Raw genomic sequence first — 144,179 nt, 5'->3', positions numbered from 1 at the left:
CCCCCCCCCTCATGTGTGCTGGTTCTCGGGGATCCCTGTGTATACATAGGCTGATAATCCTTTTTTGAAGCAATCCGATTGGAGGGGTACCTGCGCCCCCCATATTTGTATGCACTACCTGCATGAACATGTTCTTTATTGATGTACATGCAGGTAGGCATTATTATTATTATTTGTGTGTGCACCTTCTTTCAACAAATCCTTCCATATTTCCTCTCAGATGTTGTCCACATTTACAAAATCATGTATCATCATTCTCACACATTCCAATAGTAGCATCACTTTCCTCAATGAATGCCTCTTCCAACTCGGTGCGCATCAATCATACAGAAACGCATAAACAGAAGTATGCATCCCACGTGTACCAAGTTGGACACCAAAATAAGTTCCGCATTTTACCTGTCGGTACTACAAACAGGTAAAATGTGGAACTTATTTTGGTGTCCAACTCTCAGAAATAATACTCAATTAAATAATAGAAGATAAATAGAACAAAATTTGGACTACATGTACAATGGCATATACAATCATTTAATATTTTATTTTGAAAAAAAAAAATGTTTCATGCATCCGAATATCTATAATCACAGTGGTGAACAATACTGGTAATATAATGCACCAATACAAAAATCACATAACACAGAGTAATCATACACTCATCCCTTAAGAGTCAATCTTCATAACCACTTATATAATATGGAATGAACAAAGAGTGTTCTCAACTTTCATACCGCAGTCTAAACTAGAATGCTCTTTATACATTTGTTATCAATTTGTATGGTTAAGTGACATTTGCAGTTTCTTCCACATACTAAGCACATCGTTAGCACCTACAATAAACAATGCAAAATATCTAAAACATATCTTGTGACTAAAAGGCATTTCATTCTAATTCATCTATTTCTGTTGCTTTTGCTGGCACATACATCAATGACATCTATTGGTCTCAGATATCCACTGATTTGTCAATGGAAAAAAGAATAATTATAGAGATACCATGAAAACATTTATTGTGAGTTGAAAGCACTGGCAACTTCCATTGCATAGTCTTTGGCATGTTTAAGCATTCTGGCAATTACTACAAGGAAAATGGTACTTGAAGTTATAACACAAACTCTCCTGTGCTGGGATATACTAAAGCAAAGTTTGACACAACATATTAGGAAAGATGAGTTGGCAATTTTGGCAAAGAATCGTCTCATTTGTGCGTGACAAATATGTCTTTTTGTGTATGTACATGTATATACACCTATTGTACACACATAACACTTAGCAAACTGGCATTTAGTGTTTCCAGCTCCTCTTCCTCCTCAACACTTTCTTCAACTGCTTCCACTTCTTCAACAGCGGCAGCACGATCATGATTTTCTGGATTCAAGCAGTTGGTGCATCCACAACCAGGCCCACACACTCGCTTCTCCTTTAACCCTATAGGGGCCGGGCTTTTTGGCTATGCTCAGACCGGGGGGGAGTTTTGACAGGGGTGAATGCAGAAAAATACTTCTTGAAGTACACACACCCTACCAGGTGGCAAAAAGCCAAGTACGACATATGTCTGCTGTCTACTTCTGTAAGTTTCCCAACGGTGTCTATGCCACTAGTGACAAACCTCGCATTCCTGTACAGGGCATTGAAAAAGCTGCTTTTTCCACAGCCAGCGAAGAACGAGGTGTAATCGCAGCCACTTGCAACATACACAATATGCAGGACTAATCCTCGTTGCTCTGCAGGGACACTGTTGAAATCTGGATCACCTTCAATCTTATGTACGAATGTGTTGAGGTCACAGTACATGTGATCATGTACTTCAAGGGATAGCTGCACAATGACTTCCTTGTTGAGGAGGTGGGTGATCATCAGAGGTAGTCCAACATGGTATGTGTCTGTGTCAGGGGAGTATATCATGATTTTTTTCTGTGCTGTGTGATGGGCATGTAGCCATACTCTGCTGTCACTCTCTTCATGATTTGATGTATACAGCGGACTGGTCGTGAGTGATCTTCCATCAGCGACTATCGCCTGATCTTCCTGTCCCTCATCTAGTCCTCCCACTGTTATGACAACTTGGCCCGATCTTAGCGATTTCTGCACTTCCACTGGAATTGTTGTGCAGAGGAAATTCACAAGTCGTCTTTTCTGCTCTCTATTCGACAGGAATTTTCTCCAATTGCCTGGAAGTGGGGTGTGAGATGATATACTTGTGTATGAGGTGTCACTGCCTGCTTGATGCTGGTCATCTCTTCTTTCCCTCTCAAGGTCTTTCGGGCTGATTCCGTTACGCTGAGGATGATCGAAGATGATATGCACCTCTTTGACATCTCTGTGCAGGTGAAAGATGATGCTGCTACCAACAATACTTCTGAGATAGTCTCCAAATGTTTTGTGACATCCAAGGGGGCTTGTATTTATCAGGAACATCCCTTCAAGAATGACACATTCTGGTTTCCAGTCTTTGGGAAGAGATTTGCCAAAAACACCCTCATATCTCTTCTTGTAGATCCCTGTTGTCACAGCTTTGTTCTCCTTGTACATGTTCCCATCTGATTTTGCTATGGCCAAGGGGAGTTTGATATATTGTCCTAGTGTAGTTATAGGCTGTCCTGGTTTTTATACCCCCGCCAAACGAAGTTTGAAGGGGGTATATAGGAATCAGCGGACGGTCGGAGCGGTCGGGCGGTCGGGCGGTCGGTCGGGCGGATCGGGCGGTCGGGTCGGGCGGTCGGTCCGTTGCAAATCTTGCGTCGCGAACTACTTCCTCAGTTTTCAACCGATTCCCATAAAACTTGGCACAGATGTGTGCCTTGGGTTGTAGATGTGCAAGACGTATTTTTTGACAGTACCCAAAAGTACGTTGCCATGGTAACGGCATATTATGGGCAAAAATGGTACAAATCTTGCGTCGCGAACTCCTCCCACAGTTTTTGATCAATTTTTATGAAATTAGGTACAGATGTTCATCTGAATATGTTAATGTGCAAGACACATATTTCCGCAGTGGCAAAAAGTGCGTTGCCATGGTAACGGCATGTTATTGGTAAAATATAGGGCAAAATGCTTCATGGCAAAACTGCTTCATCAGTGTTCTTCCAACTCTCATGGAATTCATATTGAATGTTTGTCTTAGGATATAGGTCAGCAGATGTGTGCCTTTGGTTGTAGATGTGCAAGACGCATTTTTTGACAGTACCCGAAAGTACGTTGCCATGGTAACGGCATATTAATGGCAGAAGATCAAGTAAAGATCTTGCGGGTTTAACTACTTCCTCAGTTTTTTGACCAAAGCTTATGAAATGTGGCACACACCTTGATCTTGGTGGGAAGATGTGGAAGACATATTTTTCGGACGTGTCGGAAGCTGCGTTGCCATGGTAACGGCATATAAATGGCAGAAGATCAAGGAAAGATCTTGCGGATTGAACTACTTCCTCTGTATTCGACTGAAGCTCATGAAATGTGGCACACACATTGGTCTTGGTGGGAAGATGTGCAAGACATATTTTTTGGATGTGTCGGAAGCTGCGTTGCCATGGTAACGGCATATTAATGGCGGAAGATCAAGGAAAGATCTTGTGGATTGAACTACTTCCTCAGTTTTTGACAAAAGCTTATGAAATGTGGCACACACAATAGTCTTGGTGGGAAGATGTGCAAGACATATTTTTCGGACGTGTCGGAAGCTGCGTTGCCATGGTAACGGCATTTAAATGGCAGAAGATCAAGGAAAGATCATTCCTTGGGTAAGACTGTCGTCACGGGGCGGGGGTATTAATCACCTTAAGTGATATTTCTAGTTTTTTTCGCATATGCCAACTGGCGACGAAGACATGCAGTCACAATCCTATGATTCTTTTCCTTCTCATTTACTACTGCCTTCCTCTTGACTTTGGGTAAAAATGTCCGTAGGGCATTTCTGCGTCGAGGTGCCTGTGCACTTGGCTCATGGAGGATCCTTGTAGTTATGTAGTGTGTCATATCTTCCTTGCCAATTTCATAGAAAGCTGCAAGATCATGTTGTTGTACAGCATCACCCACTTCGCCACTTACCAATGTGGACAGCTTGGCTTCTCTAGGCGTTTCTAGAGATACTGGTGTTTTAGACAGCACTTCCATGTATGTTTTCACTGTTGAGTTCATGTGATTGAAGCGATGATCTCTACGCTGGGACCCATCTTGATCAGATGAAGGGAGAAGGTGCTCACGTAGGTTCTGCTGGCATGCCTCCCACTGTGCAATTCGTTGATAGTCTCTCCACTTTTTGTTTGTGTATATTAAGACTACTGCATCAACTGTTTGAAATTGATGGAGCACTCCAACTCAAACAGTAACACCAGGAATTGAGTATAAAAGGAGATTTTTTTCTTACATGAACTATTAAATACACATTTTTCAAATGTACAGATAAGAAAGGATATAGGATGAAAGTCATAGCTGACCTTTAAGATTTCTATTAAATTTCATGATATTCCTTTTCACTGTACAGTATAGTAAGACAAATGGCTGTGATACAAAGTGCAGCAACTTTATAAGAGTAAAGTGGTTGGGGGGAAAAGCAATCAAACCTTTGTGCCTATGATAAATAATGTATTATAAGTACACCATGTCGAACAGACGAACAAGTTTACTCATGAATTTCATACAGATGTTTGAGTTTTTTATGCCTCCGCCAACGAAGTGGCCGGAGGCATTATGTTTTCGGGTCGTCCGTCCGTCCGTACATCCGTCCCGTTTTGTTTTTGTCGATATCTCAAGAACCGTGTGGTGGTTTTACATGAAACTTGGTATGAGGGTATATCCTGGGGGGATAATACTTTGTTTGGATTTTTGGGTCACAGGGTCAAAGGTCAAAGGTCACAGGTTATTTTGTGAAAAAAGGTTGAAAATTCATGTTTTTTCTCCATATCTCGCAAATGGTTCAAGGTATCTTCATGGAACTTAGTATATATGCTTGTTCCAATGGGCAGTGATTATCTAGGGAAGTTGGGGATCATGGTTCAAAGGTCAGGGGGTCAAAGGTCAAGGTCAACTCCTCAAAATATCACTACTTTCCTTATATTTATGCAATGCCTGAAGGTTTTTTTTTTTTTTAACTTGATGTATTACCATGTATTACCCAATATATATTCTGTGGGAAGTTTCTTGCCAAAAGGTCAAAGGTCAAGTGAAAGTGCTGAATTGCACTTTTTCCTCCATATCTCAAAAGTAACTCAAGGTATCATCATGAAACTTACATATTTATGCATGTTCAACCTAACAGTGATTCTCTTTGGAAATGTGAGGTCAAAGGTCAAAGGCCAGGTTTTGATAATGCTATTTTCCCATTTGATACTGAAATTATACTTTTTCTCAATACCTTGAAAATTACTCAATGCATAAACTTATAAAAGGGTCAAAAGTCAAGTAAAAATCATAAGTTCCCCAAATACCTGCACTCTGACATTTTAATCATTCATCCAATTGAACCTAGTTCTAGGAAAGTGAACATTCAGCACATTTGTGTCAAACCTGTCATTTTAATATTTTGCCAATTGTGTGAAACTGTCATCACACATTGTCAAGACATTGTACTATAGACCTATTAGGAGAACCATGCATTATGGCGGAGGCATAATGGGAGGCATGATCTACCTAAATAGCCCGGCCTAGTTAGGGTTAAAATGAAACCTACTCCTGGAGGTTGGTATGGAATGTTTTGTCATTACTCGACAACTGCGTTAAAAATCAAACATATCAAGTTATATTCCCACTAATATCTCATACTTCCCCTATGAGCTTTTGGGTGCCAACAGATCTAGGTTGCAGATTACAAACTTGCAACTGTATGAAGTGTACATATATACATCCTGAATCATGGAGCTTGAATTTTGGTGGGGCATTTCTCCCCATTCCCAGGCCGAAATGTTAGGACATAGTTGGGTTTTCCTGTAATTTGCTTCTTTTACCAATTTCTCATTTGGTCATTTTCAAACGTGAGTGACACGACAATCTGAGAGACAGAAGGGCACATATCTTCCCACTTAGAGGTTATGAATGGATCATTACTACCATATCAGGTGTAATGTTGGACTAGCATGTGCCATTACCAATTGGATTTGAATTCTACAATTAACAAGTAAATTATGATTAAAAAACAGTGTGTGAGTGACACGACAAATTTTGGACATGGGTTTCTGACCATTATCGGTTATGGTTAGATTCGTGCCAAAGTAGTTCTCCGAGAGTACCATCAGTACTATAACATATACGTAAATAGTGTATCTATCTATCAGATATAGTTACAATCAATCACTCCCTCGCTATTGTAAGTGGTTCACCCCTACGTGCCGTGAGTGACACGACACCAAAAACGTGAGTGACACGACAAGTGCAAAAATACAACATGTATCTCAACAATCCAAGTATTTTGGACATTATGTACAAGAGTGAAATAACATCAACAAAAAACAAACTTAATCATAAAACAACTGTCCTCTTCAGAGCTGATATTGGTCACCCCAACCATTCCTTCTTGGTTTTGTAGTCTCACCTGTCCACCACCTCACATTCCCTGACCATTATTGGTTATGGCTGGGTTAGTGCAGAGAGGTACAGTACGGTAGTTCTCCAAGAGTAGCATGAGCATTAATACATGTTCATACACTGTATATAGTGTAATTTATCTAAACAGATACAGTTACAACCAATCACTCCCTCTCTGTGGCATATGGTTCACCCCTAATTTCAGTGAGTGACATGACAAGTGCAAAAATACAACATGTATATCAACAATCCAAGTATTGTTGGCATTATATACAACTGTGTACAACAAAAAACAAACTGCATCATGAGACAACTGTTCTCTTCAAAGCTGATATAGGTCACCCCTACGGTTCATTCTTGGTTCTCTGTCACACTTGCCCACTACCTCACATTCCCTATACCACACAGCATCATTGTCACCCTGTAGTTTCCACCACTCTCCTCCTCTTGGGATGAGGCACTTCACTTGAAGGAGGTTTTGTGCGGTGTTGACATTGACAACAACTCCAACATGTTGCTTGTTGTCATACACAACTCTAACCCACTCTCCTTGTCTGTATGTGGTGGCAGTTTTAGGGTTCAAAACTTCCTTATCCACCACACTTGGCAGAACAATCTTGCCCGTGAGGAAGGAGAATTCTGCGTAGTCACTTGAATCATCTGACACAGTCTGGCAGCCAATGATGTACGGTTCTACTTTCTTGAAGAAATGGCTCTTCCTGGTCCCAGGAATGGACTGGATTACTCTGTCCTCCTTATTCCACGATTTGTCCAAATAGGACTTGGTGGCTTCAATTTCTTCTTTTGTGCAGTGAAGCACAGTGATTCCACTGCACACTTCAGAAGCACACTCAGCAAATTCTTGAGAATTTTGGGGATCAACTCTTCGAGCATTGGTCTTCTCACGAACCCTACGCTTGCAGGTCGCTCCTAAGCCGTCCACCTCTCCCTTGCCATGGGACGTTGCACTGAAGTTCCACTCAGCATCCCCATCCATCAAAGTCATTGAACACAGCATGAACTTCTGCTTAAAATGCTGGGCTGCACCATCACTCTGGAGTATCTTGTGTTCAATCTGCAGTTCCGGGTGACTCTTCTCGAAAGATTCAAAGACTTTGTTCAAGAAGACATGAACAGCGTACTTGTCGTGATTCATGTAGTCAGAGACAACAACAATCGGCTCACTTCTGATGTCATCGCTGTGAGTATCCTTAAAGTGAACCATTGCAGTGAAGAGCGTACATGACAGATGGTCCCAATGTCCACTTTGCACTTCATCCTGTGGGACAAACTGGTCATTCTCACTGAAGTCGAAGTGGAATAATGCTGTGTTTACAGAAAGGTTGGCTTTTTTCTGTTTGAAGGAGGAGGACTGGGCACGTTTTACAAAGACATGACCCAAGAAGAATCCAAGTTTGAGATTGATGGCCTCGATGACATCAGAGAGGCACCCAGACAGCCTAACTCGAGCAAGACGACCCTCATCATTGATCATCCACTGTTGGTAATTGATCTCCTCTGCCAGTTCTTCATCTGTGAATTCCTCATCACAGAATTTTTCCCAGAGTTTCAGATTACCGCAATTTTCGCAAGACTGCATCATACAGGATTTGCTGTTTTCATCACACACAGCAGTATTAATCAAAGATGTCTGATCTTGTAGACGGTCCACCACAGAAACAAGTAGACGCATGTTTTCATGATGGGTACACAAGCACATATTGGCTGGAGTGTCAGCTCTTAGCATGACATGGTCTGGCTTGCAGCTGTAGAATGCTGAGCGACTGACTTTGATTTCAGGGAACTGTTCACAGAACAGTTTGTAAGCTTCAGTTATGGTGTAACACAAATATCGTCTCTGAATACTGATAGTTTCTCCGTTGGCATCCAGAACTTTTTTACCCCTTTTGTCGCGGCTGATGTGCCGGTCCTTCATACTTGGACTCATTGATGAGATATCATCTGAGCAATAAAAATCACTCACTGTTTTCTTTACAGTGTCAGTCAGAACTGATGGCTTCCTCCCTTTTCTCTTTTTGAAGACTGTTTGTCCAGGAAATAGCTTCACGACAAGTTTCTCACAGACAGCCTTCTGCTTTCTGGGACTCCGAGGTAGAGCTCGTTCCAACCGCTTCGTAGCCTTCGCTTCTGAAGATTTCGATTTGAATGCAGGACTAGAGCGTTGTGTTGTTGGAGTTTGTTTCCCTTTCTTTTCGCGATGAGCCCTTTGCTCAAGCTTTCGTTTTAACTTGTGTTCTTCCCTCTGCTTTGTTGTCATGCTCTCTTGTTTCTTTCTCCTTGACATTTTTCGCTGCTCTGCCCGTTTCCTTTTGAATTCCTCGTATTTCCCATCCTTTTTTAATTTTTCAATGCGCTGGCGCTGCCGTTCTGCCGCTGTTTTTGGTGCCATTGTCTGTTAAGCTGGCAAGAAAAAAACAACAACAAACAGATAACATTTTTAAGTTGATTAAAAAAAAAAGACATGCCGGCACCAAATTTTAATTCAAAGTCCACTGTGGTTCTGAAGATTTTTTCCCCCATTATTACGATAGTAATGCACATACAAAGTGTACATGTAACCATATAATATGACCTGTGACCTTTGACATCTTGACCCCAAAATCTAGTCAATTTGTGTTCATATCACAAAAGATGCTGGCACCAGGTTTCAAAAGAATGTGCCATACTGTTCTCCCCTTAATAGACCTTGGCATACAAGTGCCATCCTTTTCATCAGCTGACTGATACAGACAGTGACATCTTGAAACTCAGAGTCATGACCCATATTGCACTTTTTGTGCAAAGTTGTTTTTACCCTTCCAGAAATGGACCAACCCACGTCTAGACGCTGGCCTCCAGGCTCCAGCTGGAGGAATTCTGTCTCCCTTCCCTCAGGCCTAGCTGTGAGCAGTTTGCTGGGCCATGGGCTATACACATTTGATAAGGTCTAATACATTAAACTGCAAATCAGACACACATGCACAGTACATCCATTGAGGATGGTTATTGCTAGATGCTGTTCCAGAGTACAATGTAGAACAGAGCTCATTTTTAGTGATTTTGGGAATGAATTACAAGACATATAGTACTAAAGTGCTATTGAAAGTCCCCAATATGATTCTTTAAGTGATTTGATTTGAAATACCAAAATGAAAAGATTCAACTCACCTTGTGAACAGAAGCTTAGAAGGAAATGTAGCAAACATGCATCATGTGTAGAAGTGTCCAGTTGTCAAATGCAAGCTGACTTCTATGTTCGTGACCTTCATGAAGTGTACAGCACTCTTCCCAAACTATTGGGAGGTTCCATTTACCAATGGGTAACATGAAACTGCATTTTGACATGTCAAAACTAAATGGACAAGACAACTCTGTTACAGTAAATTGATAAGTATCAAAGTGTCCTTCAATTTTATTCTCACATACAATGTATCTTAAAGTATTACAAGCAGAACTGTCAAAGCATATGATGCACATTGAAAACACATGATTTCTTAACCTGCAGATACCACCCGACTATTTCATTAACAATAGTAATGAGTAAGTAAGACAATAAAAAGGGAGGGCTACAGTAGGCCTACTTGTTGCCAGTAATGTCATTTCACTGTATTCACTGTTTTTATTTAGTGTGATGTTTCAATGATGAGTCTATGTCCTGATTTATGTATAGTATGATATCGTGAGTGACACGACATATTGTGAGTGACACGACATTGTGAGTGACACGACAGAACTTCAACTGTTGATTCTGGCTTATCTACTACAAATTGGACAAAGTTACTTTCTATGACATGAGGTACAGAGAAACTGTATTTGCTCCTGTATTGAGGTAATTTAATTTTGAGAATACACAGCTGTAGAAAACTTTTTATGTTTAAAACGTGAGTGACACGACATCCATTTTGGAAATCTTTAAAGCCTTTGTTTATTCTGAAAATGACTTCCAGCGATGTTCAATGCTATTCAGGAGTTAAATACAATACTAAGGTTGTATTTTGTCAACAAACACTCTTCATATACAAATGTTATATCATGATAAGCAATATGTGTATTTTACTGCAAAAAAACATGATTTTGTAACATTAAATTACCGTTGCATCAAATTCACTCTATTACAAGAGATGATGAATTATGCTATGTAATTTAATGGAAAAATATAGTCTCATATGTCTAGTTTCAAAAAATATTGAATCCTACTGATTTCTTGCAAGTTTTAATTTTCACCCCCATGTCCACTTTTGTTTGAAAATGGCCATTTATATCAACTGGAAACAAAATCAAACGTGTCCGAATAGTATAATTTTGGGACCTCCATGATTCGGGCTTACAGGTTCAAAACAATCCAATTCAACAGTTAGACTGATGTCTATACTTTCTTTGTCTTCTTCTCTTCTTCATCTTCTTGGAATATCTTCAAGAACTACAATTTCTTCTATGTCTCATTACATGGCATCTTCTAAACCGATCTCAGAAATTCTTCATTAATTCTTCTTCTCAAAGGGTTTGTGTGGTCGGTCTTCCTAAGCTGCAAAACCAGTGTGTGTGTCGTTGATCATTCTCTGCTGCATTTCCCAGGTTTGTGTTGTTGGTTCTCAGCAGCTAGCCAAGACATGGGGATAGCTTTGTTTTATGAAACAATCCAAAATGCTATTTTTTTTCTTTTTCTATTCATTCTTATTCAAACCAAAATTTGCCAAAATAAATCAGGATACAATTTGGGTCGGATGATTGTGGACCAGTGTCTATATGCTAAACTGCATGCAGTGAAAGGTACTTCCACTACTCATCCAAATTTTGATAAAATACATTGTTACTTGTTAACGACAGAGGGAGATCACGGTTACCATATTCATGATGAAGGGGGAAATACTAACTTACTTATTACTGCTGGATTTTGTTTTCCTCACGAAAAACCACTGCCGAAGACAGCTGACACACCTCCCATTTTACCTCCGTCTCCACAGGGCCATTTTTGACCTTCTCTCGCATATCCATGATAATTTAGAGATATATTTATTTTTGAATTCATGTAGGTACAATTGTACATTCCATTTGGGGGGTTTAGCATGAGATTTTGTTAATCAGAGTGAGACAGTCAAAACTGGTCGAATTGCTTGAGTGAGCGTGAGTCTCACGCTCAATGTGTGAGAGTTGGCAGCCCTGGGACCCTGGGTACTGTCACAAATACAATTAACAGTTACAATTTCACAAATAAAGTTTATGTCCTTGGACCTTGTACAAACTCATAAAAAGTTACAGTACAAGTGAGTTACACTTTAACATCAATATTTTACTGTTAGGCTAGTTAGTATATAGACTTCTAGTATAAACAATTTGCTATAAACACTCACAGTTACACTTACAATGTATTTACAGCCTTGTTCTCTGTTTATAGTGTTTACTTTAGTTTCTGACACTGACTAGTGACAGTGACAGTTTCTGTTCAATGTATTCTGCTACAACCAGTGAAGCAAACATTTCAATAGGATATTCATCAAGACAAATGACTAATTAGCAAATATAGTTATTGCCAATGTTAGTGTGATTTGATTCTGGTATTGATTAGATATAGATTTTAGATATATTTACCGAAGATGATGAAACGGTATGTCGGTTGGTGCACGGCCCCCTTCTACCATGGCCACAGGTACACTGTGCAGTGCAACTGTGGCCGTTGGCCCTGCACGGGCACAGTCGCTTCCCCGTCCTGAATTTACACACGCCAGGGCAAGTACATGATACAGGGTCTCCGACCCAATCGTCCGCGTTCAGAATAGACAACTCGGCGGTAGTATCCGCTACCCACGACGATGTGTCATCTCATCGTCCATGATGGCCACCCTATCTATAATGTGGTCTGCACTCACTAGTCTGATCTGATCTGACGATTAGATTACAGTATAGTTGACGAGTGACGACGATCGACGATGCGATGAAGAGAAGGCGTAGTCGTACGAAGTATAGGCAGCTAGCTAGCTACTAGCTCGCTCATGGGAACATAACACACAGTACATACAGTATACCATACATTCAATTCACATTACACAAAACGTACTGTCCCGCGCTCAGATCAATCAAGCGAGCAATCGAGATACTATAGCGCGATACATTGCTTTAGGGATGTCTTGCGCACACACACATTTCGCTTCGTAGCAACTTCGGAAGCGAATTTACGTGCTGCCGCCCGCGGCTGAAATATGTCCATGTATCCTCGTGACTGGGTGTCTTTAATGCAAGACCGTGGGTAAGGTAAGTGTCGCCGAAACAGTTGTGGATCTGGGCGTCCACTGTGCTCCACTCCCGGACCCTCCGCCGTTTGTCCGCCGGCGTTGACGTAAGGCATGCATCCCTGCGATGCCAATGCGGGCCGGGAATTTGGGGAAGGAGTGAGAGGAAGGAGGGATACCACGCGGACGGGGAAGTTGAAAAGTGGCTTATTGTCTTGCATGTCCGTGTCATCACAGCTTGCTTTCTTAGCCAATGAACCAGAGATCTGTGCTTGTAATGCTCCTTATGCTTTTTCAAAGATCGTTTTGTCCTAAACATATTTCCACATACGGAGCTCAGATATTTCTCCTTATGCTTCCCCGTTTTTTCACGTGGCAAAATTGAATGTTTTCTTCAACGGAACACACTTTCACAAATGACCACGTTACTACCCAAGGCAAAAATGCTTAACCCCCTCCAAAATAATATCAAATTTGGTCCTTTTTATTACCTGTCATCACTTGACCACCGCTCAAACTCCAGCGAAACTCCCAAGATTCAGCTTGAGCTGGTGCAGCTTATCCAGGAAGTTCTCCGCAGCACTGCTGATCATCCTCTCCAACCTCTCAGTTGCCTTCTGAAAATGTTCTTCTTGAATGACTGTATGTCCTGCAAAAGTTAACTACAATTTCATACGTACAATGTACATGTATATACGGTTTATTATTAAAATCAAAGAAGATGCAAGGGACACCGCCTACCTCACTTCTTCTACAAACAAGGACCAGTGTCACTTCGTGACACTATCGCTGTGCTCACTCTGTGAGCTCTAAAAAGGCTCGTCATCCTCTCTCCCTTGGCCCAACAGGTTCCTCTTGTCCACAAGGGCCCTGTAATTACCCTTTATTCTGTTCACTTTGTCCCTACAATTTGCGCCTGACCTCCTGCTGAAGCCTTCTTCAGCCAACCGATCAGCGAGTTTGTAAACACTCTTATTTCCATGAACACCGTCCAATTCACTCTGGCATTCTGGCTCTGCCCACAGAACAAGGAGCAATCTTTATTCTTCATCTGTCCAATTGGTTCCTTTGGTGGAACAGGCAGCCATTACTATCATCAACTCAATCGGAGAGTAATTACATGTATATAATAAACAGCTAGATAGAATCGGTGTATGGTGTTGATGTAAACAAACTAGTGCAAGTGCATGTTGGAAGGCAGTGTGACATCATTGGAAATGCCCTTCACGCTCACATAAGGACAAGACCAAACAACATAACATGCTTCACTCCTTATCGTCAGTTCATCTCTTCTCTCCTCTCTCCTTTCTGCAACATGGGTCGGAACACGTCTCCCTACAACTCCTCCAACCCTAAACCTCTTCCTGACCTTGCCTCCACGAGTTCTGCTTCCACCCTTCTTACCTCCTCTTGGACGTCAAAAAAAAAAAATGGTTGAAATAATTCTCAGTTTCCTCTTTTGATGCCTTGGTGGAAATGTGCGTACCATTGATAGCCCTGATTGTTTGAGGCACCCCCATTTCCACAAACCTTTCCTTGACCTCTCGAAGTCTTTGTCCACAAGGAAAAGAAATGAACTTCCTCAGAAGTCTGCTAACAATTGCTTTATACACATTATGTGTCATTAGCCAAGCTGTTGTCTTTCCAACTCCGAAGAGGTGGCTAATGCATCTGTAGGCATTTGGGGTTGCCAAACGCCAGACTGTGATTGCCACTCGCATTTCAACCAAAATGTGCCAGATGTGCGAGATGTGCGAGCTGTGCCCATGTCACACTCCAATGATCTTTTCGAGATCTTCATGTAGTTCTTCAACAAGGAAAGCAAATGTGTCCCATGTCATCCTGAAGTTTGCCTTCCATTCTTCATTGCTAAATGTCCTTTGAGCATGATCTCACCTAATTCCTTGTCTTTTGAATCGCATCACAGATGCATCGCAGTGATCATCATTATTGCTGCAATAAGTTTGCCACAGACACGGAGCAAGTGTCTGCGGCCACGGATGGCGCAACGGCAGCATGTCACCGAAGGCGGAAACGCCACATCCCCGACATCAGAGTATCATCCAGCTCCAATTTGTGATTCCCTCTTATTCTGTGTCCAGATTGGGTCAGCATCAACAGCATTATTAATCTCTGAATGCATAACACAGTCTAACATACCTTCCACAAGCAACCTATTAGTCTTCCATTGACTTACAGTAAATTCAGTACACTGGTCAATATCATTGAACTTCTCACTAATGGTCTCATGTATCTCCTTTGCAATAGACAAATTGTTCAATTGTTCAGTGGTCACTTGTTCGCTTAAGTTAAAATATCAGAGATAGTGCTCTCAGGCATTTTAAAAGCAAGACCTGTAAGATTGACTTTTGACCAATACAATGCCTTGTAGGTTGTACTTGGTTTCTAATTAAGTAGACATCTTTGATACAATCTAGAAACTTTAAAGTTGTAAAGTTGTAATGTTCCTCACTAGTCAAGCAGAATTCTAATTCCCAATTAATTTCTTGGTAATTAAAATCTCCACATATAAAACTTCCTGGAGTCTCCTCTGACTGACTTCTTGGAACAATGAACACTGCTTATCATTCATCTGCTCCCCTGCATTGGGGCTTCTTTAAACAGGACCAACTAAAAGGTTTCCACCATCTTATAACTTCAAGCAAGCAAAAACTGCCTCCTTGATATCAAAATTGTGTACGCCTCTGCTTTTAGTTGGTTTTGAATGCATAAACAAACTCCACATCCAACATCACGTCCAACATCAAAACCTTCTAACCTTACCTCCACTGGATCTATGTTAAAACATGCATTTTTTGGTCTGCTTCCTTGAATTCCGTGTTCCCTGTCTTCCGCTTCTTCGGAGTCGCTTGCTTCGGGCTCAAACCTGTAAGGCTGAATGCAGTCGTCACGATTCCCAATTTCGGAACTATCATCAGAATCTCCATCAGATTCTGGAGAGCTTGAGCTAAATCTAGAATCATCTGATTCTGACTCAGGCAGCAATGCCATTCTCCTTATGATTGTCGAAAGCAACAATTGGTAATTGGTCAAATATCCCGCTAAACGTTTGTGTACTCATGCGTTGTCGTATACGATATAGTGCGATTGGAGCAAGCTAGAGTGAGACTGCCTTCCTTTAGTGACGTAAATTATGTCACGTTGATTGACAGCTCGATTCCAGAGATTTGGGGCATTTTGAAGGGGGCATGTCCTGTCAAGTTCATTATCCAGCGGCAGCTGTAAATCGAAAATGTTCGACGAGAAATAATCACTTGATTCGTGTTCTACAGGGAATGTCACATAAGTATTGAAATTTTCACAGATTTAGGTCTCTGGGCTGTCTCAAGACCTTTAACTGTCAAGATAATAATTGAAGGATGGTGCAATGATTGCCTAACTTCTTATTCATTTTTTTTATTTAGCAAAGAATCTACTTTCGTATAAACACATTTTATGTTTGAGACGTGTATGGTTGTCTGCTGATTTGTGGAAAATCTCCTCTGCTCTCCAGATTCGGAGGGACCTAAACATAAGTCTGTAGTTTTCACAAGAGATTCTTGCCTTTCTTCACTCTTACGCCTTTCCCCTTTTTTTAATCCTGGTCTTGATTCAGGGCTGCAGTTATGTGCATACCTATGTTCACAACTTTTCCCCGTCTTCTCACCCAATGAGCAGTCGATGGTGTCATCCTATTTCTTTTCAGTTCTTTTTTTGCCATTCTCTATGCTACTTGTTATCTTCTTTTCTTTGCATAGGAGTGAGATCTTTGCAGATCACAACATGTTTTGTATTATCAAAGGTCTGTAGCTTATGGACACACTGAAGGAAAGCATTCCTTTGATCAAGCAGTCTCTGTACTGGTCCGTACTGTCGGAATATGTGCGTTAATGTTCTTGTCGGCAAGCTCGATATGGGGCAAGGTTTCCTATTTCAGCGCCAAAATTAGGTGCACACAATTTTTTTCTTCTAGCTAATCTTAGCATATTGGTCTAAATATTTTCAAAGTTTCATCACAATTTTTTAAATGCGTAACATAGGAAGTACTCTTGTGACTTCTTGAGCATAATATTGTTTTGAAACCCATGGTTGTTTGGGAATTCATTTGTAATCCTGTGTTCAACACTTCCCTAAAAGAATCCATGCATCCAAGCAATTATTCAAAATATCAAGAAAGGGTTGATAACCTTTACCAATAACCAATAACATTTGGTAGTATAGGTAGCAGTAGTGTGGTTGTATATCTATTACCATTGTGCATTTAATGTTAACATTATTATTTTTTATTTTGCTAAGACATTCTGTACGATTCAGGGGAAGGTTAAGATTCTTGATATGAAGTCTATTATGAATCATGTTTTCAAAGGAATGCAAAAAATCAAAGCAGCAAAATGAGCAAAATTTCAGACAAAAGTTGACAATATATAGCCTCAAAAGATAGAACCTTTTATAGTAGAGCAGATAAGCCGAAGAATTGTGCAAAATTTGACTAAAGCATGAAACTTTCACCATTGTTAGTACATGCTATAAGAGTAATTTTAAGATCGGGAGGTAAGTCTGAATTGACCTCTGATGACCTCTAGAGGTCAATGACCTCAAAATCTAAGAAAATTGATATTTTGCGTCATTGGTTAATGATAAACACAGTAATAATGTACTAAAACTTAATTTTTGTCACAGTGAAATTGTCTTTATGTTCCACAGAGCCCTGACAGGTTTCTACCTGTGACCTCTGATGACCTCCAGAGGTCAATGACCTCAAAATGTCAGAAAATTTATATTTTGCATCATTGGTTAATGATAAAACACAGTAATGATGTACTAAAACTTAATTTTTGTCACAGTGAAATTGTCTTTATATTCCACAGAGCCCTGACAGGTTTCTATCTTTGACCTCTGATGACCTCAAAATGTCAGAAAATTGATATTTTAACGCGTCACTCATAACTGAAACACGATAATTATGTACTAAAAACTAATTTTTGTAAGAGGAATTGCCTCAATGTTCCACTGAGCCTTTCGAGTCAGATTTCTACCTTTGACCTCTGATGACCTCAGATGACCTATGATGAGGCCAATGACCTCAAAATGTCAGAACATTGATATTTGGTGCAATTGGTTGATGACAAACATGATTTAGATGTTATATTCATTTGTATTACAATTGAATTGTTTTCCTATTCCACAGAGCAAGAGAAATAACTCACGTGTCTCTACCTTTGACCTCTGAGGAAGGTGACAGGTCAATGACCTCAAAATATCAGAATATTGATATTCTATCTATAGTCAATGGTCAACTTTGTAATACCCGATGTACAATCATTTATGCTATAATAGAAGAATCTTGTCATTCCATGGAACATTGGTCATTAGCCTGTGCATTATATCCAACTTTGACCTCTCAGGACAATGAGAGGTCACTAAGGTCACATGTGTAGGCTTACCTGTATTGATGTTTGGCTTCGTTGGTGTAATCGTAAATGCTTAAAGGACAAGTTCACCTTCATAAACATAAGGATTGAGAGAATGTGGCAATATTAGTAGAACACATCATTGAAAGTTTGAGGAAGATCAGACAATCCGTTCAAAAGTTATGAATTTTTGACGTTTTTGTGCAGTAACCGCTGGATGAGAAGACTACTGCAGTGTATGAATAACTTAGATGTCACATGCGTACAACAATATAAGGAAAATATAAAGAGAATTTCACAAAATTCCATCTTTTGAAAAAAGTACACATTCCCCTGACTCGTTACCAACAGATGTTATGGGTAATATTATTCCCCCTGCCTTTAGAAAGAGGCAAGTCAAGTGCTCTTTTATTATGCGAAAAAAGTGAAAATATGTTGAATTTTCTTTTACATTTTCTTTATACTGTTGTACGCATATGACTCACAAGCTGTAGTAGTCTCCTCATCCAGTGGTTCCAACACAAGAATTTTAAAAATTCATAACTTTTGCATCGATTGTCCAATTTTCCTCAAACTTTCACTGATGTGTTCTACTAATATTGTTGCATTTTCTCAATCCTTATGTTTATGAAGGTGAACTTGTCCTTTAATAATGTACAAATCACGCATTGACGTTTTGATCAAAGTATGTATGCATATTCCACAGAGCATTGGTTATATAGTAACAGGTCTCTGAAATGTGAGAGGTCAATTACTTCAGAAATAAAGCTTAAGTTTCTTGAGTGATGGCAGTGACCTCAAATATAACTGTTATGTTTGGGTTAGTTATGAAGACTAGCAAATATAGGCAAATATGGCCATTATCTCGACACTCGAGGAAAACAAGGCCCACGAGACTGATATACAGAGTGTTTAATCTATTCAGTGTAAGTCTCATAGATTTTTTCCCCCATTTGTCGGACTCAATATGGGACTGGTTTGCCTAAGTGTCAAGCTCATGGGCAATATTTGCATAGTTTCCAGCTGGTGGGCCTGTATTGGCCAGTGTAAAGCTGGTGGGTTGTTACAGTATGACTGCGATGAATGACTCATGGTCCTGGAGTATACAGTCCACAGCTGCGACGTCATTGACCATCTTGAAAACTTCGACATACTGTGAGGCCCAACATGCATTCCACATGAAGCAATCCTGTGTATTGCAACTAGCTATTGCCATCCGAGACCTACCCAGGGAATAGATAAGCCTTCATGGCAAACCATGGAGAAAGCGGATTGTGCAAAATATTTTGGAGTTCCAATAGGAGGCTCAGCTGGAATCAAATCGCCACAGCAGCTTAAAAAGGTTATACTTCAACCAAAGACTCTCTCCAGACGAAGATACGAGTATCATAAAGTTCAGGTGTTTTGCTACTCCATGCCGCTCAGGACTGTCCTGGAATATGCATGCATCATCTGGGATCCATTCACCCAGGTGAAACATCATGAAGTTTGGAATGATCCAGAGAAGATACGCACTCTTTAGCTGCAATGACCATCATATGCAAAACAAGCAGTGTTACAGCCACACTTGAAAAACAAAACAAAACAAAACAAAACAAAACTACATTGGCAATCCCTGTAAGAACGTACAGCACAGGCAAATTCAGCGATGATGTTCTGCATCAAGAACCCCACAATATCCACTCCGCAGGAAGTTGTGGCTGTATTGCTGCATTCTTCAAAAAGGGCAAATGACCAAAAATGTCAGGCATCATTTGCAAGAACACAAAGTAGGCCTACTCCGAAAAAAGGTGGCGGCTACTCTCGGCCACTGTCTCTTGTATCTCTTTGAAACACTTCAGGAGATAGATACTCAATATTCAGCTCTGTTATTAAAGATACATATGTCTCTCTTTTTGTTTTTGCATTTGTTTGTTGTTTTTTGCTTCATATAGCTCTTTGGATACCTTCTTTAACCAATTAAGAAAAGGCTGCATGGCAGAATATCACAAGATTACACAGTATAATGAAGAAGAAGAAGAAGAAGAAGAAGAAGAAGAAGAAGAAGAAGAAGAAGAAGGAGAATAGGAAACGAGATCTGCTGTCAATGATGCAGAGCCAATACCAATCAGTTCCATGGCAGATCTTATTCGCACTGCAAAGGTTTGGATGTCTCTCTCTGTTGACAAAGGATATTCTAAAGCTCCAAGTAAGTCCATGGGGTGGTTTACATTGTCTGGGCATATAGGGTTGGGTTGGGTATATGAGGATATGATGCTTTGTTATAACAATTAGGTCTGAGATATTTGTTTTTTATGTTTGTTTTGACCATCCCGCATGGATCTCCAATGAAAAGGAATGATAATGTGTTAGACCCAGCCGCCACCGTGTTTTTTCGATAGATTTTGATATTACAGTGTAGTTGAGAAAATAGTAACCGCTCATTGTCCTAGATGGAAGTCAAAATTGAACTGTGTGTGGAATACTCTGCATACAATTTTGGACACACACACACACACACACACAAAAAAAAAAAAATGCATTTTTTAAAATATAATTATTATTTCATAAGCAGCTGGCCATTACAAACCAATGAGACCAGACATCAATATTCTTACATTTTGATGCATATCTTTCAATATCCTCCAGAGGTCAGAGGATCATCGCTAATGTTCATGTGAAATGAGTACACGCCTTTTGAATTGCTCACTTTTATTGCTGTAGAAATACACAATATGTGCATCATGTCAATCATTAGATATTGTATCAGTTTCATTTTCAGTCTTGGATTATTTTTTCTATGTACAAATAAAATCTTGGCAAAGTAAACAACTTTCACATCAAAATATAAACGAGAATACTAAAAAAGAAATAGATGTAATAACGTGCAAGGCAAATACCAGGCCTACATCATCTTAAGGTATACAGATGAAGGAAATCACCTTATTGATAAACAATTTACTTGACTGGGATAGCGACCACTGAACAATATTGTTTCTTAAAACTCTCTCTTCTTTTCAACAAGTGGAATAAAACACATGCACATACCGGGGCATCAGTTTGGAGGAGGGGTGGGGTGGTGGCAGGGATAGTTGACCCCCACCCCATTAAATTATGAGATAATGATCTATGTTTTGTTGTTGTTAGTTTTTGTTGTTGTTTTTTGCTCTTTGCTTTTTAGACAGAAAACTGCCCAAGTTTTTCACTTTAAGTGTGCATCGGATTGTCAAAATTTAATTCTGAAATGCAAAATCTCCCTTCTGTGAGAGGGGATATCTCCTTTCGATAGACTCCTTCCCCCTGCTTATTTCCTTCCACAGATATAACATACTTTGGGGAATGATAATTTCCCTTATTCTATGAAAAATGTTTTTAAGAGATATTTTTATTTGAATTCCAAAGATGAAAAGGCTTCCCTATATATGCACGATTGTTCATTTTGGAGGGCAAGAGGCATTTGCCCCGCCTCCCGAGAAAATATGGGAGGGGGAATGGTGGGGACATAAAACTTTGCCTCCAAGTATTTCCTGAGATGGAGATTTTTTTTCTTCACTTTTTTTGACAGAAAATGAATTGTCACTGAACATTTCAGCTATAGTATGCACCAGATTAAAAGGCAGAATCTCCTTTGCATTTATACCCCCTCCCCCACACTATCTTTCGTTATGTCCCCTTCCATATACGCTCAGTGCTTTTGTCCCATTTTTGTTCTATATCATCACAAAGTATGAACTAGATCTTTAATTTCAGTTCCGACATATCAAAGAAAATCCCTCTTGTTGGAGGGGGTAGTGTATCTTTCAATTAACAATCCCTCCTCGGTTTCTACCCTTAGATTTGGTACACTCCTTTTACTGATAATTTCCCAAATATTCCATCATAAATGAGTATACTAATTTTTTTTTTTTTTACATTTCTATTCTTACTGCAAAGGCTCCCTCGCATGGGAAGGATTGGGGGACAGCCCCTTTCATACCCTCCTCTCGCTGTATCAACCTCTCCTCCATGCATTGATTATGGCTACACATTTGGGTATGGACTTTTTTTTTCAAAATGGTAATTCAACACCAAGAGTGGCACGAGATCATTGAGTTGCAAACAAAAGAATGCAAAAGCTCCATAATGTGGGAGGGGGATACCTCCACCCACATCCTTCTGTCGATTGGTCTCCCTCCATAGATGGCTGATTTACTACACCTTTTTGATACAAATTTCGAGGTATTCCTTCAAAAGTGCCTGTGTGCCAGGTCGTTGAATCTCATTTCTTAAAATACAAGAGCTCTCTCGAATGGGAGTGGAATACCCTACCCTCGCCAACGCTGCGCTTGCTGGGTTCCCATCCATATAGACTTGGTACACCTTGGTGATCCATAATTTTCTAAATATTCCCCAAAACGTATGCATCAGATTCTTTAAAAAAAAAAAAAAAAAAACTTCGTCTTTGGGAGGAGGGTAGGTGAGATGCGCCCACACCCCATCAACTTCCGTATAAGTGATGACGCACACATTAAACAAGAGCTACACTGAATCACTGATTTCAGGTCTAAACCTGCAAAAATCCAATCCCCCACCCACATCCTCCCCTCCCCCTCCGCTTCATTCCTTTGCGCCATGAACTTATGCTTTTACATATTTTCCAAGTCCCCCCCCCCCCACGTGAAAACAGATCGACGCCCCTTGCTCTGTGCACATACCTGACTTAGATAATTACCTGAAAAGTTCTGCGGAATGAGTAGCCACTTTTTTGGTAACAGAAATGCATGGTTTGTAAAGCCCTACATTATAAACAATTATTAACTATTAACTATCGCAATATCAATATTAACATCCTCACATTTCATTCGAGGTATTTGACCTTGTGTGATTTTCATAGGTGAACGGTAATGGCTCGTTAATAAGCAGGGCCTACGAGTGCTCTCTAGAACATCATCATGTTTACCATTGATGATGCCAAACTATTCTCATATTTTGAGGTCATTGACCTCTCGAGATCATCAGAGGTCAAAGGCAGAAACTTGTCTGTGTGCCTTGGAATATGAAGACGATGTCATTGTACACAGATATGCTTGTTTTGTACATCTTTACCATGTTTGACACCTATGATGTCATACTTCAGTATTCTGATATTCTGAGGTCATTGACCTCTCAAGGTCATCAGAGGTCAAAGGTAGAAACCTGTCAATGCTCTGTGGAATCAGAAAATGGTTTCCCTGAAGTATAGATGCATGTTTAGTGAATCATAACCACATATATCATTCACAAATGTCTAAAAACATCGATATTTTGATATTTAAAGTTCATTGACCTCTGGAGGTCATCAGAGGTCAAAGGTAAAAACCTGTCAGTGCTCTGTTGAATCTGGAAATGATTTCTCTGTGGTATAAATGCATGTTTAGTGCAACATAACCACATATATCATTCGCAAATGTCTAAAAACATCGATTTTCTGATATCTAAAGTACATTGACCTCTGGAGGTCATCAGAGGTCAAATCAGACTTACCTCCCGATCTTAAAATAAATCTTATGGTATGTACTAACACTGGTGAAAGTTTCATGCTTTAGTCAAATTTTGCACAATTCACGTGATTTTGAGGGCTTATCTGCTCTACTATTATAAGCGTCAATTTTGAGCCATCTGTAACGATGGACAACCACGTGTTGGAGAGGTCACTTATCCTTCGTCTGGAACCTCGCAATGGCAGTACAGAATACCGAGAACACCTGCTGGCATTGGCAACTGCTCGGATGAATACATACAGTAAATTCAACATTCTCAACAATTTCAATAATCCAGTGCTTTGCCTTGGATATTGCATGTTTACTTCTAAATAGCACCATTCATATTGTTTGTTATATTCTTTTAATGTATTGCTATGCTTGTCTCCTTCAGCAGCCTTTTGGATGGAACAGGGTTTCCATTAACATAGATCAGTCCATCGCCCTTAGAATTGTTGCTTCGGGGCCTGAGGTCTTTCGTCGTCTAGTGTTGTAGCTTTCTACAGCCATCGTGTGGATTGCATTTCGTGAGCTTCGATTAGTGAATGTCACAATGATCATCCGCCCTTGCTTTTGCTAGTCGATGAACAATATCTACGTCACCTGCGCTCACATCTACAGTGATCTTCTGGGTGATCTTTAGGATGATCTTCTCTGGGTCTTTACCCTTAACGTCTGGTACGCCGGAGATTTCAAGATTCACCCGACAGTGGTACTGGTCGAGATCATTTACTTGGTGTGTGAGATTGTCCACCCTTCTCTCCAGCTGTTAATTTTTTTTTTTTTTTTTTTTTTTTGGTTTGTTTGAGGTCATGATTTTCTGCCTCCAGTTGCTCAGTGAGTTTCTTCATTTCTTCGAATTTGGCATCGAGAAACGTAATGGAGTTCAAAGTGCCCTGTTGGCCCTCCTTGACCTCAGAAACTGCTTTCTCAAGTTGAGAAAATTTGTCATTCAGAATTCTTGAGAGATTCACTACTTCTTCCCTCAAGGAGCTAGTATCCGCCTTCTCTGCAGGTTTCTTCTTTGGGGCATCTTTTGATGTCACAACAGATCTTAACTTGCAAGACACTGAGTGCAGAATAAAGGGATGGTAGCTAGGCACGATCGGCAGTGACGAAAGAGTATGCAGGAGGGTGTATGGCTTCAGGTGACTTTTTTGTCTAATGGTCTCGAGCAAAATATCCTCCCAAAGCATCAAAAAGTAAATGGAAGAAACAGCATTATTTGCGGAGTACACGTTGGAGTCTTGTGAGCTCATGTTTTCTGTGCTGCTCAAGCTGTATGCAAACATGTAGATTTAGAAATTAATAAATAAGGTAGTTTCTTTGTTTGATGATCAGCTTGAAATAATACAAGTGCTAGCAGTACTAGCATCTTCAAAACTGATTATCAGCCCCAGAATCAGTCTCAGATATATTATTGTTGATGTTTTGGCATCTGCCGATGACCTTATGTTTATATAAGAACAATGAAGGATTTTGGGGCTGGCTGTAATCCCGGGAGCAATATAATTGCAAGTAATGTGGTCATTACTGCTTTTGGTTGTTTTGTCTCTTTGGTCTTATTGGTACTTGGTTGAATCTTGCCATTACAAGCTGACTCTCCTATTTGAGAGTTGGTTGGATGAAATGTAGTTGGGAATGAGACTTCTGTAATCTCTTTTTTTTAACAGTATGTCCTGTAGGAGAAAACATCAATTCCTTGTACTTTCTTTACTACCTTAACAAACATTTCTGTAAATGTAGTTAGTCTGATTTTTTTTTTTTTTTTTTTGGTGATGATCAGCTTGAAGTACTGTGAGTGCTAGCAGTACAAGCGCCTTCAAACCTGATTATTAGCTTCAGAATCAGTCTCAGATATATCAGTGTTGATGTTGTGGCATCTGTAGATGACATTTGATTTATATAAGGTCGATGGAAGACTTAGAGTTGGCTATAATCCTGGGAACCATTGCATTTCCTCTTAATAATTGTAAGTAATGTGGTCATTACCACTCTTACTGGTTTTGTCTATTTGGTCATATTGGTACTGGGTTGAACCTTGCCATTACAAGCTGACTCTCCCATTTGAGAGTTGGTTGGATGTAATGTAGTTGGGAGTGTGACTTACACAAACTTGTATAATCCCTTCTTTGGACTGTATGTCCTGTAGGAGAAAACATTAAATCCTTGTACTTTTTTAACTATCTTAACAAACAGTTCTGTAAATGCAGTTAGTCTGAAATTTCTTGTTTTGTGATGATCAGCTTGAAGTACTATGAGTGCTAGCAGTACAAGCATCTTCAAACCTGATTATTAGCTTCAGAATCAAGTCTTAGATATGTCAATGTTGATGTTGTGGCATCTGCTGATGACCTTATATTTATATAAGGCCGATGGAGGAGTTAGTGCCTGCCATAATCCCACAAACCATTGCATTTCCTCTGAATAATAACTGCAAGAAATGTGATCATTACTGCTCTTGCTTATTTTGTCGATTTAGTCTTATTGTACAAATTGGCAATGTCCTTATCTTATTCTGTTTTTTTTTTCAATTCCTCGTGTGAACCTGCTGTGCCCTCATCTATGCCATCTCCCTGTATATACCTCCTCCATTTTTGTAATACTTGGGGATTTGCAGAAAATCTTGCCTTGTCTCCACGTTAAAAGAAAGAAGTTCCCTCAGTACTAACTCCAGAAGCAGCTGTTCTCTTCTCCATAAGTACAATACTTCTCTCGTGAACTCCTTTCACAATCTTGAATAGACCATTTTCACTATGTATTCAAACCTTATGCGTACCTTTTAAACAAACGTTCTTGACAACCTGAAAGCATGACTGAGGTTTGTCTCACATAGCGACAACTGCAAACTGGATTCCAGCAATTGAATTTCATGTAAGAAGAGCAGGTTAATGGAATAACTCGTCTGTGTGTTTCCGAGAATGAAACATCCAAAAATCCATTATGAAAACACTCTATTCAACAATTTAGCAAGGTAAAATTGAGTGAGCCAGCTAAAATCAGTTCAGGTACAATTAATTCAAAAAAGAAATAGAATACAGAAAAATCACACTCTGGTTTGTGATTTTTCTCAGGCTTGATTTCAAGAGTCGCTTTGCAACTTTCACCCCAAATACTTGAAGTTAAGTTTCATTCACAAAGGTTCGTACGAATGCCACTGTTTGTACACATTCTAGAGTTCGCAGAGATTTGTAGGTGGTGCACAGATTCTTATGGCCTTCTTACGAATCTCATACGAACACTGTTTAATTCGCAACAACAACTTAACTCATGCCTAGCGTGTGTGACCCGCCCACAGGAGACGGAAGAATCGCAGTTCTTCCGCTGGAAAAAACGTGAACACCATGGCAGTGAGCAGAAGAAATGAACGGTTCCTTCTCTTCACAAATTCGAAGAATCGTTCACGATTCCTCTCCTCACGGCATCTTCTTTTTCACATCATAATATTAAGCAGGGTTTCGTCAACTTCCGTGACCGATGAATGAATACAATAAAACACAAAACTGAACAAATCTAGAGCAGGAAATCAGCAAGATCGGAACAACTAATAAACAAAACGTGCGTGTAGTGTAATCGATCAATCGGTTGAGGCAACCCGCACACAAAAGTGGCGATCACGCAGGTAATTTTTTTGAAAGCGCGTGCACTACTGGTATACCCGACACTGTTTGCGCATGCTCAGCTGTCCAATTAGCTCGAAAAAATTTCAGGCTAAATTCTCTTTGGGCTGATGTGAATAGGAAATGATTAAGCTTGGATTTTTATTGGGCTGATGTGAAAACACCTAATGACTAATTTGTGTAACTCAAGACCAGTTAGTCATGAGTAACAAAGTTAGTCATTACTTACAAAGGCTAGTAGTTGCTTTTTGACTAGCTTTCTGACTAAAAGTTTCTTAGTCCAGCTTCAAGTGACGAAGAAAAAGTTTTCAGTGTAGAATTGTCTCTCACCCTTCAAAATCGTGCATAGTTCGTACGGCAGCCGTAAGAAGTTAAAAAAAACATCTTGGACAAGGCCATCGACCAGGCTACGAACTTACAAACGGTCTACGAATGCTGGTTTCGTACGGCCTTCTTAAGAAGATCTCACGAAATTGTCTAAAAATTGTTATACGATGTTCGTAGCAGTTCTTAATGGTACAAACTTGTATTTGTGACCGAGCCATTAGAAAAATGCCAAAGTTTCATCACGACTGTGTTAATGGGCTCACACTGTGTTATCAACTTTTTTTAATGGAAACCTTTGATTTGACAGAGATTCTTACCTCAGAACTGACAGGTTAATATACCAGTTTCACCTTGAACAAGCTATTTCTTTAACTAAAGCAATGTTCAACTATGCAGCTGTCATCTTTAAAGTGACTATTTGAATTTTATAAATCTTTTACATTAAGTCTCAAATACATCTAAGAAGGTATTCATCTGTATCTACATGTACTATAAATTCTGATCATGTATACTATCCTGCAATGTGAGGCAAGGCGATGGCCTGCTACAGTCAAAAATTTGCCTGCTGTTGTATTACAGATCACCTCAACCAACCTGGTGTACAACATCTCATTGCAAGAAATCGCACAGTGTGAGGCAGGCTGGAGATTAAGTCAAGTGTCTTAGCATAGAGAATACATTGGTCAATGTTGCCACTAACCTGAACAGTACACCAGTCATCATTTGAATACAGTATGTGAAGGAATATAGGATAGAATATTCTTTTAGAATATGCACACTTACATGCAGCAAACACTAGCAATCAAAGTAAATTTTGAGAGTGTGTAGCATGCAAATTAAGGAGTATTACTGTTTCTATCTATGGCAAGAAAAAAAATGTGAATTCACAATGCAAGGTGTGTAGTAAATCTATGGGGTGATATTTATTTTTTGTTCAAAGATCCCCCAAGATTGAAATGTGGTTTGTTTTTCAGAAGATTCATTATTCTCAAACACACCATGTCAAATTCTCTATACATGTATTATACCTAGACATCCGTTAATCTGAAAATTGAATAGGATTCGTTAATCTGAACAGCTTGTGGGGCTTTATTCCAAAATTTCTGTATTTTGACAATTAAATAAGGTTTGTTATTCCAAAGGTTTGTTGATCTGATAATGAAATATGGTTTGGTAATGTGAAAATAAAAATGAGGTAAGTGCTGAAGAACCTTCTAAGGTATAAATGTTACTTCATTTTTGCATTGAGTAAGGACCTCATTTATTTTCGGATAAAGGAACTTTATTTCGTTTTTCAGATGAGCAAACCTGTGAGATAATGAACCTTCAGAATAATGAACTTTAACCAAACTTTCAATGTGGCAGACATTATGATAGAGGTCAAGGTAAGTTTTCTGATTCATTTATCAAAAATGTAGAGACTGAAAATAAAAGAAATAGAAGCAAGTGTGTCCTACTAGTGGGATGAGTTGTGTAATTAAGAATATATGTATGTATGTATGTTTGCATATATCTGCTCAATTCAAAGTTCAAGGAAAATTGTCAATATGTCGAAATCCATTACCATTATTTAAAAAAAAATCACAAAGAAAAATAATAAATCTGAATGGGCTTTGCTCATTTATCTGTGAAGTACAACCTTTTTGTGTATTTTGTACCATTTTTCACTGAGACTCTTTTTCTTTTAATGTAATGTTCCTTCATTTCATTGATTTTCAAATTGAGGAATAAATCATACTTTAGAATTTTTGTGAACATTTCTGTCTACAGCTAAAGGAAGAGATTATCATAAAATGGTCACTATCATCACTTTGTAAATTATCCTTAATTAAACAGTGAGAAATTAGGAAGAAGTTCAACCTGACAACAATACTATTCAACATGTTTGCATTGTGTGTGTGTGTGTGTGTGTGTGTGTGTGTGTGTGTGTGTGTGTGATATTGTGTGTCTGTGTATGTGTGTGCCTGTTTAGATGGAGATTTTTTGATTTGCACAGCTCTGTGATTTATTCCAGGAAAGTTCATAGAGAATTCATCCACTGTAGGCATAATATGAAGCAAAGAAAAATAATTCTATATGAAATTATATACATGCATGTACATACAAGTACATACAGAGAGATAAGTTAGTAGACTTGGAAAGAGACCTTTACCTAGATTCTCAAGAGAGCATAGAGAATGTTTTAATATATCTCAACTACAGGTTAATGGAATTAGAACATTTCATAAAATGCAACAAAAATTACAAAGGTTATTTTAATATTTCTTGTAAATCATTTTACTGCAGTGACATCACAAATGGGGGTGACAGACAGAATTTCACAAAACTTTCAAATAGTATGGAATAATTGAGCAGATTGTCCAAGTTTCCTCAAACTTTCGCTGAGATTATCACTTATCTTTCTTGGTAAATCCACATAATGTGTACATCTTGTTTGAATATGTACACTTTGTAAATGAGAACTCTCCTTTCCCATAGATTAGTATTTGAATACATGTAATGCACAGGTGGGAGTGCATTGGTGGATGTGCAGCACACTCAAGAGTATGAACAATAGTGTGACATTGCGAAAACCCAAGAGTTAGCTGCGTCCCCGCCAACGTCACGAACTTAAACCTGTGAATTATTTGGTTCATAAAATGATTCTATGAACTATCTTTCAATTTACCTCACCAAAAAATGTTAAAAACCTGGAGTTAGATCTCAACCGAAACTGCACGATACCTTTAATGGGTAAAAACCAATCAGCTACATGTAGAACTTACTCAAAAGCCAAGAAGTCCGAAGGAATGTTCCAGAGAGACTGAACACGAGCTTTGGAGGAGCAGGTGAATGAAGTACCTCATTAACTAAGCCATAGAAAAAGAAACATCCATGAATTTTGATGAATTACAGAAAATGATCTACATAATGTGTACTGCCCCCCCCCCTCCATTTTGTCACCTCTCTCTCTCTGTGTGTCTTTCTCTTTATATGATTACTGTATATTTGTTCTATGTTTGTTCTTATTATACTGCGACAAGTAGGCAGGTGTATATAACTCAACTTGGTCAATCTGCGAACTGAATTTATTCAGTTATTTTTATATATTTATTTATTTTTTATATTTGTTGCTGGCCAGGTGTAGGCGTGTGGCAAAATTTGTTTGATATTTTACAGTCGTAATATGCACAGCAAGGAAGTTGTATAGACAAGTTCGGTTTGTTTACTGTTTTTTATGATAATTTCCAACTGAGAGGCTTCAAGTACACTGTATATCTAACAAAAGGTAATTTATGCATTGACACAGCAACGCATCTGACTCATTGCGTAACCCATTAAAAGTGTTTTTGATCTTCTTTGAAAGCCCCCTATCACCCTAGTTATGGCCGCCTAAGTTACAGTGGTCTAAAGTCGGATTCATCTATAGGTTAGCTAAAGATGCCCAAGTTCAATTACAAAATGTAATTTGGGCGGAGGAGGCATTTTCATGCCCCATCCTGCCGGATGCCTGCTTCAGATTGGAGATGTTGGTTCTGTATTATTCTGCCCTTGGGAGCGGCCGAGCTTTCATTCTACTCATGGATGTTTCTGTGGTAGTCGAGGAGGATGTTGTCTCGTCGGAACATGAGGCAGTAGACTTGACAGTAGGACCACAGCGCTATGGTACCTTTAACGGAACGTAGTTCATACTGGATAGCGGATCGGGGTAAGCGTCAAATTTGATATTATTTCTCCGATATATAACACATGGTGCACTGGCAGCTTTTAGGACCTGCATGAAAGTAATGCACAAACCGTTCCTTCACTGTAGGGGCCTACATAAGTGCGCGGTTGATTTAAGTCAATATAGAATATTCCCAAAGATGGTGGCTTCTCGCGAGTTGGGAATATTCAAGATGTTTTCCCCTCTACTCAATATCCGGGCTAGTGGTATGTGACGTGAATGCGAAACGGCTAAATAAATTTTGGCATTGAATATGTTTTTGCCAAAAAGATCCGATATCACCGTCAGTCTTCCTTGCCAGGGGACTGTCCGGCGACAAAAAACCAGAGCGTGAGGACGAAGCCGAGTCCAATGCATACGGACTTCATTGTCACGTGACCCTGTGAGCAAGTGTCATTAATTTGTTTCGTAACTATAGGTCTATTACAATAGGGAGCCTACCTATAAAAGGATTTTGTCATCTTTGGGTATTTGCCGTGCCTCGTGTCAGTTGTTATTCTGAGTCGAGCAAGATATACCGTTTCAACAAACACGAGGTTGAAGGAAGGTTGAATTGAGGAAGCAGACTGCCGATAAGAAGAAGGGGAAGTCACCAAAGATCTAGGATCTTTGAAAAGACACCGAAAACCTTCTCCCAGTTAAGCTAGTATCTCACCAACGGAGACGTCTCCGCGACGTCTCCAACTTATCAGTCGCAGCAGTCGCGGAGACGTCTCTAACATAAAAATGTCTTGCGGTCTCACCTAGGAGACGTCTCTGAGACGAGTTATGGCAGGTGTCAAAAAAATTAAAATATGAGGGAGCCGTTGCAGGATCACCTGACTTGATCTAGGCAGGATGTCAGCACGCAGATGGGTCACGTGGTTTCTAAAGTAGATCAAACAGCGTCAAATAGAGTCGCGGAGACGTTTCCGCGACCTCTCACCAGTTTTTTGGTCTCCAGCAGGTCTCGGCGACGTCTCGGAGACATCGCGGATATGATTAGTCTCCGCGACGTCTCCGCAACTAAGGAGACGTCTCGGAGACGTCGCGGAGACTTCGCGAAAAATTGAACATGTTTAAATTTCTTGCAACTAATCGGAGACTCTGTAATTTTCAGGAGACGTCTCGGAGACGTCGCGGAGACGTCTCTGCAACTAACAAAATCTGGAGTCGCGAACTAGTCGCGAACTAGTTTCAAACCCGGTGAGATACCCCCTGAACCACGAAGATCAGAGGGTGTGTCCACTGATGTGACTACCACGCCCACCGACCAGCGCCGCCTATCGTTCGAGATTGTACACATCTAGGTAGGCAATCGTTTTCCAAAACATGGTTCCAGTCATTGATTGGCGCGCGACGTTGTTAATCGTTCTCTGTCTGCTATGTTGCACATGCGTGTTGGGTGTGTAATTATATGAGGAATGTTACCACGGTTGCATTCTTAAAGAAGGGTTGTCGGGGTAACATCGCAATAATGTCCGGGTGATGTCGCGGTAATTATACCGTAGCTGACAAGAGTACAATTTGGTAAAAGTTACCGCGACAACGTCCGAGCAACATTTTGCGGGGACAGTTTTAACAGGCAAGGGGGGGGGGGGGGGGGGGGGGGGGTCACCTGGACCGTACCCGGACGCTGTTGCGGTAAATCTAGTTTGAAAGGCATGAGTTTCCTATCTTCTTCTTTTGTTGTAGATGGATGCAGTTAAATTTGAACGCAAAATGATACTAGTTTCATGTAAACGCAATATGTTTTGTAATGATGACATTGAATAATTTATTTCGGTAACTCATACACTATTTACCTTGATGTGACACGAAGTTGATAGCTTACTATATACATGAAATGCTCGAATGTATTTTTAGTTTTCTTCTCAAGAGGAATGCTGACATTGCCAATGAATTTGTACACAAGTAAGATTTAGAGAAATTGAAAGAGATTAACATACTACTTTCAAATTTTACCAACAATAATCTTGTTTCTCCTCATCTTATTATCAATTAAACTTACAAATGATGAATATGCTTGTTTTGATTAATGAATAGATTATTTACCAATATCAAAGTTTGATTGTGAATAGCAACACGAACTGGATTACATATCCAACTCAACTGCAAGAATTCGAGGAACAACGAAAGAATTTGGAAGAGGAAAAGTAGTGGTCGAAATTGATGTCAAGACACAAAAGTTCCTTGAAAGTATAATTAATTTATTTGCACACGTATGGACGTTAGTATAGGAACAGAAAAAAGAGTGATCTATATTTTGACACATTGTCAGGATTTGAGCCAAAATCTGTGAGCACATGAAAGTGTGTGTGACAGATAGCCAACACTGATTACAGTCTTTGTCTTCTTTATTTATAAAACCAGGAATTACTAAGCTCACATCTAGACAAGCGCATGCTAGATGGGCTCTTATTTGTCCCAACTTTCGTCCTGAATAGTATTAATGTAACACTTCGATTTCGTTGGAAAATATAGTGAAATTTTAAATACTTCTTACATACAACATCGAATCAAATATTTTTTGATATTAAGTTTCGCTGCCGATACAATCTGATTATGACCCAGATATTGTGCAGTTTGTCAGTCCATGACAATAACTTTCGAAGATACAGATGAAAAGCAGTGCTTGTAAGATGCAGAAACAGTAAATAAAATCATGTTTTACTATGGAATTTAAAAAAATGAAAAAAGAACAAATCAGAGCAATATAATTGTTGATGTCCTGCTGTGTGTTCATTTTTCAAAAAGGATTTCAACTTCAAATCTACTTCAACAAATCAGCAAAGAACAATTGAAGCGATGCAAGAACAAAACGCACACTGCTTTGAAGACAGGAGACCCAGGGGTCTGACGCTCACCCGAGTATCGCAAGATCACCTTCCATGCATTCTATAGCAGACTCTTACCTGAGAACATTGGAAACTTGTGGTGGGGGTAGCTTTGAGAGCTGGGGGCATGGTGTCCATTTGCATATTCCATCACACTGGTAAAAATACCTGCCAAGTACACTGTACTTCATAGAATGTTGGACTAAGCAGTTTGGAAAAAAAAGACTTAGAGCCCTATCACTTTTGATTCTAAAGAAAAATATTATTTAATATTCCTGAATTTAGGAGGTTTGGACCCCCTCGGCCCCCAAGAAAAGCATGGTGCCCATTCATACACTTTGAGATCCTATCCCCCTCGGAATGCTACTTGCCAAGTTTGGTGAAAATTTATCATGGCATTTTCAAGAAAAAGATGAAAATGTATACAAGTGAAAATCCATTACAGTATGTTGTTTTCAGCAAGAAGATGAAAATTTAGGTCCGCATTTTTTTTTTTTTTTTTTGGGGGGGGGGGGGCAGCCCTGGATCTGCAATGAACAAACTTGGAACTACAGTCACCAATGTACAAACTCAAAGTAACTGCCTTATCACTTCTGGTTCTAGAGAAGAATTGTAAATATTCCGTAATGTTGGGGGGGGGGATTATGCCCCCTCCGGTCCCCCTTCTTCGGGTCCCCCAAGGGTGCCCTGTTGAACAAATTGGATCTTAACCCCCTGGCATGCTACCCGTCAAGTTTTCAACGATTGTGAACATGTACAATTTACATCACCATTTGGACCCATCCCTTGGGTCAAGGGGGGGGGGGGGGCACCCCAGATTCTGCCATGAACAAATTTGAAACAACAGTCATCAATATACTGACTCATTGTATTAATGTATAGCTCAATCACTTCTGGTTCTAGAGAAAATCTTTAAAGATTCCTTACTGGCGGTGGGTTGGGCCCCTGGGGGCCCCCAGGTGGGGCATAGCGCCCATATGATGGGAATGAGATGATTCCCTAGGGATGCTACCTGCCAAGTTTGGTGAAAATTCATGATGGCATTTTCAAGAAAAAGATGAAAATGTACAATTTGGGCCCCATAAGGACCCCTCCCCACCCCACCCCCTCCCCTGGGTCCCAAAGGGGGCACCCCTGATTCCGCCATGAACAAACTTGAAACTGCAGTCATCCATGTACCAACTCAACTCTATCACTTCTGGGTTCTAGAGAAGAAGATTTTTTTTAAGACTCCTTAATTTTTTTTTTTTTTTTTTTTTTGGGGGGGGGGGAGTTCCCCCCGCCCCAAGGTGGGGCATGGTGCCCATATGAACAAATGAGATTTAGGGATGCTACCTGCCAAGTTTGGAGAAAATCAGTCATGGGGTTCTCAAGAAGAAGATGAAAATGTTAAAAGTTTACGCACGACGCACGACGGACGCCGGACGAAGAGCGATCGCAGTAGCTCACTTGAATCTTCGGCTCAGGTGAGCTAAAAAGGACCAAGCATCCACAGTGTTTTCGTTTGTGTTGTTTTAGCAGTTTCCAGTAATACCTGAAACACTTAGCAAAATACCAACGAAGCTTATATACCTCGGATTCTGTAGACAATAATGATGACATTGATATAAGTGATACACACAACTGACTTGTCACCACGTTTTGCTGATATTATACATTTAAAAAAGAAATCAAACTTTAAACGAGCTGATTTAACAAAGAAAAAATATATAGGAAGATAGGTACCTGCACAGGCCCCTTGTAAAGATTTCAATTGCCTCTTCTTTCACAAGAATGCATTATACAAGTGGTATATAATGATAGTTTTTATGTAAGTCAATGTGAGTTTTCATCAGTAATAAAGTGCATGTACATCGAATTAAAAAAGAACATTAATCACACTAAGTCGTGAACAAACTGTAATCGAGTGAAAAAGAAACAAGATGTACATTCACAGTCGCTACGAGTAAGAAAAGCTGCAAGATTGTTTTCTACAATGATGATAAATACTTTCTTTGATTCAAACTTTCCGTTTTGCATTACCATTAGAAAATACTGCCAATGTTGTTACTCATCAGGAATATGTCGATTTCGTTGATTGTACCCCTCGGTGAAAGTCTAACCGCCTATCACTGTTGGTGGCAGTGTCCTCGCATGATCCGTCTTTTTTTTTACACATACATATTTTTTTTTTGTTTTATAATAAATATACATACGCACACACACACACGCACACACACACACGAGTTTATTTTTGAGCGTCAGCTTGTGTGCGCTCTACTGTTCACATTTTTCGACCATTTTGTTCAAGTTTTAAACAGAGCTAGGTTGTAGTAAAATCGTAATGTTCCATCTTTTACAGGATCAAAGACACCTATATCATACATGCACAATGACCCACATGTGCGCTCTACCTAGCTGATTTCTTGATCGATGATCATTTTAGCAGGTACTAGTACATCATGATAAAACCTAGACCCCTTGTTGTTTTTTATGATGATGCGAATGTTCCTAGTGTTTCGTATTTTCTAGAGTTTTTAGGTCCTTTTATACCCCCGCCACACGTAGTGTGAAGGGGGTATATAGGAATCACCGTGATGTTGGTCGGGCGGGCGGTCGGTCGGTCGGTCTGTTGCAAAATCTTGCGTCGCGAACTCCTCCTACAGTTTTGAAGCAATTTAAATGAAACTTAGGGAAACGATGATATTGAGGTATAGATGTGTAAGACATGTTTTTTGTGTTTGTCGGACTATACGTTGCCATGGTAACCATAATTTTACCAAAACCTTGTGGATTGAATAACTTCCAAAGTATTTAAGCAATCGATTTCAAAATTGGTATCTATGATGATCTATAGGTGTATTTATGCAAGACACTCTTTGTATTTGTACTTGACAAAGCGTTGCCATGGTAACTGCATGTTTTCTTCGAAATCTTGTGGAGTGAACAACTTCCACAGTTTTGAAGCAATTGAAATCAAATTCAGTAGGCATTATGGCCTTGAGGCATAGGTGTGGAACACATAATTTTTGTGTTTGTCGGACAAAGCGTTGCCATGATAACCATAATTTTACCAAAACCTTGTGGATTGAATAACTTCCACATTATTCAAGCAATTATTAAGGTCAAATTTAGTATGTATGATGATCGGGAGGTGTAGTTATGCAAGACACCAATGTGTTAATATAAGAAAAATGTGTTGCCATGGTAACCACCCATTTTTGTATCAAATTGAACCATAGAATCTATGAAGGTGAAATTTGGTGTGTATGATGCTCTTTAAGTGTAGTTTTATAAAATGTCCATTGTATTTGTATCGGACAATGCGTTGCCATGGTAACCGCATGGTTTTTTTTAAAAATCCTGTGGAGTGAACTTCTTCCACAGTTTTCAAGCAATTGAAACCAAACTTGATAGGCATTATGGCCCTGAGGTATAGATGTGAAACACATAATTTTTGTGTTTGTCGCACAAACCGTTGCCATGGTAACGACTATTTTACCAAAACGTTGCAGATCGAATAACTTTTCCATCATTCAAGCAATTAAAGTCAAATTTAGTATGTATCATGATCTAGAAGTGTAGTTTTGCAAGACACCAATGTGTTAGTTTAAGGAAAATGTGTTGCCATGGTAACCACTCATTTTTTTTTATCAAAATAAACCATTCAAGCTATGAAGGTCAAATTTGGTGTGTATGATGGTCTTTAAGTGTAGTGTGGGGGAAAGCATGTTTCCACTTGCTGTAAGTTTTATACTCAGTGTGAACTCTGTAATTGCACAGTAAGCTAAAATTATTCTGTTTCCAATTCGACAAGTGCACAAACTTGGTATTAACGTCATTGCCCTCATATCACATACTACACTGTAAAAACATCGGTGTTAGATTTAACACCACGGGTGTTAAATCTAACACCGATCAAACTTCAATAAAGGACCACACCCACAGGTGTTAAAAATGCACTGTGATGGTGTTGAAAAGTGTTCACCTGACACTTCGTGGTGTTAATTTGACACTGTACCTGGTGTTATTTTGACACTGTACTGGTGTTAATTCAAAAATGACACCACATGGTGTTGATTTGATATTTGTTGGTGTTAATATCAATGGTTTAACACCCGTCCAGCTTCAATAAGAGACCATCGATACAACAACTAGGCCTGGTAAGTTTGCTGGTCTTGCCAATTATTTCACGTCATAAGTCCATTTTGGGTGTTTTTTTTTCGCAACGTAGATTAAAAGATTCAATGAGGAAAATACAAGTAGGCCTACATTGTATATCTGCTGGAAATCAACGAATAAGCTCAGTGGCTTTCTACGACACACTATAAACGTTCTTTCGATCTGCGTTCAACTGCGTCAGCGAACTGCTCGTCGTTGCTTGCGAGCTGCCCGTTCCGGATGCGTTAGGAGATTTCATGAGCCGTCTTCCGCCAGGAGATGTCGGGCAACCCATCTGGGCCAACTTTTCACGCCACAGCTGGCGGACGCGTCTGGTAAAGTTGAAGGCGATGAATAAGAAGACGCCAAGGTAGCTGTTAAGGAAGTAATGGACTTCCAAAAGCAATTGCTCCCTTGTTAGGCGGTAGAACACGACAGGTAACCAGGTTGCACCCATGGCGACACCCAGCTGTGTAGAGAGAGAGAATTAGTGTAAAAGAGTGATAATAATAATATGACAATGCTAATAATAATAGTAATAATGATAACGAGACATGAAAACTCGTCACATTGAGGACGAGTTAGGTGATACGCTTGTGGTCATCAGATGACAGTCATCTGTGATCGACAAAGAAAAGAATGTGATATAGGCACCTTGAAGTTATATTGAGCGTGCATGCGAAACCGTTTCTGTAACCACTCGGCCACGGGTCATCCACGGAAATGGTAAGACAGAAAAACAACAACAATGTATAGATATAACGGGGGGAAAGTCAATGCCCACTCAACTAACGCGGCCGTGTGAACATCTATTGCATTGCTAGACGGAAAAGCGGCCTTGTAACGACTGAGGTCGCTATACCATTTCTGGCAACTTGGGAAAAATACGTCCCGCAGACATAAAACCTATAATCGGCTGGTTTTGATACCTTGCCTTTAATCACAATTTTCAGTGTAATGACGTCATCAAATTACAAAACAATGACATGGTCTTGAAAGAAAATTGTTCAAAGTACAACACCTCAGTCGTCGTCATTACATACTATGATCGGTTTGACAAAGTCAACCTGCAAAATTTTGCTGCAGTCGAAGCAATGTGGTCTCCAACACACAAAAAAGAGGGATATGGCGTGTGTGTGTGTCTGTGTGTGTGTATAGGTGCGTTTATATACGAACGTGATTTCTACATGGACGAATATGTAATACAAAATTGAAGAAAAAAAACAGTAAAGTAGCTAAGTATTTTGTTTCGTGATCTTGTGAGGTTCGAACCCGCAACCTCACGTCTCTGAGACGTCGCCTTTAACCACTCGGCGACACGTCTCGACGGGAAAATATGGGGAACGTTATGGACTTGAAAGACAGTTGTTCAATATATAACACATTCATCATACGTTGTCAGTTTGCTATTGACATGACGATCTATCACATGAATATGAGGGAGGCATTAGTACCTGTATGAAATTATTATAGGCATGGTTATCAAATTGCCCTAAAATATCCTTATAATTGCCTTATTTTTACACACAGTTACGCTATCCCTTTAAACTCGTCACAGTTTAATTAGAATCATTAACATCATACATTAGTACCATATTCAGTTCCATAGCTGATCACGTTTGCTAATCAATTAAGAGTAATTGTCTAGAATGTGTCATATGGCCAACCTGTATACACACGTATATACACACACACAATGCTAAATGTATGTATCAAACATCTGTAACACAGCTTTGAACTAACTATAGGAATTATCGCTGCACTTATCATCCATACTTTTTATCACTATCTGAAACTCCACAAAAACCACTAATTGACAAATAATCATCAATACAGAAGACTGAATACCTTTTTTACAATGTATAGCTTGTTACATGTATAAATCAGCACAAAGTAACCACGACTACATTGTGTTACTGAATTGATATGAACAAATTTCATTTTGTTACAGTATACTGTATCAGTTTGAAAAGCCCAACCTGCAAAACTATAATTTTGCAGCAGACGAAGTAATGCAGTCTCCAACGCAAAACAAAGGTATACTGTGTGAGTGTGTGCGTATAGGTGTGTTTACATGCAAACGTGATTTCTACATGGACGAAGGTGTAGTACTCCATTGAAGAAAAAAAGTTAAAAAAAAATTATTATTTTCTTTCGTGCTCTTGTGAGGATCGAACCCGTACGTGTGCAACCTCACGTTTCTAAGACGACGCCTCTAACCACTCGGCCATACGTCTCGACGAGAAAATTAGAGGAACGTAAGCTTATGTACGTGAAAGATGAATCACGAATCGTTTGGTCCGCATTCCATTCTCATTTTCAGTTTTAAATTGCAAAATTGTCAACCTCATGAGGAGATTTCAAAGAATAAAATGCATGATTACTGCAGCTTATTGTCACATCTACAACATAAATAAGTTTCAGAGGAAATGAAGCAAAATCAGCTGAGATAAAGGTGCTTAAACGTTGTCAAGTCAATGCATGGTTTCTAAAAAAATCACCTCCCATAGACAATACACGTAAACTTGTCCGATTTTGCGTCTTTACCTTTAAACACAATTTAAAGCATGATGACGTCATCAAATTTCAAAACCATGACATGGACTTGAAAGGCAAATGTTCAAAGTACAACATATCTGAATTTGGGATAATATTGAGCTTAAACAACAGAGATACGAGCAAATGAATGTCAGAAACAGTACCTCAAAAAAATTAATTCCACTTTTTTGATTTCAGATGACGATATGATGACGTCATAATGTAATTATGGAAATAATGATACTTGAAACGTCAAGTCCAATTTATATGCTTTTGTAATATGCAATAAAAACATAGGGTCACCTGACGTTTTAAAGAGCTATGGCGAAATAAACAAAGACATGTTTTTTCACTATATTTGCACATAGACGCGCAGGCGAAATTTGAACTTTGACGCAAGTGCATTGCTTTGTTATTTGTAGGAATCGATTAGAAATCAATGGATATTGTTGCTCAAAGTATCAGGAATCCAAATCTGTCAAAAAAAAGTGTATTTTCATGTTGCTGACGCGCTGTGCGCGCGAAAATGCGCGGACGGACGCGCACGCGCAAAATTGTTTGAAACGCATAAAATTGTCTGAAACTTCGAGATTTCCCATTGGAAAGTTGTTTTGAGCCTTTTAAAATTTTGACGCGCGCTTACGCGCACTTAATGATGTCCTAGGTAATTAGCATCAAAAGAAGTAAGATAGAACGTGACCTGAACTTTATGTCCACAAAAAATGATACAGAAATGACCTTTAGTTATGAAGTTATGATCGATCATGTAACATGGTCCAAAAATCACAAAATGGCGCCTAGACGACGTCATAGATATGTTACTGTCATGAAAACCTTATTGTGGCTAGATATTGTCATGAGACATGTTCCCTGAAAATGTCATGTTATTCCGTAATGTCATTCTTGAGATATTGATGACACAAAATTGTCCAGAAAGAAAGAAGAATAAAAAGAAACTAGACTTAGAATTTGTCAACACTGACAAATTAGGTGATCCGATCTGTTTGGAAATCAATGATGTGAGTCCTGATCCAAATAGGCATGACCATACATGTTTTATCGGTGTTGAGGGGACATTGGCTGTGTGATGTTTGGATTCTCATTTAGAAAAGGGAGTCAGACCTGCCATCTTTGGTACCGAATTTCGTATACAGTAACGAAGATACAGAATGAAGTACAGTATACAATATGACCTTTGACCCCACTTTGCACACCCAAGATGACATCTGAGCAAAAAGTGGTTATTTTGTGAAATGATTCTTGTAACATGGTCTTTGCGTGTGCAAAATGTGGAAAAAGATAGGACATGTATTCACCAAGATACAGGATGAAACATTTTTTATCTTTGACCCTAATTTACATAACCAAGATGGTGTCCGATAAAGTAGCTGTTATTTTTTTGAAATAATGTATGTGACATGAACTAAACATGTGCAAAATATGGGGGTAATAGGGAATGTCTTTCTTGAGTTATTGCAAAGAAAGTTGCAAAAAGAAAGAAATATGAAAAAAATACATCGAAGCTAAGCTTTAATTTTAGCAAAGTGTTATGACGTGATTTCGATGTCGTATGAGTAAACGAAGGGCACATAACGATAGCGCAAAGTCTCAGCTACAACATATTAAAATCTAGGAGAAACTCACCGAAGGGTCAGTGAGCTAGTGCTCAATAAAGACAATCATGTCAATTTTCACATCTAGAAAAATTCCCTCCCATAGAGATAACACGTCATTACGAAGATACAGAAAGAAGTACATATGACCTTTGACCCCACTTTGCACAGACAAGATGGCATCTGAGCAATAAGTGGTTATTTTGTAAAATTCAATACATCAAAGATAAGCTTATTTCAACCACGTTTTTTGACATGATTTCGTCTTCGTATGAAGAACAAAAGGCACACTAGCAATAGCGCAAAGTCTCAGCTACAACATATTAAAATCTGGGAGGAATTCACAGAAGGGTAAGTGAGCTAGTGCTCGATAAAGACAATCATGTCAATTTTCGCATCTAGAAAAATTCCCTTCCATAGAGATAACACGTCATATAGAGAAAAAGGTACATATGACCTTTGACCCCAATTTACACAGACAAGATGACATCTGAACAAAAAGTGGTTATTTTGTGAACTGATCCTTGTAACATGGTCTTTGCGCGTGCAAAATATTGGAAAGATAGGATATGTATTCGCCAAGATACTGGATGAAACATTTATGACCTTTGACCCTAATTTACATACCCAAGATGGTGTCCGATCAAGTAGTTGTTATTTTATGAAATAATGTACGTGACATGAACTAAACATGTGCTAAGTATGGGGCTGATAGTCATTGTTGTTGTTCATCTATTGCACAGAAAGTAGTAGAAAGAAAGAAAAATAAAGAAAAAATTATATTATTTTATAGAAATTTAAAGGAGAAGCATAAAAAAATCAGAGAAAGATGAAGCTAGGAAAGGAGATTCAGACGAACTAAAGAAAAAGAAGAAAAAAGTGTTTAAAAAATATAAAAAAAAAATATTGGCAGGAGTGAGCTTCGAACCAGGGACCTTAGGATTACGAGTCGGATGCGCTATGCAATGACCTATTTCATGCTCCATAGGCCCTGTGTATTAAGCAAAATGACGCTGCATCGAAACTACGTGCCATTTTCAACCAAGTTTTTCGACGTGATGCCGACATCATATGAAAAAATGAAGGGCACATTAACGATAGCCCAAAGTCTCAGCTATAACATACTAAAATCTGGGGAAAATTCACCGAAGCATAAGTGAGCTAGTGCTCGAAAAAGATAGTAATGTCAATTTTCACTGCCAGAAAAACTGCTCTCCCATAGAGATAACACGTAAACTGGTCAAATTTTACAAGGATACTTTCAATCCATTTTTACGAGGTGATGACGTTATCCAATCAAAATGTTTTTATTACATTAATGAAAGAACATTTCGTAAGCTACAACATACTGAAATCTGGGTGAAAATTGGCGAAATTTAAGTGAGATACGCTCGAGTGAATTTGAAATTTGATGACGTCATTTTGAAAATTTACTTTTTTTACTTTATTAAGAAATTTGATATCTTTTCATCATTTTTTCAGTATCGCCAACCCATGAAATGACATGTACAACTCACCAGCTTTTAAAATATGTAAAGAAAATGGGGGGTCACCGTTCATCCTGACGAGTAAAATCAGATTTAAATTTGGCGGTTTTTTGGCATAGTTGCACTGTATATCGCCATTGACGCGCGCGCGGAATTTCAACTTTGACGGGCCCGTATGACGTCATATTGAGTCGGATTGACTTGAAATTTGATAGAAATATACCTTGGCATTTCAGACATGCGATGCGTGTGAAAAAACGGGAAATTTCTGTTGCATTTGAGCTGTGCGTGCGTATATATGCGCGCGCGTACGCGTCCGTCCGATTTTTTCAATTTTTCAAAAAATGCTCCAAATGGTCTGAAACGTGTGCAAAAAAAATTTGAGCTCGATTTGAGCATACAAATATTTCAACGCGCGCGTACGCGCACGTTTTAAGGCATAGATGAATTTTGAGAATATGAGTAGAATGCGCTTGACTTGAAATATATGTGACGTAAATTTCATTGAAAAACTCCATTCCATTAATGAGATATGATTGAAAATGTGTTTTCATATAATGACGTCATAGTGACGTCACGGTTGACTGATCACTATGATTTTACTTGCGCTGCCGTCTTTGCGATATGATACATATATGGTATAAGTTTGACATTGATAGGCAATGCACTTTCTGAGCTAACCTCTGCACAACTTTTGTCCAGAAATAAAGAAAGAAAGAAAGAAAGAAAGAAAGAAAGAAAGAATCCGTACAGATACAATAGGTGATCCGAGAGGATACTCGGATCACCTAATAAAGAGAGATTTTGACAATCACAATAGGTGATACGCTGATAGCGTATCACCTAATAATAATGATAATAATACTAACATATAAAATAGTTTAAGTATATTATACTATTGTGTCACGTTGGAGATGTTTAGCATGGGGAGCTAAATGACACCAGAGGGATCCAGGGACTTGTCTTACTGCTCCTGATGAGATACGAGGGCAACGCCAGGCGCCGAGGGAATCTTGAAGCAGGACCCGTGATCCCGGGCATTTTGAGACAACTGAAATTGATCCTGTGCCTTATTCACCGATTGGCTCAAAGTGATAGGTAAACTAAGCTATTGTCAATGAATAGAGATCTACCGTGTCACCGTGACCTTTCTGTGAGTGAGGCACATTGCTACGGGTACCTAGGGCCTGCTAACCTACAACAGTTACTAATACGTCAGGTTTGGGTGGATCGATTACTGAATCCTGGTTAGAAAGCCTGGCAAGTTGTGCCATTTGCTGCATGGACACCACGGGTTGGGTAGGCCCTATACAATCCCATATTTGTTTTTTCTCCAGAGTAAAAAAAAAAGGGGGGTCTGTGTATATGTTTTCTTTTGGTAAGCTTAGAGACAAAATTGTGAGTAAGAGAGTGTGTGTCGGGGTGCAATGTAAAAAAAACAATCTCTTTTATAGAAAGGTAACACGGAATCACTGTGTGGTATATATCCTTTAAACGAATTGTGAGACTGTTACCTTAAGTAGAATGATGAGATTTGCGGCTAATTCTGTTTTGACATCCGTTTTGGAGGCTCTCCTGGTGGCGAGCCTTGTCCGAATGATTGCAGCCATGGTAACCACAATGGCGATCAGGTTGAAGCCGAGGAGAATGAAGAAGGGGTCTTGACTCAAATGAAAGGCGGCATCTCCCCCGTTGATCCAGCACGAAGATCTGTTTAACTTCGCACCCACGCCAAAAGAAAGGTCTACCTGAAGGGGTTTGCTGAACTGAAAAGCGAGGAGGAGTGCGGTGTAGGTGAAGGGTATTCCCCAGCCGATAAGGGCGTGCCAGAAGAGAGTCTTCCGTCGAGAATTTATGTCGACTTTCGCCGCTGACGGCTGCCATCTTGAGCAAGCAAAGACACGCAGCATGTGCTGTGCGTGCAGTGCCATCCAGGTAAAAGCACCAAGCCACGCGCAGTACTTGATGACGCCAGATATGCCGCAGATGACATTATTGCGCGTCGCCCATGTGTTCGATACATCTGCGACGGCAGCTAAAAACAGTCCACTTGAAGTGTTCAGTAAACAAATACCTGGCAGATTGCGCAGAACTCTGAAGGTTACGTAGGTCAGAATGGTGGCGGCCAAGCATATAGCAGAAAGGAAAGAACCGAGGAAACACAGGATATTGAGCGCACTCATGTTTGATCGAGCAACTATCTTGTCATTCGAAGAAGGCAGATTGATTTTTTTAATGTTATTCCCTGCTAGTTTGATAGCATTTCTTGTGGATCCTTGATCAGGAACAGTCTTGAGATGTGGTTCTGTCGTTAAAGGGGATGTGCTTATATCGTGTTTATATAGCGTTACGGTCTGGTGATTCAGAAATCTTGAGGTTACCTGAAAAAAAAAATAAACGAAGTAATTATTCGCTTTAGATAAGAGCTAAGGATGCCTACTTTTGTACAAGCAATATACATAAGTGGTGACAATAATTCTCAACAATGGTGATAAGTTCACTGTGCTTCATGCTGCGATATACACACAAACCTGTCAAACTTGTCGTTTGAGAGCTGTCATTTCTTTATTATTGTTTTTTTTTTTCAAATTCAGGCATCTCGGATATAAAGTGAATCGTATGCATCTTCGTACACACACCCAACGGTAGTACCCTCTCCTGTCTATTCATGACAAGAAACATTTATGTTTTCCATCACATATCATAACGCTCAGTCTACCAGCCTACCAGTCCATGACTGTCCAGCATCGGAGTGAGAGGGAATGGAGAATATTCAACCGAGCAAGCGATACAAAGTAAACTCATAACGAACGCACTCCTAACCGCAAATACCACCTCGTGATATTTACCTTTTACTCTTTAGCAACACGGTGGATCAATTCGAAGACTTGATAAAATTTGCTGACTGAGCTTACTAATGATGTTCAAATGGACGAAGAAACACTCAAGCATGCACATAGTTGGAAAGTTATGTTGTCACTGACAAGGTATGTAATTCATAATTATGGAGTGATGACGTCATGTTCGTAGGTCTCCAATCGAAGTACACACATCTCCACCATTCAAACAAAAAGGGATTTACATCTCAAAATCTTTTCTTTGCGTCACCTGTGTGTATGTATGTGGGGGTGGGGGTGTGTGTGCATGTGTGCTTGTGTAATGTGTGTTAATATAGGTTGTAACGTAATATATCAATGGTGACGGGGGGGGGGGCAGATGGTTATCAGGACTTTGTTGCTCCTGTTGACTAGACACGTTTTATGATTATTATTGCATGTATAGACCAGTGTTAGTCCATGATGACATTACCATAAAAAATGTTGCACATGCAGTTACTTATTGCGATCAACGTCACTATATCCGAGGAACACGTGTGAAATTTTGAATTCGGTAACAATTTCTAATATCAAACTTTTCATGTTCTCTTGTTTTTCTTCTGCCTTTTGGTCTTTATTGTATCAGGGTCAGTTATCTTGAAAGTGAAGTAGGATGGTACCTATTATGTGGGCAATAATGGCTCGCCTAACCTATAGGCAATTACGCCTGTGATGTAAATAAAAGAAGTAATAAAAGAAGTTCGTACACATAATAGTGCCTTAATTGTCAGTTATTCCAGCGTCTAAATTCCAGCACAAACATTCCAGAGATTTGACAATAAAAGAGTGATCTCTTCATCTCGGCCGGAGATAACTTTCTATCATTTTGTGCAACGATGCTATTAACGGTCGCTTGATAAGTTGATTTTGAATAATCTTAAAAATGGAGTTTTTAATTTTCTTTTCAACGAACAATTTTACTACGACTTTCATTATCTGAAGTGTATGTTTTAACTTTTATGCCAAACCAATAAATGTCAACGCTAATGTGATATTGCGGAAGCTATGCAGTATCATTTCATTTAATAGGCGATCAGCCTGTAAAGAAAGTAGTGCATTTGGGTAGCAGCAGCGATATATTCTATATTTTTTCTGTCAACGACAACGGTCGAGTGATGGTTCTTTAATGGATGCTCCATTTGGACGCCAAAGAGGGATGCTATCTATCAAGGGTATTTTCATTTGAAAAGGTTTACGAGATGTGGGGCACGATGAAAGCAACAATTGACCAAATGGTCGCGGGTTAAAAGCAGTGTAAAGACTTTAGAAACGTTTTGACGGATTAACCGTTTGTCAAGAGCGACAGGAAATTGCCAGATCATTGCTCTTTAGTTGGGAGGTTGTTTGGCCAATATGCTGCCAATAGCATACTGGTGAAATTTTGGGTATAGATGGAATAAAGTGACTTCGAGAAAGGCACTCTTACTTGCTTGGATAAATATGTTTATAATTATCAAACAGCAAGCTGCAAACTGCCAGGTTATGTCACTGGGATAGTACACGAGAAGACGATGACACCAGTGACACTATTAATCATGATGGATGATAGGCTACATAGCTGTTGTTGCGTCACATAATTGACTCATTGGAAAATGAGAACGAATCTCAAATATAATAATGTGAATAGAGAGAATGCAGCAATAGTAAGATCACATCAGCGAAGCTCTAGAAAAAAACAGACAATCCGTTCAAAAGTTATGAGTCTTTAAACTTTTATTACAGCAATTGCTGGATTGGAAAACTTCAACACTAAAATTTTGGGACGATACGAAGTAATATAAAAAAGTCATAATATTTTCATTTTTTATAGCATAATCAAAGAACACTTGTCTTACCTCTTCTCTTAAAGCATCATGAGAATATGATCACGCTTAATATTTCACATCTAAAAACCCAATCAACGACCCTCTGCCTGGACCCCATGTTCTCAGCTCGTAATTGATTGGATTTACTAAAGCCCCTTTTACACTTTCACGGATTGCTTCACGGATGACCACGGATCGTCATCCGTGATGTTCCGGCATGCAAAATATCGATTTTCCTCTCCATACCGGTGTGAATACGATCCCAACTGGATGTCTACACGGACAGGTACGGAGGCTACACGGACAAGTACGGTGCCTAAGCGGACAGACAAGGAACGAACGCGGACCACAGCGGAAACGATACGGAGCCAACACGGATATCAAGGAAGAGCACGAATGCAACTGGGTCCCTTCGCGGTCTTTACACGGATGTCCCTAAAATGTTGACATATGACATTTACTTTTGCTTTTGATACTTTATCATTCTCGGGCAACATGCCTCCAGAGCTAATAACAAGCACACCAATAAATCTACAGCAGCCTACATAAGCCTGGGCTTGTCGACATCAGGCAAATCTCTTCTTGCAAACTCTCATTTTGCGGGAACATCATGACATAAACAAAGCAAAACACACACACACACACAACAACAACAACAACAACAACAACAACAACAACAACAAACTATCAAGGAAATGTGTGTGGGTCACTGAAGCTTCTCAGGCTACAATTGTTCGAACAGTATGAGGTGTTGCGGGCTGTACTGATGGGGAAGATCTGAGCAAATTTAATGGAATTTATGAGCTTGTATTTGGCAAAATACACGAATTTCTCATCCCGGATGGAGCCGATGCTAATACGGACGTCCCGATGTCTTCACGGATGTACCGGAATGAGTACGGAGGCAACACGGAGTAGCCGGTGCATACAAGGAAGGAATACGGCGGCAACACGGAGTAGACGGTGCCAACAAGGAAGAGCTCGTATTGATTTTCATCCGTGATGTCCGGGATGAAAAATTAAGCAAGCTTAATTTTTCTCGCGGACATGCCGGTAGGTCAAGGATAATGCCGGATGACTTCACGGAGTCAACACGGTCATGCCGGAAACAGTACGGATGATCCCGGATCGACGATCCGTGGTCATCTGTGATGGTATCCGTGAAAGTGTAAAAGGGGCTTTAGTAAGTTCTCCTTGATTAGTATTATTTTTTTATTATTTATTCATTATTCTCACTAATTCGGCCTTTTCATATTACAATATCTGGTTTAAAAAAAACAAGCAAACAATGTGTTCCCCTTGGCTTCCTTGTTGACGAAGGTTGTGAAGATCAGATAGGACTCACCTCCCTTTGAAGATTCATTTTGGTTTTAGTTGATGAAGTTCATGTAATTAATCTTTCGCTATCATAGGATGAAACCGAGAGGTGAATCCCAGACAATTAGTCTACAAATTAACTTGCACACACTCGATGTATACCTTCCAGTATACTACTTGAACGCCAGCCAGAACCTCGGTCACCTCCGTCCGTCCCCCCCCCCCCCCCCCCCCCCAGCCGTGAATGCTATTTAGAAATGTCAATTTGGATGTAGTGCATTTCATAATGAGCAGTTAAACATAGCTTCAATATATCTGAATTTATGCAATTTGCTATGGAAAAACATACAGGCATTCTAAGTATTGATTCACAGGCATGATTAAGCAGTTTGAGAGATGTCTGGGAAGATTAAATAAAAAAAAAGAAGAAATCATCTCTGTTCTTATGGTAATGCCACCAAATCCGATTATTGATGGTTCGGGAATTAAATGAGGGATGGGAATGAAAAGAGAAGCAAAAGATGGCACATGCTTGCACGAGATATTATACATCGTAACGACGTCAAATATGCATTACGTCTTTCCCTTGTTGACCCCCCCCCCCCATCCCTTCAGTGTTGAAAAGAGTTAGGATGTTTTTATCATCTATAAGTCGGACGAAAATGCATGAATTATTAGCTTATACAATTATCATCTATTTATTCCTGGGCGAATTTGACATGCAAATGGATCAGTCTATTTGATGAGCCTCAGAATCGATATAATACGAAGCCTCCCGGATTTACAATCGAGTGCTCACTGATTTCATTACAACTATAGCGGTAGCAATTTCCTCCGGCCAAGATATACTGAGGTGTTTGCATTGCCAGTGCGGATAGTTTCCAATCAAACTGGGCCAACGCGAATCCAGAGTGGCCTACTACAAACTTCAAGTACAAACAAATCTCGATACAAAATCCACCTAAGAAGAATTGGTGTCACCTAAAAGCTTGATTAGTTGTTGTTCAAGACTTGTGATGCCTTCCTCCGTGATAACGACATCACTGATACGGGCTGCTGCAAAATAAATACAACAACGGTAATGGTGGTAAAAGATCAATGATATTAGCAACAATTATATACGACAAAAACAAAATCAGATGAATGAGAGAAAAGGGGGTAACTCAATGAGTAACGCTGTCATGAATTCTGACATACCGAGGTATGTATGTGTGTGTGTCTTTGCTTTCATTTAATGGTACGAAGCAAAGAAATTAGACAGTGAGAGAAGCGAGAATAGAAACACGGGGGGGGGGGGGAGAAGAGGACGAAAAACATCGAGAGAGACAGGCAGACAGACAGACAGACAGTGGGGGGTGCGAGAGAAACAGAGGGGAGAATTAGGGGGTTACTGACGACGATGTGTATTTCAGAGTTAACAATGTATGGGGGGGGGGTTGACAAAACTCTGCTGTAATTGCATTATGATATAAAGGCATTACCTACAGAGGACATGATTAATACATATCAATTTTTTACGCTTTATTGAGACTCAGTCTCTTATATGAGTAAGTATTTCGATTTTCAACTATGTATTAATTTTGTTTAGGGAAGCTCGCCATATAGTTTAGTCGACGCAACCAGGACAAACCATGATATTAAAGGGATGGCTAGTAACCGATCAGTGGGAGTCAGTGGGAATGCTGAGGGATGATTGTTCCAATCCTTGTGGGATTCATTTAATAGTACATTATATATCTACTGTTGTGTGAAAATTATTTGCTTCAAACGGTCTCATATTCAAGTAATGTGCAGATTAATGCCCCGTCACTGACCAGGCACGCTAACCTGGAAACATTAAACTGCACATTACTTGAACATTATACCATTTTGAAGCAAATAATGTTCACACAACAATAGATATATAATGTACTCTTAAATGAATCCCACAAGGATTGGAGCAATCATCCTCCAGCATTCCCACTGATTCCCACAGATCAGTTACTAGCCACCCCCTTTAAAGATTGTTGTAATACGCCTTATTTAAATGTCATTGGTGTACGTGCGCCAGTTTAACATTCTCACCATCTGAAATTAAATTGCAACATTAAAGGGAGCGTATAGTTTTGGTTGAGACCTAATTTCAGGTTTCTAATATTTTTAGTGAGATAATGAGAAACCTCTCATGAAAAAGAGCATGTAATTCCAAGAGGGATTCAAAGTTTATTTGATGAAAATCGGTTTTAGCATGGCTGAGATATCCAACAAAGAACATTCCTAATAAAAAGCGGGACCCACCTTTTATTAGGATCGCTTTGTTTTACTTTGTTTTGGATGTCTCAGCGATTCCAAAACCGATTTTCATCTAATAAACTTTGAATTCCTCTTAAAATGGTATGCTCTGTACTATTTCATAAGTGGTTTCTTGATATCTCAAAGAAGTTAAACGCCCAATTCTTATCTCCACCAATACTATACAATCCCTTTAACAATGGTCGCTTAAAGGTCCAGTTTACCTTTTGGGAGTAGTGATTTCAAAAATGTTCAAGATATCACGTTTGATGCATAATTATGTGTAGGTCTGTTGTATCACAAAACATCCTACCGTATAAAATTTTTGCAATAAAGCCTAAGATATGAGGAGATATCAGTGTTTTTCTCAATAAACCGTAACTGTATAGACTGGTAGACGGTTTAATCCGGAAGCATTTTTATTATAACTATTGTTCACATTTTGTGTATTTAACAACACTTAACATCGATTATACGGATTCAGATTTTTACAATGGTTGTTTCTAGCCCTTTCTTACATTTTAGAACTATTTTGAAGTACTGTAATGCTGGGTTTTGTTTCATCCGCAAATGGTAAATTATGCCTTTAAGGATGCAACGGAGACTGACACACATACACAAAACAAGAAGGAGCTACATCACAGTAAATTACAGTCAGGTATTATAGTGCCCATACCGTTATTCCGATAAGCGATGGACACTGGTAAAGTTAATGAAAAACACGAGTCTCTTGAATTGCCAGAGGTAAATGTGTTAGCGGTAAAAGTACCGCAAGTAAATTAAGGGTGGGCGAAATCACTCCACACTGTTGACGGAATATGTATGAATTAAAAATAGTGACATTTTAAAGATGTAATGACGGGGCTCTTATCTAAATTGGATTTCCACTGACTTTTAATCTCTGACATCTTTTGTTAAGCACCATGGGGGGAAAGAAATGAAAGGGAACCATGCAGTCATCAGGCATGAAATCTGGGACGCACTCATACATTAAAAGAGAAGACAAAGATAGGAAAGAAAGTTGAGGCATCACCAGCTCCTGGAAATGTCGGATATCAAATCAGGAAATGATATCAATAATATGAGAATAGAATGATCAATTTTGTAGAGCACTTGCTGCCAACCAATTAAAGACTGATAATCAATAATAAAGTTTAAAATGGGCTCACACGACCTTATGAATTTATGAATGTTATCCAAAAAACATTCTACCAGAGTGTATTATTTCCAAATACTAGCATATAAATCCCCTTCATAATACCCCATGCCTGTTTGCTACGACTTGTGTGACTAGATTTTACAGGGAAAACGTCTAATACCAAGTAACCCTTTTTGCTACGAGTTTTTTACCTTAAATTGTATAGGGAAAACGTGTAATAAGGCACTTCAAAAAACAGTGGTACATTTCTGAATGTATTACCTTCTTTCTTTGTTGCCTGTCCTAAAACTGGTAATACATATCAATACAGACAAATTCATAAGACGAAATACCGAGGATGAAAAAGCAGTTAAAACTTGTGGGATATATCATGATAAACTCTTAGTTTTTGCGTTGGTTGTATGAGTTGTCCACAGTATAGGCACTGCTTTTTAACTGACTCCTCATCTTTCCCCCGGAAAATGAATAAAGTTTGTTTGAAAGCGTATACATGCTTTCAATTTGTTAATTACCTCTACTTCTTATCATACTCTCAACCAATTTCCGGCGTATACTCAAGATCATTTGTGTTTTGTGGAAGTAAAATAAGAATAGAATGAAATTGAATCGAAAATGATTAAATTGGCGTATCCACCCATCGTGTACCAATTAAAGCTTACATCTTGTACACAACTGGATTCAAACATTTGAGTTCTTGTTAGAGGGATTTTCTTTTAAATAGTATATCATATTTGTAGTGCCGTGTAAATTGGGACAGAATGTTATATAAGTTTCGTTGTTTTCTTACTTTTGCCTGAGAAAGACCTCATTGGTTCCCTTTAATATAGCAGCAATTCCACTTTCTTGCGTTTTGCTGTCAAAAAAAACCGACAACAGCATAAACAAACAAACAGAACAAGTCAAACATAACTGCAAAGATGTGACAGATCTTATCAAAAACCTGATGATCTGTCTGAGTTATTTCTTAACTGGAAATACTATACAGTATGTCCCCAAAAAAATTACAATCCACTTTTCGCACTGATAACACCCAATATGATAAAACTGTCTAAATGCGACTTCATGGTCTTAAAATATAACATCTTAACTCTATTTTGCAGAAAACCCCATTCAATTTGGTTAAGCAGTCACAGAGAAATGTGGATTGTTGTAAAGCATGTCATGAGTCTGATTCTTCCAAGTTTAGCACTTGGATACTCTTGGAAATGCAAATTAATGTGTGAACACAATATATAGAACTTGGAGGGAAAAGATTTCTGACATGCTCTACAAAATTCCTCATTTCTCTTTGACCCCTGAAGCAAATCGAATGGGGTTTTCTGTAAGATGTGGGCAATGAGTTATAGTTTCATACTCTGAAATTATATTTGGATTGATTCACTATTTTTGAAATTATCATTGCAGAAGGTACCGTTGTATTTTTTTTTTTTTGGGGGGGGGGGGACATACGGTACACGTATCTGTATTTTAAGCACATTCATTCGCATTAATGTAAGTGAAGTGAAATAGCAAGAAATTATCTATTCACCGGCAGCAATATCTGTGCTTCGTTGAATGTTCGTGACTCTTTGATCATAATGGCATTATTGTGTCCGAAATATCACATAAATTAGTGATACTGAGTGCCGTGCTGGTTTAACGATAGCTTATTATACAATCTTTTGATGGGATAGGGTTGATTCTGGAGAGTAATAATATCCATATACAAGCATTTAATGAAACTAAGCTGGGCGATTCGGCGTGCGGTGAGATTGCCGTGTCTAATTAATTCTTCGTCGAAAAGACCGGAATAGGCACGGTTTTGATTTCGCCATTTACATTAATAAGTCACGACGGTATAGTGATATGACGCATAGTAACTCCAATCAGTATAGCTATAGATGCAATTGCGCTATCTGTCTTTTCAGAGCATGTAGACCATACTTACTCATTTGAATTTGTATCGACCGTCAAAGTTTACCTCTGATACTTTTACTTTCTGTGAAGAATATCTGTGACATTTCGATAAGCAAAAAAAAAAAAAACAACTTTAATTATTATGGTCGCATATACAACATGTGGAACGATGGCTACGCAAGAGGGCCATGCCGTGAGGTAATACAGAGACATCAGTATTGTTTATGAATTGAAGAAATTGAACACTTCTCCACCCATTTAAAAACTACAATTATTTCAACTGCTCTCGTTGACCCTTTAATACAGAATTATCAGTATCATGTTCGAAATGTGATGTAATTTACAATGGTAAAATCAACTACTCAGTGTATAAACATTCAATGAAAAGTTAACTTACAACGGTAAGTCTCTTTTGGCCATAAAATATTAAAAACTAATCTACAGCTATGATAAATCGACCATAATATGCCTGAAAATTCTTCAAAGGTAATAAATAATGATGTTAATGCATTTGGAGTACAACATTACTTATATCAGAAGGACGCAAATATCCTTCGGCCAAGAAATTATTCGTTCACGTTTAACTTAGCTCAGGGTCAGAATCATGAATATATTACTGTAGATGACAAATTAGCAAAATCTCAACTTTCTGGTTATGTCTGAAATCCTGCGTTGTCGATATTTCTCGATTCGTGATCTATTAGACCTGAAACATGGTTATGTGATGGAAAAGAGCTGAAATGATTGAAAGAATGCATCAATTATCATTACCTACCTATGAACTCGTACCTCTCCTTTTCTTGTTGACATAAGTAACATACATACAGTATGTATATACATTCGTTAGGCCTACATGTACTTTGCACATGCATGACATGTTTGCATGAGACAATATACTTAGGCCTACTACTCGAACGATTCATCAACGATTTTTCAATCAGTGCTTAATAATGAGTTTAATACTGGAGCGCTTGTATTCCCGAGGCACGAAAGCACAACAGTATGCATGTTTGCAACCAACAATTGTTTTTGAACTCACCGTTCTGATTTAAGTTGACGTCATCAATTGAATGTCACACCATGGATGCAGTAACTTGTTGAGTTGTTGCATTATTCAATATAAAGATATCATAACGACATATTTGTATATTGATAAGAGGACTAAGAAAACTGAATTGGTAATTTGGGTCGTCTAAGATGCATTTCTCCTAGCTGAGTAAATTATGAAGTAAATGCTCGCGAACCATTTTTAGCCCTTGTTCAATAATGGCAATGTTACATAATGTGGTTCATATTCTTAACAAGCACGGATTAATAAAAATTGCAAAACATAACAAAATCCAGTAAAATAAAGTGGACGTATTATACTATAAAAAAAAATCAGCCCTTAATATCCACATCCCATCGCGACTGCAAATGTATGATAGTCTCAAGCGGCACATTATTAGGTATGGATCGATGTTCAGGACACAAGTCATCCGTAATGTTTAATATTTTGCATAATCCATACTTCACAATATTTAGAAGCGCGATTAGTAAAAGGAAACAATATGCACTTTATGTGACTTGGTTGATATCTCCGGACGGTGTTCGTTATTCCAAAGTTCGTTAATCCGAAAAGGAAATCGGGTTCGTTATTCCGAATGAGGAATTCGTTCATCCGAAGACGAAAAGAAGGTGCGTACTGACAAACTTTGTCGTTATTCCAAAGTTCGTTAATCCAAAAAGGAAATCGGGTTCGTTATTCCGAAGGTGGAATTCGTTCATCCGAAGACGAAAAGAAGGTGCGTACTGACAACCTTTGAAAATAACGACCCCCCCCCTTTTTTTTTTTTTTCATTTTCAATCTAACGAACCTTCGGAAGAAGGACCTTATATTTTATATTAGGATTAACGAATTTTTGGAATAACGAATTTATTTAGTTCTAGAATAACGAACCTTTCGAATAACTAACTTTCAAAATACATGTACACGACCCTTCTTTCATTTTCAGATTAACGAACCTTCGGAATGAAGAATTTTATTTCATTTTCGGAATGAAGAATTTTATTTCATTTTCGGAATGACGAACCTTTTGAATAACGAACCTTCGTAATATTGACCTCGAGAGTCAGAGTGACTCAGTTATACACTCAGATCACAGAGTGAAGATCAGACATGAAGAAGAGTGGTCTGGAAGTAACCAACAATCGTATAGGTGTCATAACAACGACATCTTCATCTCACGAAGACCCTGATGGGAAATGCTTGCCTAGCGGAAAAAAAAAAAAAAAAAACCTCTGAAAAATGTTTGCGGTGACATGTGGCAAGTTATTCTATACTACTGTGGGTATGGTGTTGTTAGACTGTCGGGCTTGCCCAAGTCTCCGTCCCGTGAAAGAGGGACTTTCTAGAGTTGCCCTTAATGTGACGACGGCTTTGTTTGGGCCATCTCGTGCATGTTAGATCCACACAGTTTTCAGTGTATGCCGTCCTCACTTCGCCAAAGCGATCGATGCACCGCTTTGTGAAGCTTTATTTGAGATGGGAGGCTCCTGCAAATCACACAACAATTTACTTGCTCTGTAGATCCGACCATCTAGGCCCTACTACATCATAATTCCTGAACTTCAGGATGACCACTTTTGGTTTCTATCTCTTCCTCATCTCGTTTTGATGACACGTGTTGACGTTGATGCGATTGACGCTGGTGTTATTATGTCACAGATGTCGGAGATTATGTCGTCAGTATTTCCATTTTAACTTTCTTCACACGATAAAACAGTATAATTATTTTTTCATCAGATATATTGTATCCATGTGTTATCGATCCCTATATAAATGTTTGTTTAACAGCGTTCTCACGAACTTAACACCAAAAACAAAACGTCAAGTGTGAGGAGGTGAGTAAGTTTAGATACGTGGTATTTGATATTGGCATCGATGTACACAGGTTACTGTACTCACTGTATATTCACAGTGTTTGTCTGAGACCATCTGCTGCAGACCCAAAAAAAGAAAAAGAAACAGCACCACAGTGCTAACTTCCACCGTGTAATGGATGCAAGCTCGCAAGAAGATATGTACAAATCATTTTTGCACAATCACACGAAACAACACTTGCTGTCGACAATGATTACAAAAATCGCAATGACGATCATAATAATCGTTATACTTGAACGTTACGCGGAAGTCATGAGTATCACAAATCACTTGCTTCGTATCAAATCGGAACCGAAATGCGTAATCAACATTGAAGCTTATCAAATGAAAATTAAACTTATATGTGTCAAGTCTCAGAATAGACCACATAGGCCTATCCAATATTTATGTGAAGATAATTACTGACAAATCTGATGCAAGGTAGACAAGACAAACTGAATTACAATTTTGAAACTCAACACATGCGTGTATCTCTCAGTTTGGTTTCCTGATATATTGGTAGATACGCGTTACTTCTGCAAAGACAAGAGGGGGGAAATAAAATACATCTCCATCTGACAGTTCTATTGTTTGGTAGAGAGACTTACGTGTACTTCAGGAACAACGCATTCCCTTAAATGTCCCTCGACGAAGTTCACCTCAACGGATCGTACATGACATACCTTTTATGTCAGCCTTGCTCGTCAAAAGTCGCATTCACTTTTGCTAGATCTGAAACGGATGCCGGTCGAAAGTGTCCACATCTATTGACGTTGTGTCTCAGTGTGATGAGCGTGCAGTGGTAACACCAATCACTTTCCTTGAATTGTGTCAAGTGTGTGTGAATATCGACAGGTGGATTGTTCGTGCCGCACAGAACGATAAACAGGGAATGGGCTTTAACCCAGCCTGATATTATCCCAGATACACACTCTAAGCCTTTTGTGTGCCAGGGACATAACACACGGTGTACAGCGCTTTGGGGTTTTCTGTGCCCATCAGCACTCAAAATACACGAAGGGTTAACCAAACCAACATACGCTCGAACACGCGCACACAAACAGTAATCACATGACTTACGATGATAATATGCCCGTATAGCGATTTTACCCTCAGGTGATATAATATTTTAGGAAGGGTGAGAGCAAAGAAAATACATTTTGAATTTGAGAGTTTTGCAGGGCATAACGTTTGTCCTCCTCCGATCCAGTGTACATTGTGATGAGTCCTACCAAGTTGGCGAACATCCCATCAATTTGCACTAGTCTGACGACATCAGAGAGAGAGAGAGAGAGTGGTAGTAATATAGGACAATTATACACATAGGGGCTTTGCGAAAGCCAGACACTGTTCTTCCCTGTCATACCTTTCCTTGCGAGCTACGCGGGCCTGTTGCGTGTATGGATTTTCCAGCACGCAGGGTAATTTTCTGTGGGCGGAGAAGGATTTGGGCGAGTTTAGCGTGCGTCTTACCTGCTGGACGTGTGCTACTTACGTTTTAATTACGTTCTAGTTACGGGCTAGTTGCGTGGAAGCTAGTTGCCTGCGAGGTGCTACCGCTACGGCCCTTCTATACTGGTGTTCTGCCTGAATATCTACGGGCAATCCCCGCGACTCAACCGGAACAAGTTTGAGCATGCTCAAGGACCCGTCACACCTTTCCGGGCAAGCCTTGCTTGTGATTTGCGGGGAACAATTTTTGCTACCCGGAGGTCCCCGCAGATGGCCTGCACAGTGACATTACCTAGCACGTAGCCGCCTGTAGTTGTGCACGGAAGTCCGATTTAAACTTTTTCCGGATGACTCGCGAGGATTGCCAGCAGAGGTCCACGCGGAATATCCGTGGGAGGCCGGTGCTGCCGCAAGTCACAGGCAGTTAACCCACGTCCATGTTGAGGGTCAGTTACTGCCTTTCTTCTGGTTAGTCGAGAGTCGGCTGCGGCCTGGATTATGAAATTATCTGGGACCTCTGCCAAATACTATATAGTAGATATTCCTTCAGAGGAAGTCATTCACGCAGGTCACACAGAATACCCGCAATTAGAACTTAAGTAGCACGCGTCCAACAAGTAAGACACATACAAAGTTCGCCAAAATCCTTGTCCGCCCTCTCAAATTGTCCGGTACGCTGGAAAATCCCAACACGCAACAAGCCCGCGTAACTCGCCCGGAAAGGTGAGAAAGGGCCTAAAACATGGGTACAGGTAGAAAGGATTCGCGTGCGCACCTCCGGGCGCCTACCGGCAAGATACGTGCTATCAGGTACTGTCATGTGCGGGCCATCTGCGGCGATCTCCGGGTAGCAAAAATTGCTCTCCGCAAATCACACGCAAGGCTTGCCCGGAAGGGTGTGACAGGGCCTTAACGATAGTGATACTCCTTGCGTCCAGAACTCTTTCCAGCGACTCCTGAATGTCAGTTTAATCGACATTGTTTCTCTTTCTCTGTCGCCATGATTTACTCTTGATCCTTCCTATGTTTAGTCGAATTATCCCTTTCCCTCCTCTTTCTCGTCACCGGATCGAGAAAATCTAAATGTGATCTGCATGATCTGCAAAGTTTGTTCATAACTGCAGAGATCAGGTCAGACAAGTTTTTTATTGCCTTTCTACATACAATACTACCAATCCTTGCATCAAACTTGATTTTCAGATGGTTTTTAATTTGGTTGTCATGTTTAAATACGGTGTACCACAAGTACGTGTATCTCTCTATCAATTATCATCAACTCGTCATACAACTTTTCCGGCACAGACTTCTACCACTGATGGCCCTAATCTCCCTTGGAGAAGCCACGGCAACCCGATTACTTTCTCCCTACTCTATCCCTTCTACACTACATTGCACATCTATACAGCCATTCTTCTAGGTTTTTTTCTGTTTTGTTTTCTTCCTTTTTCTGATTAGTACGTAACGATGACTCATCACGCAAAACAGGTTTATTAATGTTATCTAGGTCTGCTCGTGTAAGACTGTTCACATACTGTTCATAGATGCTTCAGATATATTGAATATATTATAGGTCACTATGTTGAAATGTGTTTGTGTCGTCCCATCTTTGTTGAGGATAAGATTGACGATCCGGATGTAGATAGCTTTCTTGTAAACCCATCTTTTGAAATATCATGCACTTGTCCAGTAAAGGCAGGACCTGCTTTCTACAACTCTATGTGATGTCCAGGGGCCCGTTGCATAAAAGTTACAATTATGGTAACTTTTCCATCTAATGGCAACTACCATGGCAACGATACTCGACAGCCAATCACAATCGAGAATTCCATGGAAGTTACCATCGGATGGCAAAGTTACCATAATAGTAACTTTTATGCAACGGGCCCCTGGTGAGTTCTGATGAGGTTTATGAATGTAGGGTTTATTGAATGCTATTTGGAGGGGGGAAAACAATAACAGCTGTAACATTGATTTGGCGGTAAACATCTGGTGCTACAATAAAGAGTGTATAATGGCTATCATAAATATGATGATGCATATAAACTTTATGACAGATTAGGTTGACCTCCCTGGACAAAATTGAATCTTATTGAAAGCATTTTTTTTCCAAATTATTGGCTAATGACGTAATGGTGTGGAAGGAGATATCCTTACGCAAATTGACTTCCTGTCGAGATAATGGGCCTTTGTTTGAGTACCGAACCCTGCATTGGAAAATGCTGATCTAACTTAAACAGAAATTCATTGCACCAAGCCAATTCTGTGAATGCAAAATATTTGCCGATGTGCGCTTGATATCGCATGCCTATTGTCTTATACATGTATTTTGCATGTAGCGAACAATCACGGCAAAGTGAGAATCTGCGTGCCATCGACGTTTGTGACGTAGTGAAAACTATCAATATTTGGATATACTGTCCAGATAAGAATTGAGATAGCCTGGTACCCTGTGATTGACAGCATGTTTAATGAGCAAATTTCTGCCTTGCCATGAATGTTACGTTTTAAACCGCACATCAACTTCATTTTCTGTGTATTTTTATATATCCCATTGCACAAAGAAGTGTGTATACAAAGTATTACATATCATATACAGTACAAAATTATATAATGAATATCGACAGAGAGAAATGAAACAGACAAAAAATGCATCCAAAGGACACGAAGGAAAGAGCGTTTTCACCTGATATAGACAGGATTTCCCTTTCTTCATTTTTCTTTTGAGGGGGAGGCTATTATTCCATCATTATCTATGTGTACATTGATTTTTTTCTGAGTGAAAATATTGCTCATCTACGTAGTTACTTCACATTCTGTCTGTCCATGTTTTCTTTGTCTGTTTGTTTGCGTGCGGTGTGTATGTGCGTGTGCGTGGGAGGAGAGCATTGTTGTCACAAATCGAAGTGGGTCTCCGTAACAGGACAGCGTCATTTACAATTATAACGCTTATAGAAATGATCATTTTTGCCCCCGATATAGTCCGGTAACACTGACTTGCACCGCTAACGATCACGGCCTTGGTGGACACACTTTCGGCATGAGAGCATCATAATTGCAAACGATAAACTAACGCCAGAGTCCATTAAGCTGTCCATGAAATCTGTTGCGGCCCGCGTCGCTCGATGTGTTTGTCGAGAGCATTAAAACGGCTCTTCGCAGGCAAGCAACACGTCAGAGAGTGTACAATTACATAGCGAGTGATTAGCGACTGCATAGCGTCTCCTTACTCTATCAATATACAACTCCATGAAAACAAGACGAATATGTACGTTTGACTGCATTGCATTAACCCCTAAGTGGGTAGATGATGAGCTCCGTGGGCTCTGATGCGTAAAGGTTGAGATCAAACATAAGTCAGAGTATCAGAAATAAGTCTTTGAATGACTCTGATTGGCTGACGTATACACGGTACTAGACCTACGTTCGACTTTCTGACTTCTACTTGATTGCATCTTTTTATGCAGCAGGGCTTTCAGGTAGCAGCTCTTGATTCTTTCCTGACATTTGAAGTAGCCACGACAAGGGGAGTCTAATATTCCTATAACAAATGCAATCATCCTTTCTATATTTCGTCAATATTTGCTGTGATATCGACTGTTAGCAGCACCACCAATAAAGAAGACACAAACGCGAAATACGAGATGGAGAAAGAAAGAGTCAGATAGCCAGATTTATATCCAGCAATCAATAGTACTGCTTGACTGGTATATACTGTTCCGTCCAATAAAGTAAAACTTGATGTCTTCCTAAGTGCAGTATTTATTACCAAAAAAAAAATGATAAACACGAAGTTTGGGTTACCCTGCTTAATTATTCATGTGTCTCCACGAGATACCCCTGTCACTTGTAAAATGTCTTTGACATGCTGACAAGCTTTTATGACTATAAACTGCAGCCTTCATGCGGACATAGTAATAAGCACAATCACTAACAGATGCTCATTAACATCGCGCAAAACCCCATTTTCAGGAATCTACGAGACAATCTGCAACAGATTTGTTCTGACCGACCTGTGACTCACAGCGTCTCATAAACATTAACAACTAATCAATACACAAAACTGACCGAAACAGAAAAAAAGTAGTCCAGTCCACGCATCTGGAGGCACAATATAAATGATCATACTCGTGCGCGCGTGCACACTAAGAAAAAAAGGTTCAATAAGGGAGCTAGAATGGTTCGAAGTCGCGAAAATGGGTGCAAACTACACGATTTGAGAAAATGGTGGAACTTTGCTTCTTATATGGTTCATTTTGGGTTCGATCTTGCCACGGTCATTGACGGTGCAATATTACGCCCCAAACTAGTCTCAAAACAAAGGCCATCCTATGGTGTTGCTCGGCACTAAAATGCAATAATACATATCCTTGTGCTGATATTATGAACATATATTTTTTGATATCAGGAAACTTAAGTTTCTTTCATATTCTATAATCATTCATCGAGAGTATATTTTCAAATTAAGTTGAGTCCATGATGAAAGGGGTCTACTAAAAAAACAAACGTAGAATACCTAGATTGCTTGTCTGGTATTGACCAATCACATTGTACACATAACCTAGGAGGTTTAACAGATGAAGTTCCAACTGGATGTAATTATTCAAATAGTCGTCAGATTTCTATTGCTGTACAAAACAATTCCACAGGTGCATTTGTGCCTTCGCTGATCGGGTTTTGATGCCGCCGTCTCGCTGAGCAATCTGAAGATTCATTTTGGACGTTTACATAATTTTGGCTATATTTTGCTTCAAATGAAATCCTATACTTTAAGATAAAAACATATAAAACAAAAGTCAATTCTGAACATAAATATTATTGTGCAAAAGTGTTAATCAGAGCTGTTTCATGTGAAAGTATTTGAACTGTACCCTGGATAGCCGGTTTATTTTATCACTTTTCCCCATGATTCTGACAAAGCAAACTGATATGAATCTTCAAATAGAATTCTTTATCAATAGAAACATCAGATTACTGCCCAGGCATGCCTATTAGAATAATGTTCGTTTTATTTCATTTTTTTTAGCAATTTCTATTCGTGTATCCCCGTGTCTTTAACATTCACCTAACCTATCTCTTATTGGTTGGGATGTCGAAACGTAATTACCATTACAAAGACATATCTTCCTGTTTGTGATTCATTCTTGCTAAGGTGCAATATTGAGCCCATAACAAGTCTCAAAGAAAGACCCATATGGTGTTGATCGACACTTGAATACAATATTGCATACCGTCGTGGTGCTGCTATGTACATTTTTTTTGAAAGACATCATAAAACTTGATGTTCTCTTATAATTTCATAATCATTCATCGGAGCATTTTTAAATGAAGTTGAGTCTTTGATGAAAGGGTCTGCGAACAAGCTAACGAAGAATACTTGACTGCTCGTCTGGTATTCACCAATCGAAATGGAATATGTCACAGCATTCCCTGCATGCTTACTGTGCGATGATGGAGTCAAACCCTACTCCACGCTAAAGATTTTCGTTGCGACTCGATCTCGGGACAGAAAAAAAAGTCAATATTTTTTCAAGGCCCTCAAATCTGGAATTCCATCCACTCTGATATGAAATGTAAGAAAACGGTACAAAGTTTTAAGAAAGCTTTCAAACGTATTTTACTTGAAAGGTTTTCTGGAAGTTACCAATATCATTTTACGAATTTATAAGAGACTAGCAAGATAGGGTGTGTTTGTGAAAATGACATCTTGTGTATTGCTAATATGCGCTGGTCCATGTTTTTGTCTGTGTATGCATGTGTGTGTATGTGTGAGTGTGTGTGTGTGTGTGTGCCAATGTTTTTCTCTGTATATACAATGTATTTACTTTTCCGGGATTAGTTTTAAATAAGGCCAATTGCCTTCTCACTCACCCCTTCACTTGATATCTTTTGATGTTTGTTTGCTTTGTTTGTTTGTTTGTCACATTGTCATTTTATTCATACCATTGTCACATTTTATGTATGCATATTTTATTAAGTGAAAGTAAAGGAAATGATAAACTAAAGTCATTTAGAGAGCAAACTCGCGGATATATAAGGGTGCAAACTACACGATTTATTTGTAAGGGTTGATTTTTCCCCCTTTTTTCATGGATTCATGCACGGTAAAGCCTAAGGGTAAAATGCATGCACATGAAAAATGTAAGCACATGTTTCCGTGTGCTTGCAAACACCACATTTTAGAATGAATAAAGACGAGCTGTGATAGTGGAATTTCTCATGAATAAATAACAAAGCATTCAAACCCTGGCCATTGTTCAACACCATTGTCAGGGTGTTAACCACATACTCCCATACACACCCATTGACCCCTGTGCAAAGTGAAAATTTTGCACAGAGGGTTGGAAATAGAGCAAAATCTGTAACCTAACTGTGAAATTGATCATGGATTTCATGAAACTGATTTGTGTTTTAAACCACCTCCAACGAAATTGTACACTATACAACTATCTCCCATATCAATGATAGTGTTATCTGATATATAGTTACTGAATTATTAAGAATCAAAAGTGGAAAATGTTTTTTTTAAACGCCTATTAATCCATAGAATACATTCGATGCAAAATAATGACATGGATGTTTCCTAAAGCGTCAATTCACGAACCCAGTACTTTGGTCACCTGGTGTGGGCATGTTCATTCTTTTCTTGAACATGATTTATGAATTCAATGAATTGCTGAGTCGTGCAAACTTATGTGCACATAAGTTGACTCCCAGATGGCTCATTGTACAGCTCGTTCATGCGTGTTTGAGCTGAGCATCTAGCGCAAATTCCATTTCCACAGCAGATCAGCTCTTCTGAGGCTTTTCGTAGCGGCTTACTGCAACTCTGACTTAAAAATCATTTTGTCCACTTCATAATATCAAGACCCCGCAGATTCCTACTACGTGGAAAATGGTGAGTTAAAACATCATCGTAAAGCATGATTTGAAATATCCACAGTGTTCTCGACCAAGGCCTTACTCTCGATATTACCCGTCATCAAATTTCTTGTATCTGTTATGTTTTTGGTTGTATAGCCATGTCTTATAATGTAGGCTTGCAGGCAGTAATATTAAAATGTTCATTTTAGAGTTCTGTTAAAACTGGCAAGTTTTATGCGTGCTGTTTTCTGTTCTATTTTGTTTTGTTTCGTAACCATTCTGTGGAATTAGAGCAGCTTTAGCGATAAAATGTCTTGCTTAAGACGTCATGGCATTCCGATTTCAGATTTCAGATTCATTTATTGTTCATTTAGGAAATTCTTTTTGTTGGTACATGGGCGTGCACATAGGAATATCTACATACATGCATAAACTCACATATATTCATGTACATGTACACATTATAAATGATACAATTTTCACTACATACACAATTATACAAGCATAATTTATACTCACAATACAGTGAACACATACATAATCACAAATTTCAAGTAATTCTTTATATTTACCGATCAGCAACAAAACAAAATAGTTAAGAAAACGTGGAATCGGATATTCCTATAGGAAGTGTATCCTTAACATAACCTTTACGCCAGCTCCCCCCCCCCCCACACACACACATCCCCAAGGATAATTCATCGCGTCGTGCCATACCACATTTGATTAATAACGAATAAAAGGAACGGAAGTTATCTATAATTGTTGATAAACTTATGGATAAATAGACCAGTGTACTAACTAAACTTATAATGGCAAACATTGCACGCTTATCTTTATGCTGGGATAATTCTCTGTAGTCAGGTAGTGTTAGTGATGGACTTAAGTTCACCCTGTATGCAGCAAGGCAGTGCATAAGAATTGAACTATACATTAAGCTGCCATGGAGAGAGTTATGTAGTCACATTTACATAAGTTAGCTCTTCTGCAAAATTATTACACACGCATGAACAGTGGCCTTGAACTCATGACACTTGATTTTCCTTTTCAGGTATTCGAGCAAGATACAATATGATGAAGTTGCGCGCATTCTCCTGATCACGTAAACTTATATGCAATTCTGAAGGACAGAGTGATTCCTCAACAGAATATGTAAGTTTCATTAATGGATTAATCCGTAATACATGTATATGTATTTTCAGGTTATTGATTCATCTAGATTTTCAGCATGTGATATCCGTGAAGTATATTATATTAAAGCTTATTATTACACATGAACGCAGTTTTATCAGTTACTATAACTTAGCCACCGTTTAGTGGGTTGCAGAAAATTTGATAAGACTATAGTGCAATTTTTGATACCATCTATAATCGAGAGATATGTTACTCAAGTGGACCATTGCGATCATTCATTCTTGCCTTTTCCGTTCTACGTCTTTTCAGGTTTTTTTTTTTGGTTTTTTTTTTTGGACTTTTTCCTGAAAACTCCATGATGGATTGAAACTCATACAGGCAGCATCCCTACCCCGCAAGAATATTCATTTTTTTTTCTTTTTTATTTATTTATTTATTTATTTATTTTTATTTTATTTTATTTTTTTGTGTTTTTGTGTTTTTTTGTTTTTGTTTTTGTTTTTGTTTTTGTTTTTTTTTTTGTTGTTTTTTGGGGGGTAATCTTCTTTTCTGTAACCAGTATTATCAAAGTAAATCAAATCAATGTTATGAATAAGTAGAGGGGCCTATATTTTCACTTTTTGTGTGTGTGGTAGTTGGATTAGAGGTGTCAACCATAATGGGCATCATTACACCCATTGCCATGGCCAGCACCCGGACCATCATCTGTGGCAAGCTCAGCAACGGCTGAATGGCTGAGGTCTATAAGTCTTACTCCTTTCCTAACTGTGTAAAATATACAGCAAACTGATGTTAAATTGGCATGTAATTTGATGTTGTCTTACTTTGTTATTTTATGTTATGAAGACTTTGAGTTGGTCAGGAAAACTGTGAGAATATTTGAATATGCCCTATGTCATAAATGTATGCAGGTCTACATAAAAGGTGTGTATTTTCATCACAGTCCAAATTCGCCACATTTTTCTTTTCAACATGACTTTACTCAGGCTATTCCACATCTATTCTTCTTTTTTTTCAGCTCTAACTTAGTGATGTCGGCATGCTGTCTCCTAATTCCCCGTCTGCCTAGAGAGGACATGCTGTATGTCTGTGACAAAGTAAGTGCTGCACTTTTATTTTTTTATGGGAGACGGGAATTCCATTCTGCTTTGTGACTAGAAATATAAGAGGAATATTTCTTTGCAACATTATCATGTTTTACTTATATGACAAAGAGCTGAAATAAATCTATCCGACCGGATTTGTTTAGAAACCAATATCAAAGCTTAAAGGGATGGTATAGTATTGGTGGAGGTGAGGATTTGGGCTTTTAACTTTTTGTGATATACCAAGAACCTACTTATGAAATAATAGAGAGTATGCCATTCTAAGAGGAATTCTAAAGATTATTTGATGAAAATTGGTTTTGAAATGGATGAGCCATCCAAAAACAAAATAAAACGCAGCGATCGTGATAAAAAGCGAGTCCTATATTATATTATTATTGCTCTGTTTTGGATATCGCAGCTATTTCAAAACCATTTCTCATTATTTCAGCAAAAGACGTTAGAAACCTGAAGTAGATCTATGCAATCAATTTAATTTTCCATTTTCTGGTCAATGGTCATAGTTGCAACCTGTTAGTTTATGTAAGCAACACAACTGCGTAGTGTAAACGACCTATTTCCTTCGAAATTTTATTCAGTCATTATTTATTCATGCCAAAATCTCTTTCAGAACCTGACAGGACTAAATCCCACAATCTTCACTGTGAATGCTGCGCACTAGTGACATCACTATTTGGCTGGATGGTTGTGAAATCTGCCCGAATTCCCGCATACAATCGTGTCTTCCTTCGCTACTATGTTTCCGGCCTTCTGTGCTTTGTGGCTTTCAGTATCCCAGGCAAGGCAGAAACACCCGATGCATACTTCAGCAGTACATTGCAAGCCTTGATCTGAACAGGCAACTATCACGAAGAAAAACCTACGGCATTTCATTAACAATATTGTTCAATAATTGTCTTGATATAGTTTACCAGCCTAAAGTTTTCATGGTGTATACTTTTACAAGGAATTGTCACCAGAGAAATGATGTTGTTCAGCTTGTCCCTCCGTTCGTGCATCAGTCTGTTATCGATTATGGCAACGTTGTATCACGAAGGGAAATGAAACGAAAAGTACAAGTGGACAAGTTAATGCAGGGAGATTACTTTAGCAGTTGAACACATCGTCACAAATTGAGGAATATCGGAAAATCCGTTGAAGAGCTATATATACACATATATTTAGAGTTTCAGTGCCGCCATTACGAGATGAGAAAGCTACATCTTTGACGTCAACCATGGAAAATTATATAAAGAAATGTAAAGAAAATAGGCATAGTTTCACGTTTCTAGCATTACAAAAGGAGCACTTGATTTCCTTCATCCAGAAGGGGGGGGGGAGGGGTAATATTACCCTTAACATTATGGCAACGACAAATAAGTGGAGGCAATTTGTACTTTTCATTTAGAATCAGATTTTATGGAATTCCCTTGATATTTTCTTCATATACGTTTCCATACATGAAAGTGACACTGAAACTTTAAAAAATGCATAACTTCCACTGGATCATACGATTTTCCATGTTCACTTATGTGTTCTTATGATATTGCTCCAATCCACAGGTACATTTGGATTTCATTCCCCTTTAATTACTGTTTGAGGTATCCAAATGAAACTTTGAATATATGTATGTACGATTGGACGAAGTTACTTCTACCACCTTGTGGGTGCCAGCGTTCAAGGTCAAATATTGTAGGTCATTGTCAAATTCTACAATGTCATTTCGTGCTCTTTCTTTGTATCTCACCTTGTAAGCACTGTCGACATAGTATTGTGGTGTTCTTTTAATAACTTTCCACACTTTTGAGCTATATGACCACCAAATTCACTCCTCAGATCATCTAAAGATGGCTGTCAAGTGTTGATATTGGTGAAGTCCGACTCCGTCAACAGTCAAAAAGTCAATGAGCTTACATTTGAAAATCAGTGTAATCATAAATTCGATATGTGGGCAAGACATCACTTCGCTTTTACCTTGTTAGATGGTGAATATTTGTGAAGCTTCCGTTTCTAATTCATACAGCATCAGCATACCTTATGTCTGAGAATAGTGGTAAAGAAGATAAAATACTTTGGCAACAGCGTGTAAAATTCGCAAAATTTTATTTTGTGCCTAATTTGCTGAACAAACGTCGTAGGAGGACTACAACCTGCCAGGCAGTATGGCGGAACAATTACTCTATTATTAGCGTCATAGAATAAATGACAATGATGTAGTTCTGAAGCATGCTATTCATTAGATACTTTTGCAATGACTCCATGCATGTATACTTTTAATCGAACTAGGTATATAATCATCAATGTCTTGTACTTGAATAACGACAGAATGATTTCGGTGAGGAAAGTTTTCTGTCACGTCATTTAGGAATAAGGGAACGTGTAAATATTATGCTATTTGTTCCATAGTTATTTCTGAAGTGGTTAAATGTATTTTCCTTTAAAAAAAATAATTTTATATATACCTATGTTGCATCCAGATGCCTATTCGTTGAAAAATATGGGCAATGTATTCAAAGGTCAAAGATCATACATTAATGGGCATAGGGTATACAACATTTCAATAGTTGTTGTTTTGTTTTGTTTTGTGGTTTGTTTGTTTGTTTGTTTGTTTGTTGTTGTTGTTTTTTTTTTTTTTTGGGGGGGGGGGGGGGGACACGGTTCAAAGTGTCCTGAAACCTTGTATAATGCATGCATTTAGTCATGTATGATGCCAAACTGTTCCCGCTCATACAAATGCAGCCGTTTCAAGGAAATAACATAAGATTATTCTCATACTCCATGATTTGGTAATGCTTAAGTGGTTCATAAGAGTCCAGTGAAACTGTGTACAGAACAAAAAGTGGATTTGACAATGGTATACGATATCCGCAATTTACTCTTTGACGGAGTCTATCATCCGATTAATATGTATATGCACGGTAGTCCCCTATTCGGAAACTACAAGTTAGATAAGCTGCAATCATTTTGCACGCGACCATGGCGTTATAGCCAAAGGTGATCTGCAAATCCCTGTGTGCCTACAGAGGATTGGAAAACTTGTAACAACTTTCTATGTATAGAACAACGAAACAGAAACTGGTGCATGTATTATTCTCAGTCACTTTGTTAGTCATTATGATGATTTGCTCATTGCAGTCCGGAATCTCAGCTCGAGGGACTCGAATTGATCCCAAATCAGTCGGAATGCGTGTATCACCCAAAACAAAATCTGAATACATAACCATGATAACTGCGATTCTGCCTAGTCTCCATTGGTAGCCCATAAGGGCTGGTATCAAGTTCGATTTTCATATTATAATTATACCTTGTATTTAGATGTTTTCATCGAAATGCCCGTATACCTGTATATGGTATGCGTATGTCAGTTAAGTATCTAAACCATAATAAATTGTAGTCGTAATCTAAGTGCCAAGAATCTCATGATTTGAATAAGTGTGAACACCAAGACATGTCGTGATAAGGACTTTAAGACAATTGGCATCGTCATTATAAAACAAACTCCTAATTGTAAGGCATGTTTTAAATTTTAGATAAATTCATGTCTATGCTGGAAACATATCTTTTTGATGATTCATGATGACGTCACTGTTACATGACTATTGTACGCATGGAAATATGTAGGCCTATTCGTTTAAATGCATACAAACAACTTGTTAAATCCTCTTACATTTTTTTAAAGATGTGGTGCATACTTTAGAAATGTACGTAGCATGCTCTTGTTTTTTGAGGCTTTGTGTACTGGTAAAAAGCATATCTTATTCTTATAGATTATGTAAATAAGTACCTATTCAAGTACGTTTTGAATAAAACGTATCCAGACAAATGTATATCATATTTTTACCTCTTCCTTCATGCAGATGTATACTCTTGCCTAGAGGGTTTGTTTGATAGATAGTGATAGTGCTCACCTCATTGGAAAGGTAATTGGGTAAATATTTGGTTTTAGTATGTCATTCAAACACAACTATAAGTTAACTTCTACATTAACATTTCAAAACTCACAAATTCCACACACACATTTCATGATTCACAGGATCCAAATTACACCAATCTTATTTACTTTGCAGAGTGCGACAACAGCATAAGTTTGATATACTGAGCAAACAGGCTTGCATTATTTCGCACTATTCAAGGTTTAAAGTAGTTAAGTAACCAAATTGTACGTTGGTATGTGATGCTAAGTATATTTACCTTATAGCTATAATGTTGCAAATATGTGGTGCTTATTTCATCCATAACTGCTGCAAAATTGCTTCTTTAAAGGAGCCAATCAGTGTCACTGCCTGTTCCTCTAGAGACGCAATATTGCCCAGTAATCTCAAGGTGCACTTGAGGTTATACTGGGCAACATTGCGCCTCTAAAGGCGTAGACAGTGACACTGACTGGCTCCTTTAAAGAAGCAATTTTACTGCAGTCATGGATCAAATAAGCCCCACATAGGTGTAACATTATACCTATATAATATGGCACAAAATCGCACCCTCAAGAGAGGCTACAATCTTGGAACTTAGGGTTTTTCTTTGCACCCTCACGAAAGGTGTAAAGTTGCACCAAAAGTAGAGGCAAGAGAGGGTGCAAAGTTGCGCCGAAAATTAAAGGGAGAAAGATCGCACCCTCGAGAAAGGTGCAACTCGGCACCAATTAGTGTGGGTGGAAAGATGCACCCTCAAGAAAAGGGTGAAACTTAGCACCACTTAGTGTGGGTGGAAATATGCACCCACGGGAAGAACTTCGCACCCTCAATAAAGTGTGCAATGTTGCACCCTCTATGGAGGGGCAAAGGTGCACCCACAGGGTGCAAAATTATACCATTGCACCATGGTGCTACTTTTCACCAATTTCTTGAGGGTGCAAGATAACACCCATAGGGAGCCACCAGTGTGACATCACTTTGCACCCTTAAAAGGTGCAAGAATGAATCATTTTTTCTTAGTGTGTGTGTCATGAACAAGAAGATTGTTGGTCATGATGCACTGTTTATTATACGATGCACTCTCGCTGTAACGAATACGCTATAACAAAATTTCGTTGCAACAAAGTAAAAATCCCAAATTTATTATCTGCATATCTTTATATCGTTAATTTGTTCTGCTACATCGAAATTTCGAAACAACTACTGTATAACGAAAGAAAATTACCGATCCCGAGCACTCCGTGACAGCGTAACTAGTACTAGTACTATGATTCACCTGTATAGGCCCTTTTTTGTAAAGCTCAATAATGTGACTTGTGACCTAAAGCCCTTTCACTCATCGGCGGTTTCGGACTGCGGTTCACGACGGTTCATAACGGTTCTCACCCGCCGTGAACAGTGTCCTAGCGACAGTGGAAGGTCTTGGATGCGGTGTGACTCCGCTCTCAACGCGTTGTGAAGACGGCGCCAACATGGAGAACACGGCAGCAACGCGAACTCTGCGGAAAGCCGCGAAGTTTCCCCGGAAAGCGGCGGAGTCGATGCAAAGTCTCCGACGTAGATTAAAACACATTTACATGTATTTTGTCGCTGACTGCCATGCCATTACTGACTGTAGAGAAAACTACTGAAGAGGTTTGTGTTCTCAGTATATTTTATCTCTTCGCATCAAACACGTGCCTCTGTACCAAGAATACATGAGGAAAATATAAATATTCTACCCGAGAACAGTTAGTGTGAAGTTGTGAACACCTGCAGCGTGGCAGGATGCAAGTATCGTTGCTGTAGGTAGGTATCAAGTAACTCCCTTTACAACGAAGTCATCGTGACCGGAAGCTTTCTTTCTTTCTTTCTTTCTTTCTTTCTTTTATTTCGTTATAACTGAACGGAATTTTGGACAAATGTAATATTTTAAAACTGGATTTTCAATCATTGTATCAAAATTTCGTCATAACCATGTTCGTTGTAACGGAAGACACTAGCTGTACTGTAGTTAAATGTCACTTGAAGAAGTACAAGGACAACGAGGAAGAAAAAGAGAAGTGTGAACTACACTTGCTATGGCTGCAGGAAGAAGTAAATGAATGAAAAATGCATGCATTTCGGCAAGAACGAAGACCCCTTCTGTTGACTGCACTGAGCACCAAATATCAGTGCTCAGTAATGAAAGATGTGCATTGATATCTTTGGAATCGTCACAAGGGGAGACTCTGGCACTTCTCAGGAATTACCAGAAATAAGGTCAAGAAATGCTTTTCCCGATGTAAGTCCCTTTGAATTTACACACAATGTGGTAATCACTCTTCATTACCTAGCAACAGGGAATTCTACTGACAGTCCGAGAAAAAAAAAATGACTAGCGCATGGGGTGGCATATCACACTGTCCCGTAAGTGACACAAGATGGCCATACGAATTAAGAATTTACGATTTCGTAAGTTGGGCCTGAACTTGGTCAACAGCCAGTCAACAGCCGAAGTAATTACGATGCCTAAAAAAAAAAAAAAAAAAAAAGAAAAAAAAAAGGTCATACGACGGCTTCTCTCACGAATGACCCGATGTTTATATGATGAGAGCCAAATTGGAACATTTCCTTTATCATGTGTCCATCCTTGCTCAGTGTCAGGACAAGACGCCTGCATAAGGGTGGCGTCACACTGTCCCTAAATAATTGACGCAAGAAGGCAATATGAATATGGTACACGTGTATTTTCAACTTCCCACAAAGTTGTCTCCAAACTTGGTTAAAAGCCAATCAAGAGCCGAACAAATACGATGCCTTACAGGAGGTCAGACGATGATACCCAAACCACAGTATAGAAGGCTATTCAAATATGTGAATCTTGAGTGTATTTTAAAAAGAACTTTCACAAGATCTGCGGGCTATTTCTGTTTATTTGTTTGTTTGTTTGTTTGTTTTTGCTTGCCAAAAATTTTGCCGCCGTTCACAAAATGCTGTTGAAGCCTAAGAATCTCCATTGGCGGTCATAAGATGGTTTAAGACGCCCTTACGAATGACAGAAATTGTATACGAACCGAGCCTAATTTCAACATTTCTCTCATCGTGTGTCCATCTTTGCTCACTTTCAGGACAATGTGACGCCTGACCGGGTATATCGCGGATCTCCCTGAGCCAACACGGAGGTTTGAACAATGAACAACGGTCCATTTCATACCATCAAAACCGCCAAGAAAAATTGAACATGCTCAGTTTTGGTGGTTGTGTCCATAGGTCTTTCAAAACCACGTGTTTGAGAGACGGATGATCAGGTATAGAATTGGTAAATCCTTGAAGGAGCATGGCGGATTGCCGAACCACTATTAACTACCGTCTAAAATGCTGATGTGTGGAAGAGCCTAAGAGGAATAGCTAGCTGACTCTGCACTTTGTATAATATAATCCATTCTATTTTTAAAGCAAACAAAAGAGTACTGAATGCAAGACAATTTTACACAAACATGTCGTACCATATTTTGTTATATGCATTTTATTTACAATATTCATTTTTAATGGCCAATTGAGTTAAAGCCCTTCTCATGACATTACATACAATATATACATCATAATATGTATGGCTGTCATGTCGTTTTACTACAGGTGATTATATTATATCCGATTCAATGTTACATTATAGGGTTCATAGTGAGTTGTGCAATAAAAATCAAAACACCTTTGCCTCCATCAGATCCGATTTACGATATTATAGACAGAACCAGTGTACTTATACACATAAACAAATATATAATATATACATACATGTAGTTATACATATGTGATTTCATAGCACAGTAATAATACTTTTGAGATGAAGACAAGGAAGAATAAAACACTCATTTCAATCTCAGAAACATTCACATTTCTAATACACATAAACTAATGAGACTGATTCACACTTTGAGACATTCTTTCTTGACTGCAGAAAAAAAAAAAAACATAAATAAAAAACATACATGGTAGTATGGTCATGGGGGCCAAGAACCTTTGTTGTTGTTTTGTTGGGTTTTTTTTTTTTTTTTTAGATCTGCACATTGTCAATTAAGAAATCAATATTAATTTTATCACACAGCATAAGACATACACATGCTCTAAGAGGTGGATATGGAAAACACCATGTAAACAAAGAAATGAGAAAATGCATTTGAGAAAAAAGCTATGAACTTTCATGTGTGATTTTTTTGGGTTGATACCAAAGCTCATGTACATTCCTATGTCTGATTTTATGTCAATTTTCCAGCACAGATGGTTCTCGAGACAATTTAGTTATTTTCATTTAGAGACATGTTGGGCCATAACCATTAAAAAAATAAATAAATAAAAGTCTACTAATACTTGTACATGGGGGAAAAAGGTCAGGGTCAAAATTAAACACATCTTAGTTGCTTCGTTCTCAGGTTTTCATGCACTCACAATTTCTTTCATAACGTATCCCATTATTACAAATAACCAGAGGGTCATCCATGACTATCCCACATGTATGGCTTGCCCAATCTAGCAACAGAGACTGAACATGTACCCTACCTACAATTAAGACAAACAAATGTTGATGATGTGCAAGAGGAGGAGAGAATTGTTTGTAATGGAGTTGTAAGGGTGCAACATTCAACACTTACAAGCATTCTGGTAGTCTTCTACTGGCATTTACCAATATGTTCTGAAAACAGGAGGATAAATGAAAGCATGCTCCTCACAAACCTTTCATTACATTGCAACAGCCACAGAAACAAGGCTACAAAAGCTAGGTGCATACTGTGAAATGACTTCTAAGCACAGTTCAAAATGCTGAAATTGACTTAGATGTATTTGTGACATCATGATCACATTGGCAGGGGCAGGGTGTATTATTGATGGCCAGGTGTTCAGTGTTGACTCAAAAGTGGATTCAATGCCACAATCACCCTGTTGGTTGCCACCTTAGTAGAAACACTGTATGCTGCAATTTATATGATGCATTATTTGGCATGGGGTATGAAAATTAAGTGTTCAGAGTAAATAGGTATTTACTGCCACAAGAGGGGTGTTTGTTGCTACTGTGCTAATTTTGCTGTGAAGTACCAGTAAGTATAGATCATCTGACAGTGTATATGCTTGAAAATCAGCAAGCTGCAATGCAATCAAGCTTTGTCATAGAGGAGCTGCCTAATAGGAATGATATACTGCATGAAATCACTGTCACTTTCTAGAGCTATTGTAGATCATTTGTGATTTCATCAATTGTCATCAATTCAACTGTTTGATTTTGTTGTGCAAAGGGTGAATCCTTTTAAAATAGATGCTGGAGCCCACAAAGGCAGCAATACTCTACTATCTTTCAAAATTTATACACCTCACATCCATTAAACAATTTTTTAAGGGACAAGTTGAGCCATGTTTACACAAACCTGCATAGCAGGGGAAAAAAAAAAGGCAATTTCTGACACACCTTATCTTTCTTATAAAAGTAATTGCACATCAAATCAGCAAATATTCATAACATAAAGTAAAACCTACAGACATAATTGTATGAGCATTGCACACAGAACATCTTTTGTCATAAACTTGACATGATTCCTTGTTCAGTTTTAAATGTTAATCACACAGCAACACGATCCAACAATGTACTTTCAATGGCGATAATCGATTTGTTCAGCATTTATCTTTCATTCTATACTTCAAAATGCAAAGTAGAAGCTTTTTGATTTACACATGCCATCACACATTTGTTATTGCAAAATCTCAGGTAAACATAATAAGTAATAGATGTGTGTGAAACAAATCAATGGAGAAAAATGAATGGATGGACCAGATTAACCTGTAGATTCAGTCCAAGTTATTTGACCATTTTAAAATAACTTTATGTGTACTAAATACTGACATGTAAGACACTCCCATAATGTGATGCCCTCATGATGAATATTTGTAAAGATTACTAGTAATCACAGTACATGTAGTGCACACACACACACGCAAAAGTTTCCTACGCCTTAGAAAAGTATACTTACATGGAAGCCAGCACAAAAAGAAGAAATACTTAAGAGGTAAGGACGAAAAAATAAAATCATGAGTAGTTTATCGCTCTCTGGAAATAAAAAATGGACTACAACAACAAAAGACCTCTATTTCATTTGGATGCAAAATGTACTGTCAGTTGTATTGTAAGGAAAATGAAAATTGTCACAATACCACTATCATCACTCACGTCAAATGTACATTACATCCCCTTCTCTCTATACACATGCAGTGAAGCTCCAGTGCTCTCATAACAGTGAAGATGATGCATATAGTCTCGTGTAAAGGCCACTATAGAGAAACCAAGGGGCATCTCACCCTGATGAAGATGAGGGGGAAAATGACACTGATTGTTTGTTTGTTTGTTTTGTACATTATAGCATCCTTAATAGTGGCAAACTTTGCTGGAGTTGACTTTGTTACATTGTAAAATTTTCCATATTAGTGCTAGGGCAGTGTACAAAATTACCATAGCACTAAACACAAGCATAAACTTACACAAGTGTTGACTGCAATGTGATTTCCTTGCTATCTCCTGGAAGCAAACTTAAAAGAGCTCAACTACAATATCTTACCATGTTCCACAACATGAGTGGGGTACATCATGTATTAAATAAATGATTTATCACCATGAAGGCCTGATAAAGAGCCCAAACACTGATTTTCTGGTTCTTTAAATTTGAAATTCCAAATTCCCTGGAATCTTTATTTCCCAAAAGATTACTGTAAAAGTGCAAATTGTCATGTGAGTAATTTTTTCACGCCCCACCAGGTAAGATGAATTTGTGTGTTTCTAATTTCTTGATTTAAAATATGAAATAGTATTACACATGGAAAGCATCAAATTCCTGTGCATTTTACAGTATTTTTGGGCAAATTTAACGAGCTGCACTTCATGTGCAAAATTTCCACATCACAAAAACTGACACCTTTACAGTATACTTTTATAGGCATGTGCAGGAAAGAAAAGGGGGGCAAATTCCTTGGAAAGTCATAGGCTTTCTTTGGATTTTTTCCCCCTAATTTTTCTCAAAGATTCTTTTCTTTTCTTTTCTTTTTTGAAGGAGAAATAAATGTGGGCCCAAGTAGCCCCCCTTTGTGCAGCCATTGTATCATTCTTTTACATTTATAAGTAAAGAAATGCTTAAGCCGCCCTTGAGGGTGGAAGCATAAAATAGTCTTGACTTGGAATACAATGTACTAGTAAGATGGCAATATTAGATGTTATCTAACCCTTTCACACCACTCTATTGGAAGTATAAATATCAGATTACTTTCAAGAGGAGATTTTGTGGAGACAGTAAAGAACTTTGGACAAATTATACAAAATGTACTGTGCTTCTCAATTTGAAACAGGGCCAAACTGACTAATTCATCTACGATTTCCTATGCTCAACTGAATTTTCTTTTCTGTGTTTGGGATACACTCGACAAAATACGGGAAATCACTACTGACAAATCAAGGTGCTGGCCAGTCTAAAGTGATAGCATTACCGCATAAGCATTTTATTCCTTCAATGCCATTGTTTTTGAAGTAATCTTGATTTTTGAAATGTCAAATCAATAGAAATAATCATGGGAGTTTCTTTGTTTTGATACAGGCTACACAAAATCTTTAAAGCTTTGATCCGGGGGAAATTATTACTGCAAAATGGTTGCTTTACAGAAAGCACTTTAACTAGCATATTGTACAGTTCAGGACATCTATGTCCAACTTTTGTATTGGAAAGATATTTTCATCACAAGAAATACAGAGGAATGCCATACAGATATAGACATATAAATACAATGGAAGAATATATTTCAGCTTCAAAACAGAAAAATACAAATACAGCAGATTAAAAATCAAAAATCATAAGAAATTCTTGAAAAGAGTAAAACAGCACCAAGTATCCTCTAACAACTAAATGTTGCTTTGTGTCTGTGATGGCATCTTCACACCATCTAAACATAGTTTGTACTACATTCAGCACAAATACATTTATGTATTATCAGTCAAACATGCAAAGTTGTGTTTTATTCACTTCTGAACATCGCCACATGCAATCATGCTATTGAAATGTGCCCTACTAAGTTTTTCTTTAGTTATATCTACAATTTAAATGTAATCTTTGAGAGAGAATTCATTTTGTAATGTATTGGCAGGAAACATTTTACAAGCTGTCCCATATTTTTGCGTCCATTCAAATGTTTTTGATAAAAATCTAAATGAAGAGAAATTACCTCCAAAAATGGCCTGTTTATCAAGTACGTATGATATTTCCCAATCAAATCAAATTTAAATCAAATCAAATTTAAAATCAAATTTAAAAGATCCTGGCCGGCAATATGTGTGTGCTCCTTCCCCAACTCGCCCTCATCACTTTAAAGAGCAGGGAGCTACATGTATAATGACCCAGTCACCTCAGAATTCATGTCACAGTCATTCTTATGGCTCTGTGTCAGCTATTTGTAGCCCTGAGAAATTATTCTGTGGAATTCTAAAACATTTCACGCTAAATGAATAGCATTCAATATCAATTTTCCATCCATGATTTGCAAACGTATGGGGTTGTTTCCCCCTCCAGTTGGATAGTTCATGCACTAAAAAAAAAAAATATCTATATGATGACTATCATAGGTGAATTTTGCCTTCACATGGTAATTGGCTGCCTAACATTCACACTGTCCATAGACTGACATCAACAATACCAGGTAATCCAATGGCAAGTTAAAAGGCGATTTAATAATATCAAGAGCAAGAAAAATGCTCAACATGGGTTCACACTGAGAGAAAACATATTTGACCCGACAATTGTTAGTGTCATGCTGTCCACTGCATTGATGACCACAGATTTTACTATCCTATCACAAAAATCATTAGTAAAATAACAATCATACCCACAAAAACCTTTTACTGCTATGATAGTTTCAACTCTCTGCCATTAAATCATGACAGTGACCCTCATTAACGCCAGAGTATGATGCTATGATACTTCATCACAATTTAGTGCCTGAGAAAAAGGAACAATCCGACAACAAATTGATTTTACAATGTTACAAGCTGTGACCCTCTCTTACCTTCCTCGTTTCCTCTCCCTGTCTCTCTATTCTCTCTCTCTCTCTCTCTCTCTCTCTGTCTCTGGCTCTCTTTCTACCCCTCCCTCTGCTGAGTTGTGCATCCAAGCTGTAGTTAGTATTATTTTGTAAACATACTACATGGCAGTTGGTGCTGAAACACCTACAGGAATCTGCACTGACACATATCACAAATCCAAGGTCATATTTCAAACACTAGAGTCTGTCCGACAGTTTGCTTTCCTGACATCCTCCTTTTCACATCACTCTGTTACGAGTAGCCTGGATGCATGCAAGATGACATCCTGTTCTACGCAGCAAAAAGTAAGGAATAACTACAAATAAGTTAATGCGGCTAAAATATTGGTTTGGGATACATACAGTAATCCTGAAAGGGATCCAGATTCAGGAGCCTCTCACATTACATGAACTTCGACTGGTGGCCTATACTTCCACACACGCTCTTCCCGTTCTAGTGTAATGGACAGGGAGCTGCTGGGTGAGACGGGGGTAGACTGGTGTACCAACTCCTTGAAGATGATGCCCAGCTTGTAAATACCCTCGTAGAGAAACACATAGCTACACTCATGGCTTGCTGTCTGGTCCTTGTCAAACTGGGGGAATACGAGAAAGTGAACTAAGTTTCAGCATCATATCAGAACTTTACACAAAATAAGTGACTTCTAAAATATAAAATGACTGTCTCATTTCTTGATTGGTAATATCTGTCGCCATGAGGGGGTTCTTCTTGACTCATTAATGTTCACTATACAACTAGATTTGTACTCTTGCTCAATTATTATTATTTTCTTTTTTAATCAAGGACGGTCAGAGAAATATTGCAGATGACTGACTTAAGGTTTTGGTGGGCATTCATAGCAGTTTCTTCATCTAATCTCACTCTGTATCTAACATACATATATAACATATAATTTTAATGAAAACAAAATTTAAAAAAGGAACAAAAACAAAAACAAAATTAATATTTGGTTTCCTCAGAGTTGATCTTGTTCTGCTTCCTAGCCCCAGCACCAACACCTGTCTTCTGAAATCCTCTTGTCCTCCTGGGAGCTCATTTAAATGGATTTTGCTACACTTGACTCTTCTCAGTGAATGTAGCAAGTAAAGGGTAAAGGCTAAAATTACTGTTTAAAAAAAAGAAATCATTTCATTTTGACGAAATGTCAAATCCTAATATACTACATAAATTTGCATGAGAATAATAGTCATAGACCAATATTCAAACAATATCAATATTATATTCTATCTGGCAATATAATGTTAATTTCTGATACAGAATGGTGGAAATTAAATGCTTGTAGAGACACACCTGATGAATGACTTTTGAGGTAGTTCCTAGGCAGGCCACTTTGTCTGTAGGTTGCAGCTCTCGACGATCATTTTCCTGATCCATGTACACCTCACTGCTCAGCTCAATGGAACCAACACAGGAGTCTTCAAAACAAAAGGAGAAAGAAGGAAAGAAAAGTACATTAAAATGAAGACAGAGCACTGAATTACATTATAACCATAACATCAGATTAAGACTGCAATATGTTAATTCCAAAAAGCATCTGGAAATTTGAATTAAACAAAATACTAGTATTATGTGTTGAATAATTAAAACTAAAAGTCAATCACATGTTCTGAGGAATGTAACCACTTGACGAAGGAGAAAAAAGACAGAGCAGCAGAACAAGAAACTTGAACAAATGGTACAAATCTCATATTGTACCTTCAGAATTATCAAATCTGCCTCATGGCATTATACCATATGTTTACTGTTCATGGGATACCACAATTGCAAATTTGAATCATGAAAAAATTTGAAGAAAACTTTTGTAAGTAAAATATAACATCAAAATTATCATTTTACAGCAGGTAGTTTCCTAAATGCAGAACAGCAGAGCAGCTGATAACAACAAAACAAAAACAAACGGACCAAATCTGTACTCTGATTAATCATAATGACTTTTGAGCTGCAAAGCATATGAAAATGCTATTACTTCACATAACATCAATCATATGAGAGATATATTACATAATCACCGGATGCTCACCTAATTTACTCGTCACACACACAGATGCTGTCAAGGGTTCCCCACGGCTGACACACACTGGTTCCCCCACCGTGTGAGGTTCCCCATTCAAACACACCTCCCACCACACTGGGAAGGGTACAATATTATCCAAGTCATCAGGTGAGAGGGTTAGCTGCTCCACTGATGCACCTCCAAACTTATTATTGGTGGGGTGGGGCCAAGTCAGTCAAGGAAAATGTACAGAAATTCTAAATCATTCTCATCTACTCAATCTTTTTTATTTTTTATTTTTGTTTTATTTTTATTTTTTTGCACTCAGGGAAAATGACAACCATAATGGTAAAAGAAGCAATTAATAGTAGCAGTAGTATCAAAAGTAATAACAATATCAATAATAGTAAAAATAATAGCAATAATGATAATAAAAATACCAATCAAATCTACCACAAAAGCAAACAAAAAAACAAACAGTCTCTATGTTTGTTGATCATAAAATGAGAGGGAACGGACGAGCAAGTGCATAGAACAGGAAACTTGATAATTTTGTACAATTCACAACACCCTCTCATCCATAGGTCACTGCTTTCCATTTGCCTTGCACAAAAGACTCTGATAGTGATAACTATCTAGATTATTCTTAAATGTATGGATTCATGCGTTTAATTATGAAGGAGTTACAACAAACAGAATCACAAAACAGAGCTTTAGAATACCAACATTTAGTCCACTGGTATTCTGATGACATCATTAGAATGTGACTGTGAGGCCATATCAAAGATTCCACTAATACAGGGAACAACATTTAATCATGAACACAGAGGAACTTTCAGAGAGACCAATTTGTAACTCCCTTTTAATCTGCTACAATCTACTAGTTTCTCTGGATGTTAACCTGCTCTATGGGGAATCCCCTGGATTTGGTTTCAAAGGATATACAGTGCCACCTGATGTCCACCATGGTAGCCAGCTGCTGTGAGAAGAGCCTGGAGTGAGGGGCTAACTCCTGGCTAGTGTTTGGTGGGCTATACATGACAGGCTCCTCCTCCTCTTCCTCCTCCACCTCAAAGCGATCTACCCTGACAGCCATCCTGAGAACAGTAAGCCATTCGACATCAAAGTAAATCATCATTAAAGTATATCATCACCATCATCATCATTATCATCATCATATACCAGAACATCTAAATCAGTATCACCATACATACAAGAATGTCTAAATCAGTATCTTCCAGGATCCCATTACTCCCCAAAAGCCTGATATGAAACACATGACAATTTCATGTTCCGTAACTTTCATTCTTTTTTTTTTTTTACATCTGATTTTGATAAAACTTGTACAGTGCACTCCCGTTAACAAACACGGTTATAACAAAATTCCTGATACTATGAAAGAAAATTGCCGGTCTTGAGGACTTCATTTAATGGAGTCCACTGTACCATTCTTCCTGCTTGGTAAAAGTACATCAATCAAAATCAGCTGAATATGAGGTGGACAGACACTTAACCCACTTCAGGCATGCTTCTCATGTCTCCAGAGAGTTTGTATAGGACCAGCCAGGTTTCTGTACCCAGTGGGTTAACAAACCTCACCTCTTGGTCCTCTGACTCTCCAGGGCCATCTCACACTGCTCCTCTCCATATTGCACTATCAGGTCCTGAGAGGTGGCATTCATGGCATCAAGCACAAGATGGAATTGTCGTGGGCTGCAGAATGTTTAATAACAAATACAAACTCACAGGTTTTCATGTGTACATGGAAACAATAATGTCCACCAAATTACAGAACATATCCCTTTCTAACCCTTTCAACCACTCACACTTATTCCTGATTTGCTTAAATATCAATAAGTTAATTTATTAATAAAGACCCAAATCTTCCATTCATTTAGTCTTTGTTTCATGCTTTCAGGGACACACATCTCCTTTTCCCGATTACTTTGATAATGTACAATTATCTATCCCTTCTGATTTTCTAATATCAATGAATGAGCTTTCGTACAATAACGTCCCCTTATTTCTGGTATGGAGAGAAAAAAGAAATTCTCTCCCTGTAATACTGCATCAAATTTACCTTCCTCTTAATTCTACCTCAGTCATAAGCAAACCACATCAACACAAACTCTGCTTTAAAATCTGCTGTGATGCACTTTGCTTTCACTAATTGCTCTTGCCATGACAGGGATAACATGCATTTCATAATCATCAATGGCATATTAATTATCACTTGATTCCTATTCAGCAAGGAGAGAATCCTCTAGCCTTACACAGAGCAATTTCTGGGCTTCTTTATCTATCTTTGTATCAAAACTTATGTGTGTGTAATTTATACAGGTCCCTGGGACAATTACAGACTCTAATTAAGTTTTGTATAATATTCAGTGCTTACTCTGTGGCTGGTATCGTTGTCCACTTTGTGAAGACCACTGATGGCTGGACCTCCACATTTAGAACCAGTGATGTCCGTCTGTAGTATTCATCCACACCCTCACCACCAGAGTACTGAATGTTGAGGCTGCCCTCTATTGTCTGTATTGAGAAACACCATGTCAATCACATTAGTATGCTATTGGCATTCTTATTGATCCAGAAAGATGCCAGAGTAGAGTAAAAAGAACTTCAGTGTGACATATGGAATGATAGAGAAATTAAGGCAGAATTACAAAAACATCTGTGAAGTAGTAAGATTGCTGAATTACTTTTTTTTTGTTTTTTTGCAGTATGCTGCAAGGACATGTTCACATGTGTACACACACCAGTACAAAAACAAACCACAAGTACTACGGAAACTCTTCAATAATTTTGGTGAGCAAAATCTAACTCTGTTAACAAAGAGTGCATTAAGTGGTCATTGGGTGAAGAATGAGAATGGTCAATATGACAGTGGCACAATAAATATATTTCTTGAGAGCATAAAAAATGCACCAATATGATATGATAACAAAAGTAGGGCCAACGGGAATTTAATCAGTTGTCAAAAGGGGTAGACTTTGCATAAACTGGAAAGTAAAAAGTTTGATTGTCAGACTTGTACATCAAATTATTACAGACTAACCTTCTTAGCAAATAATGTCTGAAATAAAGTTAACTATTGAAAGTATTTTGATGCATGAGTCATGATGTCAGTCAATCAAATGTCAGATGAGAACTATCACTTCTTCTGTGACACTGACTGACACTGCAACATACAAACCTGTTGTAGTCGGCTTATGTCCAGCTCATGAGGAGCTAATGTCTGCTGTTCTATCATAGAAGACGAGGGTGAACGTGTTGGGTGAGAGAGACCTGGCAATTGATCCAGTCTGTTCACTGTGGGGGTAGGTGGAACATTTGCTGTGTTCACAAAAATAAAAGTGAAAATAATAACAGATCAATGCAGTTACAGCGATTGATACTAATACTACTTTAGACTGTTCTCAGAAGTAGATTAATGATTACAAAATGTCCCTGCTTCTTGTGATGACAAAAAGATAACAAGGAAAGAAAAAAAGATATAAGGTGAAGAAGAAGGAGGAGAAGAAGACAAAAATTTCACATCAGGGTTGAAGAAATAATGGGATAATATCACAGTAAGGGAGAACACCAAATTAAGCAATATGTTTACTTAGTACTCTACTGCATTTCATTCTTGGAATAGTCATCTGAGTCACATTACATCTGTGACAATCAATGCAAATGAAGTGATAGGAATGCCACTCACATGGCTTTGTGTTGCCTGACTTGACACAGAACTCTCCTCTAGCCTTGATGTAGAGGGTAAGAGTGAGTTGACTGGATGGCTGGAGGGGAAGTTGAGTCTTCACATTCTCCTCACTCCATGTAAAGATGTCATCTGGGGGAACACACAGGCAGTCAGAGAGATAAAGAAGCAGAGGAACCCACAAATGATTTAGAAGAGTAAAACCAGGGGAAGACAAATGTTTGGAACTTATTCACTCAAAAAAATCTAAATATTTGATCCACACATGTGAAGACAAAAAAAAAAAAAATGCACATTACATTCAGAGGTAGCACACTTTGTATGAATAATAAAAAATATAAAAAAATAGACTCCCAGGGCTCTCAAATGAAATAGGCCATGTATAGCCTAAAGCAGAGACTCGCGCAGTGAATATATCCCAACACCAAATATGTGATCTTCACGATGGAATCCCATTTTTCCACTAATAAAAGAATAAAGAGACAACTTAAACATTCTGTAAAGTAATGAAATATTCAACCAATTGCTGACAAGACATTGGGGATTTACAATACCTGGGAGGCAATGGGTAAAGCACTCTCACAGCTTAACCTGACAATAATTTAACAGTGTAGTTAATGTAAATACACATGTAGGATTGTACCAATTATTGTATATCCTCTTCAACACACACACAGATACAACATGGAGTCTAAACAAACAAAATAAACAGATACGGTACTTGAATAAGCAGACATACCCAAGTTGCAATCAAGACAGATATCCAACATCTCCACAGGAACATCCTTACTGCAGTTGGTTAATCGCACCTCGCACTCACAGCTGTATAAATCAACAGTGAACACATATTGTGTTTAAAATATGTTAACCACAGGGAAGTACAATCAGAAAATGAAATGTCAATACAATAACAAGATATATGACATATCCAATATTCAATACCTCCATTTAACATTATCCGGTTGACCTCACATACTTCACGACATGAAGAAATATTACTGGGGGACTTTACAAAAGGAGAACTTATGAAAGAGCAGCAAGCAAAGCAACTCTTATTAGAAAATCTCTTTGACATTCAGAATATATGGCAGACAATACTTTCAGTAAAATGTACATTGCTGACCTACAAAAGGAATTGGGTATATTACATTGCATTGGGAACTTAACAGTTTACATATGAGAACAAAGAGAGGTTCACCTTTCGCCTGCCAGCAGACTCACTGCAGCGCTCATGCTTGCCTGCTTGTCTGAAGGGTCAAGGGTCAGCCTGCTAGCTGCCTTAGGAAGGGAGGTGGAGATTTTGAGCAGTGGGAGGGCTGGTGCTACCTTCACCTGGTAGAAGGGCTCGGACACGCCTGGTACATGGGCCAGCCGGCAGTGGCTCTCCACACCCAGCACATTGGTGGTGTACCCTGTGATGGTGAGCAGTCCTGCACCCTTGGGCTTACCCATCAGTGATACCACGTGGGGGCCAGACTCCGGTGGGAGGGTGATAGTGGCAGGGATGGGCTCAAACTTTAGCCCCTCTACCAGGAAGCCCTACAAAACAGATGATGTCAGTGTGGAGAGTGAGATAGATCATTTACTAAGAGGATAACCTATGAGGACAAAAGAATGTATATTATTGTGGACTCAGATCCTATTAATATTTGTAGTAACTTGATACTCCAGCACTACTTTATAAAATATTTGTAACAGCTTTCCATAACACTACACAATAACAATACTACACTAAGTGCAGTACACAATTCCTCATTTCTCGGCTTATTACCATGGCACTTTAAAAACACTGTAATAAGTATTAGTATCTAATTGCTCTCAACGGATTAAACGTATCAAGCCCATACCGAATCGCAGCTCCACTGTTTACCCTCTGCATTTGTAAGTCTGTGTCATAAATTGTGAAGAATCTTGACTCTGTATAAGTGGAATTTCTTGTACATTTTGCATAACTTAAAACTAGCACACAAAAGAATATAAGTATATGAATATGTTTGCTTCTCATATGTAATATATTGTCTCTTTGATTCCAAAGAACTAAAAACATGTGAAATCCATTTTATCCAGCTGATTGAAAAAAAAAAAAGGAAAAAAAAAAGTCACACAAAAAATTCCACTGGAACAGTAATATGTTCATTTTTAAAGATTTTGGTCCTGTAGAAAATATCAATAAAATAAGAACATGGTTACTTTGTGGAAACATGCTGTAACTGCCCTTCCACTTGATCACTTGGAAGTATTGCTCAAGCAATCTTCCCATGTCTCCTCCTCCTGTTAAGCCTAACTAGGCCAGGGGGGGCCTCCGAGGCCCCCCCCCCCTCGACGTTCCGCGCGATGTACACGGTGTATCACAATCGCAAAAAGCTATTGCCGCGACGTTTCATGACTTTTTTCTTTCGAGTCTCCTGCATCTTTTGACACCAAATTTGCGACACCCGGGCGCGCGGTTCCGAAGTTACACATAAATATGTACATGCATGTCAGACCAAAAATTGCTCAAAAACATGAATTCCTGTACAATTTCAATGCAAACTGTGCTTACAGGCAAATTTCATAAAAGCATGATTATTTTGGTGTTTTATTGATTAAAATCAATGAATAACATATTTTCTTGTTTGGAGCGATGTCACGGACAAATTTCATCGAAAAAACAATGAAAAACATAAAGTCGAAAAAACAGAGAAATACGTAAGAAATTCAAGAAACAATAAAATACTTACGAATTCTTAGTTATATCACAATTTTTTTTTATTACATTTGCTAAGGACACAAAAAAGGATATTTACACAAAAAACGTGCCTGTTTTGAGCTTTATTTTGTGATTTATACCAAATAGTCTGATTTCATGCATCATTAAGCATAAATTAGCATAATTTAGCATAAATGATAATTTTTTGAAAAATTAACTTCATGGTCTTTTAGATTACATCATAGGCAATGTGTGTGCCAATTTTCGTCGCGATGACGCGATCGACGGCCGAGATCTGGAGGGGGGGGGGAGGCCCCCCCCAGCTCTATCAACTACCTAAATAGCCTGGCCTATAGGGTTAAATCTTTCATACTCACCAGATTTGCCACTCTCAGCTCAAATGGGAGAGGATTGTAGACCTGCAGACATACTTCACATGCCTCGTTCTCCACCCACTTGAAGTCTGAATTCACAAGAATACACCACAAATAAACATACATGTAAATTTCAGTCACAATCCATCAAAGTTGCTTGAGCTTTTAAATGTGAATATTGTTAGTGTGTTTAAAATTTCTAATGTTCCTGTCTCCCCCTTTAGCTCAAAGGTCAAACATTTCACAACAGACAGAAAGCTCTCTGCACTCCTAACCCATTGAAGACTAGTCCTGATTATACTCAAGCAGGTGTCAATGAAAAATTGAAGTTACAGTAAAATCAGTCCGTCCTCAGAGGGTTAACAGAATAATTGCACTCACATCCTAGACCATCTACACACAGCATAAACTCATGGAACTCAATCAAATGCATTTTGGCATGATAAACAGCCATATCTAGCAGTTTGCAGTACAAAGACATATTTTATTTTTTAATGATTCATGAAGCCATGTCCTAATATTCAGTGGACCCACATAATCATGGCTGTCCTACATAAAACTGACAGGCACAAATTAAGCCTATGCTATGTTGTAGGCTTGCTTCATTTTCTCCCCTCCCCCTCTCCCTTGAGCACTTCAACAGTTTCCATCAAAGCTCTCTGAAGAAACTTCAGTTGACAAGAAATAGCAGATCCTCACCGACTTTGGAGCGATCCCTCTGAAGTGTGTTGTTTCTAGAGTTCATAGGTGTGTAGATGAAGGGACTAGAGGTGACCGAGTCTCGTCCATCCTTCATGGTCAGTCTCTGTGGGATTCTATGTGGCAGTAGCTGGCTTGATAGTCGGATGAGTTGAAATGACCTGTCCAGGCAGAGCATCATTAAAGATGATATAATATGTGTTATACGAAAGCTAAATTTTCTTCAATTATGTAGCTCCTCTAATAAGTATTTTATAACATATTTTGATACAACTGGGATGGAGGCAAACATAGTGTTAACTGTTGAATATCATTCCTTAAATGTTTAGACATGTCAATAAACCTGGTTTACCTGTTTCTTTTTATGTAGTCTGCAGTTATTACACAAATGTATTTTCTATTGGCCGTCATTTGTCACAATTAGTCACACCAAAAAGTGTGGCTGTCTATTTCCTCCTTCCTAATGTAATTTGCAGACGTTATAAAACAGACCTCCACAACATGCTCATCTGCCATGCAAAGGAGTAAGAGACTGGTGGAGCTGAAAGACTCACTTGACGATGGGAAATGAAGTGAAAGGAACGGCTGGAACGATGAGACCGTTGTCGATGGAGAGGGGGAGAGGGATTCCAGGCGTCTTGCTGGTCAGTGTTTCCAGCTGAGCTGCAGTCTCTCTTTTCTCGTTTGATGTCATCTTGTCATGGAATGAATGCAGCATGAGAGACAGGTACCTGGGAACAGGACACAAAATTACTACATTTGCATTCATCTGAACACATTAAAAAACCACAGAAGAACAAAACAAGATAGATTGGACTGTCTGGGCACATTCTGTATGAAGCATTCTGTATGAAACAATAAGTCTTCATCAGCATATCTTGAGGACTAAAACTATCATTTTAGCTTTTGTAAATATTTTCTGTAATATCTTTCATTTTTGCAAAAGGTTTTTTTCTTTGTGATATTGTTCATAAATCAGTTAGAATGATCCACTGTAAATTGATACAACTACAACTTAACAGCACAAATTATTTTCAATCTCTGAAAGTACTACAGTTACCACAACTCTGTACAGGCAGTAATCCATACGATGTCAGTTAGAATTCAGAAGAAAATTCTACTAACATATAATTTAATCACAAGAATTAAAGAGAATATTTCAATTCAGATACTGCATATTGGCATAATACTGAATGAAGAGACTATATAATGACTGAAAAAAAATCAATGACTGCAAATAATCTGCCAACATGTACTATCTACAATAGTGTGCAAGTAGCACTGTTTGTAGTAGCTATGTTTACCTGACAGCCAGTCTATGGTCCCCCATCCGCCGAGCTGTGAGGATTAGTTCAGTCAACAGCTTGATCTGAAGAACTGGCCAACCATTAGGATGATCTACTGCATAATGAGAAAAATTGTCAAAAAGAGGAGAAAAGAATGGCAATTAAGATTTCACAAACAAACATATAGTATGCATTTTACACTGGATAATTTGATTCTATGGTAATTCAATGACAATGTATATATAAATATTGAATGAAATGTTCTGAGGATATTTTGTATTTTTATTCTGCATTAATGATCAGAACTCATGCATCAAGCTAATCAATTCATTTCGTGCTACACTTTCACATCAAAAACAGCATGTTGGAAAAGACATATGAAATACATATATCATATCAATAAATACCTGAATATAAAGATACCAACTGCCTTTGTGATTATGTAATCTTACATTGCAATATTAAATTTCACTGCACATGGAAATAAAAAAACACACTTTATTAGACAATATTTCAAAGTACTGATGAAGATAGCACAGTAATCAAAAAAACTGAAAGGAGAACTGGAGCACTTAAATAAAATCAAATTACATAAGAAGTCTCCAATTGACATGTACAAAGCTAAGTTCCCCCTTTGTTTTTGACATGAAATCAAAAGGTTGTATTCTCCATTCAAATGACTGTAGTCTCTTAATAACATAGAAATGATGACCTTTGTGGTGAAGGGATTGGAGTTGCTAAATTATTCACTATAAAAAAAACAAAAACATGATTTTTATAATATTTTTAAGTACAGACCAATAGGAGAGCTCTGAGGAGACAAGATCAAACTGTCTTCCAATCTGTTAGTGTAGCTGCTTCTAGTATCTTAACTTTGTAAAAAAATGTGAATGTTACACTGCCACAACTCTATTCTTTAATATCAGACTTGGATAAAACTACTACTCTGCTTGTATGATTTCACTCTCTTTTTGAATATCAAAGTCAACTGGGCGAAGGTATGAAGACTAGAAATAAATATGAAACTAGTGGATGACTACCCTAGCACTGAATAAACAGTCGATGAACACAGCAAGAGTTCAAAAGTCAATTCAATTTAAATTGACAATTGTTTACCTGTACGTATATATGTACGTATGTTGTTTGTTTGTTTGTTTATTGTTCTTATATCTTTTGTGATACTCTGTTGTAACGTGATACATATGTACTCTGTTCTACAGCGCCATGAGTATTTTTTTAGGTAGAATGGGCACTTTATAAGAGTCTCTCTATTATTATCATTATTTTATTAAAAGTGATAAATGTGTACAAAGCAATGTCTATCTTTGCTTCTACTCATCAATGCAGACTGATTTGCCCTTACCTAGATTTCGCTCCTTGACATTTAGTGTGACCTTGAAACCATCCAAAGCCTCAAGGAGTAGTGAGTGGCACTGGAAAACAAGCATCGATTGTATTAAAAACAAATGGCAAAATTAACAAGGTCAATCGGGATGAGCTTTTAAACCAGCAACAAACAAAGAAAAACAAAACAGTTACCTGGCAGGTCTACTACCTGCAAAGTACAACGTAGATGAGAGAGTAAGTACATAGAAAAATTATGAGCAGGAAATCAGAGGATGGTATGACATACATTTGTACGAAAGAAGAAATCTTGTCTGACAAACATTTGTTATTAAAAAGTTAAAACTTTGATGTAAGTTGACATTAAAAACAAACAAACAAAAAACAAACAGACACTTATGGATGTTGTTTACTATACGTTATGGCATATGATCTTGTAAACATAGCTGTATATCCTGGAAAAGTTATTTCTGAACCAAAACAGCATGATCTACATGATACCGGTACTGCACAATAATGAAATTTTAGTTGGATTTACCATAGCCCAACTGGAGTTTGGATTAGTGGGACTAACACACTGCATTGCAGCAACTCGTTTGAAGAATGCTGCTTTCCGATGGAACCCAATCTTGGCAAACAGCCTGGAGAGGGCACTGTATCGCTGCACCTTTTCATGCTCAGGAAGGTTGAGGTTGATGTAGATGACATTCTGAAGGAAATCTGCTGCATCCATGGTTTTCTGTGACAGAGAGTTTAGGTTGAAATGATATGTGAGTATGAGCAATTTATGAAATAAAGCACACTTTGAATTCAACATTTATTGTACACAACATTCTGTTAACTATATACTTCCCATGACCAGGGTGTAGAGCTGCAAACCACTGTGCATGTTTCATCCAAGCAAGCATTAGGCTAGCCAACCTATACAGTCAGTGTACTTCAATTGTGCTTGTGAAGTCATATTTCCTAGTTTTGCAACATATTTTTGCTGTAATGATGGGTGTCCACTAACACAGGTAATGCAAGTGTAAGCCTGAAGGGTATCAGCTGCCATAATTAACTGACTCCCACATTAAACATTTTACAGGTGCTTGTAATGTTATTATCATAAGATTAACAGTGCATAATTTCTGAAGTGCATCCTTGCCAGCCACTTTTTGAGATTATCTTATCAATTAGTGGCATTTCTTAAAACATTCTTGCTGTACTTAGTGAACAGGCTTAACGTAAGAACATTTCTGACATTTCTGTCGCATCTTATTCATCAACATACAAAAACTATACTTCTGGAAACGGTCATTACAATTGTATGTTTCATTACTATTGCTGGCTGATCATCAATCAAATGGTTGCAACTGCACATTTCATTTACACTCTTTATACAGACTAAGAAAATGGGCCCTTCCATTGAAAATGAAGTGTGGTCAAATGTGCTAATACACACAAGATGAACTGCTTGTAGGTCCTCTAATACATACAAAAATAAAAAGAAGAAACAAAACAAATTTCTCATACAACCCAACAGTGATAGCACGGCTGAGAACCATCAGAAATAAAATCATAATTTCCTACATGGAAGGATGAAAACAAAAAGCCTTGGGCATAAAGGTTACACACATAAAACTACTTTCTTATCTAGAAAAGCACAGATAATTTGTAACGTTTTAACAGTACTACACATTTAAACATGCGTGATGACAACTACATACATGTAAATCTAGATCACAAATTAAATAACTGGAACAAGCAAGTGCTTTGCTCTATGAAAAATAAGCATGATCTCACATCTACAACGTACTATCAACACCATATGATATCATGAAATGCAACAAAGCATTGAGCTGAATGAATTTATTAAAATGAATAACTTGCAATACAAAAAAAAAAAAATATTGCAAATAAGGAGATTCTCTAATCACTCTCTTTTAGCTTGAAAGTGTATGGCAGAAATCAACTTGTAAAAACTTACATTGTACAGTAATTGCAATATCAAAAGTAATATCACCAAAGAGACAAAGGTTTCAAACAAACTAAGAATGCTACGTGCTATTTCATGGATGGCGTTCTTGGTAAATAACACAAAAATATATCATCTCCACTATTAGATATGAACAAACACCCAGACAACATGTTGGTAAACTTGTCAAACGAACATGCCACAGACTCAAGGGCCTGGATTCTGGAAGATGGTTTATTACAACTATGGACTACACCATTGGCAGTTCATAACTAAAGTTCTGCAGCACCCTTAACTACACTGTACAACATGTAGAAGTAGACTAATGGAAGTTAAATTACATCCTTGGTCCAGCTAAGATAATCTAACCAAACACTTCTGTAGCTGCTTATGTTATGTTTTTGTTTGTAAGAATTGAAGTCTAGATTTTGTAGGAGATAAATTGTATTTCGCTTGCATTAGGGCAAGTCCAAGATAAGGTCCCCTCAGAAGGCAAAATTTCATCTTTGCTCAATATTGACATGTTTGGTATCATTTTGAAGCTTATGAGTTGAAGTTTTGATTTCCGTGGAGGAAAAAATGATATTATGTAAATTTATGCCAATTTCTAGGGCCTCATTTGCATAAATGTGAAACACAGCGTTACGTATGGGACATTTATAAAAATTCATATTAATTCAAAGGAAAGCAAATAATATTTGATTAATATGTGGACATAAGAAGTTCATCACATAGTTTAACTTGATATGAAAATTTAGGGATTATGCAAATGATTATGCAAATTAGCTCGTGTCCTATCATGAGATGTCCCATACGTAACAAAATGAGGTCATTTTTTTAGGTTTTTTCTGAAATTGCTAAGGTTATTTTAATGCCCTTTTGGAAAGTTCTAATTTATTGTTAAGAGAAATTAAATACCAGAGAAAAAAGAAAAAAAAGTAAAAGAAACGTTTTTTATTAGGCATTGAAATAATGTTACGTATGGGACAAATGCGTTACGTATGGGACATCCTCATACATATTGCATGTGAATGCATGTAGCTACCTGGGAAGGTCTCTCAGTACACAAATGGTCAATCATCCTGAAGAAAGCATCCCAACATTGTAGCTACTTTTTGAGTTATAGACACTTGAAACAATACATGAACTTGACTGAACAATTTTCAGAAAGGGGGAGGGGAAAATGGCAAAATACACAATGAAAAATCAGCATTAAAGGGATGGTATAGTTTTTTGTAGAAATGGGGATTCAGTTTTCAACATTTAAAGAGATGATTGGAAACCAATTATATGAATTACTTAAGAGCATAAAATCCTAAGACTAGAGGAATTCAAAGTTTATGTGATGGAGATCCAATTTGAAATGGTTGTGATATTTACAGAAAAAAAATAAAAAGTAAAATGATTTTTTTTTTAATTGCAAGTGATACACAAATTGTCCTTATTCAGTTTTCAGTAGTAGCCACAACAAAATTCATGGGTATACATTCTGAGTTGTGACTCGAATCAATGACCTGACTGCTAGACAGACATCATATATCTACTCAATCACTGGGGTTCCACACAGCAGGTATTGCTTATTTATCAAACTTAATATTTCTTGTATCAAGTTGTTTTTTATTGAAACTAAATGGCAAACTGCCCTTCATCAATGGAAGTAAACACTCTAAACTATTCAATTTTTCAGTAGTAACTATCCTGATAAAAATTGGGCATACCTGTACTTAGGTTGGTCATAAAAAATATAGAATTATGATTGAATATGAATGTGATTATGATGGTAAATATCTGGGGAATATTGTTCCCTTGTCAATCTGGATCAGTATTTGAGTAATTTCAACTGATTCCACCTCAATAATTATGCAAAAATTTGTTTAAATGGGTATTTTACAAAATTATTTTGCAAAATACCCGTAAACATGGTTCTCCACACACTAAACGAATGGGGGACAAAGGGCATGCATACCCAGGTTGGTCATAAAAATATAAAAATATGATTGAATATGATTATGATGGTGAATATTTGGGGAATATTGTTTCCTTGACAATCTGGATCAGTATTTGAGTAGTTTCAACTGATTTTACTTCAATGATTATGCAAAATACCCATAAACATGGTTCTTCACACACTAAATGAATGGGGGACAAACTGTCCCATACGTAACTGTCCCATACGTAACACGTCATGTCTGCCTTTAATTAGAACCTGTAATTAGAGCTTTTTGCCTAATGACATGAAACTTACCTGTGATAATCTTGAGTGTTGTGACTTTCATCACAGTGAGTTACAAGTTGTAGAATGATATACTTTCAGAGAGTTTTGCAGTTGAAAAAAATGTTTAAAAAAACAAAATTTTTCTGGTCCCATACGTAACGGCACATATTTTCTCTTCTAGAATATAATTGTCAGGGTCATTTTTCTCAATTTTTTACATGATTATACTTCTTGAAGATATCAATCACCATGATGAAGTTCAATACGATCAAAGGCCATTAACACTATTTTTCAGGTCATAAAAGTCTCTGAATGTCCCATACGTAACGTGCGCGTTATCTTGGACTTGCCCATTACATTGCAAGAATTAGTTACAACTGACTTGTATTGCTACATTTCAGACCTTTATACTCTGTGCCACAATCATTTTGAAGCAAAGGAGATTATTTTGACTGCAGCATACTTCCCCAAGTGATACATGTAAATCTATCAGGTAAGAAAAACCTGCATGCAGCAAACATAAGGCCAACTGCTGCATGTAATGCCAGGAGACCATACATTGTGGGCATCACAAAGGCAATTGTCTGATGAATGTCTATACCCATGAATGTGGAACTCAAATATATTCCCATACGTTGTACAACTGCACATGCTATCTGACTATCCACCCTCTAGCCATGTTGCCAGGAACAGAGCACATTTTGTGGTCTGACTTAAACTATGGTCCATAGTTTCAATAAATCCCCTTAGAGAATGCAGGCCCAATTCGTGCAGAGATGTACTGATGAGGCATGCCAAAGTCAGGCTGATGAACAATGTACCTTATTACTCAGGGCATCTCCTTGTTCCTGCAATGATGTCAATCATTGTAACTCACGCTATCACAGCATAATCTTCACTTCAATATCAAATATCAAAGGCACAATATCATTCCAGCATGATTATGACTGCCATGAACTGGCTTTAGCTCAGTGGTAGCGCCACTACCAGGTAAGCAGTTCATGTAGGTGACACAAGTTCAAATCCCACTCTTAGTTTCTTCTTTTTCACTTCGTGTTCAAAATAATACATATCAAGCACAAAATCATACAGTATTTGCGGGCAGTTACAGTAAAAAACAAACTTCTAATTATTCTATCAATGTTGCTATTACAGTTTTTTAAAAAAAGAGAGAAAAAAAACAATAATCCAGATGAGATTTACACATCACCGAGGACTGTTTCTATCTGTGCTTTGATTGAAGAGCAAAATGACAATTTTTAAACCACTGTGTAAAAAAGTATAGTAATAATGATAAACAAATATTTTAAAAATCAAAACTTCATGTGACTTCATAATAATCGTTAGAAGTGTTTAAGTATCATGAATGACAACAGGATTTCAGGAGAGAGAAAATGTCTGTCATATGACTAGAAGCTGATATTCTCTAGAAAATTCCAGCACTACATTGTAAACTGTGGCATAAAAATGTGTGTCATCCATATTTCTTTCTGTTTTGAGGCCACCATCTCAAACATTGTCTGTATCTAGATTTCATTATTCTGGTTGTTTGTACTTTAAAAAAAATATATATATATATAAAAAATAGAAAAAAAATATATATATATATGATTTTCAAACAATGAACCATTTTTTACACTCAACCTTTTCCAATGCTGGCTGATTCATGTAGGATTTAACATCTCTTTGGCTTTGTGATTTATTGACTCACATAACATGCAAATTACAAACAAGAATCCTAAAACCACACTGCAAATACAAGTGTAGAGCGACCATTACAGAGAGATTACACATGTATCTCCAATCCTTCTTCAATTCTTTCAAGCAGTGCTTATAACTTCCAGTAGCTCTGAGATGAAGAACTCTGGATTTCTCATGTGAGCTTTACATCTTCTCAGTTTACATCATGCCGTGCCAATATTTCACTCTAGCTATGCCCTCTTTTGCTCTGAAGTTTACACATTTTGGTCTCTGTTCTTTTCTTTTCTTTTCTTTTTTGTTTGCAAATGAGGCCAATTACTTTAATACAAAAGACTATTTATTTTCTTGAAGACTACTTATTTTCTTGAAGGGTAAATGTCACGGTTGGGTAAGAAATTACATAGAAGATGAGGGGAAAAAACAAACAAACACTGTACCTGACCATGAAATCTTCCTAGATAACTGTTCTATACCATTATCACAATCCTGTCTTGCTGATACACCTTTCACAATGAATCTACACAGATGGCATTACAAGTGTCTCATATCCTGCATTTGAATATAAAGCAATAAACGTAAAGCATGTACCCGAGTATTTATATGTCTTTAACTTCTGATGAAAAGAACAATTAATTTTTAGTCAGCAAGTCTACAGCACAATGAATCTACAATTACAGCAGCCACAAGAAGGGCCACTGTACATCAAACAGTCAATATTTGATCATGCAGGTTTAACAGCAATAGAACACAATGTATGGTATATATCACTGTTACTGCCAGATGGTGTGTCTAGATGAATTTGAAGTGAAGGGGTGAAATAGTTGACCTCTCCACATTAAAGTCTGCATAGTATCAACACTGTGCACAATCAGGGAATGTTGGGTAGATTCACTTGTCACCTTCAAATGCAGTATAACTGATTTTGTTTCATTCACATGTCTTGTTCAAAGAGAAATGTGTACTACAAACATGGCAAGCATGTGACATGTACAGGGCTGCCAACATCCACACAGCACAATCAGGGAGGTTCCAAAGAGAACTCAGGGAGATACATAATGTCCAATACAAGCATCTTAATGGGCAATGGTAATTCCCAAAGCAGGGAGATTTCTACATTTCTCTTTATGCAGACATGAAAAGCAATATAGATGATTTCAGGAAGCGCCCTGCAGAATAAGGGAGATTTGGCAGCTCCGCATGTACTAGCATACAAAAGGTGTGCAGAACCCCTATCTCTTTTTACTGCAACTCATAAATGGTATCAAGGTTCTGTATAATCTACAAAATATACTGATACATGAAATTAAAGCCTAAATGTACTAGATATATATATTGGGCTGAGTAACTGAAATAAATTGAATTTAAAATGAAAAAAGGGGAAAAATCGAAAGAAGGAAAGCTACATTGTATAGTGATTTTCTGTTGTTGTAAATTCATCAATGAGTTGACCAGTAAAGCAATTACACTTACAACGTTGTGCATTAAACATTCTAAGCAGAATACTTGGTCATTAAAAGTGCTCTGTAGTATATGCTATCTTGTATCGACCGAGAATCCATACATGCCACACTTTTAAAGAAATGATGAATCAAGAAATAATATGACTCTAGATAAATGATTTTGGAACATCCAATAAATTATGCCTGAAGAGTAAACTTCTGTAATCACCATGACTTTGTCAGGAGACTAGCTCAAGCTCAATGAGTTTGGTACCAAGGTATGCTTGGTGTTTGTTTTCTAGTACATGGTTTGGACACTCACACTCTACATCAGCTGGTTAACAAATGACACGCCAAACTACCTGTTACCCCCACTGACGTTATAACATTTGTCTTTTTAGGGGTGGGCTTAGGTGAAAACGACTTGTTAAAAAAACAAAAATGGGATTTGATGTTAACAAAAGCACATTTGATGGGTATTTGAGGTTGATGTATGATCACAAAAAGGGAGGAATAGTTGAACTGAACGCTAGGGCTTTCACTGTGGGGTACAGTGAAGTATTACATAGACTTACCCTCTGTTTGATGAGCACCTCTGTAGCCTTGATACAAGCCTCCATCTCAATAATGGCAGCATTGGTATACTGCAGCAAAGAAATCCATGGGAACACTTTTTCACATTTCTATTGCTTCTAACAAACACTCATGTCTTGATAGGCAGTAGCACATTATTTGCTATGCTTCATCCAGCATCTTTGTATTCAACCTTCATGATGCTTGAATATTTATTCTTTATTTACTCTTTTAGGAATTCATTCAATTCATAATTTCATTTACATGAAGCTATTTGATGAAAAACAAAGAAAGTAAGCCAGTGGGGTCAGGGAGAATGTGTTAAGAAAATTAATGGTAACTCAGGACCATATGAATTTCTGTAAAATCACTCATTGGTGTGCTACTTAAGCCACCTTGCCACATCGTAAAATTTATCTACCCGGCAACTAAAAATTTAGCTGACTTAAAAAAAGCACACTACCAATCATACCTGCAAATAAGGTTGCTCTAATGTACAAAGTATTTTGACAAAGACTGATGTTCAGTGATTTATAATAGTCTATTGTGTTATGTTTGTTCAATTGTATTAAAAAAGGAAAGAATGGAAATGGAAAAACAAAGAGACTCTGACAACTGAAGGGTTGAAAGGTTCGAAGATTAGGAGGCTTAACAAAGAGGCTGTGAGAAATTGAAGTGTCGTACAGGTTCTAACAATAGAAGGTTTTGACAGAAGGCACTAGGGAACTGAGAGGTTTAAAGGGCTGTGACACAAGGAAGGGCTAATAGACAAGCCCACAGATATTTACAGTTTGTGAAAATTTGAAGAATAAAAGCATTATAAAAAGGAGGTTCTAAAACAAAGAAGGGTTTAACTCTTAATGTGCCAAGCCCAAAACCCCTAACGTGCCAGAGGTTTTTACCTAACGTCAGAACGTTTCGAAACTGGACTGACAATGAAATTTAAAACCGCCATATCTCTGAAACTATTGACTGTTTTGAATTGAGTTCTACACAACATATATCAAGAAATGTTTGTTCTTTCATGTCATGTAGTCAGTTTGCCATAATATCGATCTGAACCTGAAATATTGCAGAAATAATTGATACATCAAAAAAAATTATTAGAAATTATTGTGTAGTATGGAAAACAAGAGTCAGTCGCGGTTTTTCTTCAATAGAACGCTCCCTTGACTCTGTGAGAAAGTTTTAGAGCAACATCTCCTCTTTCAAATGATAACAAAATTGCCTTCTAGAATTGTATGATTCCAAAGATACTAGCAGTTTATTTTGTCTTAGCAATTTCTCTTTCTGCCTCAGTAATTCATTCCCAAATGTGAGTCCTTTACAGTAGTCCCAGATCCTGTATTTGAAACTAAAGTAATTGTCCCTGGAGATGGCCCTGGAAGAGCGTCTTTTGTCCACTTCAGAAGGAAGAACCTACTAATCCTCCTTTTGTCTAAGTGGACCATGGGGGGGGGGGGGGGGTACTCTATTGAAATCGGCTGGCCTTTGTCCGCGCGCAATTCCTATGCTAGCGTGGGGGACGATTAGTGACGTTTACCAAAACAAAAGGATGAAAGACTTGACCGATGAACGAAAGATGACCCTCTTTGAGGGACAAAATCAAAGCAGCTTCCCGCAGGACAGCATCCAAGCGGAACAATGCGAGTGGAACCGCATAGACAATACACGCTGATTCAATAGCATACACACGCGTGGTTTACCAATGAGACTTTTGGTCTATACACATCTCGCTGAGGGTGCGCTCACTGCGGATTTTCCCGACGCGAAAAAAATACATCTAGCTGAAAAATCATGTATTTACTCAAAATTTTCCAATGTAAGCATGGTCATATTTTTAGTGGAAACGATCGTCATACTAATCAGCTACCAGTACATATCATTGGCAGTTTCTTGATGTAACACATTACGGTACCATAAGAACTTAAATGATCGATTCTTTTCTTGCTCTTCTTAGTCGCCAATCGGCAACCATGGCACGTCAGGACTAAGGTCGCCGTTTGGCGACCATGGCACGTTAAGAGTTAAAGGGCTCCGATAAAGGAAGGGTTACCCCAACAGTTCAGAGAAAGTGAAACAGGGTTGAGAGGCTCTTGGATTGGAAGAGTTGGCAAGGGGTTTTGAAGGGGGCTTTATGAAGAATGACAGATTGTAAAGGTTCAGGGAACATTACACCAAGTGCAAATAGTTTGTAATGGAAAGTAACACCACAGGATAGCCAAGAAAGGGTGTCCCTGCTTTTCAGTCTCACACGACAGCATCAATGGTGTACACATTATTGTATCGAATAATTCTGAGGCATATTGGCAAAATCATTTCTGAAGACAAAATTTAACTGTACACATACTCTGTACACTAATGGGGGGGGGGGGTGTTTCATAAAGCTGTTCTTAAAGTTACGAACGACTGGTGATCAGTTCTGATGTGCTATACTTATCAGAATTTCAATAATTCAGCACAAGAACTGATCACCAGTTGTTCTTAAGTCGTTTGTAACTTTAAGAACAGCTACTGTACATACTAAACGTATATGAACACTGACCATCAAAAAAAAAAAAAGTGAGGAAGGTAATGGTGTCATACAAACTAATTATCTAATAATGTTCAATATGAACATCAGAAAGTGTGTTGTCATAGTGTGAAAGTGACAAGAAAGGCCAGCAGGCAATATATACTCATACACTTACCTTGGCATAGTGCACAATGGCATCTCTGTATCTCTCAATGATTTCATCTGGCGGCAGACAGTTCTTGGGTAGATCTTCATCGTAATCCTCATCAGAAACGCCATTCATAGCCTCGTAGCTTCCTGTTCAGACAAAATATAATGGGATGAGCGGTACTGTCTCTGCCCTTTAAACATGTGGAAGAATCACCACAGAGACTCTTTAGCCATCACATCATTTTCTTTCAGAATGTTTCATGATGTTCTCAGTTGAATACAACAGAGCGCTCTTATTAGTTCTATGACTACAAGATTTTGTTTTGTGTGTGTGTGTGTGTGTGTGTGTGTGTGTGTGTGTGTTTACATATTCTTGCTTGCTGATGGGGCACAAAAATTCACAATAAGACAAACATAAAATGAACAAATTCATTTTTTGGTTCTTGATAATGCATACAAGGTTGTATTATATTACATGTGACAAAGTAGACTGGTAACTGTGTGATTGCTGAAATAAGTAGGAAAAATGGTAATAAGAGGAAAATAGAGTTACAGTGTAAGTTGGATCTATGAAAGACATACATTTGCATGTGTAGAAAAGTAAAAAAAATTATCTGGGAAGAACAAACATAACAGTCACAGACTTTCACTGCACAAGCCACAACATCAATCAGTAGATTACATGAGAAGCTGAAGAGTGTGCATTTTGTACTTCAAGGTGTATTAACAAAACTTTGAATAAGGAGGGACATTTCATAAATCAGATCAGACTAGCACATGGAAACAAAGGATTGGGGGGTTTTTTAATTGCAAAAATGTATGTCAAAGAATGGGATTCTTGGACTCTTTCTGAAAGACTAACATCTGGCACAAGATCATCTCGAATCTTTGACTCGCATAAAACACATTTTTCTGAGACTACAAGAACATGTAAGTATAATCTGTAAGGATGGCCCAACCTGATCTGTGCAGCTTCTCCTCTGGTGGTCGTAAAAGGGATTCCCCACTGAAGGAGGCATTGCGAGGAAGTCCTTTGGCCTTTGGCTCAGTGGGGTACAGCTGGATGACGGATGCTGCACACATCCCCTCTAGACAGGCTGAAAGAGGCAAATAAGTACACAAACATACAGCACTTTCATACTATTGTATGTACACAACAAAGAATCACTATTTTTAATGCCTGTGGGCACAGAAATCCACGCAGCTTTCCATTTAAATGTACACAAAGCTGCTAGTGAATTTGGCCTTCTAATCATTCACAATGCTATCCTGCCCTTGTAGTTGTCAGCTGTTGAATCAAATGCATGTTTTGTGTGTACATGTATGCAGTGAGGATACATTCATTTGCCAATGCTGTTGAAATGGACATGACCACTTTACTGTTTACATCACAAATTGAGGTGGTAGAATTCTTCTGTGCCTCTAAGGACATACCCTAAATTTACTCTTCTTATGCCAGACTACTTCAGTGCCTCTATCACCCCATGCTGAGCCCAAAATAGTTACACAATACTCGGAAAATATCAAGAAATCTGAAGCAAATTAATCACAAATCCTTGATATGGAAATCACCCAATGCATACTTTAATTATTTATAAGCACTAAATGCTTGCAGTACATATACATTGTATGGTACTGACAGAGTATTTCTATTTGGGACAAGTATAAACTCCAGTCCTGAGAATGCAACCCAATAAAACTAGACATGAGAGACTTAATCGATACCATTGAAGCAAATCCTGCCAAATGCAGAAAACCTTGTTTCAAGCATGTACAAACAAATACAAAAAAAAGGTTATTGATGAAAGTGAAATACTATGACTAGTCTTCAAAACTTAACTGATTTCATGCAAAAATCTATAGGACTCTTCATGATAGCTTACAGTACTACAGGAAAAGAGAAAAACAATCACACAGAACACAAGGGTTACATAACCCAATTTCTTCATGTGTACTGCAACAAGTAACATGCCATCCATGGGGACTATTCATCCACAGGAAAAAAAAAAGGGATTTGCTATACACGTATCTCAGCAGAGCAGCCAGATGGTTAATGAGATCTATACCTGCCATCCACAGCCAGTCGTTGGCGCCCTTGAGGATCTCATAGGCCGTTTGGTAGTGGACAAAGGCCTCCTGGGTCATGCCTGCCATCAGACTCAAGTCTCCAACATGCTTCCGCATCCTGCCCTGAACACGTCGTCTGAATGTCCTGAGAATTTGAACAAGAAACCAAATATCTTGACTATTGAAAAGAGGATACTCAGAACTTCCTTTCTTTACCTTAATTTCCAAAAACTAACATTTTTCCAAGCTCATTAGTTCAACCTTGTAATTATGGTTCTCTATCTCTAATCAACGATTTTCTATCATATGGACTGATTTTGATTGGTGCACTTCACTTTGAAAGGTTTTGCATGATTTCCAGGAGAGGATTGCTGGCATTTACAGTGCATTGCTAGACACTGTAAATATTTAAACTACATGTGAATAGTCAGATAATTGCCAAAAGTAATTTACACAAGTTACCTTTTACTTGGATGATATTACAATTTGATAAAAAGAGCTCTATGAGATTGCTTAGACAATTCAAAAACTTGCAGCAAACAATACACAAAGCACTTTGCATTGCCTTTTAATTCACCTACAGAAACAGTTGAAATTTGCTTTGATGTGATCAAAGTCATTTTGTTTTTATAGAACAATAATCCTATTGTCAGATCACAACTAAGCACAGACTAATCAAAACAATACACAGAGAAAGTCAATACCTTGTTTCAGTATCTATTCCTACAATATCTTTCCGCTCAAAGGGGGCCATGAGAAGGGGTAGCTTGTCATTTCGGTTGCTATTCATCTTGTCCAATTCGCTTGGACTCTAGCACCCAAAACAGAGCTGCAGCAAAGTCTTTCACATCATCCTCCAGTTGTTCACAGTCTTCAATGCTGTTATAGTAGACAGCATCTGGTCTGATTCCAGAAGCACTGTCCTGTAAACTGTCCTTGGACATGCCAAACACAAAGCAGCGGGAGTCAAACAACGTATTCCTATAGGTCTCCTTCATAGAGTCAAAATTTGCGTAGACAGTGGCCAGTTCAATCTCCGAGGAGGCTTTGCCCAAACAAATGAGTCCAGCCACTCGCCGGTGCACCTGAAATTCGCCCCATTCATTGTTCTCAAGATGGACACCCGCTTGTAGCGAAGCCAGATGCTGCGCTTGTTGTCTGGAGGTTCACATATGTCACACTGTTGATGCGGTCAATGATGCGGGCATACGCCCGAATCTTGACGCCCGACAGGCTTGATGGTAACCAGAATGGCCTGTGGTCCTCAGGAGACTGGGTGTAATCAGCAATGCTCATGGTGATGGATTGGTGCTACATGTAGAATCAATTTGATTGCTAGTACATCTGATTACCTGTTGGTACAGGAATATAAAAGAACATCTTTAGAGTAAGTTAAATGTGTACAGAAAGAGGGACAAAGACATCCTTTGGTATTTGTACATGTATGCTTGTGTGTGACACTGTAAAAACTATGGACATACACTCTGGTGCTGCTTCTTTTTCATTTTTTTTTTTTTAAAGTCATGAGATTGATGTCGAATAAATTACACAACGCTTATTAAATCATTTTCATTCTGTTTCATCCAAAATGAAATGACAACAACAAGTGAGTGCAATTTAATAGAAGGGCATCTTCTTTTACGTCACATTCTCTGGGTACTAGTATCCTATTTCAGTTTGAGGTCCTGAGGCTTAGGGCTCGTTCTTTTCTCTCTCCCGCTCTCTTTGGGGAGAGGGGCATAAACTAGGCAGAGAAGTTATTCCAGCTACGCGTACAGTTTGTACCATGAAATAAAAACAATGTCAGTTAAAAAAAAGGTTATCAAGATTTCTTTTTCTTTCAGGCACAGGAAGTTTGCTTGCCATTATATTTAGTAGTCCCTCAAGAGCTGTTGCAGACAAAATAATTGCTCTTCACCTCCAATAATTCCAAGCAAACAATGGTCAAATCTGTGCAACAGTAATAACCAAAACAGTCACACAGATTTTCATTATTGTTGGAGAAGTCCAATGCAGTGGTGGTCATTGTTTGCAGTACTGTATTCAACAGAACTGAACATGGGTAATTTTTGTCCTTTATTTATTTGATTGCAGAATGAAGTTTACTAGATGACTATGGTAATATTCCATACTGAAAATAAAATAATATGATGGAGAGCACCTTCTGGTAACATTTTGTGTACATGTTGTAATCTTTACAGGGTCTGTTGCTTGGCAGCTAAAAAGCCTAGAAAGTGGAGAGTTGAGGAGGGAAGCAACATGGGGGGGGGGGTGTAAGGAAGGCAAATAGTGGCAACTGAGGGGCAGCAGTAAGTTGAAAGTTGAAGAATTAGTAAAGATGGGAGAAAAGGGGACAGGGAGAGTCGTAAGGAAGAAAAGAGTGAAAATCACTGGGAGAAAAACAAATGGATGGGGGGGGGGGAGGAAGAAGTTGAAGGTTGATAAATCATGGAGATGAGGGAGAGAGAGAAGTGAAGTACATTTGTAGAAATGAAATTCCAACTGGTGTTTCACAAGACCAAGGAAGAGAAAAGAAGTCAGTGAACAATGTGGACTATGGAATGCAGAATCAAAATGATGAAAGGATGAATAAATCAGGAAGGAAAGAAGTAAGTCAATGAGAGATAAAACTTTAGTCATAGATTAAGAAAAAAAGGAAAGAAAAACAGGAATGAAAGCTCTGAAAGTGAAGGGCAAGGGTTTGCGTATTCATTAGGTAGAATTGCTGTGGGAGAGAGAAAACATAGATCTAATCAAATGTGTAAACAATATGTTTAAAAACAAGTAAACAATGAAAACAATATACATTGTAATTTGTATTTGCATTAATAATGGAATAAATAATGGAATCAATAATGGCTATTGCACAACAAACATCTCCTCACTTCCAAGAGCATTTAAAGCAACTTCATAGCTGGAGTTTCACTTCTTTTTTTTTTTCAGGAAGGGATGGGAAAGAAGTTTTCAATCGCCCACTGCAGTACAGTGTGACATACACTGTTGCCTAGTCCTGAGCAATATTGTTTGACTGAATTACTGTTTTGATCACAAATCCCTTGCAAGTTATACTGTCGTAACTCTCCTACACTTTTTTTTTTACATCTTCAAGTGCACCAGAGCCACCAATATGCTTTTTCTTTTCGTTTTTTTTTTAAATACACTTCATAGCCTCTTACTGTAAAAGGAAGAATGTTTGCGAGCATTTTAATTTGGCAAATTTCGCGAGAGTAAGTTTTGCAAAATTAATAAAATGCATGCTAAAGATCTTACAGAAGTCTACATGAATCAAATGTTAGACTCTTAGGCCCGAATTCACGAAGGTGGTACAAATGAAACCATGGTTTAAACCATGGACAAAAACCATGGAGCGCCAAGTGTCGCATGGAATATTTCGTTACGAAATCAGTCATTTCGTCGATGAAATGATTATTTTGTAACAAAATGACATTTTGTAACTAAATGAACATTTCGTCCACGAAATGATAATTTCGTTAACGAAACTGTCATTTTGTTGACAAAATGACCAATTTTGTAACGAAATATTTCGTGCGACACTTGGCGCTCCATGGTTTCATTTGTACCACCTTCGTGAATTCGGGCCCTAGAGGCAACTCGCAAAAATTTCATGCTGCAAATAAGGCCGTCGGCTCCCATTTGCGAAAATTTCATACCACGAAAATGTTGTGTTTTTACTTTTACAGTAAGGTCTAATTCAATAATTAGAGTTGTCTACCACCATAACTAACAATATCTACATAAGCATGAGTAAATATGCTCATGCCCCGTCAAAACTAAGAAGAGTAAGACAAAGATGTCAAAGTGCAGTGATTACTACACACAGTTGTCAGTATTGTATCTACTTTTTTTAAAGTAGGCTCTAGGGCCTACCTAAATTGGATCTCCTAACAAACAGTTACAGCTGTAGCAGTGTACGTGTACAGAGCTAGAGCCGAGGTCAGAGCAAGGAGCTATATGGTCTATGCTTTGCCTAGCCTCCTTGGTCAGAGTAGGCGTCCTGATCTGATTCGCAGACTGAGTTATCTCAATAGGAACACTGTCACCAAACCACTTCATCGCCATCGACATGATTCACGACCCTCCATAAAGTAATTTATACTCACTGATGATCTGACGATTGTGATTGCTATTGCTACTGCTTGACCAGCCAGCAAGGCATCAGTAGTGTTTCAATGGGGGGTACGGCAGTGACTTGTGGTCACAGCAGTGTTACTCAGTGTAGAAATCTGACTATAGCAAGAGCGCAAATAGAAAGTCGGCAGCTATCAATTATCATTTTGTCAAAGAAGCAAGACGCGATTGCATTTACTCACTGTACTGAGCAGTATTGTAGACAGTCATAATCCGGATCACTGTTATTCCATTTGTAATGGATGTAGTACAAGATTAGATATGTGGCAAAAACGTACCGGTGTTTCGGAAACACCAGCGGAGCTGAGTGACTCAGTCTGATAAAGTCTATCGCTGATCAATCAAGTGCGTGAATATATATGCATGCAATGAGACATTACTACACTCCCAGTATGAGATGAAATGAAGGTGCCTGAATATATTGACTTGCTCTTTCTACGGTACCCTCTACTGTAGAATGAAAAGCTAAGGGTCACTGTAGGAATTCTCTCTTTTCTGTACGCATGTGCACTCTCCCTCCTTAATCTCCCTCTCTTACAACTCTCTTTCTCCCTATCTTTGATTGAATGTCCTTTTCTTTCTTTTTATCCCTCTCTTTTTTTATCTTTCTCATGCACACTTTTTTGTCACGTAACGTTGCATTTAAATGTGCGTATGACAAATACCATACAGTTATCAAGTTCCCACGGACCTTCTATTCTAACCACACAGAACAAGTACGTGTGTTTTCGTCCACCACCGCCCCCCACCCCACCCCCCCAAAAAAAAAAGACCGCTGAATTCAGGTTGTGTACAGCATCGAAATTGAAGGAAAGGACGTTTCTGTGTTACATTTCATCAGGATGTTGTTTTGTCCAACGTGTTCGAATGTCCTAGTTGTCGAAGAAGGACCGAATTGCCTACGATTTGCGTGCAATACATGTCCATATGTACACAATGTGACAAGAAAAGTAAGTTTGAAACTCGTAGAGAATGGTGGGCATTAGTGTTGCAGGTTTAGTCCCACAGATTGAAAATGTTGTTAGTGATATCTACTTGGGCTGCAGTGTTGAATGCATGTCAGTAAAAAGGGGTCTGGGGTCAATGTGTAATTGTATGTATAATCCTTACAAGTTACAAATATGTCATACGTAGAGTATTACGTTAGCAGTAATAGACTTGTAACTCCCCCCCCCCCCCCCCCCATCATTATCCTTTGTATACTAAACAGTACAACTACAAATAATCTATGGCCTGGTTGATTTGCCCTTCGAAAGACATGGTGAATTCAACCCTGAACCACTTAGAAGGACCAGGAGTTGGAAGCCTCTTCAAATCAAGCTCCCTACTTCCAGAACTGATCTCCATCTACACTCATTCTTCCCAAGAACCACCAGATACTGGAATTCCTTACCACAAGCAATAACCAATATAGCTGAGCCACGTTCATTTAAAGATACATTATTCAAACATTTTGAGTAATGTCCCTTCTACCATGACCTATGAACCAAAGTTGAGTGTTGCTCTACCAGGGCTGATCAACGTACACCATCAAGATCAAGATCACATTACTTCATTGTGTTGCATTTAGATTGATGTAACACTGACACTTACATGTAACACTCCTACTTACAGAGGATCGAGGAGGCTACAGGATCAAGTTTGAATATCTGGATGAGATATTGATTTTCTATTTGAATCATGTTGAGACACTATATCAATGGCAATAAGTTTGTCATTTCAGATTTCAAACAGAAAGTATCCTCGTCTGAAAGAAGTTGATGATGTCCTTGGTGGAGCTGCTGCATGGGAAAATGTAGACTCAACAGCAGGTAATGATGATTGCATCATTTTTTTTTTTACTGTAAAAGTGGAAATTGTTGCGGTGTTGAAATTTCTCACACATTTTGCCCAACCAGAATCTAGCACGAAAATAAAAGCACTCAAATAATTTTTCTTGCCATATATGCCAGTAGTTGACGTCTTGATTCCGCGGAATTAAAAAATATGCAAAACTCTTCTTACCCTGCCAAGCGCGAAAACTTAGTCGCGCAAAAGTACATCATTGCATTGCAAATGTGATTTTTTTTTTTTGACTCTGAAAGAAATACACACCTATTTAATGCACTTTATGAATGCATTTGACTACCGTATCTTCACAGTTCCAAGTCACCACTCACTGCCCAATTACTGCAATGAAGTCTTTAATCAATCACTTGTTGGAACTGTGCATGTACATTGTATCAATACAGTGTATGTGCAGGGAAAAAACTTTGTACTTCTGAGGAATATTCTGTCATACCAGCATTTGATTAATCCGGTGTTCACAAATGTTCAAGAAATCAAGTGCAATGGAATTACAAAATTGCTTTCCTGTGGTGAAAACCAGTAAAGGCTGTGCTCTTTGTGATGACAAAATCTCTTTGGGGCACATTCATGCACTCCTGCTATTATGAACACTTACAGTGTACAGTATTTAAAACGAAACTGTTGTTGCAATGAAGTACATGTAAAAATTCACATCCCAAATTATTGTCTAGTACATAGATACTGTACTGATCTTTATAAAGAATTGTATGACTATACATGTAACAGAATTTCAACTTACCTGAAGAAAACTGCTCATCATGGGGACTTCATTATAATGGGAGTCACCTGTACATTGTGTAGTACAGCATACATACTTGGTATTACAGCACTCATATTTGGGCTTTCACTCCACTTTGAGGGGAGAATGTCTGAGCCATTGAGCTTAGCCTCAAATATGTGTTTAATTGAAGGTTCTTTTTACTTTTTTGTGTCAACAAAATCTTTCATCGATGTCTCTTGTGCCCAACAGAAAAATGTCCCAAATGTGAACACCCAAGGGCATACTTCATGCAAATGCAGACTCGATCAGCAGATGAACCTATGACAACATTCTACAAGTGCTGCAACCCTCAGTGTGGACATCGCTGGAATGAGTGATATCTCCCAACTATCCGTGTTGAGCAGAACTCTCTATGTTTAGTAACCATGTTGGACTCATCAGATCAAGCTCAGGTGCTCACTTTGCTGGGACGAGATGCAGTCTTGAAATATGCCCATCAGTGCATGGAGGATTGTGAGTTTGCTTCTCCAATCCTTCCTGTCATTGCAGGCGATGGATATGCTGGTCATGTTCAGACTGAAGCCTTGATAGAAGTGTGAAGATTTAATCATAATGTTTGTGGTTCAGTGAAGATTTTCACTGAGGGTTCAACTACTTCAGAAGTGATGATTTAGTGACTAACTGCTGGGAGTCCAAAGACTTAATTGTGACTGATGCCAGTGAAAATAGAGTCGATGTTAAAAACACAGTTATACTGTAACATGTTTATGCAGGTGAAAAAAATAAAAAGAAGAATTGAATGACAACAGCATGATTCAGACATTGCAACTAAGGGCTTTGGTCCATTTTATGTTCACATGCTGTAGGTGTCAATATGAATTATCAGTTGCTACATCTTAAAGGCATTTGAAATTACACCAACCAACATCAAAGATGCATGCATCTAGAAACATATACTGTATTGTAGGCCTATAGGGTAGCTGCAATGCATATTATTGCATAGGAGACTTCTTAATACCAAGTCCATGGTAGTACAAGTGTATATGCAAAGTGCATTGTGATAAAGAAGCACTTTATGCAAAGTGAGATATTGACTGTCTTTGGTTGTGATAGTGCAAAATGACTAGAATAAATGGCTTGGGAAAAAGCTCAATGGCTCCCTATAACGAGTTCGGTTATAACGAGGAACCGCTTATAACGAGGTGATCGCGTCGGTCCCGTTTTCTTTTGCGTGTAAGTCTATGGCAGAACGAATCGGTTACAACGAGTTCGGATTCCGGTTATAACGAGAACAATTTCGGTGCATCGTGATAAAGAAAAACATAAGCAATTTGATCGGATATAACGAGGTTTCATTTCTTGACTTGCCGCTTTCAATACGCACAGTTCGACAGACGAAACATTGAAAACCAAATTCACGCTATCCATGTCTTTTTCCCGTTTTGCAGAGAACCGTTCCTTCCAAGTTTTCTTCTAAACAACGCGATAAGACACAGGAATACCTTCCGATACTCCTACTAAATTATTGAACATAATCATTCGATTTTCTTTTTCGCGAGATACGCGTGCGTGATATTAGGTCAGACCACAGCTCAACGAGAGAGAGAAAAAAAAAAGATAACGCATTCAAAAACTTTTCATGTACATTGTATCTACACTCGTGGCCAGAATGCGTGTGCAACTCATCATTATAGCCTTTCCATTTTTAGTTCAGACTTCCAGTTCTTTTGCTGGTTAGCAAATATGAGTGTGTATGATTAAAGCCGGAATAATTAACGAAATCATCGCGATCTCGCCGGGTGACAGTAGCGTAAAAATAGCTAAATAACGCAAACGATGTTCAGAAAAATAAACGCATTTTACAGTTTGAATAGATCTTCCAAATTCAATCCTGTCGCATATTTTTCGAGAACGGATGTACAAAACGCGAAGAGACAGCGTAAAATACCTCGCAAGTTACGGTAAATAACGCATGTATATTACTATGAAATTATCGCGATCTCGCCGGGTGACAAGCGTAAATATAAAGTTGAATAACGCATGTTAACCTACTTAATCGGTGTTCAGAAAAAGAAACAAAAGCATAAAGTTTGAATAGATCTGGGTTTGTTCATTATCACAATTTTAACACTGCATTTCACAATGAAGATTTTTTTCTTTCATTCAGAATGGTCTACGAGGTACAGATTTGCGTAAAAAGGATCACAACCTTCCAAATTCAATCCTGTCGCATATTTGTCAAGAACGGGTGCACAAAACGCGAAGAGATTTTCGGAAGAAAATAACGCATTTTTAATCCCTTCGGGCGCAACAATCATACATATAGCCGAAATGATTCATGAAATCATCGCATTCCCGCTGGGCACCAAAAGCGTAAAAATACCTCGCAGGTTACGGTAAACAACGCATGTCTGTTACTCTATTTGCGCTGGTGTTTAGAGAAACTTACACATTTCATACAATCTGATTTTGATTGTTCATTGTCACTGTACACTGTACTTTACTAACTAAAACATATCATTCTTTCAGAATGGTTCAACACAAGAGGAAGAGATAGGTGTAGAAAGAATCCCGAATATAATACAAATGTATAGGCCTACTTCTCGAGAACATAATGTGCAACTGTTATGCGAATAGATTTAAGGAAGAAAAATCGTATTTCAACCACCACTTTTTGGGGTCTAATTAACAAATACATGTAATTTGCCTTTATTCTCTTAATAATAATGAACCATATTGTGTAATTAAAAAAAAGCAAAGGATGTTCTTAAGTTTCATTGATGGGTATATGACGTCGTGCTTATGTTTGTTTGTTTGTTTTTGTTGTTTTTGTTTTTGATGCGTACGGTTATAACGAGGTACCGGTTACATGTATAACGAGGTAATATCGCCGGTTCCACGGACCTCGTTATAACGGGGTTTCACTGTACATATAAATGTACAGCAGAAATTTCCATTAAAATTGTAAAAGTGTAAGACTACTGGCATGTTGTTTGGATGTCTTCAAAGTGTAACTTGAGAGAAAAAGAAAAATAGCTTATCGTGGGTCGGTCACCACTGAACAGTTTTTGATACACTTAACATTACATTTTGCAAAGGGTTAAGTGCCATTCAAAGATGTATTCCATGTTTGTTGGTTTAGCTTTTAGCTCTTGACTAGGCACTATTGTAAACTTTGCACAGGACCTACATTCTAGAAGTGACAGTAATATTCAGAATACAGTGTATCACATTATGGTACATTGTACTTATCAATTGTTCCCATTTCTACATGTATTTCTTTGGAAGGCAGAAACTTCGTTCAGTTGTGCATTTCTATTATTGTCAACATCTCCTGTAACATAGTGATGCATGGAAGATGGATAAAAATTCCTAGCTTTGCATTGTTTTTCCCCACTTATTCATACTTCCTCAATTTTAGGGTTGGCAGGTATAATACTGTACCACCATGTGATCTGTCAATTATCAAGTCTATCAAAGAGTACTCCATGTAAAACCATACATGTGAATAAAGATGACTATTGTGGTATGATGCATACTTCCTCAAGAGGGTGAATTAGCCTTGCACTCTGGTGTCATTTGCGTGTTTGTGATAAGAACAGAAGCAAGTTTGTTTTTTTGTTTGTTTGTTTGTTTGTTTGTTTGTTTGTTTGTTTGTTTGTTTGTTTGTTTTGGTGTAGGGGCTTGGGGCACTGGTGGAGTATCATTATTTTGTAGTGCTTATGGGTGGATCAAGGGCCCATGGGAAGAATCTCAGGGTGAAACCCTTGAAAAGTCAACGTTTTTTTGTGGAATATTTTTAAAGGTTTTTCATCTTATTCTTAACCCTAAAAAGGCCGGGGGGGGGGGGGTTGAATCAACCCCCCCCCCCTCGACATTTTTCGCGACTACTCCGCCGCGCGAAATTTTTTGACCGCGCCGTTCGCTGACTTTACTTTCAAGTCTCGCGCATCTTTTGACATACTACCATTTTCGCGAAATTTGCGCGTACCGTTACGACGCTGCATGACTCTTTATACATACATGCCTGTCAGGCCAAAAATGGCTCAAAAACGTGATTTTGTGTATGAAGTCTATGTAAATGGAGTTTTCTCTTCTTATTCATAAAAAAACGATTATTTTCACTTTCAAAGGCTGAAACTAATTGATTTTAGCATAATTATGCTTGAAATAGGTTCTGTCATAAATTTTGTGGAAAAAAATGATAAAACAAAAGGTCGAAAAAACAAGGAAATACATAAGAAATTCATAAAACAATAAAATATATAAGAAATTGATTTCGATAACAATTTTTTTTCAAGTACATTGTTAGGAATGCTCCAAAGAATGTTTTCACCAAAAATTAGGATTCTAGGAGCTTTAATTTCTGATTTAGAGCAAAATGTATGATTTTATGCATATATTAGCATAATTAATCATTATGACGAAAATTTCCATTTCTTTTTGTATAGCGTGGTAGGATACGCCACAGGCAACACACGTGCCAAATTTCATGACGATTGCGCGATCGATGGCCGAGATCTCGGGGGGTTTGAATCAACCCCTCCCCGGCCACAGAACACCCAAAAAAGCCCGGCCTGGTTATCTCACTGAGCAGCAAATGGTTGTGAATGTTTGCAAATGTAGCAAATTTTATGTTTTGAACATGTTCAAAGTTTCTTTGCAAAAAACAAAAAACAAAACAAAGCAAACCTGGTTTGTTTGCAAATTTAATTGCGACTGTTTATAAACTTTTTTTTTTCAATAACGTTTTTTCATATTTTAAACAACAAAGACATAACATCAAACTTTTCATTTACCGATACATACATAAATTAGAGAGAAATTCAAACATAATCAAAATAATAAACCATTTGGAAAGGTCTGCCACAATTTGTTTACCTCGAGCCTTTTCCGTAATTCTGATGGAAACATATACAGTGTAGACTGTATCGAAATCTACATACTCTATATTCAACACCTTTGTAATTACATGTACATGTATTTTCAGTATAGCCAATAAGATGTCTAGAACTCTTCTAATCGGATACTGTATGTACATGTCCAATACATGTACCACTCTTACTGTTTATAAACTTGATTGCAACTGTTCACGATCCCTGACAAATCCTAAAAGTTGCTATACATGTATTATGTTCACAAACATTCACCGCGCAGTGACTGTGTGTATGCCTCTGTGTGTGTGTGTGTGTGTGTGTGTGTGTGTGTGTGTGTGTGCGTGCGTGCGTGCGTTTGTGTGTGCTAAAATGCAGGTGTCTCCCAAATACGTACCGGTAAACAGATTTTCTGAGGTACAAAGTGTATCAAATCCGGGGCTGTCATTTCACATTTCAGAGCCAATACAGTTATAAAGTGAAATGCTAGTGTGGAGCCCAAACACAAAATACACTGTACGTCACACACACACACACACACACACACACACACACACACACACACACACACACACACACACACACACACAAACACACACACGGTCACGTACACATTATGTAACGACACAGACCAATCTCACTCACATGCAGCCCACTGCCTCAAACAAATGGAGAAGCATCACAATAATTTATTTTCCGAAGTGTTCCACTGTTTATTCATAGTTTCTTTGTATTTTGCGTCATAATAATAACGCAACCCCTTTCGTTTTACATGTCTTACAAGGATTAACCACATCCAGAACGCCCTAATTTGCATTTCTCAGAAGTTGCCACGGAACGTGATTACAAAAGGGGGAGGGGGGTAGTGCTCCTGGTTGCAGTGGCGGATCCAGAGGGGGCGCACCGCGCGCGCGCCCCCTCTTCATTTTTTTTTTCTTTTAACAAAAGAAATGAAAGCATAATCTCCTCCCTTGGCGGAGGTAATGAGAAGAAAAAAATGGGGGAGAAGGTGCGTGCGACCCCTATTATTTTGTAAAGGCGCCTCCCCTTTACGGAATTCCTGGATCCGCCCCTGTGGTTGGGTCATGATAACCACAACCCGCGCCGACGGGAAGAATTTTGGTGCGATATTTTTTTTTTCAGTCGTTTATAAAAGCTAAAAGTATGTGTGTGTGTGGGGGGGGGGGGTGCTGCAGCCTCCCCCTTCCACGGCCTTTTATTTGTTGAATAATCCATTGAAAAGTACAAACACAGCCCTATACACTGTACATGTACGTGCTTCCACGTAATTTACATGAGTCTAATAATATAGAATTTGCCATCATCGCTTCATGCGTAGTGATCTTTCAAGGTTATAAACCAAGCAGGATAGTGTTGCATGGGCATGAGAGCATGGTTATTATGTTCATCACTAATTGGAAATGTATTAACTACTCTCCACGTCGCCAAGTAGAAAAAGAGCTAAACTGAACTACAGCTATAAAGCCCCAAAAGTCATGGGATGAACTTTACCTAAAATGAAATGATGGATTTAGTTTGATGCTATGGATTTTACCTGATAATGCAAATGTTGTCAGACTGCCATTGGGTATGTCCATGACTATCACAAAAACTACTTGCGGAGATACATGTATTCTCGTTAACAACGGAAAGGGATTTCAAGGTTCTTCGTTTGACGTCAGTGAGCCCACTTTAATCTGCGAAAAGTTAGCCGAACTGGCCTGAGGAGGTCGCTGTGCAGCACTAAGCGTACCAATAATACTGCCAATGAATGCCAGAAGAAAGTCTCGTGCATATGAATTATGCTGCCAATACGTCATATGAAAATGCGGAAAATGACCAGAAACAACTCTTGATTACCGGTATACCCAAATGTAATGTACGATTTTATTTTCTACCGTGCGTTTATATGCTCTCGTTCAATCAAAAGATTGATTTTATTATTGGCTGATGATTATATTCAATAATCATATTATCTCTTTTATAAACCATGATGAATGTAGGCAGTCGTCACTAGCGAAAGCTTAATAGGAAGACTGCCATTTGACCGACAGATGAAGTACAGAAATTGCACTCGTGGATTCAGTTTAGTAACTCGATACATCTGCCGTGTTGTTTTGACGGACTTATTTACCTGGAAGTCAAACATACGGGTTTCAGAAGTGATGCTTGTTAAAGGACAAGTCCACCTTCATATATATAAGGATTGAGAGAATGCCGCAATATTAGTAGAACACATCAGTGAAAGTTTAAGGAAAATTGGACAATCCGTTCAAAAGTTACAAATATTTGAAGTATCAGCACAGTCACTGCTGGATGAGAAGACTACTACAGTGTATGATGTCATAATGCGTACAACGACATAAAGAAAATAAAAAGAGAATTTCACAATACTTTACTTTTTGAAAAGAGTGCACATTTCTTCGACTTGTTACTAACATATGTTAAGGGTAATATTATACCCACTGCCTTCTGAAAGAGAGAAGTCAAGTGTTCTTTTGTTGTGCGAGAAAAGTGAAAATATGTTGAATTTTCTTTAATCTTTCTTTGTATGGTTGTACTCATGTGACATCACAAGCTATAGTAGTCTTCTCATCCAGCCTTGAGTAAGCAGAAACTTCAAAAATTCATAACTTTTTAACGGATTGCACGATTTTGCTCAAACTCTCACTGATGTGTTCTACTAATATTGCTGCATTCACTCAACCTACATGTCTATGAAGGTGAACTTGTCCTTTAAAGTTAATATTGGACATTATTGTTGGCCGATACGAGTATCAGACTAAAGCCATTTCTCATACGCAGAAAAAGAATTATAAATATCATATAATAATTCCAATTTTGTCATAATTTTACTCAAGTCCATAGATTCCGTTCATCTTGACTCAGAATGGTAAACTTCTTCATGACATGTAATATAGCAACCACCGGCATAAAACCAAAAACGCACACATCTTCATCTTCTACGAGTACTTGCGCATCATGTATCATTACGCACGTATTCATTAATTTGCTCTGTGAGTGCGCTTATTATTCCACTCGCCGATGCACATTCCACAGCACAGCATTTAATGATTCACATCTATTGCATGTTTTCGTGTGACAGCTGTAAGACACATGCAGGCTCTTGTCTGAAATGTTGGATACAACTTACTTTCTTCTTTTTTTTGGGGGGGGGGGGGAATCCCTAGATACCATCATGTTGCATGGAAAAATCGACAATACTTTGCCTGTGAATGTGACGTCTCGATCAGGATGTCGTCAATTTGAACATTTTGTTCCGCCGGAAATACTTGGAAATATTCATTTGCTTTATGTATATTTGGAGGGGGAAAATAAATGCCTTGAATGATGCTTATGCTCATACTGTCTGCATACTAGAGTAAATGTTTTGAGCAAAGCGATACAGAAGCTTGTCCTAACAGATAATTTGAAATGTGTGTTAGGATCCAATGTGAGAACTATAGTGAGTGCCATGTAAGATGAGGTCGCAGGACCTGGTTACTCTGAAGAGAATTCAAAGCCATAACGGTATGAATATTTTTCTCGATTTCGAACTTTAATTGATAAAAAGAATCACTAACACGGCAGACTACATCCATATATTAAATATGGGGTATCATAACGGTTTTAAAGCTACATGTATATCACGATATCAAATTCATGTCATCAAGATGACGTTCTAACTTACGTAGAGTTCCTCTCTATTGGTTGAAGTTTATTTGAGATAAGAGGCAGGTATGACAAGGTATTTCTTCAACGAATATCTATAACTAAATAATTATATATTGTGGCCTCGGTTTCCCAAGCTGATGACCTTGTTTATTCTGCTCAGACTTAAGTTATTTTAATCCGGAGATTAAATGGAGGAGAAGGCGGGTGGAGGATTACAGAGGAATTCCGGACAAGTCAAAGGTTATTCCGGAAAGAATAAAGGAGTACAGTTTTTCTAATCACAACAGTGAAAATACGATCACAATCTGTCGAAAATCTTGGAAGTTATGAGATTGTAAAGTTTCGTCGATTGTTGCAAAACAGTCATCGAACCGTTTATGAATATTTAATTGAGTGCCCTCATGTCATCACCTCTCAATTTTCCATTGATCTTGTACAATAAAAACAAGAACTTTTTATACGGCAATTCAATACTCAATTTAAGAGTAATACATGCATGGTGGTATTCCTGACTGATTAAGTTCAAAATACATGCAGTCATCAGTCAGATGGGATTTGAAAACTGGGTCATAACTGCTTTTGGGGGAAAAAAAAACACCTAGTAATTACAATGTACTGTATCAATATTTTGTAGGCAAACTACCATACACTGTGGCAAGTTGAGAGGATGACATCAATTTACTTATTTGCATTATAATGTTCAAGAAGCGTTTTGTGAAAATTAGCGAGACTACATAATTTCATAAGTTCCTTCATTTCTTATCCGATTGTGATCAAATTTTAACTTCATTCAAGCGTATGGTACAGTGTGCCTGGTTGATACCGTTTGCTATTGTTTTAGTCACCTAGGGCGAACCACGAGGGGTTGGCATCATTCGCCCGTTTTCTAGTGGGCGGTACTGTTTTGCTTATTACAAATTTACTATCTTTATCGGACAGACTTTCAGCTGGGCCGTAATCTACCTCTAAGGAGGAATAACGTTAATCATATCCTAAAAGGTTCTGTACTGCCAAGTATGAACTTAAAACACACATTATTTGAAGGTTTTAACTTATGAAAAAAGTGAAACGAATACAGCTACTACTAAGGATTTAAAGCATGCAACCAAGATCAAAACGAACAGTTTTTCGAAATAGATACTAGGTCATGTACGTAGCTACAACGAAAAGAATAGCTAAATAACTATTCGGAGAAATTGTAACTGCAATGTCCTGTCGATAAACACGTTATTAGTGACGACTAGAATCAAAGTCATCTTCCTCAGAAGCCTCACCAGGAGGGGATACAAACTGCGCGAAATGCTTTGCGTTGTCTTCTAACCATCTCTCAACCATCGTCATCTTGTTGCTACGCAACTCTTCATCATCATGATCAGGAGGTAATTTCTCGGGTACGTGAATATCTATCAACTTAACTGTCTGCTTAGGCCGTAGTATTTGTGTATCATTTACTTCTTCCAACGAGAAAAGTGAATAAACTTCCTCTGCCTTGCAATCACTAATCAAATCATCAGGATTTTCGTCGGGGTACACAGACGTTCCGCTGGCTGCAGATACTCTCACTTGTTGCCATGCCAGGGGGACATCGTTGTCCGATGCATTCGAAGGCTTTTCCCCCGCAGACTTGGACGACCGGAGGGAATTTGGTGGGGTTTTTGTTTCGCGAAGCTTGGACAGTTTTTCGTGCCAGCGCTTGTACTCGATTAGGTTTTCTGCTGTCAGCGTGCCGGAGAAAGTCGCAAGACTTCGGCCGATTCTGTCTTGCTTATTATGAAAACTGACTCGAGTGATAGACTCGTTGATGGATGGCAGAGGTTTGTTGGAAGAACGGACAACCGCGTTTCTCGTCATGTAATGCCACGTGGGTTTGGGCCCCTTGCTTCTAAGATCCCATCGGAAGAGGACATGATTGGTCTTCTCTCGTTTAGCGATATTCCTTATACGACTTGACGGAAGCTGATCACTGAAGTCGACCGTCATGGCGACGGAAGGCTGTCCCCTTGATAGTTTTGTCAGTGCTGCCTTGCTCACCGTCGAGCCGTAGACGTACTCTGAAACGCGCGAATCGTCGATTGGCGGCAATCTCACGGTTGTTGAGAGGGGGCGCTGCATCAGTTTGTGGTGTGACACTTTGTATGCATTACTCCCGACACGAACCAATGCATTCCGTGAGACCTGTTGGTGACTATTCGCTTTCAGTGATTTGTAGGTGTCGGCATACGGACGTTGAGCGTGGCGTTTATCCATTTCCCTTTAATCGATGTAGGCCTATTTGCAATCACCTTGTTCGTCATTAAATGTTGACCATCAGTCACTGTAGTTATCGGGGCTTCACTCGACACTTTTCCTCTTCCAGCCGAGTTACTTTGTGAAAGAGTCCCTTTAACTTTCTGCCTGCTGCCTGCGACCCCAAGATTTCTTCACTAAAAACATGGGGTGGGGATCAGCGTGACGGATTGCCTGTCAGGAGTAAAATGACAAACATAAACAAACATAAAACATATTATTCAACAACAACTGACACACAATGAGATCCTATCGATCATTAAAGCAGAGGAATTTGTACATCACCATGAATCAATGAGCTGATGACGACTTAATTATTTTTGTGTATGTGCATGCGTGTTCATCTATACGTGAGCTTGCTGCTGGGAGTTTGCGGCAAGTTTTTCTTTTTCAGCAAGTTGCATTCATGTAAAATCATAATCATCTACTTGTCGATTTTCAAAAAGAAAAAAAGTCACGAATGATAACGACGCCTTATACACATAGACTTGCTCAGACAAGACTGTTCTTCACTATCTAAATTCAGAGCTTTGTCCTTGCTAAAGACATAAACACGATAAAGGGATTTTTTTTCCTTTCCCAAGCAATGGCTGTTTTTTTTTTTTTTTATTGTTGGGTGTCCATGTGCCTATGCGTGTCACTATTATATTCGGTTAAATGACCCAGTGGTCCTATAACAGAGTATCCTCGGAAACTGTCAGCTAATTTTCATGCTGGAATTTCTAGATATTTCAGGCTGTAATGGAACTTGAAACTCAAGATTTGCTGTATTTCTTCAATACAATTTTGTAGTTCAGGGGTTTGAAATACATGTAGGGCCTATTCTTAAATCCTTCCATCCTTTTGAGTTTTTTTTTCTGAATAACTGTGATGGTTGTAATTACTAAATTGCATTCAGGAGCCGCCGAACGTTTGTTTGTTTGTTTGTTTGCTTGTTTGTTTTTTGTTTTGTTTTGTTTTTTGTTTTGTTTTAGGGTGGGGTGAAGGCGAAGGGGGGGGAATGGTGTCAAGGTCAATGTTAATGCCCCCTCCTCCCCCCCCCCCCCCTCGTTTAGCCAGTGATTTTTATCATAGGGTGATTTCTCATCGTGTTCGTTTAGTAATGGAGGTATAAAAAGAACTTGAAATTCCAAATGTTCGATGTATTTCTCGAATGGTTCTCAGAATATGGTGAGATGGGGAATAGACAGTACAGGCCCTGCTGAGATCTGAGACGAAATGAATCAAAACAAATTCTATCATTATTTACACCTCTGGTCGATGTCGACATAATATGTCATTATGTGTCACGATATACATGCAATAATAAACTGGAAGTACTCAGATCACCATGTCCACTTGCACGGTACGAAACAACGAAATTATCAGAGATTGTTTGTATCACAGTCACAGTCAGAGAAGAACAAGCATTGGTTGAAGTAAGCGACCCGTGGTGAAATGAAATCAACTCCAACTCCAACAGGGGGGTGTTTCATAAAGCTGTTCGTAAAGTTACGAACGACTTATGAGCGACTGGTGATCAGATCTTGTGCTGAATTATGGAAATTCTGGTAAGTATAGCTCATCAGAACTGATCACCAGTTGCTCGTAAGTTGTTCGTAACTTTACGAACAGCTTTATGAAACAGGGCCCTGGAATGATAAGGCAGGGGACGTGGTCACAGCTGTTTCTCTACGATACAGTGTCACAGGTGCGTTTAAGCACGACATTATTTTTTTTCTATGTCTGCCATGGAGGTAATGTTTCTGTTGTCTAGTTTGTCTATCTCCAATTATCTGTTGCACAAAACCGTATAATTTTATGCAAAACGTGTAATCTGATTTTATGAAGACGTTATATTTCATAAAAATTTAAGGAGGCTTTGATGAGAAGATTGCTGGCGGAACTCTCGGAGAGTCATGGGTTTTGTGATTTTTCTTTTCATTGATTTTGCTACTTTAAATCCAGAAATGTTTTTAACGCTTTTTCAGTCGTAACTGCATGGGGGCTTCAGTATGCGTATATAACACAGTTCATTTATGCACTGACGTTAGCAATATTCCTGAGTTTGCATAACCCATCAAATCATATTTTTATTTTAAATTAGGAAGCGCTCCATTTATATTAACGATTTAAGTTATCATGTTGCACATCTTAAAACCTTACGAATAGGTTTATATTATAGTTGCAAGACATTAAGGGCTAGATAGAATTAGCCGACTCTAAGAAGGTTCTTGTACTTGGAGCGCTCATTTTGTTTGCTTGCCTGTGTGTTTTATCGTGCGAAATAATACATTATTAAATAGATTTAATGTATTCAAAGTTGCTCACTTCAAATTTTTCTAAAAGCATTTGCTGAGGTTTTGTTTGAGATGCCGCTTGACATCCGAAAATGTGTGCTTTACCTGCAAAGCCTAAATCTAAATAAGTTTTAAAAGGGAAATGTAGAAACTCATTCTTAGTAATATAATTATGGTGGAAATATGTTGTTTATATTCATATATGAACTTGGAGACAATTCTGTTACATGCTAAGATAAACACTTCAACTGTTATTTGCAGAAGCCCATCTCAGTTATGAATCTCATCCAGTATGAAGATTTTCAAAATAACATAGTTAGGAACACAATTATGGGTAATGTCACAAAGATGCCATGGTGACTTAATTGTTTCTACTATTGCGTATACAGCAGGTCATATTTTGGTGTAATATGACCTACGAATTTAAAGGAATAAATTATAAAACTAATTGACCAACTTTACTGTATAGCCAAAACTATCAGTTTCGGTGTTTGGAATGCATGATGGTTAATTCATTACCCGAAAATTCTGTGTTTAAAAAAAAACCCGCAAAAAGTCGATAGAGGATTGCAATTTGTGGACTGCACTTTTAAACAAAAAAAAAAAAACGTCAAATAGTAAATGTAACTCCTCCAACCATTTTGTATATGCTACATTTAACACTCAAAATTTTACTGGACTGTGAGAACGACGGAAGATTTAGAGTGCTAAAAGAGACTGTACGCAAATCTTAACATATTCCATCTCACCTCTATAAATGTGATCAACTCGTAGTTGTTGCTCTCAAGACAATTCCACGTTAAATCAAACCAGATTTTCACCGTGACGACCGTTATAGTGCATCAGCTTTGATGATACCCCTGAGAAGTTACTGCTTTTCCATCCGAACTTGTGTCACACGACCTCCCAACACCCGATGGACTCAAAGCGATTACTGATAAATCCTTCAATTGATATCCACTTCGAGGATCGAGTGTTCATCATGATATTGTCATGTTTTAAACTCAACACGTCAACCTCTGCAATACCACGAAAATGCTTCCTGTACGTGGGACGGTAATCATCGCGCTGTTGTTAACTCATTGATTAAAACATCGTCACTTTGAATCAAATTATTGGGCCACAAAGGCGAAAGAGAGAGAGGGGGTGGGGTGGTAGATCTAGAGGCCTGAGGAAGAATAAGGTAGCTAATTTCTTCACTGCTCGACCATGGATTGTAATTAAGAAAATTAAACTGTTCATCGTGAAATAAAATCAATATCTTGTTTAGATGTAAATTCTTCCATGTACTATAATAGCGCATTGACGCACGCGCACAACGATAGCAGCAGTCGTACCTACATTACACCTTCAGTAGCCAGGTACAGAGCAGAGTATACTAGTGCGATCGGTGGCTTGTTAGCCTACATGTAATTATCCTCAGTTAGTTATCACATGTTGCTATCTGATGGATGTGCAAATGGTTACCAAGGAGATTACTGCAGAGATTAGTGCTAAGAATAACTTAAAGGTTGTACGTTGTTTTGATATAGGACAACCGTGAGTCAAAAGCGTGCACTCATCAGAGAAAATCATGATCTAGATATAGTATCAAGAAAGCTGCTAGTCTGAAGACATGACTTTGTGTATAGGAATATGATAAACAAATAAATTAGAACAAAATAGGCAACTTCATAATTAAAGAAAAACAATTTAATCTACAAGTTGTGTGCACCTTTCAGACCAGAAAGATGCAAAGTTGCACCTTTAAAGGTGCTCCCAGTTTAACACTGGTAATGTTGCAATGTTGACTCTATTTTTCTTAGACTGTAAGATCTCTACTGCACGATTGTCACACTTTGAACTCAAGGAAACATTTTCTGTAAAGAAGTGAACATAATTTCATAAAATCGGTTACTGTAGTTTAGGGTGTTAAATCATGGCAAGGGACACGGCGGATCCGGGATGACCCCATCCCGCCCTTCATGGAAGCCAACTTGAGGCCCAATGTTAATAAGAGTCCCCCCCCCCCCCCCATTTTGGTCACCCCACCCCAACCGGGGGGGGGGGGGGGGTGACCAAAATGGGGCTAAGTGTTTACATTTTCAGCTCCTTATTGAAAACCCCGGTTTGACGGATTTTCACGGAACTTGGTAGGTAGAATCTTGGTAGGTAGAGTGATATTATGGGATCTTAAAGGGAGTCGGTCGTCAGACAGTATGGCTCTTCAATAACATTGAATCGATCTTGTTTTGCTGCCCATCGCTAGGACAAAAATTAATTTTACGCTTTACCCTTCTCCGTAGTCGTATAAGCAGCGGAGGCGGGGCAATAACTATTCTAACAGTTTTCGATTTAGTTTGATATTGTTGGGGTCTTTTCGGTTTCAGACTTTTATTTATTTTTGGCGGCTTAAATGAATAAACAGTGAAAGATTATGTCTATTTTTGTTATTGTAAACTATCCTAAAATCTCAAAACTAAATGTGAAGAGTTTGTTCGCAAAACCGATAAGTCCATTCTTGAAGATTTTGAAGTACGGTATCTGTCATAAAGTACAAAATAATACCTTTTAAATGATATATTGGTCACTACACATAAAGGTACATTTTTGAAGTTATGGTCAAAAGAAGCAAAATTTTTCTTATTATTCTCTTTATTTTTCTTGACCTTTAATCGCAAATATCTCCATTTGACAAATATGGACTTATCGGTTTTTGCAAACAAACTCTTCATGTGTAAAAGCTTCCTCCCATGGGATTATACATAATATCCTTGCCTCACTTTTTTTTTAAAGTGATTTAGATGAATGAAAAAGATGAATCCTGCGTACGGCCATGGCGCCCCTGTTTCGGTCGCTTCACTCCCTTAAAAGGTTCACTATTTTCAGTTTAAACCATTCACCACCACCCCCACCCCAACCCACCCCCATTGAAAATCCTTGCTACGGCCCTGAGTGAGGATCGGTGAGCGTATATAGGCCTAATGTAGAGAAGAAAGGGTCATTCTGCAGCAAAAGAATATCCTTTTTTTGTTCAGCCATCCCTTTCATCTCCACAGTGCTTTTAACGACTCTGAAACTGACCTGATACGGAGCATTGCTGACGTGCCTAGGAAAGTGCCAACAAAAAGTACCAGATTACAAAATGTCCTTGAGAAAACAAAACGCTTACACACAGATATTTTAGACAGCCGTTAAATACAAATCTATACATATGAGTATATAATATATATATATATATATATATATATATATATATATATATATATATATATATATATAAGTAACAAAGCTGCAACAAAGTTCATGCTGTATTCACCAACGGTTTATTTCTTCACACAAATTTTCGAGCGTCTCGCCGCCCTTTCTCAAGTGTTGAGAAAAGGGCGCTCGAAAATTTGTGTGAAGAAATAAACCGTTGGTGAATACAGCATGAACTTTGTTGCAGCTTTGTTACTCATCTTTTTATCTTGCCAACACGTGGACTACCGTATCAACATATATATATATATATATATATATATATATATATATATATACATGTTTGTCGCAAAGTGCAATCGTCATTCTTTGTAGTTTGCTATCCTCGCACTGATTGCTGCCGATAAATAGTTACTGGAACTGCATTGAATTGGACTGAACTGATTACACATTTAGGCCTACTCCCATTTAATCAAAAGTATGATACAAAGATTGAGCGATATGTATACGAGTATAATGACTGTATAATCCATTTTGTTTCACTTGGGCAGCGATCCTATAAAAATAAAACAAGAATCAAATATTTTCATTTCAAGCCTAGTAACTTAGATGTTGTTGTAGAGATAACAAGTGACGTTTAAAAGCGACCGGAGTTTAAGCACAGAACTGCTTAGAGATTTTACATGTAGACGGATTGCCTTTTTACCAGGTTAGGTAACAATGATACACAGCCTTGTCGCTGTACAAGAAGTCGCGGAACCTCCTGAACATCCCCTCCTCATGCAGTTACGGGTCTGCCTCTTCCTTGCACATAATCTTTCAATTCCCCCCCCCCCTCCCATTATCGAACGGATCGACGCCTCTGTGGATATGATTGTTTTAATTGACTTAATTCAAGAAAAGTCAGGAATCCGGTAGGAAATATGTACCACATACAACAATAGATATCCATATTATCATTTCATTTCATGTACACCTATAAACTATTACACATCACGTGCGTATACTAGTACATGCGCATCATGGGCTTGGACTCCTGCTACGAGTATACGATGACAATCGCCTATCATCCACCCTCCCCCCCCCCCCAAAGATAAAAAGGGACACACGCGCATATAACAGCCATTATACACAAAAGCTATACCAATTGAGTGAAACTACTGAACAGAAAATCCCAAGGTACTTCATCAACCTTCACAAGTCTAGTCGAAGTAAACTGCACCAATGGGCTACAGTTCCACTCCAGCAGTCTTGTCTGGTAAGGGTCAATCCTCCACCGTTTGTAGAGCTAGAGCGAGCATCTGACGGTAGCATTCAACTCTTGACAACGATCTTCATCGGGAGACGACTTCATCATCACCGTCAAAATGAAAATCACTCTAATTTTGTGCGCTCTCCTGGTCTGCACTGGAGGAGTTACTGCAACCATAGGTACGTGTGTGTGTGTGTGTGCGTGTGTGTGTGTTTGTGTGTTTGTGTGATTGTGTGTGTGTGTGTGTGTGTGTGTGTGTGTGTGAGTGTGTGTGTGTGTGTGATATGTTTAGAATTATTCCAAATGACTGGAAAATGAGAAACCATATGCAGGTTGATGTTCATAATTTTTGTATTAGATAAAAGATTGGAGGTCAAATAGGCACATTGTCTAATTTGAATTCTAAGAAAATAATGATTATTTTATTAGACAATTTCAGGAAGGATTATAATTTACAAATATGAGATGGGTGCAATCAATATAAGTTTGGTAAGGAAGAAATAAAGGAAATATTTTTGAGAATAAGACGTACAGTATAATTTGTCGTAACAGGGAATTTCAATACAAGTCACTACATTAAGAACACCTTTATAGATTTGGATTTGTATCTGATAAATTATGTTCTTTTTGTAAAAAGGAGGAGACGTATCCACATCAAAGAGATTTTATTTCTATTATGTGAACAAGTTCAAAGAACTTGGCAATGAATAATACATAGGTTAGATTTGAGGGAAGTACGAGTAGATATCAGTGACTGGTATTTGATTTTTATGGGGATTCAAGGAAACTCATATAGAATCAAAATGTGTAATTCCATTATTTTCATGATAAAATATATCATACATTTTTCAAGATCAAAAGGAGTGCTTCCTTCAACGTATGAAATTTTAATAATAATTATACATTATAAAGATCATGAAAAGGAATTAGCGACTAAACTAGGAAAATAGGTTTACATTGAAATGGGAATAGTTAAATAGTTAGGGAATGTAAGTGAAGTATTGTAATTTCATAGAGCTTATTTTTTTATCATTGCGTTCAACAGTCTGTAGGAAGTAATTGCTTGGGTTTTTGTTGTATGTTTTTTTTTCCTACCTTCTTACACACCCATAACTAATGCTTCTCTGGCAGTATCGGCACTGCAACTTTTTGATTGAAGTATTTGAGTGAGTGAGAATGTGAGGGGAAGTGTGTGTGTCTGTGTGTGTGTGTGTGAGTGTGTGTGTGTGTGTGTGTGTGTGTGTGGCCTATTACTACCGTAGTACTTTGCAAAAGGTTGTCTATTCAAGATTCTAACAAAAAAATTATGCAAGATGTACTTTCCAAGGTTATAGTCATCAGGACAAAAAAGGAAGGTAACATAAACACAAATATACTAGGACCTATAATCCTGATATGTAAAGAATGAAATTAACTGAACTGAACTGAACTTTTGTCATGTTGATGATCCGAACAAAAAAAAAAAAATTATTTAATTGTAATTATTTAACCATGATGATAATGTGAAAAATTGCAGATAAGGACTTCAAATTCCACGTAATAATAATTGTTATCAAAGTTCATTAAGTTCATTAAAATTTCTTGTCATGTTTACATGATTCATATATTGAGAAACAGCTTTTGCTGATTGGGCATTTTTACCCGTGGTAAAATGAACTGAATGAAATAAAATGAAAAACTATTTCTAACATTTAATTCACCATTAAATTGAGGCGTATGCATGCTTTCCCAACGACATCGAATAGTGTAGATTCATAAAATGGTTATTATCTAATGCAAGGTCTTTCTACTTTTAGATACATAAAATTTGGACGTGAGAAAAGTTGAAAATGGCTTGCCGACTTTGTCAGTCCGTGAAAATATTATGACCTCCTTGGTCGAGACAACTCGCTGCAATGTGTGCAGTTAGCACAGAGCAAACCCTGAGCCGGGAGTTATTTTTCCCTCTTCTGGCTTAGCTGAGAGAACCTACAAAAACAATGAAGGGCCTACACACCCACAAATTTAAAAGCCTTGCCACCAAAACATATGAGTAACGTTCACATGCAGTGATGTTAGCAGTATAGTTGCTGCTTAGGGACGGCCATTTTCATGTTTTAATTTTTAAAAAGAAGACACATAAACGGTACATTCAAACATTGCTAAAATTATTGTATGATACAATAGTCTGATAACGGAATGGAAAGAGCATGTTGAGTTTGAGGTTTTCAAGATGAAAGAATGTACGGTGATTTCACTGAAATATTGTATTAATGTGTCGATGGCATTGGAATGCATGAGCCTGCCGTTATTCCGAAGGTTCGTTTATTCGAAAATGGAAAAAAAAAGTTTGTTGTTTCGAAGGTTCATTAATCGGACAACGAATTAAGGTTCGTAATTCCGAAGGTTCCTTTGTATTCACCTTTGCTCCATTTTCGGATTAGTAACGAACGTTCGGAATAACGAACCTTATTTAATTTTCGGACGAACGAACCTTCAGAATGGCACCACTAAGATGTTCGGATTAACGAATCCAATTTCATTTTCGGATTAATGAACAAAATTTTTAAGTCGTTATGTTGTCGTCGTTATACGCATTTTACATCGGTATCATAAAATCTGTTATCATTAGTATGGTTACTTATATCAACTCAAAATTGGTCGTTTGTTTTGGCGTAGATGTGAGACTCAACAAAGGCAACGGTCTGGAGGACAAAACGGAGGTGAGCTCTGGCCGTGTGGAGGTGTCGGACGACGGCCAAAACTGGGCTGTTCTCTGTGCTCAGAACTGGAACATGGACATCGCCAATGTCGTGTGCAGACAGCTCGGCTTCATAAACGCCTACCGCCAAGCCAATCCTGCAGAGTTTGGTCAAACCACCCTATACCAGGACGCTGCCCTTAACGATTTGTACTGCGTGGGGTCCGAGACGAATCTTAATGAGTGCAGCGTTGGGAGATTCACTGCCAACTTCAACTGCGGCAATAACATTGCCGCCGTGATCTGCGCTGGTAACTTCATTTTTGTCGTTAACCCCTCTCTTCTTCGTCGTCGTCGTCTTCTTCTTCTTCTTCTTCGACTTCTTCTTCTTCTTTCTTCTATGTTACTGTCCAACACCCCTAAGCCGGACAGGGGGTGCGCTTGTGTTTAGTTGCGCGGAGAGAGAAGTTTAGAAACTAGTTGCTGTGCTCTTGGATGTAGAGAAGGATTTTTTTTGCTTGTGATGCCGGTGACTGTCGGTACGTGGGGGTGCTTTCCAATCTGTGATAGTTCTTGGGACGAATGAGTACTTATAACAGTTTTTGTTTGTGGCGATTGGGATATAACTTGTACATGATGATTTCCGGAGAACCTTTCGGACCGGACGCAGGGCTTTTCGAACTAGGATGGATAGGCGACCCGCAAGCGCTTCGCGGAATGTGTTGATGCGGCCTTCTCTGCGTCGGTGTTTCAGCAGTTCCCAGACCAGCTCACGCTTCATTTTGTTACTGTGCCTAGAGTAGTCACTTCTACAAATCGCGCTGCTCTGTTTTGCACAGCTTCCAACCTGTCTATCAAAATTTGAGTATGGGGGTTCCAAACTATTGAACAGTAATCGCGTAATGGTCTTACAAGCGTCTTGTAATACGCCATATCTTTAATTCCGATGGTTCTGTTGGCTTTAGCACATATTCTGTTAACGTGCGCGTTCCCAGACAAATCTGATGGTATATCCAACCCCAGATATTTATAGCACCTTGTCTCTGCTAATGTGCTGTCGTGAGGTTTTTTCTTTTTCTTTTTCTTTTTCTCTGTACTTCCACCTCTGCTTTCGGAGAACGATCATTCTAGATGTTGCTGTTGGGTTACTTTTTGTCGTGTTGCTTTCATGATCCTGCGGATCGATATCAATTTTGACTCATCCTTTCTCGTCCACGTATTCCGCTGGCGTCAAAACTAAAACTTATCGACGATGATATAGTGTGCGAGTTGATTTTCATTTTTACTGCGGGTTGGTAGTTTTACTGTAGTGTCGAAACAATAATTGTGTTTTATGGTGTATCTAATGTCTTATTTCATTTTGTGGTGTCGAAAACGTCACTGGTATGAAATTACTGACCTGATTGTTTTATCATGTCTTGGCTTTGATATTCAAATGATAATAAGCATTGATAGGAGCAGCTAGGGAGTAGGAGGCGTTTGAGTCTTAGGAAAACGGCGGACCAATCATCAGTGAAAAGGAGAAGGGGAAGTCACTTGGCTACTTTGTTCGTAAGGTTTGTGTATAGCTTTTCATTTGCAGCACGCATAGCTTATGGGGTTAATTATGCTTAAAATCTTTGGCCATAAGTCCTCCTGCGTATTGTCAGGAAAAGAAAATGCTATATGGCCTTCAGCCTCTTAAACCTGTCTATTATGTCTTCCTCACCCAACGTCTCGGTCAGGGGTCCGCCTGGTCGGTGCCAACGGCGAGGCCAATGGCCAACAAGGACGTCTCGACGCGTACTTCAATGGAAAATGGGGACCGGTGTGCAAAAGCCCGCGTGGGTCCAGTCAAACATCGCCGACGTTGTCTGCAACGAACTTGCTCCATGGTACGATGAGGCATCGACTGTTCCCCTCACAGACGCAGAGAAGGTAACCAGTGAGCAGCCGACTTTGTTCGTCTTGGGGTGCGACGGCGAGCAGATGCTCTCTGACTGCAGAACTATCCCCGCTGCTGACGTTGGGGGCTGCGACTCGTCGTATTACATGGGCATCAAGTGCACTTTGGATGACGTTGGTCAGTGATACATCCTGATAGCATTTAGATAATAAAACTCTGCCGAGTTTGTTTCTTTTTATAATTTTATTTTCAGTGTAACTACAAATAATCTGTGAATTGCATCGGATTTTTTCTGAATATTTCTTTTTAATCTGGACTCTGAGCAAGTCAGTTTCTAACTGCTTCATCCGGAAAGTTTGTCAAAGGTCTGAATTATCGCTGCCCCACCCCACCCCCCACCCCAAAAAAAAAAATAACATAACGTCGTTTTCTGTGGACGCCGAAGCGATCTCGCAGATAATAGGAATGCATTTCGCCTCCTGATCGACAGAATTTTAATCGAATGTTTCCTATCCATCAAATTTCGGTAGTACTTTAGAGGTGAAAATCTACGAAAGTCTGAAGAAATTGTCGTCGTATACACTTACAGATAATATGGGACATTATAAAGCATGCACGGTGGCAAGTCATGCAGAGAGGAAAACACACACACACGTAGCAATTTTAGTTAAAACAACCGATATATGGCTCATTTTATTTATTGCTACTGCATGGTACCAGTATTCAACTATGAATAATAATGATCATTTTTCACCATTATTTCTGTTACAGGCAAACGTGGTGGCTATAAACCCCAGAATTGGGAGTTGATCAGTCGAGCAGTAGAGCTCCTTCGCCAACTCATGCAACAAAAAATGACAGAGTGATTATCAACGTTGGATCACCAGTGACCTGGGCCTGGGTGGCATTCAGTGCGGGGTGGCATCGTCCCTTGGTTTTCATCTGAAAAGAAGTGACAAAAGTCTCAAAACTTAAAAAAAGAAAAAAATAAAGCTTTCTCAAGTGGTGATCAGCATAATCGAGCTTATTTACCTCTTGCAGGATTTCTTTTTCCATATGAAACGAGTTTGCTCGTTACTCGTTTCTTCTAAGAAACAGTGATACCCTGATATCCTGTTTCTATAAGAAACGAGTGAAATGATTCAACACTTTCCATGCTTTATAAACCTTAGCAAGAATAGATTGTCGAATTGGTTTAAGAACCATTAAAATTCACTGTCTGTCAATTTTTATGAGACAAAAAAAGAAATCACACCTTCCAGATTTCACTCATTAATAATAATCACATCATTAATTTTTGAGATACTCAGATAAGAGAACTACTAATAAAGCTAATGTAAGCATATCTGAAGAGCTCCTGAGATTTAGAGCTAAATGAACCCTTTTCCACTGTCATCGTAGAACGATCAAAAACAAAAACCAGCCTGAATAGATTAGGTGAATTCATGTCTGCAGGAAAGAGATTGATGTGATTTAAGTCTGGTTTTGTGTATGTAGAACGGTTGCGTGAAATTTTAATAATCAATGGTTATCATCGGTTTTTTGCCTTTTAAGAGAAAGTAAAAACGAAATTCTGGTTCCACGTGTGTAGAAAGGTTGCTTGAACTATAAGTATTAATGGCTACTTTTTTACTTTATAGAGAGCAAGTAACAAAAAAAAACCCCACCAGATTATCGTATGTCTATTTTATATAAGTTATGCAGTTGGCGACTTCTGGTTATAAGCTGTGTGTGAATTATCAACGCACCGTTTTTTCCATTATTTTTTTTTTTCATAATGTACTCGGTGGTAATGTATAATGGTGTTTCTCTTCTTTTAAATCTTTTGTTTTTGCAGTATATCCATTTAGGGAGCTAGCTCAATGGTATATCTATGCAATCAGTCCTACCATTGTGTATAGGTTTTGTTTCTTTGTCGTATCATGTATCTTTTAAATGTACGTTAGAGTCTACTGTTGAAGATTTCATGCTTTGTAAGGACTTTCCATGATGACACAGGTAACAATATGATGCTTTGGAATTACTTTTATTATCATAATATGTTGTTTTGTTCGTTTATGTCTGTCTGTCATGCACCGCAATGTGTGATTTTTTTTTCAAAACAAATTTAAAGTGAATTTAGAATGCAATGAGAGGAAGGAAGAGAAAGAGAGAGAGAGAGGGGGGGAGGGAGGGAGAGGGTGGAACAAATTTAGTGAGAGCTTTGCTAAGTTGTGCCACATGTTAATAGTTCCAGAAGTGTGGGTTCTTTTCGTCTGCAACAACATGCGATTATTAGAGGGCGCTAATTCCGACAGCAAAGCAGTGCCGTATGATAGTCCACGTCATGTGAGATACGGAATGGTACAGGTTTGGGAATCCAAAGTGGCCCGGCCGCATATTTTTTATTTACACGCAAGCCTGTGTTTTTTCGCAATTAAATTCAATGAAACCGCTCCTGATGCGTCTATGTTTACTCCACTTCGGTTGTTATTTCACAAAAGATGTTAGGATGGCAACTCCTGCTGGAATGGCAACTTTCGATAGCAACAGCCAATCAGGAAGCTGGATTCTTGTCGTTGTCATGACAATTACCATTCCAGCAAGAGTTGCTATCATATCAACTTTTTATGAAACAGGAGGTACTGTTGTACCTCCGCTCTCGCGACGATTCGATTCGTACACGTGCATCAGTGAGTGTGTACACGCGCTGTGAAAGTTTTGCTTGCCGTGTATAGACCTGCATCCAATTAGTATACATGTATAAATACGTATGTAAACGAGTGAGAGTGCGAAAAACAACACAATACACACACAAAAAAAATCTGACAAGGAGGAGAGGGGGAGAGAGAGAAAATCATAAGGAAAGAGATTTAAAAAAAGCAATGAATATTCTGTGATATCTCATCAATCATGCACAACAGTGATCAATATTATTGCGGGTTCCATGGAAGACCACAACTGTATTCGTGTATGATGGGGATGCATAATGGGCTACACTGACCAAAGATTATATATATATATATATATATATATATATATATATATATATATATATAATTTTATATATATATATATATATATATATATATATATATATATATATATATGTACATATTTAGTCTAGGTCCAAACATGTTGCGAATTCACGTATTGGCTACAATAGAACGAAGAATCTAGAAATAAACTAGTAATGCTTTATTTCACCAATAAAGAGTGAGTTTATTGTATTTAAATTTTCGGTGGCCTCCACCTTCTTCCGGAGTCTCGACGGGGAGACCCGTCGAGACTCCTGAAGAGTACAATAAACTGATTCTTTATTGGCGAAATAATGCATTTCTAGGTTATTTCTCGATTCTTCGTTTTATATATATATATATATATATATATATATATATATATATATATATAACACTAGAGTTTTTTAAGGGATGGTGGGGGCGCTGAGCATGCTCAAAAAGGATTACATTTAGAGAGTCATTTTCGTGCCTTTAGGCCTACACTTTTGCGTTTACTGGTATGTGGGGGGGGGGGGGGATGGACTAAAGGTGAAGCCAATTCTGCCCTCCCCCCCCCCCCCCCCCGATATTGAAACGCATATCGACCAATAGGCCTACACATGACGAGTAATGTAACAGAATGTAAGTATATAATGTAACACTTTTTCGATCTCCGTTGATTGGTGATTGATATTGACCGGAAAGATTGAAGGGAAAAGGAGTGGAGAAGAAGAGCATGGATGGAAAGCTTGAAGGGAGAGTAGTTGAAAGTTATGGAATAGGCTATACGATGGTACATGTACATGTATCAGGGAGTTGTAAAATAACATGATCGCCTAAATCTAATGACACCTGAATGGAATAAAATACATTGCAAAATGTTTGCCATTTTTCTCATTTCAAAATTAATACATTGTATCAAAAGTACTGTATTTGTCTTTCAGACCCCCCTCACTCTCTTATTTGTAAAGCTTCTCTCTCTCTTCTCCCTTCTCTCCATACATCATAAGTATTTGTTCCAAATACAAGCTCTCTCCATCTCTCTTGACTCCCTCTCATATCACATGATTTCTGTTTTTATAAGACCCCTCTCTCTATGCGTCGCCTCTCTATATACATTGTATGTACATGTATTTATTTCTCAGCCCCCAGTCCCCTCTGTTATATCTGTTGCTATTAAAGGCCCCTAAATTTATCTTCATACTGATGGTATATTATTTTGTTTCTCAAACCTGCCCCTCTTTTCTCCATATACTAGTTTCAAAGACTCACTCTGCATATTCATTTTTCCGACCTCTCTCGACCCCCTCCTTTTTCAAATGCATGACTCGTGTATGTTTTCCCTTCCTCGATCACTGCTTGAATTCTCATACAATTTATTGTCCCCGCCGAACGAGTTCGAGCAGGGGACTATGAAACGGGCTCCGTACGTGTGTGTGTCCGTCCGTCTGTCCGTCCGTCCGTCTGTGCGTCCGTGTGTGATCAAAATGTTCAATTTGCTACTTCTGTCATTTATGAGCCAATTTTGATTCTGTTTGCTTTATATGATAGCACTACATGGGAGCTTTGAAACTTCTACACAGAATTTCAGTTGTGACCTTTGACTTTGACCTTTGACCTATATTGTACATTTTGCTTCAAAATGCTACTCCTTCGCCATTTCTAACCCGATTTCGATTCCGTTTGCTTTGTGTGATGGCACTAGGTGAGGGCTTCAAAACTTCTATACAGAATTTTGACCGTTCACTTCTTTGACCTTTGACCTTGATTTTTGACCTATATTGTACATTGGCTACAAAATGCTACTCCTTTGCCATTTCTAACCCGATTTCGATTCCGTTTGCTTAATGTGATGGCACTAGGTGAGGGCTTCAAAACTTCTACACAGAATTTTGACCTTTAACTTCTTTGACCTTTGACCTTGATTTTTGACCTATATTGTACATTTTGCTACAAAATGCTACTCCTTCGCCATTTCTAACCCAATTTCACTTCCGTTTGCTTTATGTGATGGCACTAGGTGAGGGCTTCAAAAATTCTACACAGAATTTTGACCTTTGACTTCTTTGACCTCTGACCTTGATTTTTGACCTATATTGTACATTGGCTACAAAATGCTACTCCTTCGCCATTTCTAACCCGATTTCGATTCCGTTTGCTTTGTGTGATGGCACTAGGTGAGGGCTTCAAAACTTCTATACAGAATTTTGACCGTTCACTTCTTTGACCTTTGACCTTGATTTTTGACCTATATTGTACATTGGCTACAAAATGCTACTCCTTTGCCATTTCTAACCCGATTTCGATTCCGTTTGCTTAATGTGATGGCACTAGGTGAGGGCTTCAAAACTTCTACACAGAATTTTGACCTTTAACTTCTTTGACCTTTGACCTTGATTTTTGACCTATATTGTACATTTTGCTACAAAATGCTACTCCTTCGCCATTTCTAACCCAATTTCACTTCCGTTTGCTTTATGTGATGGCACTAGGTGAGGGCTTCAAAAATTCTACACAGAATTTTGACCTTTGACTTCTTTGACCTCTGACCTTGATTTTTTACCTATATTGTACATTGGCTACAAAATGCTACTCCTTCGCCATTTCTAACCCGATTTCGATTCTGTTTGCTTTATGTGATGGCACTACGTGAAGGCTTCAAAACGTCTACACAGAATTTTGACCTTTAACTTCTTTGACCTTTTACCTTGATTTTTACCTATATTGTACATATTGCTACTAAATGCCACTTCCGGCGGGGACATATATTACGCACCGCGTAATTTCTACTTTTCCTTGTTTGTTTTTCATACTCTCTCCCTGTCTCTCCCCCTTCTCTCTTTCTGATTTTAAAACTTTACAATGTTTCTTTACAAGACCACTTTCTACTCTCTACATTGATCAATTTGTCTAGAAACATGTACAGTCACATGAATGAAGGAAAATTACACCACTATTGCATGAATTCATTATGCACTTTATTCACTTCTTTATGTTCAAGCACTTTTTTTCATGAAGGTATCATAGTAATCTGATCCTCCAATATCCAAGAAGTATTGTAATACAAACTAGAACTATCACTCAATGTGATTAATACCCCCTACTAACACTCAAGCAGTTAGCTCCACTAGCAATGATTACTTTGTATGCTTTTCTTTGAAAAAAAAACCCAAATACCATGACAATTTATTGTTCAACATGGAATAAATGTGTTATTTTGCTCACTGACAGTCACATGTGCTATACTATCTCAAGTTAAGTGCTCAAAACCTGAGTGAATAAAGTAAATAAATCAGCAATTTCTATGATTTTCATTAAAAATATTGTTACCATGGCAACACAATGTTTGACATTAAGACAAATGAAGTTTGCACAACTATATATCATAGCTGTCACAGATGTGCCAAATTTCAAGTAAAATGCTCATAAACTGAGGGAGTTAAGTGAATTCACAATATCATTGTATGATTTTCATTCAAAATAGAATTATGCTGTTACCATAATATTGTGTAGAGCCCACTATAAAATTAGGTCAACAATATTCGACCACTAATGTGGCTGTCGCATCTTCAAGCTATATGCTTATTAATTGACGACAGTCTTCTGCATTTACACTCCCAATACAATGTGCCATAATTCAGTCAGATCATTTGATTTTCTTTATTCCGAGCGGTTCCCAATCGACGTGTTCTCTTATACTCCTTTCTCTTTCTCTTTTTTTTTCTCTCCTTTAGAACTTTCAGCTATAAATGGCCTTCGAGTCGATACACACGAATATCGAGTAGCACCGAATAGTGTTTGTGGGTCCGTGTTGTCAACCTCCTTGTGGTGGGCCCGGGGCAACTGATCGATCAGGTGACTGATTTATCAGGCGAATGACAACAATCTGAGATAGCAGCAGCAACAGAAAAGCTCTAAATAAGATGAATCCTTCATGTTCACAGCCTGAAGCTGACACAAAGTTATCAGGGCAAAGCATCTTTTGATGTCATACAGGAAGGCGTCTCCGTGCTGCAACTAAACGTAGAAGGCCTAACCAAAGCCAAGATCAATGTTATTGAACAGTTACTTCAGACACATAAAGTAACAGTAGTTCTTTTACAGGAAACTCATGCTAAGGACAGCTCTTATCTCAAGATCACTGGCTTCACTCTGGCCGCACATACAGTAAGCGAAATTCATGGGATTGCAACTTTTGTCAAGAGTACTCACAGTTGGAAAGCATTGGTTGCATGTCCATCAGACTCACCAGTGGAGTGGACGGCAACGTTAATTGAAGAGGTTACCATTATAAATATCTACAAGCCACCCTCATTTCGACTCCAGCCAAATACCCTTCCTATCTTCAGTGCTCCTTGCATCTATGCTGGAGATTTCAACAGTCACAGTACTTCATGGGGCTACTCATCCACTAATCCAGATGGTTTTGCACTAGAAGATTGGTCCTCAACAGCTGGTGTCCAATTACTGTTTGACCCAAAACAGCCAGACAGCTTCCACTCTTGCAGATGGAATACAACGTCAAATCCTGACTTAGCCTTTGTCAACTTTCAAGGCCCATCACCTCACCGGATTATCTTAGACCCCTTTCCCAAGTCACAACACAGGCCATCACTGCTCATACCGGTAAACCCAGTCCGACCAGTCACAACCAAGCCTGTTAAGCGTTGGAATTTCCGCAAGGCCGACTGGAAAAAATTCTCGAACTTGGTAGATGAAGCCGTATGCAATCTCCCTCCACCAACTCCCCGTGACATCGACCAAGCCTACTCAGACTTCTGCAATATACTTATCAAGGCAGCAACGAATTCCATCCCACGCGGTTTTCACCGACACTGCATCCCCACCTGGGACGAAGAATGTGATGCTATCTACAACCAGTTCTTGCGATCTGAACCTGGAGACATGGCTTCCACCAAAGCCTCAGAACTGACTGATTGTCTAGACAGGAAGCGTTGTAAACGTTGGGAAGAAACCGTGCAAGGGATAGACTTCACTCACTCTAGCAGAGTTGCTTGGAAGACTCTCAAACGCCTCACTGGAAACAGTACCAAACCTAGAACATGTTCTCCGTGTCAGCCAACTCCATCGCGGAACAACTTGTTAGCAATGGGCGATTCAAGGACTGTGACAAGGCCCACACTCGATCTGTGAAACAGGAGACTACCAACCTATGGCAGGCCCCGGGAGTGGATGGATGGTTGTCGGCCCCTTTCTCTCAGGAGGAGTTAGCTAATGCTTTAGCCCTACTTAGGAGTGGAAAGGCCCAAGGTCCAGACAACATCCCACCGGAATTCCTTATTCATTGCGGGGTCAAATGTCAGAAGTGGTTAACAGATTTCTATTCTTGCTGTTTCACCAACCAAGTCATACCTAAGATATGGAGAAAAGCCACTGTAATTGCTCTCCCAAAACCAAACAAACCAGTTGATGACCCCAAGAGCTACAGACCAATTTCCCTTCTCTGTGTCCCTTACAAGCTTCTGGAACGTCTCCTTCTGGCGAGGATAGAACCTGTGGTTGACCCACAATTACCAGATGAACAAGCGGGCTTCCGCCATGGTCGGAGTACAGTCCACCAAATTGTCAAGCTGACCAATGATATTGAAGACAGCTTTGAGAAGAATCACAAAGCCGGCGCCATCTTTGTCGACCTCACTGCAGCCTATGACACTGTGTGGCACCAGGGTCAGACTCTGAAATTATTAAAGACAATCCCTGATCGCCACATGGTGAGGTTCCTCTGCAACATTCTAGCCAACAGGAGGTTCGTTCTGAAGACTAGTGATGGACAGTCCAGCAGACCACGGCAACTGCGGAATGGAGTTCCTCAAGGCTCTGTACTATCCCCCTTGCTCTTCAACATATACATCAGTGACATCCCCTTCACAACCTCACGACAGTATGGCTATGCAGATAAACTTGGCCTTCTTCACTCTGACAAAGCCTGGTCAAATGTAGAGAATGTCAAATGTCAAAATTTCCGTTTTTACTGCAAATGTCATAACACGTCGACGACATATGTCAAAATC

The 144,179-nt window shown here is 38.5% G+C and overlaps 3 protein-coding genes across 3 annotated transcripts; 1 reads left to right on the top strand and 2 right to left on the bottom strand.

The window, feature by feature from the left end:
- Positions 1 to 38,394: 38,394 nt before the first annotated feature.
- LOC139713848 (adhesion G-protein coupled receptor G6-like) lies at positions 38,395 to 46,061 on the bottom strand. The gene is made up of 2 exons (XM_071625552.1): positions 45,393 to 46,061; positions 38,395 to 38,709 (listed from the first exon to the last, which is right to left on the bottom strand). Exons 1-2 carry the CDS (start codon positions 46,059 to 46,061, stop codon positions 38,395 to 38,397), a joined length of 984 nt encoding a protein of 327 aa, XP_071481653.1.
- A 35,324-nt stretch (positions 46,062 to 81,385) lies between these two features.
- Positions 81,386 to 110,809, bottom strand: LOC139713846 (trafficking protein particle complex subunit 9-like). Its single transcript, XM_071625551.1, is given in 26 exon segments — positions 81,386 to 82,206; positions 82,923 to 83,047; positions 83,653 to 83,845; positions 84,569 to 84,722; positions 85,225 to 85,338; positions 86,021 to 86,160; positions 86,825 to 86,964; positions 87,332 to 87,463; positions 88,071 to 88,153; positions 88,530 to 88,870; positions 90,398 to 90,483; positions 91,094 to 91,254; positions 91,648 to 91,824; positions 92,398 to 92,494; positions 93,743 to 93,812; positions 94,262 to 94,462; positions 98,717 to 98,743; positions 101,611 to 101,679; positions 104,299 to 104,420; positions 105,233 to 105,370; positions 106,340 to 106,485; positions 107,045 to 107,139; positions 107,141 to 107,463; positions 107,466 to 107,504; positions 107,507 to 107,692; positions 110,672 to 110,809. Coding segments are annotated over 25 exon segments (3,501 nt in total). The 5' UTR covers positions 107,637 to 107,692; positions 110,672 to 110,809; the 3' UTR covers positions 81,386 to 82,008.
- Positions 110,810 to 111,307: 498 nt separating this feature from the next.
- LOC139713851 (DNA-directed RNA polymerase III subunit RPC10) lies at positions 111,308 to 115,651 on the top strand. The gene is made up of 3 exons (XM_071625556.1): positions 111,308 to 111,439; positions 112,213 to 112,300; positions 113,308 to 115,651. Exons 1-3 carry the CDS (start codon positions 111,332 to 111,334, stop codon positions 113,433 to 113,435), a joined length of 324 nt encoding a protein of 107 aa, XP_071481657.1. The 5' UTR covers positions 111,308 to 111,331; the 3' UTR covers positions 113,436 to 115,651.
- Positions 115,652 to 144,179: the final 28,528 nt, after the last annotated feature.

Source organism: Diadema antillarum, unplaced genomic scaffold (genome assembly GCF_040938485.1).
Source record: "Diadema antillarum isolate AM-2024a unplaced genomic scaffold, OU_Dant_1.0 seq00002076_RagTag, whole genome shotgun sequence".
NCBI classification, from domain to species: domain Eukaryota; kingdom Metazoa; phylum Echinodermata; class Echinoidea; order Diadematoida; family Diadematidae; genus Diadema; species Diadema antillarum.
This window is presented reverse-complemented; position numbering and strand designations above follow the sequence as displayed.

Bases quoted from the DNA above. Each gene is read 5' to 3' on its own strand.
- LOC139713848 (XM_071625552.1), bottom strand. From the start codon at position 46,061: ATGAGTGCGCTCAATATCCTGTGTTTCCTCGGTTCTTTCCTTTCTGCT. The intron at 38,710-45,392 runs GTAACAGTCTCA...CTCTCTACACAG, and splicing joins ATCTCATCATTCTACTTAAG to CTGGGTGTCGCCATGGGTGC.
- LOC139713851 (XM_071625556.1), top strand. From the start codon at position 111,332: ATGTTGTTTTGTCCAACGTGTTCGAATGTCCTAGTTGTCGAAGAAGGA. The intron at 111,440-112,212 runs GTAAGTTTGAAA...TTGTCATTTCAG, and splicing joins TACACAATGTGACAAGAAAA to ATTTCAAACAGAAAGTATCC. The intron at 112,301-113,307 runs GTAATGATGATT...TGTGCCCAACAG, and splicing joins AAATGTAGACTCAACAGCAG to AAAAATGTCCCAAATGTGAA.